The 144179-nt window shown below is 39.8% G+C and overlaps 1 protein-coding gene and 2 long non-coding RNA genes across 7 annotated transcripts; 1 reads left to right on the top strand and 2 right to left on the bottom strand.

Annotated features, from left to right (window-relative positions):
* The first annotated feature begins 12818 nt into the window (after positions 1-12818).
* On the top strand, positions 12819-26312 carry LOC143851493 (putative disease resistance protein RGA3). Its single transcript, XM_077360951.1, has 3 exons — positions 12819-14620; positions 24546-24638; positions 26117-26312. Exons 1-2 carry the CDS (start codon positions 12945-12947, stop codon positions 24586-24588), a joined length of 1719 nt encoding a protein of 572 aa, XP_077217066.1. The 5' UTR covers positions 12819-12944; the 3' UTR covers positions 24589-24638; positions 26117-26312.
* Positions 26313-65101: 38789 nt separating this feature from the next.
* Positions 65102-131383, bottom strand: LOC143851064 (uncharacterized). 2 transcript variants are annotated; one of them, XR_013236201.1, is made up of 6 exons: positions 131225-131383; positions 66648-66732; positions 66477-66550; positions 66182-66326; positions 65437-65552; positions 65102-65315 (listed from the first exon to the last, which is right to left on the bottom strand). It is a non-coding gene; the product is annotated as an uncharacterized LOC143851064 (long non-coding RNA). The 2 variants fall into 2 exon arrangements; XR_013236200.1 differs by lacking the exon at positions 131225-131383 and adding an exon at positions 66900-67205.
* Positions 70790-101777, bottom strand: LOC143852033 (uncharacterized). 4 transcript variants are annotated; one of them, XR_013236623.1, is made up of 4 exons: positions 100521-101777; positions 88322-88899; positions 86739-86934; positions 70790-72174 (listed from the first exon to the last, which is right to left on the bottom strand). It is a non-coding gene; the product is annotated as an uncharacterized LOC143852033 (long non-coding RNA). The 4 variants fall into 4 exon arrangements; XR_013236624.1 differs by lacking the exon at positions 88322-88899 and adding an exon at positions 84994-85110; XR_013236621.1 differs by lacking the exon at positions 88322-88899.
* Positions 131384-144179: the final 12796 nt, after the last annotated feature.

Genomic DNA, 144179 nt, shown 5'->3' with positions numbered 1-144179 from the left:
AAATATAAGACAAACTCAAATCATAAGCATATTTTATGGAAATGATATTTGCACAACCTCGGTTGTCTTTTCTTCATTAATTTGCTCGTGAAAGCCTTTGGGAAATGAAATGATCATTTGATAGATCTTCAAATTTTAAATAAGTAATTTTTTATAATGCAAGGTACTAGTAATGAATCGGGACAGGGCCAAGGTCCTCCCCGTCCCGCCCCGGGGAATTTTTTAAATCCCCGTCCCCGCCTAGATTGGGGAATCCCCGCCCCGAACGGGCGCGGGGTGTGGCGGGGCGGATCCCCAGTTTTCTGGGTTAAATTGCCAGCCCTACCCATGATTGGAAGTACAAAGAGATCAACTTGGAACTGGTAATTTTGCGTACTCAAATTGACATTACTGCAAATTCCTTAACATTTTAGCCTTTCCCCATTACTGACCATAACTTGAAATTGTATGCCATGAATAACTGGAATTTGTAAATATTGTACTAATCGTTCTTGAACAAAATTATTAGAGCTACCACCATCAATTAATACAATGATTTTCCGTCCACCAATGTTGGCCTGACCATTACTGCCTTTCCCCATTACTGACCACAACTTGCAATGTCTCCTTAATTGAAATCTTTGGAAGACAACCCAAACTCCAGAAAACTTACATCTCTTAACCTCTCAAAGTGTGTAATTTAATCCTGTAATCCAACTTTTGGTTCAGCCTCTTTAACTCTCTCTATTGTATCATCTGCAGCCCTTGCTTGCATTGCCCGGAACATTTCTCTTGTCCTTCCTAGATTCTCCTGATAGGAGATCCCAAATACATCACCTATTGCTAGAAAATCATTAAAGCCTTCCAATTCTGGGTGCCCTGATTCTTCCTCAGCATTCAATAACAAGACTCCATTTCTTTTATCTCGCCTACCTTATTCACTAGGCTACCCTAACTGACCCTGTTCCACCTCAGGGCTCCCTGGCCCTAAACCCTGCACATCTTCATCTAGTGTTGCACGCTTAGATTCTAAATTTGCAATCGCCAGGTGTTTTTCCTCTTCCCAAAGACTCCTTCGCATTCGCCTTTCCTTTTCTAGGATCTTGTTAAAGAAGGGCAAGTTACGGAGGGGCATATGAAGCTTCTCCTCACTATTCATGGTGACCTAGGAAGGGGACACACCCACGCTTTGATGAACTGCTGCCCGCTCTTTAAGCCGTTGCTTCTTGAGAGGAGAAATTAACACCTCACTAGGAGTAGAAGATTCCATTCCTTGTTAGTTTTTCATTATATTTAAGAGTTTTTAGGAGATTGTAGACACCCCATTTTGACCAAACCCCAAATAACCTCGTTTGATTAAAATCCTATCAAATTAGTGAACTAGAGTCCCAAGATTTTCCTTAGGGTAGTTTAGGATCTCAATTAGATCCCTTTAAAATTTTGTCAAAATCCGTTAAAGTTTGCCTAATAAGACAAGTGTAATTCATAGTGTAGTGTAGTACAGTGTAGAAAGAAGGGAGTGGTTTATCCGATTAGATGTGTTCTAGTTAAATTAATTTCAGCAGTGGGGTTGTCCCTGGGCAAGTAAACGGCCCGAATTTTAATCTTTAATTTTCATTAATCAGTTTTCCAGGGACCACCTATTCTCCACACAAACAAGTTAAAACCTACATAAAAACTAAAAAGGGGTGTCTTGATATAACGAATGGGCCTAAAAAATTAAGCCAAATCTCTATAAATAGAGAGCTTGGACTTTCATTTGGGGAGTTCTAGAGAAATCTAGGGTTTTGTTTGTTATTAGAGAGCTGGAGAGAGGGATAACGAGAGTTTTTTTAGGTTTTGAGAAAAGTGAGTAGATCCGATCCTTTTCCTTTGCAAATTTCTGTGAAATTCAGACCTTGATGAATCAGATCTTGTGTTTTGTTGCTTGAGTGCTTACAAAGCAAGCTTAGAAACCATAGTATTGCTAGAAACCTTAAGTTTGTCTTCTCAAACCTTGTTTTCTCACAAGAAATCCTAAATCCACACTATGAAACCTTAAATCAGCAACTTCTTTAGCTTTTAAACCTCAGTTCTCATCTTTAAAATCTAGGATTTTTTTTATTTTGGATAGATCGAATCTTTAAATCTTAGATTCGAGTCTTTAGACAGCAATTTCGATTGTCAAGTGAAGCTTTTAGAAGAAGAAAAGAAAGGAGCTTTATTTGAGTTTGCAAAGAGGAACAAGAAAGAGGAGGAAAAGAGAAGAAGTTTCGAGTTCTATAATCTCAGGTTAGTTTATTTGTGCTTCGGAATTCTGAATATTTCTTGCTGGAATTGAGTCTTTATCAAAAATTTTGGTCGGCAACTCTGTCAGGTAAGTTATACTCATGGATCATAGTCTTTTTTGTTTAGATTATAAAGTTTGAACAAATTTTATAAACATTGCTTCATAAACTGCTGTTAGACTTCATAAATTTCGTATTATTTCAGTTATTTTCAAAAGGAAATGATGATTAGCAACATAAGTTTATCTTCTTGTTAATCTCTATTGGTGTATGATGATAATTAGTGTTCACTCCATGATACTGTTTGTGTATATATAATTATTGGATGAAGAGCTATAAATTTGTGGCTTGTGAATTGAACTAACTTTCTAATTTGCTGTGATTTATGAAATGATTTGATCTCTTAATTTGTTGTGTAGTTTGTAACTGAACAAATTTCCTAATTTGTTCCTAAAAAAAAAAAAAAGAGGAAGAAGAACAAAGAACTTTTGGAAAGAGAATTGATGATCACCAGTAAAATAACTCTATATTTTATAGGAGTAATTAATTTATTTAATTTAGAAAAATAATATCATTGCCATACAATATAATGGAATCTTGTCTGGAGCATAATTAAATGAGTACTTTTTGATCCTGCACTGTACTCGAAAGTTGGACAAAATGTATTTAGGAAAATATTCTCTGTTTTCATTTGTCAAATGATATCTTTGAGCCATCATAGCTTCCTAGAACTGAGTTATTGTAGAGGGAGTCCTACACTTGGTTTTTTTTCTTTATAAAAATGATCTACTGTTCTCAGACATCATAAGCAGAGATGTTTCTTTTATGGAGTCCACACATACCTGAACAGAAAACTATTGTAGACCATTTTCATAGTGTAAAACAGGAAATCTTAGTAGTTCATTTTCATTGTGTTTAAACTGAAAACTATTGAAGTTTACTTTCGTAGAGCTGAATTGGAAACTCTTGTAGTTCATTTGCGTGGTGTTAAATTGGAAGATTTTGTAGTTTGTTTTCATTTTGGTGTATCTGCTTATAGCAGCACATATTTTTTTATGAAATGTTCATATTTGAACCCTGACAGATTAGCATGCTTTGTTTAAAGGTTGTATTTTCCTTTTGATGTGTATTCAAGAGTAGATGATAGAGATGAGATAATAGTGCAAATATTTTGTTCTCTTGAGTTAAAAATTATGATTATGTCTTTATTGACTGTGTTCATATGCCTCTATTAATTGGCTGAGTTTTTTTTTTTTTTTTTTTTACATTTATGGTTATCAGTTTATATAGTTCAGGTTGATGTATATAAGTTTTGAACCTTGTATGCATCCCTTGTAAGAGTTGCTTATGTATATGTAATATATAGTTGATTCTTTAAGTTTCTGTATCATATTTTAAACCATATATGGTGAAGTGAGTAGCTTATTAGGTAAGAAGACTTTATAATAGTAAGTGGATAACATGCTTTGAACTATCGAGGAATTTCCTTTTATTGTGTTCAAGAATTGATAATAGTATTATCCGAATATGTACAGAGTAGATAACTCCATTTCTATTTGTCTTAGTTACATGATTAACCTGCTCACGAATAGAGGCATTGAGCCTAGTCGGCTTTAGTTATTTGTTTCTCCATAACATTATTATATATCAAAACCCATTTTACTTTGGTCCTTGAGTAATATTTGATGCATGATTTGGAGCTTTTACTTAAGAAATCTGCTGGTTTGATTTTGCTTTAGTCATTTCAATACAATTTTTTTCCCATTCTGCTGAAATAATCTGAAAATTAGTGTAGAAAATGTGTGCCGAAATAGAAAGCAGTGTAGTCTATTCCCATTATGCTGAAATAATCTGAAAATTAGTGTGGAAAATGTCATTGCGCCGAAATAGAAAGTAGTGTATTCTATTCCCATTGTGTTGAAATAATCTGAAAATCAGTGTAGAAAATGTCATTGTGCTGAACTATAAAAGGCAGTGTAGTCGATTCCCATTGTGTTAAGCTGAACTGAAAATCAGTGTAGTTCATTGTTATTGTGTTGAATTAAGAGTTCATGTAGTTCATGTTCATTGTGTTAAAGCGTGAGCTTTTGTAGGTCATTTATATTGCGTTAAGTTAAGAGCTTTTGTGGCTCATTTATGAGTGATGAATGGTTAGTTGAAGGTGATTGTATTATCCTGTGAAATCTGTATGCTTTTATACATATCTGAATTTAATAGTAGTTCAGTCATCCTTTGGTTAAATGCTAATGTAATGGTTAGGGCAAAACAGTAGTAGCATACTAGCATGCACTAATCGATGAAGTTCTTTTCTCAGACAATTTTTAGCATTTGTTGAGCCCTAATATATGCATTTCAGTTATCATCTTGAGCAGTTTTATGTAATCAAATAAGTCATTGGTGCAATACTTTCGACTGAATTATTCTCTCGTGGCTCCTACTCTTATTCATATTTGATCCTTTTGAATTAGTTTTAAAAAACCCATGTCTTATGATTTACACAGTTAAACATCATGTCATATTGTTTATTTAAATATCAACTTATGCACATCATAATCTTAAAAAAAAAAAAACCTGAAATGTTTTGGTATCTTGTTTATCTGATAAGTTTTCACTTCAGGACATACATTACTCACTTATATTACTTTAGTAATAGTTTCGACACGGTTTGGCTTTGAGTTCTGTTCTCCATTATCGTATTAAGCCCACAACTAAATTTTGATGTATGGAATCAAATTCTATTTATGAATTGCAAAAAGGAACAGATGAAATGATGTAGTTATCTGAACAATAGAATGCAAAAATCAAAGATAAAGCTTATGAAGCCTGAAAAGGCCTCATTAACCTGATGAAGATGAATTTCAAAAAATGACTCAAACATCACTCACATATTCACACTCTGAATTAAAAAATACTTGATGGAAATGCTTTCTTGATCCGTTAATGATCTTATCCAAACGGAATGTGATCGGAGCTAACATGAATTCACTGCAGCTGAGACAATTGATAATGATCAAAGCTTCTCTTTACGTTTTCTTTCTTCAAATCTTAAACTCCAGATCTCATGAAATTTCAAATTGTCACCAAATGTTTGTGACTGCACTTTTTAGAAGAGGTGAATGAACTTCAGATTACAATCTCCTTCAATGAAGTCGTCAATAGAAGAGGATTTTGCTTCCGAGCATGAACAAGCTCTCAGATCTCATTCTTCCAAGATCTCCCTCAAGCACTGTCTCTTTTGCTCAGATCTCTATATTAAATCTGATTTTTCTTTCTCAAAGCCCTCTCAAATCTCTCTCTGTATTTCCGATCTCTCTCTCGAACTCAAATTTCAAATCTGAGCTATATTCCTTGCTTTGTCTGATCCAAGCTAACGAAGTAGTAGCAATGCTTTCAACACAATTGCCTCTTTATCTTCTTCCCTCTCTGCAAATTTCTCAATCTCAACCTCTCTATCTCCTCTCAACTTATTCTTATACTCCAATTCAAACACAAAATGATGATTCTAAAAAAAAAATGCTAAAATTAGCTAGGGAAAAGAGATCATAGACAAATCTGAGATTTGAGGGTTTTTAGAAAGTTGAATCAATAGCTGAATATAGAAAGGATCAGGTTAAGGTAAAAGAAGAAGATGATGCAGGTAAAGTTGATCGGAGATCGCCAATGACCGGCTGGAACTTGACCGGAGCCAGGTCGGAGCTCAATCGGAGAAGATGACCGAGAGTTGTAAAATCTCTCTCTCTCTCTCTCTCTCTCTTTCTCTCTCTCTCTCTCTCTCTCTCTCTCTCTCTCTGATTTAGATTAGAAAAAACCTAATCCTCTTTGAGAAATGAAGATTAAACTGTTATTTATAGGCAAAGGCTGGTGCGGATATTGGCACTACCATTTTGATAGGCGCGCGGTTCGCGCAAAATTTTGATGGGCGCACGAAGCAATCGTGTCTTTTCTGCCCCAGGCCGCGTCCTTTCCAGGATAAATTCGCCCCCCTTCAGGATAAATTCACCCCCTTTTCTGGTTTACACTACGACACCGCCTCGGCTCGATCGCTAGGCAAACGCGCTCGGATTCTGACAAAATTTTACAGGGACCTAGATGAGACTCTAACCTAGCTTAGGGTGAAGTTTGGGACCCTAATTCATTCATTTGATGGGGTTTTGCATAAAATTGGAAGGTGAAGGGCACGGTCAAAATGGGGTGTCTACAGATTGTTACCCCTAAAATTCAACAGAATGTTTGCCCATTGTTCTTGCATCAATGTGCGCTGCTATTCTATCTCATTTGTCTTTTGAGCTTCTGTAGTCTTTCTCTATCACTCTATAGGGCTCCATACTCGGCCATGTCTCTCCTCTCCCATAACCTGAGAGAATACATCATCTCTTATAGCTGCTCGTTGAATAGCCGGGATGATGAGTCTGGTAGTCCATGAACGAAGACTGAAAATGAAGAAACCTGATGTCAAATTTGTCTAGATAAACAAATTAGTGTATGAAACTTAAAATGTATAAAGTTTTACTTGCGGGCTCACATGATAGTATAATAGGGCTTTACTTGTGAGTCTATATGACCGTATTAGTGCAGCCTACTTGTGAACGGTCAAATGAGATGGTGAATTAGGCTTACTTGTAAAGGCTACATGAAAGTAAACTAGGGTCAATATGTGAAACCTATTGTAAGTAGAAGTGCATCTCAAATATATAATACATTTTTTTATCGTTTTGTAAATCCCAAATACATAAGTTGAAGGGTCTGATATAAATGCAATATATTAGATTGACAATGATATGTGTAACGACATATTTTTTAACACCTTCATCAATGTATCCATATCAAAGGTACGTCGTTGCATATATATGTCAATGCATCGATTGACACACCCCGATTTATAAACTGTGAGGGGCCTACTCTGGATGGGATCTGGCCCTTGTTATGGCTAGGCCATGCAACAAAATCAACTCTCATGGCGATTCTAACCTTCCCATGCGAGAACCTAATTTGTTGCTTCTTTGTTTTTTCACTGCCCACTAACAACTCCATTGGAGTATGAGAATTTTTCGGCGTGAGTAGATTTTGATACATGCTCCATCGTAACTAGGCCTAACAAATAAATTATTTGGATCATTGAACGGGTTCCACTTCACCTGCTCATAATTTTTCTTTAAATGGTTTGTCTGTGCATCATATAGAAACTCTCTAATGTACGGTTTGCAAGTTGTCTCAGGGAAAAAAAATGCAAAGAAACCTTAAAATGTGATATTTTACGAGTAGATTTTTTTCAAGGAAAAACACCGGCAGCAAAGGTATATTAAAAGTGGGTGGTCCAACCATTCGGTGATCAAAACAATCTATCTATTGGTGTCGGTTGATGCTGAAATCTGGACTTGAGCCTAGGTTGAGCGTTGTAGATGAGCTTCGCTGTTTAGGATGACTTGCGATCACTGAGAATTCATTAAAGGGCCCGGTGTTTGGACACAGGAGCACGCTCTGATGCTCAAGTCAGAATGGAATACCAAACAGTTTAAATTAAATGCTAAAGCAGGGAGAGCTTGAAGAGAAACAAATGGTGTGGTTGTGTGATGCATACTTTGGAGTTTGGTCCCCCTTTGAGAGACTAGTCCCTGGTAGTTTGGAAAAATTAGCTTTAATGGAGTCCTTGTGATTGACCGACTTGCCTAAGAAGTCGGTTTCTATACATATCCTCGCCGTGAGCTAGGTTTCCTATTAGGGCACGGGTTCTATGATTTTTTTCTGGAAGAGGTGCCAAATGACTCTTGTGCTCTCGGCTGCCACTATGTGAACCTAAACGATATGTCTAGTTGACCGCATACGCGGTCCTAGCCTCACGCTGAACAAACATCCCAATCAACAATTTTTTGGTTGGTCGGATCAATGGATCCTATCATATGAACATTGCAAATTAAAAAAGAGCCTAAGAGACACCGTCTAGCAATTTCTTTCTCTTAACTCTAGGTTTGCAAACTACACATCTTTTCCTTAAGATTAAGTCCTATGAAATCAATAGTTTAGGCACCTTTAGTTTTGGATTTTGAGAATTGACCGAGTCCAAAATTAATCATCGAACTAAAATTTTAACTCCATTCTCAGTCCAATAATCACTTTTCGGACTCAAATCAATTCTCAAAATCTAAAACAAACAGTCTAAATGAGGCCCAATGGAACGAAGAGGCTAAAGTCATTTGATCAAGGTGGGGTCGGATTGACGGATCCTATCAGATGAACACATGTGGTGCTCACTTGGAACCTCCATTGATGAATGTATCTTCATCCTTGTCAATATTTCCAAATACTTTGAAGGGCGATGATAATTTTGCACCCCTCTTGGATAATTCACACCCCTTTAACGGGAATCGATGTCAAAGAGCATTAAAAGTCTTGCACATAACCTTCTTTTTTACGCTTTTTTATGTTAATTTATAGTAGACGGGTGCGAATTATCCTAGGGGGGTACAAATTTATCATCTCGCTACTTTGAGTCTTATAAGTTGAATTAATTAGTTATTGCAGATTTTGCATCTCTCAATACATTTCTAATGTCAGCTTCGCGGTTATCTTATGCCATGTTTGTGTTGGAGTTTGAGTACTGATTGTGGGTCCAAAACTAATTAATGGACTAAAAATTAAACATAAATTTGAGTCCACTAATCAGTTTTGGACTCACAATCGGTTCTCAAAATACAAAATTGAGCCTTAGAGTTCTAATCTTGTTTTGGAGCTTCTCGATCGATCTATACTTTTTTCTAATGTGTGGTGCCTCGATGGCTAGAACACGTAAATCAGGAAGAATACTTATCGCTTCTTTGTCTTTTATGTAGTGTGGGCACAATGAAGCTTGCTTTTTATTAAGTCGGTTACTATAGTGTGATGCTCCTTGTCGGCCATGACTGTAAGTACACACCACTTTTCAAGTGTAAAAGAAGGGCTATGTTTGGTTGCAAGTAATTACCTGGAACTTACCTCGTGGAATATTGGTAGGTAGTTTTTGCTTGTCAACCAAGTAGAGTACTGGTAGGAGGCATCATTACCAATATATAGATAGAGAAAAAAGTAAGAGAGAGAGAGAGAACATCATTCTCAAAAAAATCCAAGCAAAAAAATCACATTTTTGCAGTCCTTTGCTTGTATTTTGTTAGTATAACTGTAGAAGACATGGGTGACATGTCACTACACAAGGAGGATTCATTCGTCTAATGCCAACCAAACATAGCATATTGATGATGTGGCACCCAAAACTCAAGTAAAACTGGCAGCTACAAAAGCCAGGCTTTTGCGCAACCAAACAGAGACTTCTTTCCTATTTTACGAGGAGATCACTTGACCACTACTCTACCAAGACACAGGTAATTAAAAAAAACTAAATGGGTTCGTGAGAAAATAGCATTTGATTGATTCTACGTTGAAACATGACACCTGGATGGTCACGTGTGATCATCATAGCCTGGAAAACTAAGCTAAGTTAATTGGGCATGATCGACTAGTCACAATGGGGCCAGCTTCCCGTCCTATTGTGCCACAATCCATAGACAAAGATGACCCATACATCCACAGAAATACAGAATTGACTGCACCTTTCTCGATTGTACCCTCGAAAATAAGTTCTCTAAAGACTGGCTAACTCTTTTTCCATAAATTTTGCAAATTTGAATATTTCTTTGTTTTTGAGGAAAATTTAGAACTTGTTTGGTAAGCATGGAAAATTGTTCCTTGGATTGGTTTATTGTTTTTCTTTTATGATATTTATGAGCTTTTCCGTATGTCCTAACTGCCCTTGCAGACTTTGGATACATAAACAATCAAGATCAAACTTCTCATCAAAATCAGGTCACATATTTGGACTTGCATCTACTATCTAGACCTTCGATCTAAAGGGCCATGAGGCTAGGCCAATGGTCATGGTCTCATGCCTATGGATTTAAATTTCGGTTTCGGTACTAGTTTTGGCCTTCGTTGAAACTGAAATTTTTGCCGAACTTCGGCAAAAAAAATAAATAAATTAATCGTTTAGGAAATTCGACCGAAATTTCATTATATATTTTTTTTATAAATTTTTTTTTTTTTTCGAAGTTTCCAAAATTTCGGTTAAAAGTTAAAACTATGCTCATGCCAAACATTAAGATTAAGTCCTAAAAAATCAACTACTTAGCTTTTCTTGGAGAGACCTAAATATAATTGATTTTCTAACCTGTGGTGCCCGTTGGCTTGAGCACTTGAGTGGGGTAGATGAATTATTGCATCTTTGACTTTAAATGCAGTGTTGGCCACAATCAAACTTTGCTTTTTTAAAGTGGGCTGCTATTGTTTGATTCTCCTTATCGGCCACAGGGAACGATGACATTAACTAGTGCTCAAATGGGCCCCATTTGATTGGTAAAAATCTGTCCACTCTTGCTTTACTATCGATTCGAGATGGACGACTAGTATGAATTTGATGGATCTTGCTATTGTTGACAAGTCTATGTGAGGTCAAGATGGAAAGATTTGTATGACTTTTGGGGAAAGATTTGTATGAATTTTGGGGCATGTAGAGGAGATCCAAAGCAAGGCCCAACGATTCAGATCAATCTATATCCGATTGTTGGTCATTATTTCTTAATTTTCTAATCTTCTGACCATGATAAGAACGTGTAGGCGATGTAGCTAGATTTTTTTTCCTTTGTGTGGTGCTCCTTGCTTGCCACATAACCTCTCAAATATGAATTATTGCATCTTTTTCTCCTTACTTTTCTTCCTGTGTAAAATTTGTTTTACTCATCAAAAAAAAATTTGTTTTACACCCATTTTACGTCAAAAGAATGATCCATTACTTGTTTTTCCCCACTGCAAGAGGCTCTCTGTGCTAAAAAACAGAGGTGTTTTGAGTTCATAGTGATCTAATCTTGCTTTTTTGGAAGCACAATTTGTTAGTTCATTGCTGCTTTCTTTGGTTTTTCTCTCCAATACAGGAAGAAAGTATGGCAGATCTATTACTGTCTTCTCTTGTTGATACAATCGTTGCCAAATTGATGGATTCAATCATACAAGAGATTACATTAAAAGCTTTTCCGTATGTCCCAACTGCCCTTGTAGACTTTGGATACTCATTTTCCATGATTTTGTTTTGTAAAATTTGAAATCTTCATTGCTTTGTTTGAAAATTTAGGACATGTTTGGTAGGCATGGAAATTTAGGACATGTTTGGTAAGCATTGAATTTTTTTTGGTTTTTTCTGATATTTAAAAGCTCTTCCGTATGTCCCAACTGCCCTTGTAGACTTTGGATACATAAACTATCAAGATTAATATTATAATCAAAATCAGGTCACATATGAGGACTTGCTTCTATTATCTGAAGCCACGAGGCTATAGGTACTATGGTCATGGTCTCATGCCATACAGTAAGATTAAGGCCTGAAAAATCAACGACTTAGCTTTTCCTGGAAAGCTCTAAACATGATTGATTTGAAGAAAAAAAAACGAGTGTAAACTATCATGTTGTAGAGAAGCTATAATCTTAGAGTTCTAATCTTGTTTTTGGAGCTTCTCCATTTGATTCCAGTATTGATCCAAGTTTTGCCTAGTTATTTCTTGTTGCCCGGTATGAAACTCGTACTAAGATTTTTTTATCTTTCTTCAACTAAGCCCTCCACCTTAGCTTTTTTCTAATGTGTGGTGCTCGTTGGCTTGAGCACGTGAATGGCACAAGTAAATTTTGCTTTTCTGAACTATTGTTTGATGACATTAACTAGTGCTTAAATGGGCCTCATTTGATTAGTAAAAATCTCCCGACTGGTGCTATACTAACGATTTGAGATGGACCACTTGTATGATCCCATAAATTATATATTTTGGCAATATGTGTCCTATCATTAACTAATCTGATATATCCATTTGATGGGCCATGCTATGTGATGTCAAGATGGAAAGATTTGTATGATTTTTGGGGCATATATATAGGAGATCCAGAGCAAGGTCAATCAAGCCAACGTTTCAGATCATCTCACAGATGAATTATTGCATCTTTTTCTTTTTGGTCTTGCCTCACAATCAACTAACTTTTCTTTTCGGGCGGTGATAAATTCACCCCCTCTATGTATGAATTCACCCCAATTTTTTCAAAATGGAAGGTACAGCCCATACCGTAGGATGATCCAAACCGTCCATTTGATGGGCCACACGTAAATAGGTTGTGCCCCAAAAATCATTTCCATAGGATGATCCCAACTGTCCGATCTATAGAATTTTTCACAATTTGAGTTCCTCTTTAGATCGGAGGGTTAGAATCATCTTATGGTAATGATTTTTTTTTTTGGCACAATCTATTTACGTTTTGGCCCATCAAATGGACGGTTTGGATCATCCTATGGTGTGGGGAGCACCGTCCATTTTGAAAATTACGGGGTGAATTCATACATAAAAGAGGGTGAATTTATCACTGCCCGTCTTTCCGTGTAAAATTTGTCATACACCCATTTTTCGTCAAAAGAACGTAGAAACTAGAAACAGCGCTTTTAATGTGGGTTTTTTTTTATCGTGTGATGCTCTTTGTGGAAAATAATGATTCATTACTTGTTTTCCCCCACTGCAAGAGGCAGAGGCTCTCTGTTCTAAAAAAAACCAGAGGCGTTTTGAGTTCTTATCTTACTGTTCTAATCTTGCTTTTTTTTGAAGCACAATTTGTTAGTTTGTCTCTGCAATACTAGAACAAGGTATGACGGATTACTTACTATCCCCTCTTGTTGATGCAATCGTTGGCAAATTGGAGGAATCCATAAAAGAGATTAAATTAATGTGGGGTATTGATGAGGAGATCGAAAACCTTTCCAGCACATTATCCAAAATTCAAGCTGTGCTTCAAGATGCTGAAGAACAGCAAGTAACGAGTAATGAAGTGAAAGATTGGCTTCGAAAGCTTAAGGATGTTGCATACGACGCTGATGATGTAGTGGAAGAGTTTGCAACGGACGTGCTCCGATTAAAATTGGAAGGCGGAAATCAATTCAGAAAGAGGAAGCATCAGCTATACAACTTCTTTTCTGTTCTTTTTAATTCCATCACATTTTTGTCTCGAGATAAGACGATAGTACAGAAGATGAAGGAAATTCAGGAGAGACTAATTAAAATTGCAAAGGAGAGGCACGACCTTCATCTCAAACAAGGAGATGGAGGGAGGCCGCGTGAAATAAAAAGGAAATCGCTGACTAGCTCCTTAATAAACGAATCAAATATATTCGGTCGGGATAAGGATAAAGAGAAGATAGTAAAATTGCTACTGGATGAATCCACATCGTCGTCGTCATCGTCGTCCAAGGATATATCTATTATTCCTATTGTCGGCATTGGGGGACTCGGAAAGACAACTCTCGCCCAGTTTATTTACAATGATGAAAGGGTGGGAGATCATTTTTCAGTTCGAGGATGGGTCTGCGTCTCTGAAGATTTTGATATGTGTAGACTAACAAAAGCAATTATGGAATCAGTGACAAAGAACTCTTGTGATCTTAACGAAATTGATCCACTTCAAGTTAGCCTCAAGGAAAAATTGAGTGGCAAGAGATTTCTACTCGTCCTAGATGATGTATGGCATGACAATGATAATGATTGGCAGAGGCTACAGTCCCCATTCAGTTCTGGGGCAAACGGAAGTAGAATTATAATAACTACTCGAAGTTCAGAGGTTTCAAGAATCATGGGCACAATTCCCGCCTATAAGTTGGGTTGTTTAGACGACGATGACAGCTGGTCCTTGTTTACACGATGGGCATTCATAGTGGGAAGCTCAGATGTACCTCCAAACTTAGTAGCAATTGGAAAGAAGATCGTGAAAAAGTGCAATGGGTTGCCTTTGGTAATAGAAGCTCTTGGAGGTCTCTTACGTTCAAATACCGATGAGAACAAGTGGAAGAATATCCTTGGAAGTGAAATGTGGGAAATATCAAAGATGAGAAATGATATTATTCCAATACTAAAATTTAGCTACGATCACTTGCCTGCATGTCTGAAACAATGCTTTGTGTATTGCTCCCTGTTTCCAAAGGATTATGAATTTGACAAGGACACTCTAATCCAACTTTGGATTGCAGAAGGATTTATCCAACATGAAGGAAGGAAGCGATTGGAAGACATAGGTTTCGAGTATTTTGATGAGTTGATGTCAAGGTCCTTCTTTCAATATTACGGATCACGCTACAAGATGCATGACTTAATTCATGACCTTGCGCAATCCGTTTCTGGTGTCGAATACTTCAGAATAAAGAATAGCGCTGACTCTTGGAATATCGCTGCAAAGGTTCGTCATGCATCAGTATGGCAACGCAATGAACACTCAGGAATTTTCGAGTCCTTTCATGAATCTGAGAGGTTGCGCACATTTCTGCTACCGCCAAGGTGCGAAACACTCACTAAGCAAGTTGCTCATGATTTCTTCCTAAAATTGAGATGCTTACGGGTGTTAGATTTGGGTGATGCTTGTGTAAGAGATTTGCCAGATTCTATTAACGAATTAAAATATTTGAGGTACCTCGATCTCTCTCATACAAATATTGCAACCTTGCCGGAATCAATAGCTAGCCTCTATAATTTGCAAACACTGAAACTTTGCTATTGCGGGCAACTTGGTGAGCTACCAAAGTCCACCAGCAACCTAATTAACTTACGGCATCTTGCTTTTAGGGGTTGTAAGATTCATACGCCGCCAGAACTTGGGAAATTAATAAGTCTTCAAACACTAACTACATTTGTTGTGGGCAAAGAAAGTGGATGTGGAATAAGGGAGTTAAAGAACTTGACAGAGTTGAGGGGAACTTTTCACATTTCAAATTTAGAGAATGTGATTGATGGGAAGGAAGGCAAGGAAGCCAATTTGAAGAAGAAAGAGTACCTTGATACGTTGACGTTGGAATGGGGAAATAATAATCCACGAGGTGTTGCAGTTGATGAGGAGGTACTTGAAGCCCTCGAACCTCACTCCAACCTCAAAACCCTAAAGATTTTATCATATGGTGGTGTTAGTTTCCCCAGGTGGATGATGAGCGGTAATTTGACGAATCTGAACACTGTTAGTCTCGTTCAATGTTTGAATTGCCAACAGCTTCTACCCCTTGGGCAGCTACCTTTCCTCAAGCAGCTCCAGATTAATGGAATGGATGGATTGAAACATATTGAAGGTGAGTTTATTGGTGGGTCCAATAAGGTTATTAAGGGTTTTCCATCATTGAAGAAGTTAGGGCTGGCAAACATGTTGAATTTGGAGGAATGGTGTGGTGCAAGGGAAGGGGACATGCCATGCCTTGGTACACTAAAAATATCAAATTGTCCTAAGCTACAGAGATTTCCCCACCTCCCATCCATTAATAATTTGGTATTACGAGACTGTCATGAGATGGTATTGACCTCGGTTCCTTGCCTCACTACTCTAAAGTCATTACAAATTCGCTATATTAAAGGCTTGATATCCTTACCCCCTGGATTTCTTCAACCCTTAACCGTACTTGAGAGATTGGAGGTCAGTGACTGTAATGAGTTGGTGTCTTGGCCAAAGGAGGTCGGGTTGCATGACCTTCCTTCTCTCCAATATTTACAAATTGTGGGGTGTCCTAAACTCGAGTCATTGGGAGACGATGAGGAGGGCCTTCCCATCACGCTTAGATCTCTCAATATATCCAACGGTTGTGATAGCCTCAAGTGTACGCCTACAAGGGGGCTAGGAAAACTGAGTTCCCTCCAACATCTGGACTTGGTTACTCAATGCCCATTCTTGCCAGAGGGGATTTTCAGCAACCTTACGTCCCTCAAACAATTGAAGATTAGAAGTAGTCCACAATTGGAGTCATTGGAGGAACTGCCCATCACTCTTCAATCCCTTGAGATATTCTCATGTTCTAATCTCAAATCCATGGCCAAGGGGATTTTCAACAACCTTACGTCCCTCAAAAATTGGGATATTGGAAATTGTCCACAATTGGAGTCATTGGCAGGCGAGGAGGAGTTACCCACCGCGCTTACATCTCTCTTGATCTCCAACTGTCCTAATCTCAAATCCCTATCCAAGGAGATGCGTAATAACCTCACCTCCCTCGAAGAATTATATATTAATAACTGTCCACAACTAGAGTCATTGCCAAACATCATCGGCCTCCGTAGAATGACAATTAGAAAGTGCCCTCTATTGCAGCAGTTTCCAGAGGGAATGCTCGACATGCTTACATATCTCTCAGTTGATAATGTTGAGATCTTTTCTAAAAACCTTACATCCCTCCAAACCTTGTATATTTCTCAATGTTCACAACTCGAATTCTCTCCAAGCATGCTACTGCGCCCCACGCTTGAAACCATCTGTATCAATTCGTGTGATAATCTGAAATCCCTGCCCAAGGGGATGTTGAAGAACCTCACCTCCCTCAAAGAATTGACCGTTCGTTGGTGTCCTCAACTCCTTTCCTTGCCGGAGGAAGGGCTGCCCACCACGCTTCAGAAATTAGATATTGTTGGCTGTCCGGAAGTAGAGAAACAATGTCAAAAGGACGGAGGCCAATATTGGCCCAATATCTCACACATCCCCATCATATGGATAAATTACTCGAGGGTTTGAAGACTACTCTGGAGAAGGTACACGACTGTCTCTCCTCTTGGCTTTTGTTTTATTTATTTTTTGGTATGTAAGATGGGATTGAACCTCCGACCTCCAGGTTGATGAGAAAGCCTTAACCATTGAGCTAGAGGTTCAATCCCAAATTAGGGCTCTTGGATTTTATTAATCATATGAATAGATTTCAATCCATTATTTATTTTAAAGAATAGTAGACCTCAATTTCTCTCTATCTCTTTTCATTTCCTCATTTTCTCTCTTTCAAAACAAAACAAAGGAAACAGTTAATTTTACTGGAATTCCAGGCTCATAAAGAGATTTTTTTTCAGGTTCTTTAATTTTTCATTATATCTCAAAATTCCTTGTCTTAGTCTTGCCATACAGTAGATTATGACTTGTTTAAGACAAAAGGAACCCTAACTAGGATGAATTTACCTTACATGCTTCATTGAATTTATGCTCTGTTTTGAACTCTATGGTATCATTCATATTAATTGATCCTGTAGCAACTCTTCAAATCTTCTTTCTTTTTATTTAGCATTGGTTTGCTTTAAATGTTATTTGATTGATGATTTCATTTGCAATTGATTACATTCCCTAAACTTCTGTTAGAACTGAGCATCAATATAAAATAGATTATGACTTGTTTGAGACGTATTTTCCCCTCTTCATTGTATGCTTTGCTCTTTTGGAATGAAATTGCTAATTTTCTCAAAAAAAAAGAGGACTTGTTTGAGGCAAAAGGAACCCTAACTAGGATGAATTTACCATAGATGCTTCATTGAATTTATGCTCTGTTTTGGGCCATTTGATTTTTGTTCCTAGGTGGAGTGTTTGTTGTCCTTTTCTTTGTTTTCCCTTTTCAATAAGTTTCAACTAATCCTTGAAAAAAGAAAAAAAAATCTTTGTATATGTATACATTACTTGAGAATTTGATCAATGTATGAATGTGAGATCTGTGCATAGTTAAAATTAACAAAGTCAAACCAGCCACCATGGATTTTTATTTTCCTTACTACTCATTGGTTGTTCCATGTCATTATTTCTTGGTATCATTCATATTAATTGATCTTGCAGCTGAAATTTTAGGCATTCAACTCTGCAAATCTTCTTCCTTTTTATTAAGTGTTGGTTTGCTTTAAATGTTATTTGATTCATGATTTCATTTGCAATTGATTACATTCCCTATACTTATAAGAAGATGAAATCGTGTCTAAACTCTAAAGGTTTCCCTCTTGAATTTATTATACCAACTTCTGTTAGAACTGAGCATCAAAACTCTGTTAATTTTTCATATTGCATGTACCTCTCACACACACACAGACACATTTTATTGGAATTTCAAGTTCATATAAACAAAAGGACAAAGCAAAAATTCCAGGACCTTCTTCTCCAACCCAAACATACTGATTTTCTCTTTAAATCTCAAAAATCACTTACTATTATCTCAGCCCCTCTTTTCTTCTCATTTTTTTATAACAATGGACAAAAATGATTTTAAGCCCATTATGTTGTATGGGCTCAATTTTTTTTTTTTTTTCTGATTTTCTGAGAAAAGAGATACATTTCATTGCATTGAATTTTGAAAGAAGAAAATATTTCACTCTCCACAAGTTTGGGTTATATGTCCTACACATAATTAAGTTAGTTTCACTAATGCATAAGTATTTTAAAGTTAGGAGGTGCTAAGTCAGTCACCATAGACAACTTCCATCTGCTAATGTTTAGGGATATCAGGCTTGGCTATTTGTTGATCCCGAGATATACAATTATTGTTCATGCATTTTGGTATTGTGGATATTAGAAGCCTTTTTCATTTACACTTCTTTTATTCCTAACATTCAAATTAGTAATGCTTAAGAACCTCAAAAGAGATTAAAAAAATGAATGCTTTAATACAATGCATACATCTATTACTTACAGTCAGTAAATAGAAACAAAAATTCGAAAACTCTCTAATCTAGTTTTTTTTAGCATAGTATGGAACACCATGATAGTGGCAAACGCATCTCTTCTCAAAGAAGTTATAGTTCCAAAACAAAATCATGTTTTACATAGTTCAAAGCAGGTTTAGATACTTTTTTTATGGGTAAGCTGGGGTTAGGCGGGACCCCGACTAGAAGGTTTAGATGCTTTATTTGTTAGTATGTCTAGGCTGAGATATTTTAATCTAAAATCAAATTCCAAATTAGTTGATGTGATGCTAGTAGAATGCTCTTTGTTCTAGCCCTATAGATTAGGATGGAACAACATGATGCTGGAAAAAACATCTACTCAAAGAAAGTCTAGATGCCCTTACAAAATTCTGTCTTACATGATTCAAAGTAGGTTAAATGTTTTTCTTTGTTGTATGTCTGGGTTGAATTTTTCTTCTCTAAAAACAAATTTGACATTAGTTGATATGATGCTAGCAGAGTGGTTCTTACATTTTTCTTCATTAATTTTCAAATTACTTACCTAGTAGTCTACAATAAATTATTACCTTTTTTGTAGCAAAAAAAATCCAACTGGGATGAATTTACCGAGTACCCATCGCTGAATTTAAGCCCTGTTCAGACTGCTTTGGTTCTTATGTGATTTTCTTTTCTTTTCCTTTATTATTGGCTTCGTCCCTTGGTGCAGTATTTGTTTCGTTTTTCTCTGGTCTCCTTTTTCAATTAGTTTCAGTTTCTCTAGAAGAAAAGAATTGTATGTATTAAGAATTTGATCAATGTGTGTAACTAAGATCTTTGCACAGTTAACTTTATCAATATCAAACAAGCCACCATGGATTTTTATTGAGCTTTCTATTCATTGGTCGTTCCTTGTTATCATTTCTTTGTATCTTTTTTATTAGTGATTTGATTTGCAAATAGTTACATTCCATATGCTTATAACAAGATGGAGTGGTGTCTAAAGGTTTCTCTTTTGCATTTATTACACCAACTTCTATTAGAACTTAGCATCAACATTGAATTAATTTTCCAACTTGCTATACCTCTTTAGGACTCATTTCATAGAACTCATTTATAGAAGAGTGGCAAATTTTTACGGCCGGTTGCCAACCTGACGCCAACCCTCCTCCTTTATCCTGGCTTGGGAAAGGCTGTTAAAAACACAGGCGTTCTGTGCGACCGTAAAATCCCTACCAAGTTGAGGGGAAATTTTTATAAGACAGTTGTGGGGCCAATCATGTTGTACATGCTGTACGGCTCAGAATGTTAGGCCACCAAGAAGCAGCATGTGCATAAGATGATTGTAGCGGAGATGCGAATGCTTAGATGGATGTGTGGCCACACAAGGTTAGATAGAATTAAAAATAAAGACATTCGTAAAAAAGGTGGGGGTGGCACCAATTGAGGAGAAGATGGGAGAGCACCGCTTAAGATGGTTTGGACATATCCAATATAGGCCTTTGGATGTTCCGGTGGGAAGCGGTGACTCGTGCCAAATTGATAGAGTAAAAAGAGGTAGGGGCAGACCGAAAACAACTTGGGTAGAAACAGTAAGGAAAGACTTGACAGCTAGGAACATAACATAGAATATGACCTTGGATAGGATAGAATGGAAGAAAATGATCCACGTAGAAGAACCCAACTAGAGCCGGGTAGATTCCTTTCACCTTCTTCATGAAGTTTTTCTAAAGGATTCATTTTAGCCGACCCCAACTAGTTTGGGACAAAGGCTTTGTTGAGTTGAGTTGAGTTTTTGCCTGTACCTCTGTCTCTATCTCTCCCTCTTTCTCACACGCACGCACACACATTGAATTTTTTTGCTAAATAAGAAAAATTAAAAACACAGACACGCAAACACACTGGCATATTGACTTCTTTTTTGTTAGATAAGAAAGAGTTAAAAACACACACACATACATGTTAACTTAAAATGCTCCATTGGACCTTTCTTAGTTGCAGCTTTTTATTGCCCTAAACTTTCTCCAATTTCTTTCAAATCCTCGTCTACTCTTTTAGTTTAGGCCTACCAAATAAAGAATGATAAAGAAGTTGGAGGTTACATCCTAGCTTACCTACACCAAAAAAAAAGAATGATCCCTGCCTGTTTCCATATGTTTCCCCTTCTCCGTCATTTTTGGATGGCCTTTATCCATCCACCGAGGTTCGTCAAAAGTCTCGGTTGGGACTAAATGTGATTCGAAAGACTGTATCCATGATTTCTTGTACAAAAATAGGATAAATGGGGGATTTTGGTTTCTGAATTCAGAATTAATACAATATAGTAGACAACAAAAAATTAACCTTTTACTTCTTCTTTGTAAATTATTTCCTTTTGGGTGCCTATTTATGAAACAATATTATGTTAGAATAAGCTTATTATTTCCTTTCTATAGAGTGAACATTTTCTCAAGCCAATTTGGTTGGGAAGAGTTCATTTCATTGGCATCCATACTAAGGTTCAATATAGGGATTTCAGTCAAATAACCAATTTGCTTTTGTAAAATCACATGCAAGGTTGTTTTGGATTTTTCTTGATCCTGAACTATCAACCACCCTATCCAATAATGTCAAGTCATCTTGCAACATCTAGAGAAAATTGTCTTTCTTCCATCATAGTAACTCCATATCCAAACTAGATTAAATTTCCTTGAAGCAGAGATCGAACAATTTTCATAAAGAAGGAAATATTCCTTTATTCAAACCTCCAAATGCCCATACTATCTTCTCCTTTTTGGTTCACGGGGTTGACTCTCCGACTTACCCAACAGGAATATCCTTATTGCATTTTGTTATTTCTGTTACTATTAGAATCAGAACCTTGGGTTCAAACTATAATTTACCTTTTGGAAGGAGGATTATAGCATGATCCATTCATATTCATAAATAGAGTTCATCTTACATGACAAAATATAAAAATTAAGCTTCATTGGAAGGGAATGATCGTTCCTTTTTCCATATCTGTCTATTGATCTCAGCCTTAATGTATAAAAATTAATCCCAGTTGATTCATGCCAATCCTCCAGAGCCCAATATGAAAATATGATTGCTGAAACTTCAGACAGTTATTAGGAACATGCATATCTAGTAGTCATGATTAATGTATAACTGACGTAAATCAAAAGTAAACACAACATGAATTGGAAGATTTTTTTTAATGTATGAAGAGAAACCAATGCTGCAACGATCTATTTGTCAAAAACATGCTGCCCAAGGGGATGAACATCCCTCTCCCCATCATCCCCTCGAACTTTTTCATACTATATCCATTGATAGATCAGGAGAGCATTATATACGATTATAATACTTTTCTTTCATAAATTCCCTTGGAGGGGTCCCCCAAACCCCAGCTTACCCATGCAAAAAACTTGAATCGGAACAATGAAGTAGAGAGATAGAAAATTTTAGTGATTCCTATAGAAATTTCCCAATAAATAAAAAAAGATCCAAAATCATGAACTTTCTTTTTCATAGAAGCAATAATAAAGATCCTTTAAAATTAGCAATCATGAATTGTTTGTGAATAAATAGTTCCATTGAAGGGAATAATCATAAACTTTTCCATTGAAAGCTTACCATTAATTATGTGGAGAGTACCTGTACAAAAAGTTTCTTCTAATGTCTACACCATAACTTTCTAGTCCTCGACTGATAGTACTTTCTAAATGAACCCCAAAAAATGTCTCCTTGGTACTCTATAACTATTGAAACTTAAGTAACTAATAGTATTCTTTGCTTAGAAAACTCAAAAAAAGCAATTTCTAAACTATAAAAAAAACTACTAAATTTTGATTTACCTACTTCCGAGAAACAAGCGATGACTATTTCTCATATTACATGTTTGATGAAAATTCAAAGCTATCCAAATACAAATAGATAGAACATAGGTACAAATCACAAAGAAGGGTGTGGAGGAGATAAAGATAATATCAATGTTAATGGTAACATATCATTTAACATCAACCAGAAGTTGAAGGGAAGAAAGGCTGCCTGTCATTTCTATATTCATCAAAATTACTAGTTTTCAATCTTACAAGTATAAATGTCATACCAATCAAAAGTTCCATACATGAACCAACTCCCTTATCTGATATAGGCTATCATTAAAGACTTCAAACAACTTACAAGGAGTAGCAAACTATGAAAGGTAAAGTTATGCAACCTACAATGCATGGAAAATTCAAATACTAACTGCATTCATCCTAGAAACAATCTACAATGCATATAGGTCAACGATTGACAACTCACAACTACCATTTGGACCCGCAATATGTGGTCACAGTAGATATACCATCATTGTTTTCTCTATTCAAATTCCTTGTTTTTATGTTTTTTTTTATTTTAAAGGTAACAGTTTTTTTTATTGCTGTAAGAGTAAATACAACAGAGGGGACGAGACATCCCACAAGTGTAAAAAACCATACAGCCTGTAGCCTGAAACTTCCAGTCCACCCGAGAGTAAATACAACAGAGGGGACGAGACATCCCACAAGTGTAAAAAACCATACAGCCTGTATCCTGAAACTTCCAGTCCACCCGTAATCATACCAACTGACAGCAGACTTACCAATATGCCTCCTTTTTATGTTAACTTCCTTTTCTACTCTTTCTTTTCAACTCAACTCAACTCAACTCAACAAAGCCTTTTCTACTCTTTCTTTTATTCTTTTTAATTTTGTCCACTTTTATCATGGTAAATGGCAAAGATGCCCTCCTCCTTGTGAACCATGTGACTTCTATTCTTTGGATGCCTTCATTCTCCTCCTCTTGGAAAGAAAGTCGCCATTGGATTTTCATTCAAGTCACCATTTTAGAACGCCACACAAGTGAACATCTTGCCAAAAACCAAAACTAGATTGCATCAAAAGGCATCCAATGAGATTATCTTTTACCTTGAATGTGGTCTTTCCATTCATCTCTTTGGATGACATCATTCTCCCCCTGCTTGGAAAGAAAGTCGCCATTGACTTGATTCGGATTTGATCTAGCCACTTTTTAGTTTGATTTTGTTGAACATTCTGCACTAGCGAGCATTTCAAACATGTCATCTATCTCTGTCTATCCCTGCATGTTAATTTCTGTGTATTATGGTATTTCAGTTTTTTGGTAAATTCTTTCATGGAAAATTCATTGTCAAGCTCATTAATAGAACAAAGAGAAACAGATTATTATCCCCTATGAAGGATCTCTCTCTCTCTCTCTCTCTCTCTCTCTCTCTCTCTTACATGACTATAGAAGATTTTACACCATTACATAGCATAGGGATCAAGTTCTCGTAACAAGGGATTTAGTTTAACCTCCTATTAGATGCACATTTTTCCTTCTTACACCCTTTGAAGCCATAGATCCTTCCTCCTCTTCTATATAGTTCTCAATTCTATCTTCGTTTCAAAACTCTAATCCATCTCTCTCCAAAAAATGGAAATCCCACACAGATCATACTCCTCTTTCAAAAATTTTACTCAAAAATTTTGTTGTTGTCTCACTGTAGACTCTTCCAACAAATTATAACTAAGAGTACAAGGTCATTCAGTTTTATTATTCAGTTACGTTTTTGTGAATACCCATTATCGTTTGAATTATTTACTTGTTTAGATATTGCTTTAGTTGAACATGACAGCGAAAAGAATTTTCATCCTGTTATTTTTCTACAACTTTACATTCCATGACTTTATTTCTCTCAAAATTGTCATGTTTTTGTACTCCATCTAAGCAATAAATCAAATTCGCACCAAATTAACGTGAAGTTCAAGTAATATATATGTCAACTTACATGCTTATCTTTTCATTTCAGGTTAAGCAAATTCAACGGGCACCATTCTCTCATGGAACAATAGAAATGGCATATTATCTAAATATGCAGTCTGGAACGGATCTTGAACATCATGTAAGTATAGAATGTAATAACCAATACGCACCTCCGTACAAAGAAAGTTATGCTTGGTTACTATGAAATTCATTATTTCCTTCTTACCAAGCACAGAGATAAATCTGCATACATTTTGATGCTGACAAACTATTTTTCGCTGTCTATGTAATAAGTGAAGAACACAGCATCTTCCATTAGCACGTTGTCCTTTCCTTTTGTATTGTTATATTGGTCTGAAGCTTCAGGACTTCCTAAAGGAGCCTCATGAACTGTCTTTCGACAGAATATGTGGTTCGCTTTTTGGAATAAAAAAACAAGAAGAAGAAGAAACAAGTCCAGAGAGTTGAATTGCAATATTCTTAATAGCTACCACAAATTCAAATAGCGAATAATGAAATCTCCATTACCAATTCTATGTAAAATGCCTCTGGATGCACAGCCAAAATTGTTTTTTGAAGCTCCGTCTTTGTTAACAATTTTTCTTTGCTTTGCTAGTGTGTATTCTAAAGCGCAACTGTAGTATGCATTTCAACACCAAAACCATGTTTTGAAAGACTGATGCTTCAGATGCAACAGAGCAACTGTAGTATGCTTTTCAACACCAAAACCATGTTTTGTCCGGCCTTAGAAATCTTACTAGTTGAGCCCTTTTGGATTCTTCATCTGTTGAGCCCTACCACCAATTTATCTTCAATTGTGCATATTGGATGGTATGAATTTAAAGTTTGCATCATTTTATTGGAGGCTTTGGTTCCCCTAGATGAATAGGAGTTGTAGAAATCTGACAGGTGCCCATAAAAAAAAAGAAATCTGACAGGCCTAATTCTATCTCACGTACAAAAGGAACCCAAAAACTAATATAATGAAAACACAAGTGTTTTATGCGGTTTGAAAATGGTGCGTACATCCATGGGAGAGATGACAATCTTCTATTATATGAAAAACAGATAAACAAAGCCATAGATCTACATCCACTGGGTGGTCAATCAAATCAATTGGTGAAACTGCTGCTGGTCGGATAGATTTGCTCAACCTTTGTTGGATATTATCAAGGACGTCAAGAAAAAGTACAGAAGGCCATATATTGTTTTAATCTTCCCTAAATAATAGTGGGGCCAAATAAGTTTCTTATCAGCAGCCTAACTGCCATTGCAAGTGTACTAGTGTATAACTTATTTTGAGTAGAGATTGGTGGTGTTTAAATTCATTTTAATGTTGTTTCTCTATTGGGTACTTTCTTAAATATTCAGTTAGTGTTCCATTAAATACTCATTACTGTTTGAATTTGTCACTTGTTTGGATGTTGCTTCAGTTGAACATGAGGTGAAGAACTTGTCGTACTGTAGTTTTTTCTCCGACTTTACATTCCATAGAGTTGTTTCTCTGGAAATTCTATGTTTATGTAATATAGCTATGCAGCAAATCAGGGATGTATCAATTTCAGCTAAAATTAAAGTAATATAAATTCAACTTACATGTTATTCTTTCCATTTCAGGTTAGCGAATTTAGTCGGCACCCTTCTCTCGTTGGAAAAAGTACAAAATGTGAGATTATGTGTATCTGCAGCCCTCTGTCCAGGAGATAATAATGTATGGTTATGTTTTCCCCCTACAAACTTAGCTATGATTGGTTTGTATGCAATTCATGATTGCAATATAAATATGTATGTTGTTATTCTTTTTGTACTGTCATATTGGTTTTATACTTAAATGAGACTCATAGAATAGCCTGTGATTGAATTTATGAAATGAAAGAGCATGTTGTTCTTGTTTTTTAGCATAGAAAAAAGTCTAGACTGTTGCATTACAGTATTCTTAATATCAACAATGAAATTTTCATAAGCAATTCTATTTTGAATGCCTTTGGATGCACTACCCAATTTTTTTGAAGCTCCATCCATACGAATTGTTTTTCTTTCCTTACTAGTGGGCAGCATTGATATCTTTGAACAAAAGCTAGAACATTGTTTGATCTTTTAGTCTTTTTCTTTCTTCGAGGTATATAGGCATGGATTGAACCCAAACCTTGTGGTTGCAACCCAAAGCCACAATCTCAAGCCCTAAGTCCTACAATCATTGAAAGATTAAGCCTTGTGAAAATCAATCTTTAAATTTCTCTTGGGGAAATCCAAAAGGAGGCCTAATAAGTCAATGGGCTAAGATCATCCGATCAAGGTGGTCTGAACAACAATAGGGTGGATATGTATTCACGGGTCGGATGAATGTATCTTTTCACATCAACGAGGCACATGTAGAGCTCAAAATGTGGTTGTTGGAAATAGAAGAGTCCAATAGACAGTTTTTTATAATAAAAAAAAAGAGTCCAATAGTCCAAGAAACAGTTATCTTAGCACCTTTCTATCCTGTCATCATAGTTCTATATCACTGTGTCCAATCTATTTGAGAATATTTCAAAATTTCCTGATGGTCGATACATCGGGACCTTCAAATCTTTGTTACAATATAGTGGGGATCAAACCTTGGTTACAATATAGTCGGCCTACCTCCACGTGATGGACATTCTCTCACCTCATTGGATTACTTGAAATGAATGATTGGATGTATCTCCCTTTCGGAAGAAGCTGTTCGAATTGCTCATTCTGTGATAGCTATGCCTATTTAGAGATTTTTTATTTTCTTCCCCATGACTTGGTTATGCTTAGTATTTTTTTATCTTTATTTTGGGGTTTACTCTGATATTCTCAGTCTGTAGGTTTATCCTTTCCCTTTTCTGTTTAATAAAAGTTATCCTGCCATTAAAAAAAAGCATATGGTGTTAACTATCACACAATAAAAACCAGAGAGAAAACTCGATTCACGGCCTATAATATGGGGAGTAAACTCCATTAGAATCCATTCAAATGGGAACGATCTTGTAGGAGGAAAATAGGAAAGAAAAGACCTAATTGGAAGAGGATTCATAGTCGACAATTATGGATTAGCACATGAAAAGATAAGCTTGGGTGAGAGAAGCAAGGAAAGGAATTGGCCTAACCACATAAATCTCAATGTTCATCTTGTGGCTTGTTTTCTTATTTTACTTTTCTGTTCATTTGTACACGATCGGATCGGATTTACCTAGCGGATTTTCTCAACATCCTGTTTGTTGAAACCGGGTCTAGCATGTCTTGTCGAAAGATTTTCCATTTATTGCTTCGCATGTCTTGACAACAAGATGTTACATGTATTGCTGTGCATGTCTTGAAAAAGGATTTCTAACTATTGTGTTATCTAGATTTCTACTATTTGGAAATAACTTTTCTTGAGACCTGGATATTTTATTCATGAAAATACCAAAATATGTTTTGTGACAAATTGTTATCTATATTAAATTCTAGGATGTTTTTTGAGATTCTAATTTCTTATTTATGATAAGCTTCAGATATGTTTTATGACCATGATTGGGGAAAGTATTTAGTTTGGATTTCATGTTGTATCTCTCATGTTGTATCTCACGGAGGCTATGATCAGATATCCTGCCAATGAGAAGCAGTACGTTGGCCCTGTCAACTTGTATTATGAGAAACCGGTTCTTTAACCATCCTATTGATTCCCATTCTTGACATCAGAATCATTTTTTATTCTTTGGAATTCTTTCTAGAATCAGAATCATGTTTCTTAACTCATTTCTGAGAATTATTAGTTTAATTTTTTTAGAATAAAATCATCTTTTCTGGTAATGAAATTTTTTTATTCTAGAGTATATTTTGTGACAAACCTAATTTTATAGAATGAAAACATAAACTTCATAATTATGAAAGGGAAATGTTATCAGCACTACTATACTGATCAGAGGGTTGGGATCAACCTATGGAAATAATTTTTGGGGCACATCCTATTTAGGCTATGGCACATCTAATGGACGGTTTGGATCATCCTATGGTGCGGACCCAAATATTTAGGGAATAATTACAATTGTAGTTATCAAAACAACATGTGACAATTTATGAGTTTATAAATTAAAAAGTGTGTGTTATCAAAACAACATAATGCTAAGGCCCCATTCCTTTCAACAACATAATGCTTGAAAACACTTCTGTCTCCCTCCCATGTCATCGAAGTCCGGACCCAAAGGCTAATCGGACTCAAAATTTACCGGAGAAATGATATATTCACCCTGTTTTTTACTAGGGAAATAAAAAAGGGGTAAATATATCACTTCCCAATTTTTCTCTCAAATTTCTTTTGCATTGGGTTTCTACCTAAGGTCATGTTCCTTTTAGATTCTGAAAACCGATTGTGTGCCTCAAACCAATTATTGGACTTAATTTTGAATCCAATAATCGATTTGGAGCCCACAATCGGTTGTCACAATCTCAAACAAACCTGGGGTTTTTATTCAAATATTAATTAATTTCCTTTTTTCGTTCCTATTCCGTTGAGGAATTATAAACTGAAGGGTGCCCTTGCAAAAAATCATCTACAAGGGCACTTCCATTGGTCTCATTGTATCTTGAAGGCAAATTCGTAGTACCCCTCCACTATAGATTCCCCAACACATATTACATATATTCTTCTGAATGAACGAAGTATCTGTGTTCAATTCCAATATTACATGATTCCTTCCAATACTTCTAGATTTTGATCTTTTTTTTTCTAAGTACTACTGCCAAAACTTTGCAATTATCACGTGTTTTGAGTTTAATTTATTCATAATAAAAGTAAGCTCATAGCCATTTTATTATGTAAAAAAATAAAATTTAAGAATTGATTAAAAGGTTTTGACAAATCCATGTATATTTCTTTTTGAGGTTTACCGAATCCGACACTTGATATTCGTCTTGAATACTTATAATCATATCGTAGTGATGCAATATAGTATGATTTTCCTCTCTATACTTTACAATTTTCTACTGACCTATTAAAAAGGAGTTAGAATTTCCAAAAAACTATAACTGCCAATCAGAAAAGTATATGATGAAGTAAGAGTGTTATTATCAAAAGGATTGCCGATATCGATTTTCCATTTCTTTGGGCAGTGATAGCGTCAGATGCAACTTATACTAGAGTTGCCATGAGATGTTGTGATCGGAACCATCCATTCGATATCATCAGGATTATTTGATCAGATTGAGTCTTGGGATATTAAGTGGGCCCACAAGATCAATGGTTCAGAATGTGCTGAAATAATGTGTGTGGGTCCAATTGCTGCATGTCATGGGGGCTCTCACATAACTGCATCTCATGCTATCATTTCCCTGTCTTTACAAATTCTTTGTTTACTTTTCCAAATGTAAATGTTCTTTGGGATATCATTTTCTCCTTTCACCTTGCAGATTTCTGATTTTGGATTAGCAAAATGGCTTCTTGAGAAATGGACCCACCACATAGTTTTCCCCATTGAAGGAACATTTGGGTAAGTAACAACTTCCGATACATCCACCACGTATCGGCAATGCGACCCCACATGAATCGGGTAATTAATTCCGTTAATGAAGTTTCTTTTTTATTTCTCCTTTTCTAGGGATTTTACTAATTAAGTCTCAGAGAAACACTCTATATTTTAACTAGGTCCTCTTAAACCTAGAAAATTATAATTAAGCTCCTACCTTTTACATAATTTTGAAAATGCCCTCTCCTAAGAAATTATAATCTACAAAAAGAGGCATTGTGAAGGTTCTTGTGGTCACTTTGTACAAACATTGACACAAAGTTGCCTTCTAAAAAAAATGTGACACGCTCAATTTCCAAGTGTAAAAATGAGGGTGATTACTAAAGATAAGGGCATTTACAGAATTTTGAAAAAATAAAGAGCTCAATTATAATTTTTACATGGGATTTGCTAGCTTCCATAGCAAAAGGCATTTCGCAGATGGCCTGTTGCGTGTGAGACCAGCCACATCACGAGTGAAGACAAAATCTTCTGAAAAGTGAGCCGGTGTGGCTGGTCTCCCATGCAACAGGCCATCAGCGATACGCCTTCTGTGATGGATGCTAGCAAATCCCTTTTTATATGACTTCCTTATAAGAACCCTTTTATGATTGGCAATAAGCTTAAGTTGAACCCTTGACCTTAAGGTTGCAACCCTTATGTCCTGGACTCTTTACCAATTGGGAAAGAGACCTCTCTCTCTCTCTCTCTCTCTCTCTCTCTCTCTCTCTCTCTCTCTCTCTCTCTGACCTAGTTCATGGATGCAAGTTGTGCAACTTCTCAAGGGTGAGGATGGAACAGTGGAGGTGATGGGAAGAGAACATAAGCCTGTTGCTGTTAAGGCACTTCTTTTAGATGCTTTTGACTTGGAAAACTACACTAGTTCTAGGTATCTCAGTGATCTTAATCGTTACTGGAAACTTGCTTTAGAATAGTGTTAGACCTAAAATCGGTAACAGGTACAGCAGTGACGTAAGAGCTGAGCTGGATGACCAGAGGAGCTGAGTCCTGAGAGACCGGAGTGAAGTGGAGCGAGGTCGCTGAGTCCTGCACAAGGCAAGCGAGGTCAGAAGACCGGACCGGGTTTTACTCCGGACAGGCCCTTCGACACTCAAGTCAGTATGAGCAGGAGTGAAGGGGAGAGTCTAAGAGTTTTTAGGGAGAAGAGGGTTTTTTGCATTACCCGTTGGTCTGAGCCCTGATTCCCTATTTATAGGGGAAAACGGGTGAGGTGTCCTGGACAGGTGTCCAGGACGGGTGGCGGCCTGTGAGAGGCTGAATCTCACCTACTCTGGGACAGGTGGCAGCCTGTGAGAGGTTGGATCTCACCCACTCTGGGACAGGTGGCAGCCTGTGAGAGGCTGGTGTTTTCACACCCCATCAGTTGCCCCCCAGTTTTCCAAGTCATTGAGGGACTTGGGAAAGTGTGATCGATCGTTTTTCTGGATGGGCAGATGTTGTTCAGAGGTGAATCGGAGAATTTAGTGTGGAGTACAGAGTCCGCAATCCGGAGTCCGGAGTTCGCAGTGCGGAGTCCGGAGATCGCAGTCCGGAGTCCGGAGTTCTCCGTCCGGAGTACGGCTTCAACCGGACTGGCTCCTGGCGCTTTACAGAATACATTATATTCAGTCCGGTGTTCGCAGTTCGGAGTCCGGAGTTCGCAGTCCGGAGTACGGCTTCAACCGGACTGGCTCCTGGCGCTCCATAGCACGCGTCATATCCAGTCCGGAGTTCGGAGTCCGGAGTTTGCAGTCTGGAGTTCGGTTTCAACCGGACTGGTTTTTGTCGTTTTGTGAAGACGCGTTATATCCAGTTCGGCTTTTACCGGACTGCTTTTTGTCGTCTTGCGGCCAGTACGGTTCGGACCGGACTGCTTTCTGTCGTTTTGTGAAGACGCGTTATATCCAGTTCGGCTTTTACCGGACTGCTTTTTGTCGTCTTGCGGCCAGTACGGTTCGAACCGGACTGCTTTTTGTCGTTTTGTGAAGACGCGTTATATCCAGTTCGGCTTTTACCGGACTGCTTTTTGTCGTCTTGCGGCCAGTACGGTTCGGACCGGACTGCTTTTTGTCGTCTTGTGAAGACGCGTTATATCCAGTTCGGCTTTTACCGGACTGCTTTTTGTCGTCTTGCGGCCAGTACAGTTCGGACCGGACTGCTTTTTGTCGTCTTGTGAAGACGCGTTATATCCAGTTCGGCTGAAGTATCTAGTGCGGAGTACGGAGTACGGAGCACGGAGCACGGAGCAAGGAGTGTGGAGAACCATTCCGGAGACGTGAGATTTCACGCGCGTAGGAACACGCGCGTGCATGATCATATTTGTTGGTGGGAGAATGTGTCCGTCATAAATAGGGGACTCGTGGCATAACCCAGACGCCCTTGAAATGCGTGCGTCGTATTTATTGCTCCACTGCCTCTGAAAAGCTATAAAAGGAGGTTTACCCCCTTTCATTTTTTACTTTTCACTTTTCATCTTCTTTTCTTTTTTTGCTCTGGGAGCTCCGCCTTCTCAGTTCTCTGTTCGTAGTCCGCAGTCCGTAGTTCTCAGATCGCAGTCCGCAGTTACGTGCAAGAACCTTTATGAGCTCCACTCACCGGTATTTCTCTCAGCCCTTCTTTTTACATGTCTGATAGCAATTCCAATTCCGAGTCCGGTACGGAGTCCTCCACTAGCAGTAGTTCAGAGTTTAGGCCGCCTCAGGAGCCTGTAATGGCTAGGACGTCCGCTAGGATAGATCTTGTAGATAGTGACGACGGAGGGGACAGGGAGGAAGTGTTTTTAGACTTGAACGCCACTCCACTCCCCACTGGCAGTCTCCCCCAAGCAGGAGGGAGTGTTGAAAGTGACGTTGCTGAGGCGTCTACAACCGTCCTTCCTGGCCGGGCGGTGGAGGTGATCGCTAGAGCGCGGATGGATGCTGACCCAAAATACAACCTGCGAGCTCTAGTCGAGGAGAACTACCTCACCAGGTCCATGCTGGGGGACATTAGGAATAAGTACTGTGTGCCCCCAAGATTTGAACTGCGGGCGGCTATAGAGGGAGACAGAGCCTGTAACGAGAGTCAGGATCTCTGTATTTACGAGGAGTCACTGAGGGCGGGACTCCGATTTCCTTTGCACCCCTTTTTCTCAGCGGTGCTTCGATACTACGGACTGGCCCCAGCCCAGGTTGCTCCGAACTCGTGGAGATTACTAGTTGGGTTCTTGTACCTCGTCCACGGCCGGTTAGAGAGGAGCGTGACTTTGTCACTGTTCCGTGCTTGTGCACATCTGAAGAAGCACAAAGAAGGGGGTTGGATCTACATTAGCCAGCGCCCTGAACGAAAGATAATCACTGGCATCCCCTCGTCGATTCACTCGTGGAAGAATAGATTCTTCTACGTTGTGGATAAGGAGGCCAGTGAGCCCTGGCCCGTCCCTCTAGTGTGGGACACTCCAGATACCTCAAAGCTGAGTCGAAAGCCGCTCCTCGAAGGTGAGGACACGATAACACTCGACTTGATGCTAAAGGAGATTGAGCAGTCAGGCCTTATCCGTTGTAAGGAATTTTCGGAAGAGGCGATTCTGGTCGGACTGGGCGTGAGTGCCGCGACTCCAGAGCGTATGTAGCTAGACTTATCTTTGCAATCTGTTTATTTTTATATAATTGCTTCTGACTGTTGGCTGCCCACTTGTCTTGCAGAAATGAAGAAACAATCAACCGTTGAGAAGATAAGGCAGGGGGCTCACCCGAGAGCACAAGAAGGTGCTCAACAGGCGCAACAGGAGAGCCAGAAGAGAAAGGCAAGTGAACTGGCCAGTCCGGCCCCATCACGAGGCACTCCTCCACCCCCAGCTCAGAGGGCCAAGACCACAGTGAAGCTGGTGGGCCCTTTTGCCCAGGGTGGTGGCTCTTCAAAGTCTGGTGGCGCCTCCACTGGGACTGGTTCCGGAGGCCGTCCTCCTCTGGCAAGCGAAAATGTCTTCCGGCCTAATTGGGCCGTTTTGAGGGATGATACGGCTCTGGGCGAGAGCCGAGTAGCCGGAGAAATCATGAGCAAGTGCCTGTTGCGAAGGGATAAGCAACAGATCGTCCGTGAGCCGCCAGCTACAGGGGAGGAGGCAGTGCGTTCATCTCTTTACCAGGTAAGGAAAGGAAACTTTTAGTTTGCTGGCTTCCTGTCCCTTTTCCTTCTGTCTAGTTTTTTCTGATGCTGGCTCTTCTCTGCAGATCGCTTTATACTATGATGATCTCCTGGCGAAGAGCAGGAAATTCTCTGAAGCCATCACCAAATCTGAGGGGGTGAATGGAAAGCTGGCCCAAGAGGTTCAGGAACTGCAGACAACCGTTGGGCGAGTTCAAGAGGAGAAGAAGCTACTCTTGGAGGACTTGGTCGCGGAGAGGAAGAAGCTGAACGAGTCTGCAGACGCCATGGAGGCTCAAAGGAACAGGGCCAAGGCAAGGCAGGAGGTTGCGGTGACGGAGGCCGTGGAGGCGAAGGAGGCTGAGCTCTTCAGCCTCTCGAGTGAGGCCTACAGTCTGGGATATTACGACTGCCTCCAGGAGCTTCAGGCACGCAACCCAGTTCTGGTGATGGATGGCATGGATCTTCCTACCAAGCCGAAGATCACTGACGAGGATCCAGAGGCTGATGCCACTGCCCCTGCTGATGTTTAGTCTTTTTCTATCTCTTTTTGGCCTTTTTGTAATGGTCCTTGAGACTCAACAGCTTTCAGTTTTTTTTCAGATCGAATTTTGTAATGGCCCTCGAGGCCCCACATATTCTAATCAATAGAATCACATTTGTCTTTGTCTCTGAGTGATTGACTTGTATTTTAGTTTTGATAAATCTGTGATTGTCTGAGGCTATTGTAGCTGACTGGGGCTGTTGCTAGTCGAATCGTGACGGACTGGATTTCCAGCAAGTACCCAAGTTTAAGAACTGGGTTTCCAGATATAAATACCCAATTTTGAGAACTGGGTTTCCAGATATAAATACCCAAGTTTGAGAACTGGGTTTCCAATGAGTACCCAAGTTTGAGGACTGGGTTTCCAGTGAGTACCCAAGTTTGAGAACTGGGTTTCCAGTGAGTACCCAAGTTTAAGAACTGGGTTTCCAGTGAGTACCCAAGTTTGAGGACTGGGTTTCCAGTGAGTACCCAAGTTTGAGGACTGGGTTTCCAGTGAGTACCCAAGTTTGAGAACTGGGTTTCCAGTGAGTACCCGAGTTTAAGAACTGGGTTTCCAGTGAGTACCCGAGTTTTGTGAACTGGGTTTCCAGTGCGTACCCGAGTTTTGTGAACTGGGTTTCCAGTGCGTACCCAAGTTTTGTGAACTGGGTTTCCAGATATAAAAGTGACACTGAATCTGCGAAAAGATTATTTATTCATAACAACAAATTTACAAATTTACAAGATCACCTTTTTACGCCGGATAGTTGGACTACCGATAATAGTTCCTGAGATTTTTGGAGTTCCATGCGTGAGATAATAAGTGCTCCTCTAGTGTCTCTAGTTTATAGCTTCCTGGCCGGATAACTTCTTTCACTCGATATGGCCCCTCCCAAGTCGGGGAAAGTTTTCCGACTTTCGTCGGTTGGGAGACGGGTGCCTTTCTCAGTACCAAATCTCCTGTCCTGAATTCTCTAGGGCGAATCTTTGAGTCGTGATAATTTGACACCTTCTGCTTATAAGCGGCGACCCGGATTCGAGATTCTTCCCGGATTTCTTCTAGTAAGTCGAGATTGGCGCGGAGTCCGTCGCTATTCAGCTGCTCATTGAAGCTGGTAACTCTGGGAGATGGGGTGCCTATATCAACCGGTATCACAGCCTCTGTCCCAAAGGAGAGGTTGAATGGTGATTCACCAGTTGTCGTGCGAGGAGTAGTGCGGTAAGCCCACAGAACGTGATAGAGCTCATCTGCCCATCGGCCAGCTTTTTCATCCAGCCTCTTCTTTATCCCCTGAAGCAGGATTCTATTAGTTACTTCCGTTTGCCCATTGGTCTGGGGGTGAGCAACCGAAGTGAACCTCTGTTCGATTTTTAGGTCCGAGCAGAACTTCCGAAAGTTCCGACAGTCAAACTGTTTGCCATTGTCTGTGATTAAGGCACGAGGAATCCCAAATCTACAGACTACTGACTTCCAGAAGAAGTTCTGCACATTCTGTTCAGTGATCTGGGCTAGAGGTTCTGCCTCCACCCACTTAGTGAAATAGTTGATTGCCACTGCCACGAACATCCGCTTTCCGGAAGCCGGTGGAAAAGGGCCCAAAATGTCCATCCCCCATACTGCAAAAGGGAGTGGACTGATAATTGGGGCCATCGCCACAGCGGGCTGGTGGATGGTGGGGGAGAATTTCTGACACCTCTCGCACTTTTTAACCAGATTCAGCGCGTCTTGTCGTATGGTGGGCCAATACAGTCCTCTGAGGAGTACCTTTATCGCCAGGGCTTTGCCCCCCAGATGCTCTCCACAAATTCCTTCGTGAGTCTCCTGTAGTGCATATGCAGCGTCGCTTGGTCTCAAACACTTCAAATACAGGAGAGTATATGACCTTTTATACAAAGTGTCACTGCTGAGGGAGAATCAGGCAGCTCTCTGTATCACCTTACGGGCTTCCTTCTTATCTTCAGGGAGTTTCGCGCAAATAATGAATAATCTCGTCCATCCAGCACGGTTCGTTCTCCACCTGCATTATTTCTGTAGCTTCTCTTTCAATGCTGGATCTTTGTAGGAACTCCATACGTATGCTTCCGAGGGTGGTATATCCATAGGCGGCCAGTTTTGACAGCACTTCAGATTTGGCATTTTCTGTTCTTGGTACTCTGATGACCTCGAAACTTGCAAACTGGCTGGATAGTTGGTGCACCTTAGCGAGGTACTTAATCATACGCTCGTCTCGAGCTTCGTAGACCCCTTGGATCTGGTTTGCTACCAGCTGCGAGTCGCAGTATGCTTTCAAGTTCCGGGCACCGGTTTGAATTGCCAGGCTCATTCCGGCGAGGAGGGCTTCATATTCTGCCTCATTGTTGGATGCACGGAATCCGACTCTCAGGGCATAGTCCACCGTGAACTCATCAGGCCCAGTGAGGATAAGGCCGGCTCCACAGCCGCTTTTATTTGAAGATCCGTCGACATATACCTCCCAAACTGGTGCACTGGTCATCGAGTCCTGCTTGGCTGGCGGTTGCATGATTTCCTGGGTTTCTCCTGCTGTACATTCTTCAGGGGCTGCTTTCTCTGCAACTGAGAGCTGCGCTGCTTCAGGGTCGGCGACCTGCTGGGGAATGGTGCACTCGGCTACAAAATCTGCCAGAACTTGGGCCTTGATGGCTGGCCTAGGCGCGTACTGGATATCAAACTCGCTCAGCTCCACGGCCCATTTCACAAGTCGCCCGGAGATATCTGGTCGATGGAGAACTTGTCGAAGTGGCTGATCAGTCAAGACCTTTACAGTGTGAGCTTGGAAGTATGGCCTTAACTTCCTGGCGGCCATTACCAGCGCGTAAGCCAATTTCTCGACCCGCTGGTACCTCGTTTCTGCGTCGTGGAGAACCTTGCTGACATAATAGATAGGTTTTTGCTGGCGGTGTTCTTCGCGGACAAGGACAGCTGCCAGAGCCGTGGAGCTGATGGAGAGATACAGAAATATCTCCTCGCCCGGCTCCGGCTTTGATAATAGTGGAGGAGAGGACAGATAAGTCTTCAATTCTTCGAAGGCGGTTTGGCATTCCTCCGTCCAGGGTGCAGTCTTGAGCCCTTTGACCGCGCTGAAGAAAGGCAGGCACCTCTCTACTGACTTAGAGATAAAGCGCCCTAGCGCCGCTATCATTCCCGTGAGCCGCTGAACTTCTCTGATGGTTTTTGGAGCAGCGAGCTCCATCACAGCTCTGATCTTTTCCGGGTTTGCTTCTATCCCTCGCTGGCTCACCAAGAATCCTAAGAACTTCCCTGAACTGACACCAAAGGTGCACTTGGTGGGATTAAGTTTCATGTTGTGCTTCTTCAGGACCTGGAGTGTTTCTCTGAGATCAGACACATGGTCCTGTGCACTCCGACTTTTGACCAGCATATCGTCTACATAGACTTCCATGTTTCGGCCGATCTGGTTCTGAAAAAGTCTATTCACCAGCCTTTGGTAGGTAGCTCCGGCATTTTTGAGGCCGAAGGGCATAACTCGGTAGCAGTAAGTCCCTTGATCCGTGACGAAGGAGGTCTTTGGTATATCTGACTCGTACATCCTGATTTGGTTGTAGCCGGAGAAAGCGTCCATGAAGCTCAGTAATTCATGACCTGCAGTGGCGTCAATGAGCTGGTCGATCTTCGGAAGTGGATAGCTGTCTTTTGGACAAGCCTTATTCAGATCGGTGAAGTCGACACAGGTCCTCCATTTTCCATTAGTCTTCTTGACTAGGACTACGTTTGCCAACCAGTCCGGATATCGAATCTCGCGAATGAAGTCGGCCTTCAGAAGCCTCTCCACTTCTTCTTTTATTGCCTGTCGCCTTTCAAAAGCGAAATGTCGTCTCTTTTGCTTCACCGGTCTACAAGTTGAATCGACACCAAGCCTGTGAGTGCTGATCTCTGGGTCAATGCCGGGCATATCGGCAGGAACCCATGCAAAGACATCTGCGTTGTCCTGGAGAAATTCGGTGAGCTGGTGCTGAATACTGCTGCTGAGGGAGGTACCGATCAGAGCGACTTTCTCATTGTCCTCCGGACACAGGGGGATGGAGAGGAGGTCTTCAGCAGGTTGAGTCCCTCTGAGTTCGTCCCTGACATCGAGCAGTTCAATTGGCAGTGATTCCACTGCATTTTTGCCTTTGAGTGCCATTGCGTAGCACTCTCTAGATTGAGGCTGATCTCCCCGAACTTCACCCACACCATTGGGGGTTATGAACTTCATTTTTTGGTGGTAGGCTGAGGCGACTGCACGGATCAAGTTCTGGCCAGGCCGTCCTAAGATAGCGTTGTAGACCGAGGTGGCCTTTACTACCAGAAAGTTGACCATGGCGAATGCTTGACATGGTGGATCTCCGACGAGGACAGGGAGCTCAATCTGTCCCACTACTTTCACGACTTCTCCGGAGAAGCCAAATAAATCTGAGTTCGCCGGCTTCAGGCGGTCGTCGCCTATCATCATTTTTTCAAAGGCGTGGTAGTATAGAATGTCCGCTGAGCTTCCGTTGTCCACGAGGATTTTCTTCACCTCCCAGTTGGCAACGAGCATGGTTAGAACCAGTGCATCGTCGTGGGGGAGGATAAGGTTGTCCAGATCTGCATCCGAGAAGGAGATCTCATTCTCCGTTCTCGACTTTTTGCTGGTAGTGTGCACGGCGTTCACTCGCCGTGCATATGCTTTGCGAGCGGTAGAGGAGGTGCCCCCAGCGGCAGGCCCACCCATAATTGTACCAATGACCCCCCTTGGCTGAGATCGGGGTGCCTCAGGTTGTACATTGGGCAGCTGAGGGGTTTTGTCTCGAGCAGGGGGCTGTTGTGATTTCGGAGGGCTACGGCCCTGGGGGCTCTTTCCTCTACGCTGTTGGTTGCGGTTGTCAGTTCGGATATACTTTTTCAAATAACCCCGGCTGATGAGCTGCTCAATTTCTTCCTTGAGCTGCCAACAATCATCTGTGTCGTGGCCGTGGTCTTTGTGGAACCGACAGTACTTCGAAGGATCTCTCCTGTTTCCTTTGGAGATCATTCTAGGTGGCCACTTCACGAACTCCTCCTCACTGATTGCCGCCAGTATATGCCTTCTGGAGGTATTGAGAGGTGTGAAGTCTTCCTCTCTTCTCTGAGGAGGAGGAGACTTCTCTTTTCTGGGAGGTTTATCCTCCCTATGCTGCTTGGCAGGATTTTTCTCCTCAGAGGTTATCCTCCGATTTGAGTTAAGAGCTGCCAGTGTCTCTTCAACCGCGATGTATTCCTCTGCCCCGGTCATGAGATCCGCCAGTGAGTGCGGATTTTGTCGAGCCACAGCTCGACGGAAATCGTTGGACCGGGCGCCTGTAAGGAGCGCATTCATTGCTGCTGAGGGATCTAGATTTGGCACTTGAAGTGCCTCCCTGTTGAATCGGCGGACGAACGCCTTCAGAGGCTCGTTGTCGTCCTGCCGCAAGGCCATCAGGGAAGCTGTTGTTTTCTTTGGCCTGCGGCTGCTCATAAAGTGGCGGACAAGGTCGTCTTCAAAATCATCAAAATTGCTGATGGAGTTTGGTTTGATCCTGGAGTACCAGTCTCTCGCCGCACCAGTTAGCGTCGTTGGAAACGCTCTGCAAATGAAGCCGTCGGAGGCGCCGTGGAGGAGCATCATTGTTCTGAATGTCTCCAAGTGATCCACGGGGTCTGTAGTGCCGTCGTACTGAGGGACGGTATGCATTTTAAATCCTCTGGGTGCTGGGGCACCTAGAACATCATCAGTGAACGGCGTTCTACTTGAGAACGCCCTGGAGGCAGGTCGGCTCTGGTCCTTCGCCAGTTCCTCTATTCTATGGTCCATGTCCTCCATTCTCTGTAGTAATGGATCCGTTCTGTGGTCCAAGGACCTGATTCTTCCCACAGATTGGCTTGCCGCGGAGCCGGACTGACTCTCCGGACTCCTACGACGAGTTCGAGGTTTTGCTGGTGGCGCACGATCTTCATGAGCTCGGCGCCTCTGTGCGGAGCGAGACCGTGACCTTTCACGGTGATGAGGTTCTGTTTGGGCATGCCTCGTTGTGGGGTGATGAACTTGTCTGGTGGAGTGGTGAGTTCGGCCCTCCCCATGGCGTGATGACTCTCCCCTGTGGACATCTGGCTTTTCCTGGCCAGATCGTAGAGCTTCTAAAGGAGGTTGGGGAGGCGCCTGCAGTAGCTGCTGGTACTGCCCGACGAGGGCTGTCATCTGCTGAAATAGAGCTTGAACTTGCTCCGGAGTGGGCAGAGGGTTAAGATGTTCTGAGCAAGCAGGGCTCTGTTCGGCTGTAGCGGAAGCTGCTACTACCAGCGAGGCAATTCGCTCACTCCGGGTTCTGCGAGGTAGCACGGCTTGATCAGTCCGTGCAGTAGGGATCCGCGCGCTCTTGCGCCCTGCCATTTTTTGTGAGATGCGTAAGAACAGCTTTTAGTTCTGGAGTCCCACGGATGGCGCCAATCTGTTAGACCTAAAATCGGTAACAGGTACAGCAGTGACGTAAGAGCTGAGCTGGATGACCAGAGGAGCTGAGTCCTGAGAGACCGGAGTGAAGTGGAGCGAGGTCGCTGAGTCCTGCACAAGGCAAGCGAGGTCAGAAGACCGGACCGGGTTTTACTCCGGACAGGCCCTTCGACACTCAAGTCAGTATGAGCAGGAGTGAAGGGGAGAGTCTAAGAGTTTTTAGGGAGAAGAGGGTTTTTTGCATTACCCGTTGGTCTGAGCCCTGATTCCCTATTTATAGGGAAAAACGGGTGAGGTGTCCTGGACAGGTGTCCAGGACGGGTGGCGGCCTGTGAGAGGCTGAATCTCACCTACTCTGGGACAGGTGGCAGCCTGTGAGAGGCTGGATCTCACCCACTCTGGGACAGGTGGCAGCCTGTGAGAGGCTGGTGTTTTCACACCCCATCAAATAGTGACCTCCATATGTGAGCCTGTATTTTTACGGGTTTTTTTTCTCATTCTCAAATGCGAGGTTTTTCCATATGCCCCTAAAAGAGTATTAAGCATCATGGATGGGGCCCATGTTCAACATTTACCATCAGAAATTAGTCTTCAAAAATAGAAGACTAGTGTTACATTTGCCATTCTCTATCTTATTGCTTTTATGGTTAAGCATGTTTGATCTGTGTAGACCGCACACTAAAATTCAGTTTATCAACTATATCTTCTGTTCACTTGGCACTTCCCTGGGCGGCGGAGCTACATGTAGCATAAGGGGGGCAGCTGCCCCCCTTTAGTTGGTCTTTTCCAAAAAATCCTTAACGCCTCAGGGTTTTGGATAGGATCCCCCCTTGTTTTTTTACCAAAAATTAGGCGCAATGGAGAAGGGTTTGTGCGGCAAAGTTAGGGTAAAGACAACTTTCCATTAACTTTTTTGTAATTAATAAATTGCCATTATTTTGTAACAGTTACTACAAAATTGCCCTCCAAAGTCAACTTTTTAATTTTTATGATCAACAGTAGAAGAAAAAAAGAATTTTGGGGTTTAACCAGGGAAAACATGTATATGAAATCAAAACCATTGATCTTGTAAAAACATCATCCGGTGGCCCACATGGTCTTGGTTCTATCCTAAATGGATACCCAACAAATTTTGAAATTTGATTTGAATCTTCACGGATTATTGGCCCTTGTTTTTTGAATTTTTCCTATTGTGAAATATTTTTCCACCTTATGCATAGCTTGGATGGGGCCCATCATTTCATACCATGTTTTCATGGCATGTGGCCCACCATCTCCAAGCAAACCCATGTATGTAGTGGGCCCACTATTTAGTTACAATTTATTAAGGAAAATAAGTACATTGTACTAAGAATATATACGTGTTAAATGGAGAAATACGCGCAATTTTCTTAACTCTTCAAACAAATTCATAAATATGTCCTAGAAGCATTCGTCTCGCCTAATAATTCGCAAATCAAATCTTCATAACTCTTCAAACAAATTCATAAATATGTAGTGTACCATCTTTACACAGGGTACTAAACGGAAAACATAAAACACGATTTTTCAAAAAAAAAAAAACAAAAAAAAACGCCTTGCTAAATATTGTCGTGAGATATGAATAGGAAGACTTGGAGATGGAGGGATTTGAGAGGGAGTGATCAATGCACGGGAGGACAATGTAAAACACTATCTACTTCCTGGGCTTGATCCCTTCTCAAGTTTAGATTTGTATCCGCTTATGACCTTTGGAATGGATGGAGGGAGGTCTACTCCAGCGTTGAGAGTGTTAAGAAGGGTTGCCGTCAATGGTGTCCTCCACCACCAGGCTTCCTAAAAATCAACTTTGATGGATCTAGCCTCAGAAATCCCGGTCCTTCAGGGATTGGTGGTCTTCTTCGAGATGAGATGGGAGCCGTGATTTGGGCTTTCTATGGCCCGATGGGCATGGCGGATTCTAATGAAGCAGATATCAGAGCGGCTCTGTGGGGAATAAGATTAACTGAGTCTCTTGGCATGGTTAAGGTGATAGTGGATGGGGATTCACAAAATGTCATAGCTTGGATGAAGGATAGAAAATCTTTCCCTTGGAGATTTGCCAATTGGATCGACGAGATTAGAGATCGAATTGGTGGAGTGGAAGTTGTATTCCAACATGTCAAAAGGTTGGCGAATTATGATGCGTACGGTCTCGCCAGGGGAGGCCGCCCTAAAGAGAGACCATGCGCCCTGCGCCCCCCCCCCCCCCCCCCCCCCCTTTACTGAGAGGTTTTGTCAACCCTCTCAGTCGGCTTTCTGTTTTGATGTGCTTTTTTATTTCAAAATATCTTACCATTCAACAAAAAAAAAAAAAGAGAGTTTTTTTCTAGTGTACTGTAATACGAAAAGATTCATAAGGCCTCATTACATCTTTGCTTCTTATTAAGATACAAATGAAGAAACTGAAGTAAATCATGAGAGAACGAAACAACAAAATTAGCAGACAAATTGGAATTCCGTGGAGAGTCATGGAGTCTCAAACTCGCTTAGATTTGAGAGAAGAACTAGGAAAGAAAATACTATGCTTTTGGCCAAAAAAAAAAAAAAGTTAAAAAAGTAGAAGAACAAGAAAGATGACAGAAGAAGAAACTCCTTTTAAATTCTCCCAAAAAACTTTTAGAAACCATCACCTATTGACTGCTACCACAGTACACAGTCAAATGAAAGGGCCATGCACCCGTATTTATGTGGAGGATGGGTGAATAAAGAGCTGCCACTTGTCCACTTGAGGTGGTCCCAAGTTCGCTTGTCACCCTATCAAGCGGGTGGTTAGCTACCCTGATGGTCCCACTAGCCAAGTGTCACTCTTGGCTTGGCCCAATCTTGTGGTCCCCCTTGCCTTCACATTTTGTCAGAATCATGCTTCTTAACTCATTTCTGAGAATTATTATTTTAATTTTGTAGGAAAAAATCATCTTCTCTGGTAATGAAAATTTTTTATTCTAGAGTATAATTTGTGACAAACCTAATTTTATAGAATGAAAACATAAACTTTATAATTATGAAAGGGAAATGTTATCAGCACTACTATAATGATCGGAGGGTTGGGATCAACCTATGGAAATAATTTTTGGGCACACCCTATTTAGGCTGTGGCCCATCTAATGGACAGTTGGATCATCCTATGGTGCAGACCATAACGTACTTTTAATAAAGTGTGGAGTGCCCTCATTAATATATAGTAGTGCTGATAACATTTCCCTTAAGAAAATAGAAAATAGGTGCCAATATCAATTCAAATATTTAGAGAATAATTACAATTGTAGTTATCAAAACAACATGTGACAATTTATGAGTTTATAAATAAAAAGTGGGTGTTATCAAAACAACATAATGCTAACTTTACCGTGTTGAGTCTAATAGCCCTATGGCCCCGTTCCTTTCAACATAAAGCTTGAAAACACTTCTGTCTCCCTCCCTCCCATGTCATCAAAGTCCGGACCCAATACCGGAGAAATGATATATTCACCCTGTTTTTTACTGGGGAAATAAAAAAGGGGCGAATATATCACTTCCCAATTTTTCTCTCAAATTTCTTTTGCATTGGAAACAATTATTAGAATAAAACGGGTTTCTACCTTAGGCCCTGTTCGTTTTAGATTCTGAAAACCGATTGTGCGAGTCAAACAGATTATTGGACTTAATTTTGAATCCAATAATCGATTTGGAGCCCACAATCGGTTGTCACAATCTCAAACAAACTGGGTGTTAGGGTGTTTATTCAAATATTAATTAATTTCCTTTTTTTCATTCCTATTCCGTTGAGGAATTATAAACTGAAGGGTGCCCTTGCAAAAAATCATCTACAAGGGCACTTCCATTGGTCCATTTTAACAAACTGCAGATAATTCTATATTTGTTTGAACCGTTTGACTTTGATAGTTTTCCATGTGATTCTAAATGCACTTTGTGAGTTCAAAACTGTTTTTTGGCACCTTGGATTGGTCCAAAGAATTGCCTTCTTTGGAGACCCCTATACGTAAAGGCGCGTACCGCTTGACCACAAGACTTTATTCTGTACCTTCTGATCGGTATGAGTTGCCTGGTTTCTCTAAATAAATCAATCCATCACCTCTGTTTTAGCTTACCGGATTAGCTCAAAATTAAACATAAATTTTAGCCCAACAATCAGTTTTGGAATGACAGCCAATTCTCATTATCCAAAACAAACAGGGCCTAAATGTGCAAGTAAGAATATGTTTTGCTGGAAATGAAAGAGATTTCATGCTCTGTTTGGAATGCAAGAAAATTATTTCCAATGGAAAAAAAAATTTGCACGATTTTTTCTCTCCATGATTTGGAAAGAAATGATACGCTTATGGTTAATTTATGGGGATATCATCATAGACTGAAGGTCCCTCTAAATGAAAATTGAATAGGGTTGGTTCAAGGAGAAATTATATGGTGGGCGACCGTGAAGTCCTGTCAAGAAGGTACGTGAGACGTACCACCATATTTTATCCAACAGCGGCCTCTTAAAATTACTTAAAAAGTGTGATGCTATTGGATCAAATATCAAGGTTGGTGGTACCGTTTTAACAGTACTTGACTGTCGGGCACCATATAAAAACTCAAGTTCAAGTTATCTTTCTTTTTTTCATATGTAAAAGTGGTAGGAAATTTTAGAAATACTTTTCCTTTCCAAATTTTTCCAGAAAAAATCCAAACAGAACCTTAGGGTGCGTTCTTCAACAATTCTGGAGATTTTCTTTCTAAAAATTAGAATTAAGCTTTATCTTTTAGAGTCCTTTGGAATCAGAATTGTGTTTTTCTAATTTAGGGATAAGTACATTTACACCCCCTCAACTATGGCCAAATTCCACTTCTAACCCCGTGGTATCAACTTCACTAACGACACCTCCGAGGTTTCAATGGGTTTTTTAATGTGACAGAGTGGACAGAGAGGAGGAAATGACTACCGGCTGTAGACACCCCATTTTGACCGTACCCCAAGCTATCATTTTGAATAAAAAATTCCATCAGATGAGTGTTTCAGGGTCCCTAATTTCACCTTAGGCTAGCTTAGGATCCCACCGGGGTCCCTGTGAAATTCCGTCAAGATCTGAGCTGATTCGCCTAGTGAGCAAGCCTCGATAGTGTCGCGGTGCAAGTTTAGAAGGGCGGAGGTGAAATATGTCATTTCCCGTAAAAGAGGGCATTCTTGGAAATTCCTGTTGCTTCCTTCGCAAGCAATCCCTTTGGGCCATTAGATCAAATTAGAGGGCTAGGATCGTGTAGAGAAAGGGGATCTTTACCCCTGTTTTCTGCTTGGGACCACCCCCCATGCTAGTGCAAAGAGAATAGTCAAATACACTAGAGTGGGCTGTCCGGGGGGAGAAAAGGGGTCGAATATTTCACTCCCTTTTTCATATAAACCCAGCGCACTAGGGTTTAGAAGAGGGGGGAGGCGCCTCATTTTTCTTGGAAAAAAGGGAGAGAGGGAGGCAGCACAGAGGAGAGAGGAGGAAGAAGGAGAAAATCCCATCGTCTCTGCCCATCATCTCCGGCCGGCGAGCCGCCATCTCCACAGCCTCGTCCCCATCTTCGTCATAATCTCCCCATCCTCCCTAGCAACCACCACCCCCATTTTCTTCTCCACTACCGTCGGCCACCACCCCCATTTCCTCCTCCACCACCGTCGGCCACGATCCCCATCTCCGACCACCTCCATCGTCTTCAACCCCATTGAATCCTCTGTCAAAAACCCACATCGAACCCACCTCCTCCGACTATCTCCGGCCGGCCACCTCCGCAACCCCATCTTCTCCATTTCAAACCCAAAACCCCTTTCTCTGCAATTTGCCACCGACCAACCTCCACCTTCTCCTCCTCTGTTCAGCTCCACCATTTCCACCTCCACATCCCTGCTAACCCTCTTCTCATTACCCTAAAACCCTCTCCACCATTTCAGCTACCCAAAACCCTTAGATCTTCTTCACCTCCTCCATCATCAGACCCTGCATTTGTAGCCCCATTACTACTACGCCCAACCTTCATTGTCTTCACCACAAAACCCTTTTTTCAACCTCAAACTCCATCGATTCCGGTGAGATGTTTGCCGGAATCCGGCGAAAACCCTTTCACTTCCCTTCTCATTTCTCCACCTTTTCTACCTTTGGCTTCTGTCAGCCCAACAGCATACAACCCATCCCAACAGACACTTCTTCATTTTCTTCATCGTTCCACCAGCATTTCTCACCCACAGACCCTTCCCTCTCTGTGCATTTCTTGCTGATTCTGCTGAAGAAACCCTAGCAAAATCAAAGAGAACCAAATAGAGAGGGATGTAAAAGAGAAAATTGCAGAGGGAGTAAAGGGGATCCATCATATTTTCCGGCAAGATTCATCGGCCCCTTCTCGCCGGTGCCTGACTCCTCTACCTGCAAACCCTCGGCACCATTCCCGCACCATATCTCGGTCGAAGCTCAGGTCACTTCCTTCATTTCATTTCAATTCAAGCATGGTGTAGTCTGGGTTTATTACAGTAAATTGTGTCAATGACTTCTACGTTGTTGTGGATTTCTGCCAATTTTCATTCAAAAGCCCTTTGCAAAGTTTTTAAGAACACTTTTATAGGGTCAAGGAGATTGTGTTTAAAAATATTATTTCACTTTTGCAATGGCCTGTCATCATTTGTTGGTATGAGATTAGCTTGTATCCTCATTGTATTGAATTCCTTATTCAGTTGTCTGTGATTTCCCTTGTTAAGGTAGCACTAGTGAAGCAAGTATGAAGGTTATAATGCAAATGCTAAGCCTGATAACATGGATGAGCAGTAAGCTGGGTATCGACCCAATTGGGGGAAGATCTTTGATTTTAGGTCCAATCGAACTCATCTGAGTTGCTCCCCTTACTCTGAGAGGCCTTGTGATGTTAATTCGATGTATGGCTTAGGTTCTCTTAGGCAGTATGTCTGTCCAAATGTTAGACTTGTGGCATATTGCTTTCTTTTTTTTGTCCTTTTCATCTAATCACCTAATGTGTCAATCCGAGAAGTAGTTTGTGATTTTCCTCTTTAACTTCGTGATTGGGAGGGTTTAGAACCCTATTAAGGTCCTTCATTCTATGCCTTGAGAAATGCAAATGATTCCATATAGTGGTGTGTCTGTATAAGGTTGATAAATTTTTGGTGGGTTCAATCTTGTTTTCTTTCAGAGTGATCTATGTGCATGTGGGGTATTAGCTTTAGAGTCACTTGATTTTTCAAGTGATTTTACCATTAAGATGGTTGTTTCGGCATCTGATTTCATTATTGAGCCTGATTGTTATTTTTTTTTTAGTCATCTGTTGAGGTGGTATAGAATGGTTTTGGACTCCCTCCAATGCCCATTTTGCTTTACACCTTGCAGTTAATGGATTTAGTTTTCGAAGTTTTCATTTAGGTCTTGGGTTCTGGTTTCATATTTCCCAATTAGAATGTGGATGTCAACTTTTAGCACTCTCTTAATTGTCTGCACATCTTAGCAGCCGTGCATCTCATTCTCAGTATTGCATATTTTAATCCCGGAACTATTACGATTTTCTCGTTTCGACCTCATACTTGTTCTGCTACTTATGGATTTTGACTCCCTGTTTCTTGTCTAGTTTATGTTTTAGAGGGCTCAATCACTGGATCATGATCATGCTTGGGTATTAATCTTTGTTAATCCTTTTGGATCCCTGGGTTATGGTATTTTAAGTCTCATTTTCACCTTGGTTTGTATGTATTCCAATGGCAAGGAGTTAGGGCTCGGTTCATTGCCATGTCCTTAACTTCATACCTTGATCTCTAGTGTGAGTATTCGAACAATAGGGTTTGGGGTTCGGGTTCTTAAGTTTCTTCGCACGTTCCTGGGGATCCTTTTCGAGGTTCAGGATCGCCATCGATTTTGGGAACACTTTGTCGGGCTTTGGCAATGATGGAACGTTTCTTGAGCCAGCCTCTTCCCTTCCTGCCTTAGAGTTTTCGCAGGTTAAGGGATTCTCTCCTCTTAGAGTGTTTAGCCAGTTAGAACCCATCTCAGGGCAATGATAAGGTTACTTGGAGCCCGTCTTTATGTTTTGTGGCTCACCGCTTCGCACTTGGATCTGCACAAGTTGATGTCCCATGTATGCACTGAAATTTTTAATAAATTGGAATTATCATAATCTTTTGATATTTTTTTTATATATTCTTCTCTTGTACTAATCTTTGAGTTAGGTTTTGAAGATGATAATAAATGGACTGCTCAGGTGAGACTCTCTTGAGGTTCATAAACTTGTCTTTTATTTAAATAAATTGTTTTAGGAAAGAAGGAGATCAGATGACTACTCTATTCGATATTATCGACATGAGTACTGTCTGATCTCAAGGCGGGCTTAGAAATATTATCCTGTGTATTTGTGATATCAGATGATTACTTTAGCATCATCTGATTTCACCCTCATATTGGGGCAGTGGTACTTGTGGTTGGGCATAGAAGTGTTTAATGTTGTTTCTTGCTTTATTAGGCTATCCAGCGGCTGGTCTGGACTAATTAATGTTGTTTACCATTTTATGGTTGATATTCTTACAGATTGTGCACTCTTTAGTTGTAAATCATACTTTGCGGATATTTGTTTTATTTTTATAATAATTGAATGAAAATCTGAGTTGGCTTGATAACCTTTTTCTTCACTTTGATTAGAGACTAACTCAGTCTTATTAGAGCTTTGCTTGCTTGGGATCTTGGATCGTTTTCTCTGTTCTTGGGGCACTATCTTTCTTGTTGTGGTTTGTCTCTTTGAGACGCCGGTTTCTTGTTGTGGTTCGTCTCTTTGAGACCTTTGTTGCTTGTTTGGGGTTTCCCCTTTTTGCTTTAAGGCTTTGCCTTAGTTTATGGTATTACTTGCGTGTCCCCTTTTAAGATTGAAAACATTTAAAGGTTTAGAGCATTGAAAAAGCTTTAAAAATCCAAAAACATTAGAAATTTAAAACTCAAAAACATTTGAAAACTTTAAAAATATCAAAAATATTGGAAAAACATAAAAACCCTTTAAAAATCTAAAGTGTTGAGTGTTTCTTTTAGAAGCGTAGTTTGAGAGTTCGTTTCGAACTATGTTGGCTTGATCCTCTTTCACGAGGTACGTAGTGCAGCTTGGGATTTATATCCCAAGTCCAGCCAAACTTTGTAAATAAAAAATGCTTTAACCCTTCAACTTTAAAACCTTGTTTTAACAAAAATCTTCCTCTAGAGTTAGGAGTTTGTCCTAGATAAAGAGTTTTAGAGTTAGGATTTCGTCTTTGATTTGTTGTGTGCTTGTTTGTGTTTTAGAGTTAGGGGTTTGTCCTAGCTAGGAGTGCCTCCGTCCGGTTAGTTGGCGATTCACATCGCCGACTGATGACTAGGTCTTGGATACGTTAGCAATCCTATTGTTTTCCTTAGGGCACACAGCCTAGTTACACATAGGTTGTAGGAACCACCTGCATTAGCCTAGGGCTAATCTGCATTTAGCTAGGACATATAGGGTGTCCTAAAATTCACAATTCACTGGAATTTAAATAATCGTACAATAAACTTTAATAACTAGTCCGGTCTTTTAGATCGAGTCTAGGATAGAGGTCTAGGTGTATTAGGCATCCTAGCTTAGAATAGGTGCGAAGAACTACGTTGCCTTGATTCTCGTGGAGGCGGGGATACGTAGGCTTCTTTGGATGAATACCAGACCATCCGAGGACTCCGGCTAATAATTTAGAGTCTTAGGATTTGTTGTGTAGTTATTGTATTTCTTTTGATGTGTTTTCTTACTTGTGCAGACCGATACCTTTAGCTGTAGCATGCATGTGTTTGTCCATCAGAACTTAGACACCTGTTAGGCATGTCACTCAGAACCTAGTTATCATTAGGTGCCATTTATTTTGATTCTTTTGTGTGTGCTTATTTTCATCTTCGAGACATGCATGATTAGATAGACGTTTTCTCGGAGATGCGTGTTCCCATTTCATATGATTTTCTCTTGAAACTCTTTAAGGTTAATAGAAAATGGCATAAGAGACCAAGTGTTCGCACTCGGGCGAATTGGGGGCGCTCTTCGGACCTTCCCCATTCGTAACCAGGCACGGACCTTTTGTATCTCTGGTTATCCATTGCAAACAGAGCATTTGTTTTGGTTCCATGGCTTGTCCATGGATGGCGACTCTGAGTTTATTTCAGATATGTCTTGGTTTCGAGCCTTAGCTCCGGATCGAGACATATCTCTTTCTTTTATATCGCCACTCATGCTATGCTGTGAGGGTGGCATCCGTTTCGAGAGTTCCCTGGCAGAGCTCTCCTTCACATTGTGGAGATCTTAGAGGATTGCAGGTGGGGACCTCGCGTCCCTCGGCACTCGTCCTCTCGGATCGGGGTCCACAGGCTGGCGACTCTGCTGGGGAGTTCTTGAAACATTGCCTAACTCTATAAAAATGCCATTTTTACTAACTTTGGAGAAATTTGAGCTAAAATCATTTTAAATGGAAATTCTATCGTTAGAATCCAGGGGCACCAGATAGGTGCGTAATTAAAACAAGGGATTCACACACTGCACATCATGCATTTTCATATTTGTTATTTGTTTCATTGTTTTTATCGTTTTTTATTATTGGCTCCACGGGATAGATATAATGCGTGCCTCATGGGATATCACTATCCAGATGGTGCTGTTGTATCTATTACCAAGCTATGCGCCGGTGCTGCAGCCGTAAACACTAGGTGTACTTGTGTTTACAGCAGCCGATGAGCAATGAAGCATACTATGTATAACACTAGGTGTACTTGTGTTATACATATTAGGTATGTTTCATACGCATAGTACCCGATAGATTGAGTTCGGAGCCCTACTTTGTTTTATATATTATGTATATACTTACTGGCCTAGTGAAACCCAATTAGGAAGTACCCGTGTTTATATATGTATATTGCATTCATAAGGGTCGAACATGTGTTGCTTACACATGTGGAGCCTAGAGTTAGGAGCCTTGTCCCATTTGTAGACTAGGGTAGCTCACTTTATGTGGCTACAGCGCGGTCCTAGTACACTCACTGGTCTGTCGCGAGTCGAGACTTTCTCGACTCCGTTAGATAGATTAGGGCTGGTGCCCCTGGTTAGGGTGTGTATATATATATGTATATATATATATATATGTGTGTGTATAGTGTATTATTCTTAGATTAGGGCTTATCCTTTCGAATAAGGTTTCTTTATCTATTTCAGTCATACCATTCTTTCAGACCCGATCGATGACTCTTGCTCTTGCTTGGTCATCATCCAGATCGCAGTCTACCCTGTCATCTTTATCATATGATTTTTCCTGTATCTCGGATTTATATCCGTTTTGTCGGCTGTCTGATCAGGGCCGACTTTCTACTGAGGTTTTCTGGTCTATTATCACCGATCAGAGTTTGTTCACTATTTCTTTCTTGGATCAGGCTGATGATTATTGTTCACCACCTTTTATAGCCTGGGTTCATTTCTTGATTCTTCGTTATCCATTCTTCTTGCTAGCTGTTAGACCAGGGCCTGTCTATCAATGAAGTTTTCTGGTCTATCCATTAGCCACATTGTTTCATTCCCCAGCCTTCGGACCTGGTCAATAATTTTCCTCTATCGTTATTCTGACCATGGTCTGCCTCTTGTCTCTCGAGTGTACAGTTGTGTCATTCCTTTGTACATAACTTATTTGCTGAGTCGATTTGTAGTTACCTTCTTGTACCTACACCATTTGTTGAGCTGATTGTCTAGATTAGGACCCATTTTCAGTGGGTATTCCTGGTCTAATTCATCCTATCTACATTCTCTTGATTTGGTTGGTGGCATTTCCTTTGCCTTTGTTGAAACCATTATCTGTCTTCTCGTCATCGGATTGTACATATCTCTTGTTTGTATATGATTCTGTCGGTTGATTAGATTAGGACCCATTTCTAGTGGGGGATTCCTGGTTTAATCATTTGTATTCACATTCCTTCAGATTCACTTGACGGGTGGTCCGTACTTGTCACTCTCATGGCCACAGTCTACTTGCTGCCCTTTTGATTGTATATCTATTCTGTTGTTATGTCTTAGATCTGGTCGATGGCTTGTCTGATGTCTCTATATCTTTTGGTCCCAAATCCAACCCATCGCCAAGTGTCGTCATTCATGGCCAGTCCTTCATGTGACTACATTTCCGTGGTGGCCATATTCTGCTTACTGATTGTGTGCTTATCTTGCCATCATTATTTGAGTGCAAGTATCCTTGCTGAGAGTCCTACATTACTGAGTTTCTATTCATTTACCCTTATGTTGAGTTGTGAGGATCACCCTGTATAGCCGTCATGCTGCCGAATTTTATATAAACACCTTGAGCGCGATCGCTATCTTTTCAGAGTTATCGATAAGCCATGAGTTTACTCTACCACGATCCTTTTAGGGCCGTCATGCTGCCGGATTTTACTCAACTCATTTCCAGTATGATTGTTATCCTTTGGGATTATTGATAAGTCATGTGCTTACCCTACCATGATCCTGCTTACAGTTCTGCTGTTAGTTTTATCCTAGGGAGAGATGTGTTTGTATTATCTCTTGTTTCAACTTGTGTATATCATTTTCATGAGATTGCCTCATACTAAAAGTCAGTGTCTGTCAATTCCATGACATGAGTCTGACCTAATTCACCTTACCCGTTGACAGCATCAGTTTTCCCTCCCTGCTCAGACAAAATGGCCATATCTGAAGATTTCCTAAAGAAAATGCAAGAATCGGTAATGAACCTATCTAGGGAGTTCTCTAATGTGAAGGAGGATTGGAACCAGCTGAAAAACCTAGGTAATGAGAAGTCTTTGACCGTTGAGGACTCTGTAGTCCAAAATCCTCCTCCTCTGATCTCTGTTCCTGTCCAGGCCATTGTAGAACCAATCAGTGGTTCTAAAGACAAGGAGCATGTTGACGAGAAGAATTTGCCACCTCCCACTGCCGTAAGAAAAGAGGAAGAACTTGCAAAAGAAGTTGAGAAATTACCTCCTATGGTCTCTGTTCCTATACCAGCCGCAGTAGCGTGTCTTGATGATTTTAAAGGTAAGCAACATGTTGAAAAGGAGTGTCTTCTAACTCCTACTTCAGAAGAAAAGGCGAAAGAACTTGTTAAAGAGCTTAAGAAGTTAACCTTTGATCAACAGAATGTGAAGAACCCAAAGAGCGATAACAAACCTGTTGTTTATTCCAAGAAGATCGGCGGTATTGAGTCATCTCATCAGGCATCTCAAATTGTCATGCATAAGTCTGATGAAGTAGAAGAGAAATCAGTAAAGAAACCTAAGAAGATATTCACTCAATTGCCGAGACCTCCAGCAGTCATTCTCCGAAAACTTGTTAAGGATGGGCAGTTGAAACTTATGGCTCCAAAGCCACCACCTAAGGTTCTTCCAAGGTTCTACAACAAGGATGAATATTGTGAATATCACCAAGGCCCTGGTCACATCACTAATCGTTGTCGCTCTCTCATATTTGCAATCCAAGACCTCGTAGATAGAGATCGTCCCATTTGGCCCGGGTTTAATGCTACACAACATCCTTTGCCAAGACATGTTACAATTTCTTCAGCTGGTACTAAAGCTAACTCGATCGTTGAGCCTTTTGAGGATCCTATTATCACCGCTCATCCCACCTTTGAGTTAGGGAGTTCTTCAGTTACAAATTTGGGAATGTCAGAGTTTGAGATGTCAGGAGGTGGTTATGTGCCAGAAAGAATATCACCACTGCCAGTTATTAAAGATCAGCTTAAGCCGGATCGACAAGATCTGCGCCAGGGTTGAACCCCAAGTCATTGACGTCATGGAAGAAGGTGTACTACTCATATATTTTCAGTGCTAGTTCGTCATTAAAAAAAAAATAAAAAAAATGTGTCTTGTGTTGTTAAGATTTGTCTTTCATTGAGTTTGTACCAACTTTCTTCTCTCAGAGTTGGTAAGTCTTACTATGTTAATGTCAAAAAAAAAAAAAAAAAAAAGAGTATTATGTTTGTCAGTCGTGTTCATTCAGAGTCTGTCGTTTACGTCATTTGTCAAGTTTAATGTAGAGCCCATCGAGGTGCGTCCAAAAAAAAAAAAAAGAAAAAAAAAAAGAGTTACTGATGTACTTAAGAGTCTTCAATTCAATAAAGTTGTTGGTTTCGAATCTTTGATGTTCTATGATTCACTCTTAGATCTAATGTTTAAATAACTAAAGACACCCTCTTGGATGAGATTGCAGACGAAATTCCCCTCAAGATCTGAAAAGGTCAAACGAGAGGAAGAGCGTCTAGCATAACCACTTGAAGAAGAAATTGAAGCTATCGATAGTGGTATCGAAATCCGAAACTTGGGAAAGATGGATTGGCAAAACTTTATCTCCCAAGGAGCGTGAAGAATTGATAAACCTATTTAGAAGGGTTCAGGGAAGTCTTGTTTGATCCTACAAGGATAAACCGGGTGAATGCTCGGGTGTGATGCAAGACAGGGCTCCACCATCTTTAGACATCAAGTTGAAAGTGAAAATTTTAGAAAGTGAAGCATCAGACATCCAGTAGAGCTGATAAGATATTGAGAGAAGACTTTCATAAATTGAAGTCGCAGATTTGAGCCCTAAAGAAAAGAAACATTTGGTCTACGTGTATTTGATGGGATTCTAAATCGCAACATCTCAAGCGTATGGACATTTCTAATGTAAAAAAAAAAAAAAAAAAAAAAAAAAAAAAAAAAAGAAGAAGAAGAAAGAGACAAGGAGTTGTGGAACCTTGAGCATAAATTTAAGATCTTCGAGATGAGAGTGGAGCGCAGTGGTTGAAGTTTTGCCTGACATGCCTCCAGACTCCTGGACAAAAATATTCAAAGTTTTTGAATCTTATGTAAAAGAGCTTGCAAGTCAAAACACCGGGAGGCCATCCTTGGGCGTTTGAACCTTTATAGCCAAGATCCCAACGTCATAAAATCCATTTGTAAACCTTTTGGGCCAAAGGTCAAATCAAACCCTTTCTTTCTAGCCACAATATAAACCAGGGGCATTTTTTTTAAGAAGTTTGAACTACGTTATGACCTGATCCCCACCTCTTCAGGGGTACGTAGGCGTCTGATTAATTCAGATTCGGTCAACCTTGGGGATAAAAGCTGAATGATTCCCCTTTCAAAATTTTGAAGCTTAAAGCTAAATCATCCTTTGTTTAACCCATGGTGAACTATGCGGATCTGATCCTCCATCGTTTGAACTTTAAATATCCCACCCTTTTGAACCTAAGCCCACCTAGAAAGTCCTTCTGGTGAAACAAGCAAAGATTCAAGGCAAATGAAAGCAAAAACAGAAAAAAGAACGAGAGTCTGAAGACCCACTAGGTTGAAAACCCGAAAGGGCGGCCTAAATGAAATCATGTGCTTGCTAAGTCATTAACCAAAGAAGTTGGCTTATGCAAAGGCAAGGGCAGCGGTCTGCTGGATTGAAAATTGATGAGATACCGAAGGAGTTCTTCAGTTGTGCAGAATTTTCAAAGTTTGAGTTGTGACTTCTTTTGAAGAGAGAAATCAAGGAGATGGAGAAGCAACCACTACACAAGGCAGGATCCCAAAATCCGAGTAGTGTCGGCAAGACTTGCTTTGATACTTTTCTAAACTAGGGGCATTAAGACTGAGCAATCCGAAGGGGGTAATAACCATGACGAAAATCCCGATGACGGAAGGAAGTGCCTCTTGACATAGTTTTCGAGATTACTGTAGGAGTGGCTAGCCTTACCATAAAAAAATAACATATTTTATCTAAAGGTGAATCAAAATGTAGTCGAGTCCCTTAAATAATCTATACCTTCTTTGATAGAGTCCTTGGGAGTCTATTCCTCATTCATATTTGTTTTCTTTCAAGGTTAAAAAGTTGTATGGCACTGGAAGGAAGGGGTGTATACCTTCCAAAATGAAAGATCCTGGTTTAGGTATCCTACTCGGACAGGCTGAATATGTCAAGTTTCATGCAGTTGGTGGTGGAAAGAGCGAACCTCCAATAGTGGTCAATGAAAGGAGAAGTCTTTGAGCTTAGCCATTATCCCATCTTTATTCCAAAGAAAGAACCCATGCAAATCCAAAATTTCTTTATCTATCTTTGTTCTACTCTCCTTGGGACTCTTGTCATGGGAGTACAATACACTAGGGGCATCTTTTATGACTTACGTCATAAAAGATATCAAGCATACAAAGGCAATCAGTGCCAGTATTTACAACAAGTTGAAGTAAGAGAGATGCGAGCACGTCTTGAGCCAAATCTCCGAGCTCTTCAAATGAGCCCTCTTTCTTAAAAGAGTCAATTCCCAAAGAAAATCAATTTTCCCACCGGAATCTAGAATTTGCTCCCACAACCGTCAAACCTCAGCAGAATGCTTTTCACTTGTTAAAGAAGGGTAAACACCTGAAAGCCCCGTCAAGTACTTAAGTCTGATCCTCAGCAAGGAACTCATACTCCCAATTTTCTTGGCAAGAGAAAGCTAATTCCAGAAAAATCTAAAAAATCCAAAAATCAATTCTCCATTCAATAAATTAGTCCTCTATATTCATTCAAGGCTCTTCGTGGTCTACCATTTAGGAATACCATGGACCCTTGCTTCCCGAGTGGCTCTTCGTGATCTGACTTTCGAGATATATCATGGACCCACTATCCATACTCATTCTATTCATCTCCATTGCTTGTCATTATCCTTGTTCATCCTTGGCTCTTCATGGTCTACCAGTCAGGTACACCATGAACCCTTGCTCCCTGAGTGGCTCTTCGTGATGTGTCCTCTCAGATATATCATGGACCCACTATTCATAGTCATTCCATTCATATCTTTTACATGTCATTGATCCTTTCCTTAATCATTGCTTCCTTGGCTCTTCATGGCTTATTACCATGGACCCTTGATCCTTGCTTCCTTGGCTCTTCATGGCTTAGTACCATGGACCCTTGATTCCTTCTTCCTGGGCTCTTCGCGGCTTATCACCGTGGACCCTTGATCCTTGCTTCCTTGGCTCTTCATGGCTTATTACCATGGACCCTTGATTCTTTCTTTCTTGGCTCTTCGCGGCTTATCACCGTGGACCCTTGATCCTTGCTTCCTTGGCTCTTCGCGGCTTATCACCGTGGACCCTTGATCCTTGCTTCCTTGGCTCTTCATGGCTTATTACCATGGACCCTTGATTCTTGCTTCCTTGGCTCTTCATGGCTTAATACCATGGACCCTTGATTCCTTCTTCCTTGGCTCTTCACGGCTTATCACCGTGGACCCTTGATCCTTGCTTCCTTGGCTCTTCGCGGCTTATCACCGTGGACCCTTGATCCTTGCTTCCTTGGCTCTTCATGGCTTATTACCATGGACCCTTGATTCTTTCTTTCTTGGCTCTTCACGGCTTATCACCGTGGACCCTTGATTCTTGCTTCCTTGGCTCTTCACGGCTTATCACTGTGGACCCTTGATTCCTTCTTTCTTGGCTCTTCACGGCTTATTACCGTGGACCCTTGATTCCTTCTTTCTTGGCTCTTCACGGTTTATCACCGTGGACCCTTGATTCCCGCTTTCAAGGCTCTTCGTGGCTTATCGCCATGGACCCTTAATCAAAATTTTCATTCAACTGTTGTTCTTTCTTGTCTAGTTTGGTAAAAAGTTGGACCGCAACTCTATCTTGTTATTTTTGTTGTTCGTAATGAAAGCCTGGGTCATGTTTTACATGATTCGTTGTTCTGCAGTATACCGCCGCCACCCACGTGTGGATTTAGGTATGCCTGCGTTTGTTTCTTTGGTATGTTACTATGTTATGTTTGGTGAGAGTTTCTCTCACCAATATATTTTGATTGCCGAGTTATGTGTCCCGCGTTTTACCAAATTACTCATAAGTCATGTTGAATGTTGAAATTTCAAAACCAAAATCCATTTTACCCTTGTAAGTACCGTTTTAAAACCAGAAAACCCAAAAATTTGTTTTGCCTTATTTTTTCGGGTCAATCAAAATGCGTCGTCTGTTCAGCTTTGCCATTCGCGTGTTGTACACGCTTTGCCAAAGAGGGGCATCTGTAGACACCCCATTTTGACCGTACCCCAAGCTATCATTTTGAATAAAAAATTCCATCAGATGAGTGTTTCAGGGTCCCTAATTTCACCTTAGGCTAGCTTAGGATCCCACCGGGGTCCCTGTGAAATTCCGTCAAGATCTGAGCTGATTCGCCTAGTGAGCAAGCCTCGATAGTGTCGCGGTGCAAGTTTAGAAGGGCGGAGGTGAAATATGTCATTTCCCGTAAAAGAGGGCATTCTTGGAAATTCCTGTTGCTTCCTTCACAAGCAATCCCTTTGGGCCATTAGATCAAATTAGAGGGCTAGGATCGTGTAGAGAAAGGGGATCTTTACCCCTGTTTTCTGCTTGGGACCACCCCCCATGCTAGTGCAAAGAGAATAGTCAAATACACTAGAGTGGGCTGTCCGGGGGGAGAAAAGGGGTCGAATATTTCACTCCCTTTTTCATATAAACCCAGCGCACTAGGGTTTAGAAGAGGGGGGAGGCGCCTCATTTTTCTTGGAAAAAAGGGAGAGAGGGAGGCAGCACAGAGGAGAGAGGAGGAAGAAGGAGAAAATCCCATCGTCTCTGCCCATCATCTCCGGCCGGCGAGCCGCCATCTCCACAGCCTCGTCCCCATCTTCGTCATCATCTCCCCATCCTCCCTAGCAACCACCACCCCCATTTTCTTCTCCACTACCGTCGGCCACCACCCCCATTTCCTCCTCCACCACCGTCGGCCACGATCCCCATCTCCGACCACCTCCATCGTCTTCAACCCCATTGAATCCTCTGTCAAAAACCCACATCGAACCCACCTCCGACGACTATCTCCGGCCGGCCACCTCCGCAACCCCATCTTCTCCATTTCAAACCCAAAACCCCTTTCTCTGCAATTTGCCACCGACCAACCTCCACCTTCTCCTCCTCTGGTCAGCTCCACCATTTCCACCTCCACATCCCTGCTAACCCTCTTCTCATTACCCTAAAACCCTCTCCACCATTTCAGCTACCCAAAACCCTTAGATCTTCTTCACCTCCTCCATCATCAGACCCTGCATTTGTAGCCCCATTACTACTACGCCCAACCTTCATTGTCTTCACCACAAAACCCTTTTTTCAACCTCAAACTCCATCGATTCCGGTGAGATGTTTGCCGGAATCCGGCGAAAACCCTTTCACTTCCCTTCTCATTTCTCCACCTTTTCTACCTTTGGCTTCTGTCAGCCCAACAGCATACAACCCATCCCAACAGACACTTCTTCATTTTCTTCATCGTTCCACCAGCATTTCTCACCCACAGACCCTTCCCTCTCTGTGCATTTCTTGCTGATTCTGCTGAAGAAACCCTAGCAAAATCAAAGAGAACCAAATAGAGAGGGATGTAAAAGAGAAAATTGCAGAGGGAGTAAAGGGGATCCATCATATTTTCCGGCAAGATTCATCGGCCCCTTCTCGCCGGTGCCTGACTCCTCTACCTGCAAACCCTCGGCACCATTCCCGCACCATATCTCGGTCGAAGCTCAGGTCACTTCCTTCATTTCATTTCAATTCAAGCATGGTGTAGTCTGGGTTTATTACAGTAAATTGTGTCAATGACTTCTACGTTGTTGTGGATTTCTGCCAATTTTCATTCAAAAGCCCTTTGCAAAGTTTTTAAGAACACTTTTATAGGGTCAAGGAGATTGTGTTTAAAAATATTATTTCACTTTTGCAATGGCCTGTCATCATTTGTTGGTATGAGATTAGCTTGTATCCTCATTGTATTGAATTCCTTATTCAGTTGTCTGTGATTTCCCTTGTTAAGGTAGCACTAGTGAAGCAAGTATGAAGGTTATAATGCAAATGCTAAGCCTGATAACATGGATGAGCAGTAAGCTGGGTATCGACCCAATTGGGGGAAGATCTTTGATTTTAGGTCCAATCGAACTCATCTGAGTTGCTCCCCTTACTCTGAGAGGCCTTGTGATGTTAATTCGATGTATGGCTTAGGTTCTCTTAGGCAGTATGTCTGTCCAAATGTTAGACTTGTGGCATATTGCTTTCTTTTTTTTGTCCTTTTCATCTAATCACCTAATGTGTCAATCCGAGAAGTAGTTTGTGATTTTCCTCTTTAACTTCGTGATTGGGAGGGTTTAGAACCCTATTAAGGTCCTTCATTCTATGCCTTGAGAAATGCAAATGATTCCATATAGTGGTGTGTCTGTATAAGGTTGATAAATTTTTGGTGGGTTCAATCTTGTTTTCTTTCAGAGTGATCTATGTGCATGTGGGGTATTAGCTTTAGAGTCACTTGATTTTTCAAGTGATTTTACCATTAAGATGGTTGTTTCGGCATCTGATTTCATTATTGAGCCTGATTGTTATTTTTTTTTTAGTCATCTGTTGAGGTGGTATAGAATGGTTTTGGACTCCCTCCAATGCCCATTTTGCTTTACACCTTGCAGTTAATGGATTTAGTTTTCGAAGTTTTCATTTAGGTCTTGGGTTCTGGTTTCATATTTCCCAATTAGAATGTGGATGTCAACTTTTAGCACTCTCTTAATTGTCTGCACATCTTAGCAGCCGTGCATCTCATTCTCAGTATTGCATATTTTAATCCCGGAACTATTACGATTTTCTCGTTTCGACCTCATACTTGTTCTGCTACTTATGGATTTTGACTCCCTGTTTCTTGTCTAGTTTATGTTTTAGAGGGCTCAATCACTGGATCATGATCATGCTTGGGTATTAATCTTTGTTAATCCTTTTGGATCCCTGGGTTATGGTATTTTAAGTCTCATTTTCACCTTGGTTTGTATGTATTCCAATGGCAAGGAGTTAGGGCTCGGTTCATTGCCATGTCCTTAACTTCATACCTTGATCTCTAGTGTGAGTATTCGAACAATAGGGTTTGGGGTTCGGGTTCTTAAGTTTCTTCGCACGTTCCTGGGGATCCTTTTCGAGGTTCAGGATCGCCATCGATTTTGGGAACACTTTGTCGGGCTTTGGCAATGATGGAACGTTTCTTGAGCCAGCCTCTTCCCTTCCTGCCTTAGAGTTTTCGCAGGTTAAGGGATTCTCTCCTCTTAGAGTGTTTAGCCAGTTAGAACCCATCTCAGGGCAATGATAAGGTTACTTGGAGCCCGTCTTTATGTTTTGTGGCTCACCGCTTCGCACTTGGATCTGCACAAGTTGATGTCCCATGTATGCACTGAAATTTTTAATAAATTGGAATTATCATAATCTTTTGATATTTTTTTTATATATTCTTCTCTTGTACTAATCTTTGAGTTAGGTTTTGAAGATGATAATAAATGGACTGCTCAGGTGAGACTCTCTTGAGGTTCATAAACTTGTCTTTTATTTAAATAAATTGTTTTAGGAAAGAAGGAGATCAGATGACTACTCTATTCGATATTATCGACATGAGTACTGTCTGATCTCAAGGCGGGCTTAGAAATATTATCCTGTGTATTTGTGATATCAGATGATTACTTTAGCATCATCTGATTTCACCCCCATATTGGGGCAGTGGTACTTGTGGTTGGGCATAGAAGTGTTTAATGTTGTTTCTTGCTTTATTAGGCTATCCAGTGGCTGGTCTGGACTAATTAATGTTGTTTACCATTTTATGGTTGATATTCTTACAGATTGTGCACTCTTTAGTTGTAAATCATACTTTGCGGATATTTGTTTTATTTTTATAATAATTGAATGAAAATCTGAGTTGGCTTGATAACCTTTTTCTTCACTTTGATTAGAGACTAACTCAGTCTTATTAGAGCTTTGCTTGCTTGGGATCTTGGATCGTTTTCTCTGTTCTTGGGGCACTATCTTTCTTGTTGTGGTTTGTCTCTTTGAGACGCCGGTTTCTTGTTGTGGTTCGTCTCTTTGAGACCTTTGTTGCTTGTTTGGGGTTTCCCCTTTTTGCTTTAAGGCTTTGCCTTAGTTTATGGTATTACTTGCGTGTCCCCTTTTAAGATTGAAAACATTTAAAGGTTTAGAGCATTGAAAAAGCTTTAAAAATCCAAAAACATTAGAAATTTAAAACTCAAAAACATTTGAAAACTTTAAAAATATCAAAAATATTGGAAAAACATAAAAACCCTTTAAAAATCTAAAGTGTTGAGTGTTTCTTTTAGAAGCGTAGTTTGAGAGTTCGTTTCGAACTATGTTGGCTTGATCCTCTTTCACGAGGTACGTAGTGCAGCTTGGGATTTATATCCCAAGTCCAGCCAAACTTTGTAAATAAAAAATGCTTTAACCCTTCAACTTTAAAACCTTGTTTTAACAAAAATCTTCCTCTAGAGTTAGGAGTTTGTCCTAGATAAAGAGTTTTAGAGTTAGGATTTCGTCTTTGATTTGTTGTGTGCTTGTTTGTGTTTTAGAGTTAGGGGTTTGTCCTAGCTAGGAGTGCCTCCGTCCGGTTAGTTGGCGATTCACATCGCCGACTGATGACTAGGTCTTGGATACGTTAGCAATCCTATTGTTTTCCTTAGAGCACACAGCCTAGTTACACATAGGTTGTAGGAACCACCTGCATTAGCCTAGGGCTAATCTGCATTTAGCTAGGACATATAGGGTGTCCTAAAATTCACAATTCACTGGAATTTAAATAATCGTACAATAAACTTTAATAACTAGTCCGGTCTTTTAGATCGAGTCTAGGATAGAGGTCTAGGTGTATTAGGCATCCTAGCTTAGAATAGGTGCGAAGAACTACGTTGCCTTGATTCTCGTGGAGGCGGGGATACGTAGGCTTCTTTGGATGAATACCAGACCATCCGAGGACTCGGGCTAATAATTTAGAGTCTTAGGATTTGTTGTGTAGTTATTGTATTTCTTTTGATGTGTTTTCTTACTTGTGCAGACCGATACCTTTAGCTGTAGCATGCATGTGTTTGTCCATCAGAACTTAGACACCTGTTAGGCATGTCACTCAGAACCTAGTTATCATTAGGTGCCATTTATTTTGATTCTTTTGTGTGTGCTTATTTTCATCTTCGAGACATGCATGATTAGATAGACGTTTTCTCGGAGATGCGTGTTCCCATTTCATATGATTTTCTCTTGAAACTCTTTAAGGTTAATAGAAAATGGCATAAGAGACCAAGTGTTCGCACTCGGGCGAATTGGGGGCGCTCTTCGGACCTTCCCCATTCGTAACCAGGCACGGACCTTTTGTATCTCTGGTTATCCATTGCAAACAGAGCATTTGTTTTGGTTCCATGGCTTGTCCATGGATGGCGACTCTGAGTTTATTTCAGATATGTCTTGGTTTCGAGCCTTAGCTCCGGATCGAGACATATCTCTTTCTTTTATATCGCCACTCATGCTATGCTGTGAGGGTGGCATCCGTTTCGAGAGTTCCCTGGCAGAGCTCTCCTTCACATTGTGGAGATCTTAGAGGATTGCAGGTGGGGACCTCGCGTCCCTCAGCACTCGTCCTCTCGGATCGGGGTCCACACCGGCCACCATATAAGTTCTCCTATAAGATTATACCTTGTTTGGATGCAACTAAGTACGCATGAGAAAGCGATGGTAGCACATGGATGCATTTAAAGTTAGATGCTTTTTGGCGACAATGCTCACATAGCTCCTACAAATCTATTATCAGTAGATATGTACATTAAATAATGTATGAATCTGTATCTCTTTATTTGTAGATAGGTAAATAGAAAAATGTGTAAATAGAAGTGACAAATTTTTTTTTTGGAATGGTATAATTAGAAGTGACAATAGCCACCGATTGGGAATAAAGAAACAAAAAACAGAATAATCCCCACCGATTAGGAATAAAGAAACAAAAAAAAAAAAAAAACTTAATAATCCGATTGTGAAATGGATACCTTGTCATATTGCCGAAATTTAAACCAAAAAACCTTTTTTTTTTTTTATTATTATAATATTTTACCGAAATTTCGGCAGAAATTTAATATTGAATAAAATACCATTTTCTTTGTGGTACCGGATTTCGACCGAAATTTCAGGGTCCGAAACCGAAATTTGAAACCATGGACATAACAACTTCAAGTTAGTCCCATAAAATGAAAAAAACATTGATGCAGCCACATCATCATAAAATTTAGTGTTATTCATTCAATGTATATGTGTGCACCATTTTCTCATCTTGAATTCTTGATAGGTGGTGAAATTGAGTAGGAACTACCACCATGTAGGGAGGGCAGCCCATATAAATAATTGTATCAGATTCTGCAGTATAATCATGTCAATAAAGATTGCCAATTGGAGGAAAATAAAATAAAATAGATACCAAATCTACAATAACAAATACCAAAAAACATTGATAGAGATATGCCTAAATATTACGTACCCAGTTATCATAGTTGTCCATGTCAATTCATCTTTGTCAGGCATTCCATCCATTGAACATTTGACAGACATGATCCATCGACAACACCCATTACGTAACATGAACAAATGATAGCACTGAAGATAGAAACTATGGATTATGGCCAATTTACAGGAAAATAAAACCAAAACAGAAAACAACGAAACTCAATGAACTACTATGGTTAGCCAAACATTGATAGATTCCATTCCTCAATAAAATCTAGAATCAAAGCTACAGTTTTTTTGCATTGTATTTCAATTTTTTTTGGTCGGTAAGCTGGGTTTGAACCCCTGACCTCAGGGTGAAATAAATCAGCAACGTAAAAATGTGAGAAATTGAAAGTCAATAAGGCCCTGTTTGAACAAAGTTTGCCTCAGAGCTGACCATAAAGCTGTCAGCCCAGTCAATTTGGATTTGAATTGTATGGTACCCAAGTGCCAGATAAAGATTGAGGATTTTGTGCTATTCATGAATTTAAGCAGAACAAATTATAGAGAATAAGTATGAAGCATGTGATAGCAGTTGAATTTAAAATTAAAAGAAACATGAAACAAAAGAAAAAGAAAAGAGAAAATCGTGAAAATGCTCAGCAAAAGTAAAAGATCTTATGATTATAATCTACTTTAATAGTAGGAGAGATCCAAAGCAAGGTTCACCAATTGGACGGCTGAAATCAATTATAGTCTAGCACGAAGAACTACAAACTGCCTATTATTTGACTCACCACTGTAAGATATAAAAAACAACAAAATAATTAGAGGAAACATGATATTCTCAGTTAACAGGCTCTGTTTCGAGGAATTTCTATGCCGCGAGATAACTTTTGACAGGCGATTCCTATGGAGGAGATGGTGTCTAATATTGTGAATCTGCAAATTTCAACATGAAAATATATCAAATTTTGAGCTTATAAATTGACTAATAAAAAAAACTGAAAGAAAAAAATTACATAAACACTTTTTGATTAAAAAACCCAACCAGATATTGATCTCGTTTTCATAAAATCTCTGAAACTTTACCGCAAAGTTCTGAATCTTCTTCCGTGCTATTCATGAATTTGCAAGCATATTATTGTGTTAATCCTAGGTTTTACCTACAAAAAAGGAGATTAAAACAGTGAGAAATTCATAAACCCTAAGTTAATGTTATTAGATGGACAATTAAAACAGTGAGAAAAAAATGTAATTAACTGTACAAAACAGAAACTGGTGTTCTTATAACACATGTTCATTCAATCCTCAAAAACCACCCTCTCACTCTTCGTCGTTGCAGCACCTACACGACCGGAAAGAGGAGAAATTCATAAGCCCTAAGTTTTCTTTAAAAAGAGAAAGAAAAGGGGAAAATAAGAGGATATTGCAAAACACATTGAAAAAAACTACAGATATGAGAGAGAAATAAGAGATTGCAAAACACATATGAAGATGGCTGTAGAATTCCACCTGTCATTTGGTACGCCTTCATTAAAGAAGGACCATCATGGTGAGGTGATCGTTCAGGGCGTATTGTTTAGAGTAAGAAACTACGGGTTGTGTTGTTTACCCTTCCCCTAATATTAGAGTATCGTGTTATGTGTTTCTAAAGATGTGGAGACTGCCAGAGGAAGTTGCCCAGTTAAGAAACATTCTGTGGAAGTGAGAGAGATTTTAGGGATCGTTTTGCCTTTTTCAAAAAAATTTCCGTCTTTAAGAATGAGGGTGCCACGTAGATAAATAGCCGGATGGGGGAGCTGTCCATGTGAGCGTGAACAGTGAAACCCCCATCCTGCTATAATATAATAGATGGGGGCATGGTTTCTAAGCTCTAGCTCAAGTTGAGCTAGAGCTTAGAATATACCATCTCCCATAGTAGTTTGACTCATCCCACCCATTCAGTTTACACTACCTCACATAGATTGGGTGTTCCTAACAAACCAGCTCCATAACATAATCCTAACCATCCGATCTATAGAACCATAACCTTAGCATAACCTATAAACTAAATGGGTTGGATGACTCAACCAACTATGGGAGTAGTGATTTATGTGCTCTAGCTCAGGCTGAGCTCGAGCTCAAAAACCTTTTCCATATATATATATATATATATGAGGAAAGTGTTGGTGAGCTTAAGCTCACCAAACTTATGGTGAGCTAGCTTGCCCAATCACATGGGTCCCACATTTTGGGGAGTGATCCAAACCATTCATTTGCAAGGCCTTATCATAGATAGGGGGTGTACCAAAAATCAGCTCCATAGGATCATCCTAACCCCTCCATTTGTGGAGGACAAAAATGGGGCAGATTTGTGTCTGTCCATTTTTGTCCTCCACAAATGGAGGGGTTAGGATGATCCTATGGAGCTGATTTTTGGTACACCCTCCATCTATGTAAGGGACTTTCAAATGAATGGTTTGGATCATCCTAACAAAGTAGGCCCCCATGTGATTGGGCAAGCTAGCTCACCATAAGTTTGGTGAGCTTAAGCTCACCAACAGTTTCCTCATATATATATATATATATATATATATATATATATATACACACACTTTTATTTTTGTGTTTCAGAAATGGGTCATGGGTGGAAGAAAGAGGGTTTCAAAAATGAGCGAGATGGAGACGACGACGGTGGCCGGAGATGGCGACGGCAGTGGGGGCCGGAGATGACGACGGCGGTGGTGACCGTGATGAAGGAAATGGCGTAACCCTAATCTCTCTGCAAATGGCTTAAAACTAGTGACGAAGGTATTTCTGTCTTCAAAATATTAACCATGGTTAATTTAAGTAATTCCGGCAGGTTAAACTAACGGACCGTCAATGGAAGGGGTCTACTTAAAAATGTTAGAAAGATGAGGGGGTGTCTTTGGTGAAGTCGATACCACCGGGTCAGAAGTGGAATTTGGCCAAAGTTGAGGGGGTGTAAATGTAATTATCACCTTAATTTATTTTTAAAAATTCTCAATTTTGTGTGGCAGGTGACGTGGAAAATGTGGTTTCACCCTAAGTGGACATGTTTCACACTAGAAGTTGAGAGTGGAGAGAGAGGGGAAGATCATGACATAGCACCCAATTCTCTCTTAAGCGAAAACTTTTGCTCCATAAAATAATTTCTAAAAATTAGGATGAATTCTTAGACGAGTTGTTGAAATTCCAAAAGAACAGAATTCTCATTTTTTAGGCTAAAACAATTGAAAATCGTTCTAAAAGAATGTTAAAGAACGCACCCTTAGTTTCCTCAATTGCATTAGTTAACTATGTTTTCCAATTGGATTCAAATGTGAGATGACGGAATCTTATCGACATGGATTTAAATAGGGGCGAAGCTCGGTTCAATATTTGGGAATTCGGATTGAGCCTTTATCATAAAGTCGGGTCAAGTTTGGGTTAATTCTCATTCATTTTTTCAAGCAAAACCTCAAATCGACCAATGCAAACTACACCACTAGATTTAAATAATACTCCAAGTTTCACTACTCCGATAAGAGCATACCGCTTTGCCTAGTAGCACGATGCTTGTATTGCTCTCCCAATGTGACAAAATCATTGATTGGATTGTTTTGTGAAGGAAACCCAAAGATCTCTGATTTTTTTCCTCAATGTTTTGACTCTTTTTAAAGTGACACTATGTGTAACGAACTAGGAAGACTCACCAGTTGTAAGGAGGGTCAGTACTAGAAAGAGGGAAGTGCCAACAAGGCTTAAAGATTAGTTGCAACTAACCGATTCTGTTGGACAGACTAGAAAAGCAGTTAATGACAGTTAGCATCTTAACAGTTGAATAAAATAGACAAGAGGAGGAATTACAGGGCTTGTTTTTTGTGTAGAACAGGAGGTACTGGTGCCTCGAAGCCAGCTAAATTTCAACTTTTCTTTCAGCAATTCAAGATTCTTCTTCTTCTTCTTTAGTTCTGACTTTAATTTCTGAAACTACATCTAAGCTCCTAACAGTGGTGCTTTCATTGACTTCTCACCTTATGGCTGAGGATACAAGATTGAAGAGTTTAGATGATGCAATCAAGAAATTGATTGAGACTACATCTCTCCAAGAAACTTGTTTATAGAATTACCAGGAACTAGCCATGGAGCAAAGAGATTTCTTGCTTAAGATCTCCAATAAAATTACAGTTTTAGATGGCCAGGTAACCAATTTAACAAGAAGGGTTGAACAGGGAGAAACTCTTACTGGAACTGGAACGAGAGATGGTACTCAAGGAGGACTGCGAGATGGTACGAGTCTTGGGGGTTTTCTACAAGACAATTGCAATTAGAATTTTCCCAATTTGAGGGCACTGATCCAGCAACTTGGATCTCGAAGGCTGAGAAGTTTTTTCGTTTTCAACACACTTCTGAAGAACTAAAGCTGGAAATAGCTTCTTTCCATCGGCTTTCCATCTCGATGGTAAAGCATATGATTGGTTTCAAGCAATGGAAAGGGAACAACCATTTGATTCATGGGAGAAACTCTCTGTAGCTTTACAAATCAGGTTTGGACCATCCATTTATGATAACCCTCAGGGCAAATTAGCTAAATTGATTCAACACTACTGTTGGCGATTACGAAGCTCAATTTGACGCTTTGGCCAATCGTACCAGTCATCTTCCTTCTCAATTTCTGGTAGATTGTTTTGTTTCTGGTTTAAAACCAGAGATCTGAAACGAGGTACAAATTCACTTACCAAATTCATTATCAAAAGCTGTAGGATTGGCTACAATGATCGAAGACAAGATTGATGATGCAAGAAAAATGACTTACAAAGGCAATTATAAGAATCCATTGCCTTCCATACCATGATATGGAGCTGAAAATTCTTCTGTGGCTTCTTCTTCAATGACTAACAAATTGCCTCAACAGGGCACTCCATTCAAGAAAGACGACCACAGCAGAATTGCAAGCAAAAAGGGATAAATGATTGTGCTATACTTGTGATGAAAAATACAATCCCGGTCATAAATATAAAAACAAGCAACTCTTTTTGCTTATTAATGAGGAGTATTAAGATACAGACGTAGAGGCCATGCGTCTGATGCAAGAGGAGACATGTTTCCCTCAAGTTCTTGAAAAATCTGACAAGCAACCAAAAATTTCTTATTACACCTTATCAGGACAAACTAATCCTAAAACCTTACGAGTTCAGGCCAACATTGGTGGACGGAAAATCATTGTATTAATTGATGGTGGTAGCTCTAATAATTTTGTTCAAGAACGATTAGTACAATAATTACAAATTCCAGTTATTCATGGCATACAAGTTCAAGTTATGGTCAGTAATGGGGAAAGGCTACAATGCTAAGGAATTTGCAGAAATGTCAGTTTGAGTATGCAAAATCATAAGTTACAAGTTGATCTCTTTGTACTTCCAATCATGGGGGCTGATATTATTCTTGGAGTTCAATGGTTAGAATTGGTGGGCCCAATTATTTTTCATTATAAGCGGCTCACCATGGATTTTCACTGGCAAGCTCAGGCGATTCATTTACAATGTGAAAGCCAAATCACAGAGGAGCCTATGCAATTACACAGTTTCAAACGTCTAGCTACAAAAGATGGGGTGGATTTTTGTTTAAAATTACAACTTCTTCAGTCCAAACTGAATGAAAGTTCTCTTCCAGTTAATACCGAATTGACCAAATTACTCGATGAATTTTCTGAAGTATTTGCAGAGCCCAACTCCCTACCTCCCATCAGATCACATGACCATGCCATTCCCCTAAAATTTGGCATTGGATCTGTTAAAGTAAGCATACAGATATCCTCATTTTCAGAAATCAGAAATTGAGAGATTGGTCAAAGAAATGCTTGACAATGGGGTTATTCAACCAAGCCATAGCCCTTTTCCATCCCCAATTATTTTAGTCAAAAAGAAGGATGGTACATGGCGGTTTTGTGTGGACTACAGAGCCCTAAATACTCTCACAATCCCTGGTCGTTTCCCAATTACAACAGTTGAAGAGCTTCTGGATGAACTACATGGTGCCAGATACTTTTCTAAACTGGATCTCAGATCAGGATACCATCAAATTCGAGTTAAGGTCGAAGATGTACCAAAAACTGCATTTAGGACTCATGATGGCTTATACGAATTCCTAGTTATGCCTTTTTGTCTTACAAATGCCCCATCCACATTTCAATCTTTGATGAATGATGTGTTTCGACCAGTTCTACGAAAATTTCTTCTCGTTTTCTTCGATGATATTCTGGTTTATAACAAAACTTGGGAACATCATTTAGAACATCTAAAGATGACACTACACATCTTAAAAACTAATGAATTGTATGCAAAACAATCAAAATGCTCTTTTGGAGCAGCATCAGTGGAATATTTAGGGCATATTGTGTCAGCTGACGGGGTTGTCGTAGACCAATCTAAGATCGACGCTATTCTTCAATGGCCAACTCCTAAATATCTTAAGGAACTTTGAGGATTTTTAGGATTAACAGGGTATTACAGAAGATTCACTATGTGCTACGCTCATATAGCAGCTCCAACGACAGAATTACTCTAGAAGGGGGCATTTTTATGGAATCCAGAAGCCAAACTTTCATTTGAAGAACTAAAACAAGCTGCATCTTCAACTCCTCTCCTTGCTCTTCCAAACTTTGCAAAACCATTTGTCTTAGAAACCGATGCCTCTGGGTATGGTATTGGTGTAGTTCTTTCTCAGGGATGCCATCTTATTGCCTACTACAGTCAAAAGCTTTCTTCCAAAATGCAATCATCTTCTACATATGTACGGGAAATGTCTGCAATCACAAAAGCTGTGTGAAAATGGAGGCAATATTTACTGGGACAGAAATTAATAATTCAAACTGATAAAAAAAGCCTCAAGTCTCTTCTCGACCAAACCATTCAAACACTTGTGCAGCAAAAATGGTTAACAAAACTAATGGGGTTTCAGTATGATATACACTACGGCTAGGAAAAGAAAACTTAGTGGCAGATGCTCTTTCAAGGAACCTACGATGGAGAATCAATACATGACTTTGTCAATACCATTATTTGATATAATGGATCAACTTAAACTGGAACATCCTTCTAATCCTCACATCCGAGAAATTCATGAGGAGATCCAACAAGAAGGAGCCGTTCCTAATACATATACTTGGAGACATGGATTATTGTTATGCAAAGGTAGAATAGTTATTCCAACTGATTCAGGGTTAAAAACAAAACTTTTACAAGAATTCCATTCATCACCGATTGGTGGTCATGCCGGTTTGACTCGAACAATGGCTAGGATCGCTCTCAATTTCCATTGGCAAGATTTGAGAAAAGATGTCAATATATTTGTTGCTGAATGTGTCATTTGCCAGCAAACCAAATCACAACATCTTGCCCCAGCAGGTCTTTTACAACCCCTACCAATACCTGACCAAATATTAGAAGATTGGGCCATGGATTTCATTACAGCACTTCCAAATTCAGCTGGAAAAACTGTCGTTATAGTAGTCATAGACAGATTGAGCAAATACGCCCATGTTAGTCCCCTACGAAGCCCTATTACAGCTATATCAGTAGCTCAAACCTTTGTGAATGATGTCTGTAAACTCCATGGCATTCCCAAATCAATTGTAATAGAGATATAGTTTTCCTTAGTCGTTTCTGGCAGGAATTGTTTCGTTTGCAGGGTACTACTCTTGCCATGAGTAATGCTTACCATCCCCAGTCTGATGGGCAATCCGAAGCCTTGAATCGTTGTTTAGAAATGTACCTCAGAAGTTATGTGTGTGATTGCCCTTCTCACTGGTCAAAATTTCTAGTACAATACAGCTTTTCATTCAGCTACTCAGATGACACCGTTTGAAGCAGCGTTTACTAAGAAGCCACCTACAATTCTACGGTATGAACAAGGGACTTCACATTTGGAGGCTCTGGACCAAGAGTTATTGCAACGGGATAGCATTCTCCAACAGTTCAAAACCAATTTACACCGGGCTCAATTAAGGATGCAAAATCAGGCTAATAAGAATCGACGAGAAAAACATTTTGATGTAGGTGATTATGTACTTGTAAGGCAACAACCGTACAAACAAGCTTCAGTAGCACAACGACGCTCACACAAGTTTGGTCATAGATACTATGGTCCTTACTTGGTAATTGAACGGATAGGATCAGTAACTTACAAATTACAGCTCCCTGAAGAAGCTAAAATCCATCTAGTTTTCCATGTCTCACTACTTAAACAATTTACAGGGAACCCGTCTGTCACACAGGTTGCCTTACCCCAACTATCCACAGGAACACAACCACTTTGCTGACCTTTGGTTGTACTTGATCGGAGAGTCATTCAATGAAAAGGAGAGGAGGGCATTCACCAACTCCTTATCCAATGGGATGGGTTACCACTCGAAGCTTCATCTTGGGAAGATCTATCTGTCCTCAAGCATGATTATCCTGATTTGAACCTTGAGGACAAGGTTCATTTTCATGGGGAGGCAACTGTAACGAACCAAGAAGACTCACCAGTTGTAAGGAGGGTCAGTACTAGAAAGAGGGAAGTGCCAGCAAGGCTTAAAGATTAGTTGCAACTACCGATTCTGTTGGACAGACTGGAAAAGCAGTTAATGACAGTTAGCATCTCAACAGCTGAATAAAATAGACAAGAGGGGGAAATACAGGGCATGTTTTTTGTGTAGAAATTTCCTTTTTCATTGTAACAGGAGGTACTGGTGCCTCGAACCAGCTAAATTTCAACTTTTCTTTCAGCAATTCAAGATTCTTCTTCTTCAGTTCTAACTTTAATTTCTGCAACTACATCTAAGATCCTAACACTATGACACTGGGTTGAAATTAGAAAATGAAAACAAGAATACAAAGGTGACCAGCTTTAGCCATAGGAACTCCTCTTTCGTTCAGGTGTATCTCTATTGTCTCTTATTCTTAGGGGTGCAACTCGGGTTGATTTTTGGGAATTCGGCTTGAGCTTTTAGTATACAATCGGGTCAGGTTCAAGTTGATTCCAATCATTTTTAGCAAATCTCAACCCGAACCGACCCGAGTAGCACCCCTATTCATTCTCTCTCCCATAAGTTAACGAGCAAGGTTCAGGACGGGACTAGAGTAGATAGTCATTGATGGGCAAAATCTCAAGAAGCGTACCAATCTATTCTCATCTACCTCAAAAAAATCCTAGGGCTTAGCATGGATTGGATTGCCCGACTGAAGCTGTGGGTTAAAAATGCCACTGCCCCATTCTGCTATTACATTGCAATGGCTTCAAACTTTGGGTCTTCTTAAAAGCCATCATGGATTGGCCTTTCTTTGAGTGTAGGAAATGAAAGACTGGTTGATTCTTGTTTTAGAACAAAAAAAACTCTTCATTATTCTATTTTAAGTGTGTTTTTTTTTTCATTTTGTAGATTTATCCTGAAAGACTTAAAATATATACTTTAGATCTCCTTGGTGATAACTTTGTTCTGAAATTACAGTGAGTCTTTTCATCATTGAAAGCCTCAGAACTTCGGATGCAAGAACTTCGGATGCAACAGAGCAATTAGACATCCCTTTGCAGGAATGTTTCGTATCTAATGTGGACCATTTGGCATTTATTAGTGTGCAAGCTATCAATTTAACCGTTAGCATCATTTGTTAGGGAGACTTAAGGCCGTGGTCCACTACAGTAGGGCCCACTTTCGTACTGTGGGCCCTATGCATGTCATGTGGACATGATCGGGGCAGTCGATTCAGTCATTTCCGTTGGTCCCACCTTTATCAGGGATTATCCTAACCTCTTGATATGTAGGGTTTCTACAAAACAGTTTTCAGGGTATAAAATAATAAAATAATGTGGCGGTTAAGAAGGGCACTTTTCTAATGAGACAAGCTTATCTCCTAAAGATGGAATTTGCTATTGAGACAAAGCATGTCTCCTAAGAGGGGGGGCTCTAGATGACTCTTTCATTGCCCTGGCAATGAAAGGATCTATGGTTTAAGGTTACATATCTAATAGACTTGAAAAAGTCTTCTAAAGAAAAGGATAATAAGGGGGAAATGCTACAAGGACTATGCTAGTCCCCTAAAAGATGGGTAAGTAAAATTTCAAGCATTCAAAAAAAAAGAAAAGAGCAAAGCATGTGTTTGTATATCGATTTTTACATAGGATCATGATAGCGTGTGTTCATTTCCTTGCTTACCTACCTGCTTAGTTGTAGCTCTTACCTGCTTAGCTGTAGTTCTCACATGCTTAGCTGTAATTCTCTATCTTTATTAGGTTACCGATTATTACCCTTTATTATCATCTACTGATATTTGCTCATTGCACAGGTTTACCTTCTTAACTATAGCGTTTTACTGCTTTTACTGCAATTGCTATCTGTCATTTACTGCTTTCTAGATGAGATGTGTTAGGATTTTATATTAGGCGCTATGTATTCGCCCCATTGTAGATAGGCGCTATGTGCACGCCATAGGTTTTTATTATTGCAATTGCTATCTATCATTTACTGCTTTCTAGATGAGATGTGTTAGGATTTTATATTAAGCGCTATGTATTCGCCCCAATGTAGATAGGCGCTATGTGTACGCCATAGGTTTTATTTCATTCTTCTATTATTTGCCTGGCATTTTTGTTTGTTCCTTATTTCATTTACTATTCATGATCAACTGCTAATTTTAGAATTCCCTTCCTGTACAGACTTATACTTTAGCAGTAACATGCATGTGTTCGTCCACCAAAACTTAGACACTTATTAGGTATGTCACTCATAACCTAGCTGTGCTTAGGCGACACATCTTTCATTTTATTTTATATGTGTTTATTATTTCATCACCGAGTCATGCATGATTAGGTAGACGTTCACTCGGGGATATTTGTTCCCATTTCATATGATTTTCGCCCGAAACTCTTTGAGGTTACTAATAAATGGCATAAGAGACCAAGTGCTTACACTCGGACGAATTGGGGGTGCTCTTTGGACCTTCTCCATTCGTAATTAGGCATGGACCTTTTGTATCTCTGGTTATCCGTTGCAGACAGAGCATTTATTTTGGTTCTATGGCGTATCCATGGATGGCGACTCTGAGTTATTTTTAGGTATATCTTGGTTTCGAGCCCTGGCTCCGGATCAGGATGTATCTCATTCGTTTTGTATCGCCACTCATGCTATGCTGTGAGAGTGGCACCTATTTTGAGAGTTCCTTGGTAGAACTCTCTTTCATGTGGAGATCCAGAGGATGTAGGGACTCGATTCCTCATCGTTCTCAGGATCGGGGTCCACATAATCAGTTAATATTTTAATTATGTTTAGTATGATTAAGTTTAAAATTTGTTATTTTACATATTGATTAATGCATCTATCTTATTAGGAATTTGCTAGGGGCCATCACAAAAGGCATTTCGAGGACTGGCGGTTGCATGAGAGAGCAACCACATAGGCTTTGTTTTCTTCTTATTCATTTAATTCATCCTAAGTGGCCGCTCTCTCATGCAACACCCGGTCCATGAAATGCCATATGCGATTGTCCTTAGGAAATCCCATCTTATTATATGGTAAGTTCCTAACGCTGCTACTCGGTGGTTAGATGAACCACTCTCTTCTGCAAGTCACGCAGTTCCCTCCCCTATCGAGATATATATGTTGATATTTTTACCTAGAATAATGTCAATACTTGACAAGTATGATTAATTATCTTAAATAACTATCATTATATACCCTCAATTGCTCAGGTTGTTGTGATGGGCCTCTGTGGAAGTGGCACACAATATTTTCTTTAGACAGAAGATCCAATGGCAGAAGTTGGGGGCACACCATTCGGCCACAGATTCTGTGTAGTCACTATTAAAGTACCCTTGGTTCATGATGAAGTAAGACCGTTTGGAAGGTTCAAAACCATAAGAGATGTCGTTGGAGCAAATGTCGCTTGGGTTTTTGCATTTTTAAGTAATGTTCATTTACTTATTGATGCATGATGAGCCTTTATTGACATGAATAATTATTTATCGATATATATATATATTTTTGGTTTATTTTGTTCGCAGGTTCAATGTAATCCAAGTAGTTGAGTCGTACTTTTTTATTTTTTGAGTTTTGATTTTGGTTTTGAGTGTGGTGTTTGATTGGCTTTGACTATCAATTGTTTTGGTGTTTGTGTTTAGCTTTTTTTTGTTAAAATATGTATAAGATGATTTTTTGGTGGTTTAATATATTTGAATTGTGAATTCTTCATGTGTTTTAAGGAATATTGGCTCTATATTAGTGTGGATTTTAGTTTTTCAGTTTTGGTTTACATTCATATACCTATTTTGGAAGTACTTATGCTTGAGGAATTTGGGCCAACAAGTGCAATGAAGAAAGACTTGGTGCCAACAAGAGAAATGAACCAAGAGGTGAAATTTTGTATTTGTAAAAGCCCTCCTCAAAACCAGTAAGATGTAGCTGAGCTTCCTTTTTAGAGAAACTTGGTGCCAACAAGAGAAATGAACCTAGACGTGAAATTTTGCATTTGTAAAAGCCCTCCTCAAAGACAGTAAGATGCAACTGACCTTCCTTTTTTACTTTTATTTCTTCTCTTCTCTTCCCTATATCTATCTTATAGTTTGATATACTTCTTTGCAATCATCTTTCCTCGAATGCATTGATAGGAGAGTTGCCATTAAAACTTTCAAAGCTATCTATGCTAAGAAATCTATCAGTACAACAATTCTCATTGAACTTCACTTATCATTTGGAATTGTATTACTTTCTGATAATAAATTGTCTGATTTCTCTTCACTACAATGCAGAGGGTGGAAGGTGGCATGGGAAGAATTACGCGCGGCAGAATCTTTCGATCACATAAAACAAATTTTTTTCTTCCCAGACAAATTGAAATTCAGAAGTTTAAGAGAACTTTACCCCAAGATTATCGAAAAGATAAGCACTACTTGATCCACTCACCACTTGGTGTTTGGTGTTTCTGAAACACAAACTCTTTAGAAGTTGTAGTAGTGGCTCCTTGAGTTGCACGAATTGAAGGATGAAGATATTGAGAACCGATCTTGAGATCCAATCCCAAGTGTATGTTGAAATCCTTTCGCCCTTTTTGTTTTTCTCAAAACTAGAAGTGAGAGAGAGAGAGAGAGGGGAAATGGGAATTGTGTATGTAGTAGAGGAGGATGGACGTCTAAGAGCTATACAATTGCATATCCAACCCACTCTTTCCATTTTATAGGATTTCATGGTGAGAAATCGTTTCCCATTTGAATTCCTATTCTTTTAGAATAGGGAAAATGAACAATGGGGGACAAACTTTGACTAGAATTTTGAACGGTGGGGGTCCCAGGTTTTCAAAACCTATCCGATGGGTGACAAAGTACAGATTCTGACATGGACCATGACCAAAATGCCCTTTCACTTATGCTACACGGCTCTTCTTCTACTTTTTACTTTTCTACTTTTTTTCCAACTATTTTCACGGTCTTCCTCCCGCCACTCCTCTTGCCAGCGTGTTGGAGCTCCGAGGAAAGTGAAAAGTAGGGTATTGCTGTATTTAGATTAGGTTTTTCAAGCCGTTCCACTGTTATTTGAGATTTGTTTTAGGGTTTTGCACTTTTTAGATTAGGTTTTTTACCTTTCTTTCAACTGTTAATGGAAGTCTGTTTTTTCATATTATTTAGGGTTTCTTAGTTGTATGTGGGAGAAAGAAGATGAAGAAAAAAAATGGATAGATTGTTAGGTTGTTTTTTCCGGTTTACTTCTCTTTCATATGATAACGGAAATATATTTTTGCATATTATTTAGGGTTTATTTGTTGTATGTGGGAGGAAGAAGAAGAAGGAAAAAAATGGAAAAAAATTAAAACTCCTGGATAGTGGACTATCGATACATAGTGCAATGTCTAGTTTTTTGTTTTTCTTTTTTTTAAAAAAAAAATCTTGGATAGTGGACTATCAATACATAGTGCACTGTCCAGGTATTCTTTTTTAAAAACAAACTCATGGACAGTGGACTATTGATCCATAGTGCACTGTCCAGTTATTCGACCCAAAACACAGTAGGGCAAAATGGGGGTTGTCAATTCTATATTTTGGGTTATCAAATTACCTTAAAGGATTCATCATTTTGGGGTTATCAATTATCTTAAAGGGGGTTATCATGGGGTTTTCAAGTGTGTGAATGAGATTATTAATTCCTAAAATAAGGTTATTAATTAACCAAATGGGTTAAGAATGTACTTTTCTAAATTTGGGGTTTCTACCTTTTAGGATTATCTTCATGGGGTTATCAAATACAAGCTGTTGCAAATACTCTATTTACAAATCGCTTGCCAAAATGCATGTATACATAGTAGGTTTCAACTATGTAAAATGGGTTTATCAAATAAATTAATGGGGGGTTTTCAAGTATAATGGGGTTATTTAGCAGGGCTTACTAGGTATGTTAATGGGGTTTTCAAGTATGTTATTGGGGCTATCTAACTTCAGGCCGTGATAAAATATCAGAGAAGCAGTTAGAAATATGGAAGACGGTGAAAGCGCTTCTACATGTTAGACTTAAAGATATACCACGCGAAGCTATTAAGATGGCCTTATTACCATTTTGTCAAGACTTCCACTAGGTTATTCTCATTGTTGACATGATGTTTTAGGTGGAATTTATGGTGGAGTTTATGTGGATTTTTTGTAAAATTTTAAATGTGAATGGAGTTTATATGGAGTTGATGTGTACTCTTTGTAAATTTGTGTTTATGTGCATCAATTTATAAATAGGGTGGCATCAATTTGTATTTGATAACCCCATTCAAATATTTGAAAACCCCTTCTAAAGGGTTCAAAACCCACCCCATTTTATTACTGGATAACCCCATGCAGGTACACCTAGTAAGCCCAGCTAAGGCGGTTAATAACCCTTTCACATACTTGAAATCCCCCATTAATTCATTTGATAACCCCATTTACAATGTTGAAACCCCCAATTTAGATAAGCACATTGTTAAGCAATTTGTAAACAGAGTATTTGCATTTGATAACCCCATGAAGACATTTGGAAACCCCTTCTAGATGGATGAACACCCCATTTTAAGACTTGATAACCCCATGAAGATGCCTAGTGATGTGCTTATATAGGTATCTGCATGGGTTGATAACCCCATTAAAATACTTGATAATCCCCATTAATTCATTTGATAACCCCAGTTTACATTGTTGGAATCCCCATCTTAGATAAGTACATTCTTAACCCATTTAGATAATTGATAACCCTATTTTAGGAATTAATAACCACATTCACATACTTGTAACCCCATCATAACCCTCCTTTAGATAACTGATAACCCGAAATTTATGATCCCTTTTAGGTAATTTGATAACCTCAAATTTTGACTTGACAACCCCCCATTTTGCCCTAATGTGTTTTGGGTCGAATAACTGGACAGTGCATCATGATTAATAGTCCATTGTCCAAGAGTTTATGGTTGCTCTAAAAGTCCATTGTCCAAGAGTTTGTTTAATTTTTTAAATACCTTGACAATGCACTGTCCCAAAATCCTAATCTCGCCCTTGCTCTTCCCTAAACCCTAACGGCCAAACCCTCATGCCACTCTCTTTCCCAAACCCTAATCTTGCCCTCCCTCTAAAAAACTAAAAACTAAAAAAAAAGGTAAAAAAAAAAACTAAGAAAAAGCTATAAAAAAAGAGAGCAAAACTCTAAAAAACAAAAAAAAAAAAAAAAAACTCACATAATAGAGTTCCTGTGAGGAGGACGGTAACCTTTCGATTGAAAAACTTCCCAGGAGGTAGCATATGCCAGCAAAGTCATATTCCCAGAGGGACGAAGGTGAAAAAGCAAGGAAGAATGGTGAAATGGGAAGAGAAAAAGGGGCGGGAACATGTATAACGTGTTTCTTTTGTAACAGGACATTGTGATCATTTTTCTGTCAGAAACAGTAAATTGTCCCCTTCACTAAGCTTTTCAATTGATGGGACCCGGTGAAAATTCAGCAAAAAGTATGTCCCCCATCCGTCATTTTTTCTTTAGAATAAAACAACTTTTATTTAATTTGTTGATAAACACAAAACAATTAGGTATGGCCAAAATGTTTTTTTTTCAAATAAAACTCCTTCTATTTGGCAACATGAAAATTAAAAACCTTTTTTAATTAAATTTCTCTCTCTCCCTTTTATTTATCCAATAGGAATCAAGATAAAAACTAGCCAATAGGATTTCACTTAACCTCCAACCAATAGGATTTAAGTATCAATTTAGCATATGTTAATAAATATGCACCCACCATAAGTACTCCTTTCTAATAACTTGTGCACACTATATGTATAGTGTACCTCCTCCCTGTATCTCATACAGTGGATCATATCCATCCATGCAAACGATCAAATCCGGTACCAAGATCATCCAACGATCCATATGGGTCAAGGGAGTCATGTGTGGGATTGACGCAGGGATTCGATGGCTGACCCTGCAAAACCCACGAAAGGCCCCACTGCAATCTCATGCAAGTAGTCTAGTTACGATCGCATTAGGCAAGTAACCCCCACCAAGACATTACCCTAAAGAAGACCATCAGATCAACATACCCATAATCACATCCAATGTAATGTGTAAATTCTTCCTCTCATTCTCATTTTCCAGTTCGGGTCCAACGGAGGATGGACATCAATTACCCCTTGGGCCCACCCAATGGTATATCATTCCCAATGGTATATCATTCCCAATGGTATATCATTCAATCTATCAGCTCGAACCTGCAAATGCATATCCAAATACCTTTTGAAGACCACCATTGTTTTACGAAAACCATTTGATAAAAAATTATCAAAACTAGCTAGCCATCCATTATTGAAGGCCTTTACTAAGATCATAACTGTAAATGACTTTCCTCTACAAGACAGTTGGAGGACTCCTTGTTGGGTTGGAGGACTCCTTGTTGGGCATCACTATTAATATCATGGATTACCTGATGACGTAGCATTGCCCGTAAGTGATCCTAAACCAGGAACCACTCTTAGATAGACCAAAGCCATAAGGCTCGCCCATAGACTAAAAGGACATCTCAGGTTTAAGGACATATAAAGGGTCCTGACTGACGGAATAACCTTATCCATATCTTCGTCCACATGCTATTCTGTAAAGTGATCCGTTCAATGCATGAGTCATTCATCGTACCAATTCTATCTGCTTAGGGTCCACTACACCAGTGACCGAGATAAGTCACCCTAATGCGTGTATGGAGGCAAGTTTTACTGATACAGTTATTGTTGATGGCAGACAGTTGTTGTTCGTGAATCGTGGAGACTTGTTCATTTGGAATAATTATGGTTTAATTTATATTTCTATTAGATTATTGTGGATATTTTGTGCTATGCAGGTAAATGCACACAGCGGTGGGGTTGGGTGCGGGTGAGCGGCAATGAGCACTACAACATATAAATGTTTCTCTATTTGTTTCATTTTTGTATCTTGGTGCAGTTTTTGGCTGAAATTCTACTGTGCATTATTTGATGAAACTTGTAGGGAAATGTTATCCGCACTACTGTATTTTGATGAGGGACTCCTCATTTTATTAGAAGTACGGTATGGCCCTCACTATAGGATGATCCAAACCGTCCATTAGATGGGCCACAGCCTAAATAGGTTGTGCCCCAAAAATCATTTCCATAGGTTGATCCTAACCTCCGATCTGAATGTTTGAGGGTTGATCCTAACCCTCTATAGATCTAAGAGTTACGATCAACCTATGGAAATATTTTTTAGGGCACAGCCTATTTAGGCTGTGGCCCATCTAATGGACGGTTTGGATCATCCTATGGTGCGGGCCATACCGTACTTTTAATAAAGTGAGGAGTGCCCTCATCAAAATACCGTAGTGCTGATAACATTTCCCAACTTGTATTGTATTTTTGAAATTTCAAGCATATTTTCCGGTGTCTACTCACATCTTAAGGTATGGCCTTTGCTATTGATCTTTGTCAAAGTTGCAGTTCTAAAAGCTAGGCCTAATATTCCCTTCAATAACATGCGCTTCCTTATTGGTGGAAGTGATGAGACCACCTACCATATTATGGGGGTTTCATATCACTTCCACTATTAAATGCACTACAAGCCTTCACCCATTCAACTCACACCGAATTCTGCACCACTGTTAGAAAATTTTAAGTCAGTTATTGACTCACCGAGTCGACTTGGTTTTGGCCATATTAAGTCAATAGAAAACTTCTCTTACATGTTTATAAGAAACTCGCTGCATCAATCATTGGTTCAACCGTATCTTTTACCATACTTGGTAAGTTGGAGTTTACAAAAATTGTTCCAAACCGATGAAGTTGGGTGGCTAATTTAGGCTTTTTTTCTATTGAATCCATCAGAAATATAACAAATTGCTGATTATGCAGATTGAACTGAGATTGAATTAGTTTATAATGAACTTGAATAAGATTTCCTAGTCCTAAACCTTATAAAGCCTTTGTATATTTCCCAATGTATTCTGGCTGTTGCATAGTTTATTTGTCACAGTTTCCTTTCTCTTTAATTCTATCATTCTGAAATGTATGGCTCTTAACTGTGAGAGACTTCTCTTTTTTATGATTTTCATTCTTATGTTCTTACAACTGTTTCAAGTTCATCGGTACACATACATGAATGATAACTTGTTCTTACACTGAGTTTGATTATTGAGAGTTCTCCCCCTTTTGCTTCATATTCCTTTGTCATCCTCGAATTTAAAGAACCTGTGTGCTACTTGGATCACATCATATGTTTTTGTTCTGCTGGTTAACATAAAATCTCAACCGATTCATGTTTTTGGGTTGTGGAGCTCATCCAATTTAGGGGTGCAACTCGGGTCGATTTTTCAAAATTCGAGTCAAGCTTTTACCTTAAAATTGGGTAAGGTTCAGGTTGATTCCAATTCATATTTTAGCAAAAGCTCAACCGACATGACCCAAGCCAGTATCATCCATTCTGCAAAGGAGAAACTGACACTAATTTTTGGTTGCTCTTGTACATCACAGGCACCCATATCTGTAAGTTACAATGGGCAATTTAACTTTGGGACTATAAGCACATGTTACTTGGTCGTGGTACTTTCAAAGAACATTTGCTCCATGATTTGGTTTCCCCCCCTCCTTTAACTTATCTATTTCCAAATATCTTTCTAGTATATCAGCGGTAGAAACTTTTAAATTCTTGATAATCCTCTAATTGTTTCCCCTTCTTCACATGTTGTAATTTGTGAATTATGTATTTATTTATAGTTGTTTTACCCTTATTTTTTGGTCCTTAACGTTTGGGAGGTCGACCGAACAACACCACCAACTTAGCTTTTGTCCGGTAGTCATCAACACCGGCATCATTAGAACTGTCGGCTAATGTTTTCCCTGAGGATTACCATCGCACAACAAAAAAAGAAAAGAAAAAAAAAAACAATTAGGCGGCGTTCGACGTTCCTGAACGTAGACGACGGTCATGCCGCCTATATTTTACACTGCCAAGGGTCTTGAATGGCGGCCAAAGTAAATAAATATTATAAAAAAAAAAAAAAAAAAATTAGGGGCGGTCTGGCAATTCAGTTTTTGGAAAAAAAAAATACAATTAGAAGATAGGTAAATACAAAATTGGGATACAATGAATTACCTGTAAGCAATCCACAAACAGCAAATTCATTGGTTGTGCAACCAATAATAACAACAATTACTAGCTGGGTCAAGCGATGAAGTATTCCTTACAGAAAAGAGTGGAGTTATCCACAAACTGCAAATCCATTGGTTGTGGACCATTAAGTATATTTTACAGAAATGATGGTGCATTCACTATCAATAACATAAAATCTTGTGATTCTCACACTTGAAGAAATGAGATGCAGGACAGCATGGACTATGTTAGCTTCAAGAAATGAACTGCCATATCATCTCACTTAATTTGTGATATATAACTGAAATAGCACACACAGAGGGCACTCAAAATTGGGGATGAAAAATCATGATGCTATACATAGGTAAATGAAATTGCATAGGATAGAGAGCACACAAAATTGAGATTGTAAAACAATGATGCTACACAGGCATAGTGCAGAAAACTTATGTGGCGATATAGCAAGAAGATGAGGTAGAGATTCTAGCCCAACCATAGATACTTGCCTACTCCCCAAATTAATTTCAGTATAATGGTTTCTAGAATTGAGACTTGACCTTCCTATTTTGTGGCCTCTAGGAAACATTGTTCCCAAAACAAATATTCACTAATGACATCTAGTCATTTGTTCACATGGTTATTTGAAGTCCTAGAAATGAAGTGGCATAAGTCCTACAAAACTTGCAACTCATTTGTCAAATGGAGGAATTTTTTCCTTTTTTGACCTCAAAGGAGAGGCATTCACCTCCATCCAATTGAGCGATAGGTTGATGCGAGAATTAACCTGCTCCGATCGTGAGGTTGGTGTAGCACGTATATCAAATTCAATAGAACATACAAAAATCATTAGAACATGAACACAATCGCTACTATTAAGAATAACTCAATGGCATGTTAAAGGTAAGATTTGACCTTATAATTGAAGCATCTATTTGCATACCCTGAGAGAATAGTTTAGTGTATTGGTGATAAAGTGTGTAGTTTACCAGAATCACATGTCTTGAGGCATCAGCATACAAGAACAAATAAGCATTCAAACACTCGGCATGGCAAATAAGATGAGCAAAACATGAAATTTGAGCTACCCAGATGCAGCTACTCGAGAAATTATAATTGAAGAAAGATGAGATCTTTCTCATTTACTGAGTATTCTCACAAAAGAAATCCAACAATGTTAGGGGAGATTGAGGAGGTTTTTTGTTTTAGGAGGGCTCCATAGATCTAATCTAGTAAGAAGATTTCTAAATCTATGTTTTAGGAGAGTGAAGAGGGTTTTTGTTATTTCTACACAATGATGAAACACTCATCCATGATTCTGAGGCTTTAGAAGCATTTTGTTCCTGTTTTAGGCCATCTGGGAGGTACTTTCTATGCCTTGTAATGTCTTACCTAACCAGCAAATATAACAATTGAAGGTACTATTGTGACTTGGGATCTGTCCAAGAAGGCATGCTTCTCATTTTCTGCTAAAATGCAACAGAAAGTTGCAAGAAACCTGAGAAACACGCAACCACATGTGAAAAGTTTAGACAAATAGATTCTTGTAATCTTTTTAGCCAACAAATATTTGGGGCAATGAAATCTAAGTGTTAGTTGGTTGATTGACTCGGAACCCAAGATTGTTCATAATTCCAACACAAAACTAGCCACACTTCAACAAATGGAATGGAAAATCTGGTAAATTAGATTCAATGATTAAAGAAGACAAGCCATCTTGCACACAAAACAAGCTAATGTACAACACTTACATGCAAGATAATCTTCATACTTTTGGCTTCTGCATAGTCTCATTCCAGCAACATAGAAAGAAACTTCACGGCAAAGTGTTGCACCAGTCCCACAAAAGAAACCTGTGAAGCCATCTTGGGGAACAGTACCTCTAAATTGAATGGATAATTCATTAAGTGTTTATGATGGCACAGTTCTTCTAGGAGGAAACATAGCCTGCATATATGAATGGGTAACTTAAAACAGAGTTCAACCCATCGATCGCACATAGAATAGAAAGCAAACTATGCATCTACGAGCTCTTGGGTTTATTTATGCTCATATGTATCAGAATTAAGGTTATTTTGGTCACTTTCCATCAGGGTATACTTTCCCTTCAATACAATATAAACTCGATGTATCATCTTTCTCAGATATGAGAAGATGTGTTTGCGCTTATTAAATCAAATCTTTCAATATCATTGAAAAAAATATGCTCCTACAGAATGATCTTACTCCGTCTTAATATCATCTCTACTATAGAAGATTCCCATTGCTATCCTATATTGAAATCTTAGCTATCATCTCAGGGCCAATTAAGTACAAATTACCAAGCTAAAATCCCAATTAAATAAAAGAGGACATCAATACCATTCACAATGAAAGCCATTGATAACACTATTAAAGCCAAAACTTTTTCATCTCTAAAATCACTAAAAGAGGGCATTCTGGCTAGCTCAGGTCAGCTGGCTATTGCTGAAGGTCAGATTTTACCCCCAACACTCACCGTTATAATCCTTTGAAGCCACAAGTAGAGGGATGGGAAAGGACTCTTACAAGCCGAGAGGACTCCTTGTTGCCAAATTCAAGAGTAAGTCCAAAGGAAAACAAACAAACTACAAGAAAAAAGGGGTGGAACTCGTCCAAGCTTGCCTCCAGATTTTGAAAACTATTTCAAATTTTCATCTTCAAAACTACTGAAATGAGAGGACATTTTTTTTTGAATGGCAAGGACTTCACCCCAAATTATAGTAGAGGGTTGAGGTCCTTGATGGGCTGAGAACTTGACAAGTGTCTTGTTTCCTCATGGACACTTGTCAAGCAAGGAAACAAGATGAATATAGATGTGGTATGTGTCCCAGGGTCCTGTGGTCCCGAGGACAATTGGCAATCATAGAGGCCACATGTCGCATTGGCAGCCATGAGTCTTTAAATGACTTGTTTATTGCAGGTCCCGTCCTAAATTTGTGGATTACCTGACAAGTGGCAGCCTAGGAAATTACCTTGAGTGGTCTCCCTCTTGTGCAAGAATGGGAGCTCTCCAAGTGACGAAGGTGTGGTCCCCTCCCTTAGAAGCAGGAACCTTCCTCATGGGTGCCGCCTGTCCCATGATAAAACCGTGATTTGGAGGTCCTTTGGATGGGAACCGCTCCCATGGCAGTCCCAGAGAGACGGGAAATTACCTTGAGTGGTCTCCTTTGGATTTGGAGGTTCTTAGATTCAGATCAGATATGTAACAGATCTTATTTTTTCTTGCTTTTCCATTCATAAAATTTGAAATTCTAGTAGATTTTGACATGAAACATGAAACATGAAAAGAAATATATGTACAAAGAAAACTTACCGATCTCATTTTTTTTCTTCTTTTTCGATCTTTTTGCAGAAAATTTGAATCTTGATCGTGCCTTCTGTCATGGGGCCATTTCGTCCAGCGTTGTTCGCATGGCCTAGCCCGTTACTTGTATTGTGTGCACATAAGCATGTAAGGCCAAGGGCCCCAAAAGTGTCTTGTTGCATCTTAAAGAGTGTAATTCCAAGACTTGTGAAAATCAGTCTTAGCCAAAGGGGTAGGTTGCTCCACCCCTTTACCCTGGAAGCTTGCTTGGCCATCGAGTGGTGCTTGCTAGTGCATATCCTAGCAAGGATTTAATTCTAGTCAACGGGTGCCTGAGCCCCTTAGGATTTGTAGACTGTTACAACATTCTATTGTACTTCACTCATGATTCATCAATAAAGATTCATGTTTGCCTGTGTGTGCCCCAATGTTGTGCCCCAATGCTTCTTGCGTGCTAGTGAACTTAGCTCCCTTCTGTACTCTACTTCATAGGTTTAAGCCTTCCAACCTTAACAGGCTGACTTGCTTTGTAACAAGACAAATCAAGCGTCAGATGGACCTCGTCCTCAGACTGATTGCTCGTGACACTTCAAGCAATGGGACGCGAAAGAACAGATCAAGCACGGAGAGTCGTTAGTGGATTCTTGCATTCAACAGGACAAAAAGATAGGATGAAAGACATGAACAAAATATTATAACTCTAATTTCCAATATCCAAAAACTCAAGGGAAAAACATGGAGAAGAAATGAGAAGAGCCAAGCTCTCTCTCAATTCTCACACAAAGGAAGAATGTCTACAAATTCTGAATCAACAAAAACATATGAAAATGAGGTAAGTATTGGCTTTATCATGGGCAGCCGAACTAACAACCACAAAACCAACATAATTAATCTATTTAAAATGACAAAAATGACATCACTTACAAGGGAAATTACAACTAATGACTATTACTAAAGACCAAACACTAACACTAACCCTAGGCTAGTGCAATCTACATGTCAAGCTGCATCAGCCACCATCATGAATGAGGAGCAGGGATCCTAGTAGCACAAGGATAAGAGGAGAAAGCAAAATCTAGGAGAGGTGGGTTGGGAAAAAAAATCCTCTCTACTATTAAGCTTATTCAGGACAAGGGACATTGGCTACTGGTCAATGTCTGGGTGAGGGAACCAATGTTGTTGATGGTTTTAGATGATGACCATGACAGCTACCACATCAATTCCCTTGAGTAGAGGACCAAAAGCATAAAGAATATCACAAGGATTTCCCTAAGGACAGTTGTGTAGTGGTAGGCTTGGACTTAGCTCGAGAGGTCACAACCCCACTATATTGGATTAAGAGACCTCGATGTTTAGAGAATGTAGGAGGTGAAGCCTAGATGAGGACAAAAGAGCTAAAGATCATGGTGTCATTTCCTAGACTGTTGAGAGAAAAATGCACTTATCCTTCAAAGAGGGTATTGGATGGAAGCAAATTGATTATAGAAATACTTACGCTTGTTCAAGTATTGATGTGGACATCAACGCATCTAATGTTGTAGACCCCATCTTGGAAAAGGCAGAAAAGAGAGAAGAAAATTATTAGTTTTAATTTCCAAATCATCTCACTTCCTGTTCGTTAAAGTAATTGCCTTAACCATAGCTTGGGCAAAATCCCTTCCTTTATTCCTCTTTACACCGGCTTTTTCCTTATGGGAGATTTGTTCCAGTGTAGAGAATAGGTCTGCTATAGTACAACAATGGCAAGCTCCTCATGGGATGATGAAACTCAATTTTGATGGCTCTAGTATGGGTAACCTGGGGCAGGCATGCATAGGAGGAACTCTAAGAGATTCCAGGGGTGAAGTTATTTGGGCTTTTTCTGGGCATGTTGGGGTAACATATGCGACTGAAGCGGAGGTTCGAGCTGCTCATCAGGGGATTATTCATCTCCAAAAGGAGATTATGGATCATGTGATTGTCAAAGGTGATTCCCTTAATGTAATTAGAGGGCTTAGAGGTTCATATGTTCCCCATGGAGGTTTGCTCAATTCTTTGATGAGATCTGTGATAGATCAAATGACGCCTCTTTATCTTTTATGCACGTAAGAAGATTGGCCAATGGGATTGCAGATAAATTAGCTAGGGAGGGAGTAGAGAAACAAAGTTTAGAGATTTTTGATTTCCTTCCTCCATAAGTGAGCTGTATCTTTGTTGCTTTGTTTTTCCTGTATTCTATCTTTTGTTCTTGTTTGTTCCTTTGGGTCGTACTTTCTCAGTCGCCCTTTTTATTGAATGAAATCTACTATTGTTAAAAAACAAATATTAGTTTTCAGCATCCCATGACACTGCAAAGGTCAGAAAAGCTTAAGGAACAATGCATGAATGCCGCTAGGGATTAAAGAGTAAATTATGTGTATTGTCATGGTTGTAAATTGAGTGTGTAAAAAGGGTATGCAGTGCAGGCTTATTTGTAAATAAGGGGATGAAATAGGTCATTGTAATTATACAGATGGGGACCAAGAACAGATGACAATCAACCATGCGGAAGCTAGTAGGGACGATTCCTGATTCTCTCTCAATATGAGTTTCACTGTCACCAGAATCAGAACAATTTTGAACTGTAACAATTCAGTTCTATTCATGGTGTGTTGGAATCGAAACTTACTTCTTGAAAGTAGTTTAGTTAGTCCTATTATGTTAGCTTAACTTCTATAGTTTCGATCCTATCTGAATCAGAAAATATGATTTGCTTCAGCAGTTGTGTTTAAAAAGTACAGCTCTATAGATGACTGTACATTTAAGTGTCATTTCCAAATCTGTAACTGCAATGTTCAGTTGCAAATCAAAGACATTTGATTACATATTTGTTGTTTGTTAGCTTGTTGAATTGGAATCCAAATGCTGATCTGAAATTTCTGCCAGAAGACAGTCCATTTCTTAAATAGCTGCAGACCTTTAGCTCCTATTAAAATAACTGCAAATTTCTGCAGTTTATAACATTGTCTCCTCAATCACAAATCAGATCTGAAACATGATCACTGGCTCTTGATTTTACTAGTTCTGAAACTCCAGCATTGTTCAACATTGTTCTGAACTAGGTCTGTTCATGTACTGAACAGAATAATGCTGATTAGTTGTGTTTCAGTTCAGCACAACCATAGAGATACTGTTCGTTGTAGTTCTAAACTGAACAGAGCAGCAACATTGTGCTCCGTTCAAGTGATCCTGAACTAGTTCAATGTTTATAGACCAGATCTGGCTATAACTGTTCTGAGTATTTGCTGCCGATTGGGCCCATAAAGAAGCAGAACTTTAAGACTTTTAATCTGTTTCATTGCCAGTCTAAGCGTCTGTTAGTTCAGAGTCTTGAATTCTTAAACAAGTTGGTAGTGAACTAATCTGAGGAGGCGAACGGAACGGTTGACACCTTGGACAATGAGGGGTGTTTTTACTCCAAGATAACAGACAAGTACTGCAAATGGGGGGAACGTCCCAGAGTAGAGAGAAGAGCATGAATATGTGATAGATTGGCCTTACCTACTCTGAGGACGATTGTCCTTGCATTTTCTTAGGAAAATAGAGGGGAAGTATTCGTGAGAGGAAGGGGGAGCTCTTGAAAAGTTTAAGGGCTCTACTCTCCTACTTGTTCTTCTACATTGAGTTCAATGGTAGAAACTATTTCCCTTCCCTCTCTAGTTATTTCAGTTTTCCATTTGAATTTCTTTCAGTTTTTCATTTGAATTTCTTTTAGTTTAAGGGCTCTACTCTCCTACTTGTACTTCTGCATTTTCTTTTTGTTAAATTCTCATAAAATACTAGCAAAATTCCATTCATGTCCTCGCAAACTGCTCCTGAACTGCTAATACTTTGGAAATTAACCGCCCATAGATCTTGTTCTTCCTACGCTCCTGAGATTTCTATACAACATGATTGAGGATGTGATTTGTTCTCCGTGATCCTATAATGTTTCTTTGCATAATTGTAGTTGGAAATTCTTGATTCGTGCTTGTTGTGCTTTATAAAGATAGTTGTGCTTTATAAAGATCAGAGTTTTCTGCATCTTAATCGACCCCTGAGCAGCACCTAAAAAAATCAAGAAGTTACTCAGATCTCAGTTTTATTGCAGAGATTGCTTCTACAACGAAGTCAATTTCCAATATTCATCTATATCTGAGAAATCGGATTCAGTTTGGGAGAAGTACCAGCCAATTCACTTGCTACTCAAGAAGCGATACGGTTGCAGATGATTGCCGAAACAAAGAATTAAACAACACTAGTTAGTTGATAAAGTCCAACAGTCCAGTTTTATGTTTTCTCTGACTTGGATCTGTCCTGAGCCAAGGCTTAAATCCATAAGAATTACATTTAGAGTAAATTCGGGTTCTTCCTTCGTGTGTATGCTGTCTCAGAACCAAATAACACTATGTTAGGAACCGTACCAATATGCCAAACGCTCCAGAGCTAATGGAACATGTTAAGTAAGGCCCTTTAAACCTATCCCATACTAGCCTGGGTCCCACCCAGTCCCATGCCCAGGCGAGCCCCCACTCCGGACCATAACATACCACCACGCTTCTCCATCCGCCGTCCTCTGTGACAGCTTTCACTCTGGCTTTTTTTCTAGGTAGCCCTCTCCACATGTCGACCCTTCCGTGACTCGAACACGGGGCGTGATGGTTTCTCTGATACCAAATGTTTGGTACCTTAACAATACGCCAAAAACTATAGAGCTGATGGAGCACATTAGGCAAGGCCCTTTAAGCCTGTCCCATAAAAGGCTGTGTCCCACCCAGTCCCATACCTAGGAGGGCCCCCGCTAAAGACCATAACACACAATCATAAATTTTTTTGGTTCCAGTTTGTTTCAGTGAATCATTTGATCTCTTGTGAAGAACACAACATTAGCCAGATCCAGTAGCTATTCAAGTGGCTGTGGGCATCTGCTGTGCAGCAGAACAAATTTTCTTTTTGTTCTAATTCTGAATTCAAGAGGAGAAGCTCCATTGCAGATTTTGAGATTGGCAGAACAGATCTGATGGTTCTTGAATCTAATCCTGCCATGATCTTCTTGTCTTAACAAGCTACATGAAATTTTCTGGCAAATCGAGCAAGAACACAAATGGATCTTTGACCGTGTTTAAGTACTGTCTGCTTGGTCTCTGTACCGTTCATCTTGGACGTTCTGGTTACATGGCTTGAAAGAAGTTTCGAAGGAAAAGTTCTTGCTTGTGCCATCAGGTAAGGTTGTTGTTAACAAAGCAAAGCCTCTGACTAAAAGCATCAATTCACATCCTCTGCCACTGCGAATGTTGTTTTCTTTAGACAAAAGATTGTGCTTCAGTAATGACCAATTCATCTACCAGTTCTCAACTTTTCCATAGAACATGGAACATTTGTAGAATTCTGTCATTGAATCAAGTTGAAGAGCCATCACAATGTTGAAATCCTGAGATCCAACATGCAAGCCAGTATCTCAAATTCACAACACATCATCACACTTTAGTAAGGCTTCCCAATGTTTAAAGTAACTGTGCTCCAACAGATCAGAAACAGTTTGTGCCATTGGTTCAATTTTGAGATCTTCACAAGGCTATGTGTACTTGTAATTGATATCTTCAGAGGAGAGGATTTGAGGTTGAAATGAGCCATCACAATGTTGAAATCTTGCTTGTGCCATTGGTTCAATTTTGAGATCCCCACAAGGCTATTTGTACTTCTAATTGATATCTTCAGAGGAGAGGATTTGAGGTTGAAATGAAGCTGTTTTATTTTGCGAGTTGCATACAAGGGTATCATGTTGTGAGTCTATACTCTATAGGTATATGATAAAGACATTACTACCCTGGACAATTTGTCATCAATTGCTTTTGATGAGAGAATGCTGCTTCACTCAGATGTTGAAATGAAGTCATGTCTATATCCAAAAGGTTCGGATCAGCGTCGAGCAATTACTTACAGCCTTGCTACTGTTGGTATATTTCCTGGAAAATGCCTCCCTAATCCCTATACCTGTCTGCTAGAGAAAATACGCATGATGAGCTCCGGATGGTTCATTCTCAGTAGCATATTAAATCTGTTGAACCTACGGGGTCCACGTTGTCCAGTTATTTCATTGGAGCAGAAGTTCAGTTGTGGAGTTCAAGAAAACCTTTGCTTAAGCTAGTAGCATGCAGGCGTGGCCAAGTACAAGCGAGGGCATAAGTATTTGGCATATAAGCAAGATGTGCAGCCTGATCTCTAATTATAGACCAGTTGGTTGGATGTACCAAGAAGGCTCCCTGCACTGGATTGGAAAAGAAAAGATGATGGACTTGAATACTGTTTGTGGCTTCTTTGCCTCCTCCTAGAAGATATACACGCCAAGATCAGATCAGAGTTCTTGAAGGTTGCTACTATTCAAATTAGAGTGCTATTATTCCATTGGGTTCGACAAAGAAAAGAGTTTCAACAGAGAGCAGAAGAATTTCAATATGTGAAGGAATGAAATAAGGAATCAAACTAAAGTAGAATGTATCACTAGCCAACCAAAATTCTGATTTCACTGCAATCGTTCTAGCAACAACAAGGTGTTTGCATTTTTGCTTCATTCTATAGAAGGAAGGATCGAGCTTGAGGACAAGCTCTTTTCTAAGGGGGGAGTTTGATGTGGACTTCAACCCCATCTAAAGATGTAGACCCCATCCTGGATGAGGCATAAAAGAGGATAAAATTATTAGTTTTCAGAATCCCACGACACTGCGAAGGTCAGAAAGCTTAAGTAACAATGTATGAAGGCTGCTAGAGGTAAAAATGTAAATAATGTGTATTAGCATGGTTGTAAATTGAGGGTGTAGAAAGGGTATGCAGTGAAGGCTTTTTTGTAACTAAGGGGATGGAAGAGGTCGTTGTCATTGAAAAGGTGGGGACCAGGGATACATGGCAATCAATCATGTGGAAGCTAAGTAAGGAGCATGACCCTTGTCACTAGCACAAGATTCAAGCTAAGCGACAGGTGGTAATTGGGGACCGGACACTTGTCATGGGCTAAGGCTTTATTCTCTGATCATTCGACAAGTGTCTCGTGGGGACCAGACCAAGAGGACACTTGTAGCCACGTCATGACTCCATGCTTCATCGAATGACAAGTGTCAGTGGACCACTTGCAAGAAGCTTCTAGGCCCCTTCCTCTTCCTATATATAGGGGAGGGGGGAGGCAACATGCAAGGCACTTTTAGTGATGGATTTTTGAGAGTGTGGCCGGGAATTCTAGGTTTCTCATTGCATTTTTCTAGGAAAATAGAGGGGAAATAGTCATGAGAAGAAGGGAGGGGTACCGGAAAGTGTAAGGGCTCTACTCTCCTACTTGTCCTTCTACATTGAGTTCAATGGTAGAAACTATTTCCCTTCCCTATCTTGTTATTTCTGTTTTCCATTTGAATTTCTTTCGTATATCTAGTATTAGTGCGTAGATTTCTTTTTGTTAAAGTCTCGGAAAATACTAGCAAAATTTCATCCAAGTCCTAGCAAGCTTCTACCAAATTACTAATACTTTCGAAATCAACCTCCCTTGATCTGGTAATTTCCATTCTCTCATCGCTGATCCACATCAAGTACTCTCGAATCAATGAGATCCCTTTTGTTGAAATCATCTAATTCTACTTTCAGTTGCATAATGCAAGATTCAAATTCTCAAGAATATGAATTATGAAGCAAATTCAAGAGATCCTTAGAATTATAAATTATATAATACTTGATCCAGGAAATAAGCTGTGAGTTTGGAATTAATCCACGCAATAATGAGTAGATCATTGGCATGTCAAGAATCAAAATTTGTGATTTTTTCCCAACCAGGGAGCTTTTTCTTCAATACAATCTCCATCCTCCACTATCTTTTCGATCCTTTTACTATATTCGGCAGTAGGTAAAGCAAGATCAACAAGATGGCCAGGGATGCCATGAGCTCGCCGTGAGCTCTGAGTCTTGGGAGGATGTATCTCTCCAAAGCTAGGAAGTTATTATGCGAATTTGATACTGACTAGGCGAGGGATCTGTTTTGAGAATTTGATACTGACTAGGTGAGGGATCTCTTTTGAGAATTTGATAATGACTAGGCGACGGATCAAAGAAAAGGAAGACAACGAGGGAAGAAGGGAACAAAGAGGAGGATGTTTCCATGATAAAGAAGAGAGAAGATGAATATTGGAAAGATAGGAGAACCCTCAATTCTAATAGTTAAGGATTTCAGATTTTCTTTTCTTTTTATATCTGAGGAAATGCTAACAAAGGAGATTAAAAATAAAGGAGGGGAATAATTTCTTTCAGAGACATTTTTTGGAGACAGAGGAGAGAAATGGGCAAGAGAGACCCAACCAGTTGTTCTCTCTAAGAAATCTTTACAAATACAAGGTTCTTGTGACAGAAGTGCTAGTCCTTCCATCCAGTTGTGCTAATAGAGGATGTTAACTTACCAACTTCTCCAATAGCTTAAGCTGTTGGAGAAATGAGTTATTTATCTTTTATACTTTAACACTCCCCCGCACGTGTTTGGCCCACTTGGCAAACACGTGGCACATGTGGTCCCACTTTGGGCCGACCATTGCATGTGGATTTTTGCTATCCGGGAGGTTTGAACTCGAGACCTTTGGCTCTGATACCATGTTACGGCTACATCGAACATGTAAAAGAGAGAAGAGAAGAAGGTTTTGGGGAGAAATGGTGAATGAGAGAGTTCTACCTCACGCACATATTTATTTATATATATGTAGCTCATATACATGCGAAGACATAAATACCCCCCATAAAGAGGGTGCGCACATATACTACGATATCCAACAGAGGATATGATAGTAAACTTTTCAATAACATGCTGCAAGAATTATCTATGAACATATTCAAGCAAGTAGTTAATTAACACATGAGTTTCATAGTTTAAAAATTGAAAGACTAGGTCAAGAGAGTCATCTAGTCACAATAAAAGAACTTTAGTGAGGTATATTAATCTATGAAAAAGGTTTGCAGAAACTTAGCACATTGCACAAATATTTAATCAAATATACTCAAATGCAAATTTAACATCCCCAGATTAGAAAAGTTGCAGAAAAAAAAATATATCTGTATGCGAGGATGTAAAATTAGTGATGCAAATCATAAAACCCAAGAGTCCCAAAGAATTATTTAAACATGCACACAAGGATGAAGAAAGGTGCGGTTGGAAATGTGGGTCCAAAGAGTCTCTTGTTGATGTCAGAAATGACTCCCAAGTGCAACAAAGAACCAAAACTTCCATTTCAGACCATTCCTATCTACTTCGATGTATGCTGAATTTTTAAGACATTTTACAACTAATTTTGATTATACTTTTTAAAGCTCAAATCAGTAAGTTTATAGACTGACAATTTTGAGCTTTTCCACTTTAAAAGGTTCCAAAAAGGGGAATGGGAGTTCATTTGAATAGGGCTTCATGTTAGAAGGTCTCTTTTTGAGTTAAAGAGACTACTAATAGTTTATAAACCAATTCCGTAAATCCCTCAAGTTGTCGATAGTGTATGAACCAGAACTAAAATGTACACAATCTGTTTGCTTTCTAAACTGGAACATTTACTCAATTGGAAAGTATAGTACTTAGGATGAGATTAGTAACTTGTATTAGGAGAAATAGTCTCCATTTATTTTTTGGAAGTAGGAAGTCTAAATTTAGTAGTTTTATGATAAGTTTTTTTATCTTTTGAGTTTTCTATGCAAAAACTACTTTTAGTTGCTTAAGTTTTAGCAATTTAGAGCACAAAGGAGTTGCTTTTGAGTTGATTTAGATAGTACTATTAGTCTAGAATTAGAAAGATATGGTTTACACTCTGGAAGAAGCTTCATGTGCAAGAACTCTACATATCTCATAGATAGGGTTTAATGGAAAGTTCATATGTACTCACTTTAAAGAAACTGTTTTCTTATTGCTAAAAAAAGCAGTTCATGACTTTAGAATTTTCTATTTTCAATTCTTGCATCTACTCCTAATATTTTGAAATCCTTCTTCGGATCCCTCCCAAAACCAACCATCGAGATTTTGGGGGGTCCCAAATAGACTTTATCCGCACGCAACACTTACCTTTGGGATTTGAGAAAACCTTTCAGGATTCACAAGGGTCGCAGCCACATTTGTCTTTTTATTCTTCAGCCCTACGGAAGGAGGTTTAGTGAGTGCATCCATGGATTTCAAAGTAGGCTTTCCTCGGTGGTTCCCCTTATGATGGCCGAATCCATCCCCTTAGATTTTTGCCTCCATGCAAAGCTAGGTTTCCATTTTCGAGGTCTGGGTTCTAACGAAAAGGATACCCCAGAAGAGAAGAGGCCCAGGAATCCCAAGCTTAGAGCCTCCCAAGCCTTTCCTTAATTTCGCAAGATTCTCCTTTCGGGTCAGATAGCATGCCAAACTAGCACTCCTAACATGCCTAGATGGTTGATAAGGATCCTTCAGTCTGAGACCTTCCTCACTGGGGTCCAGAACAGTGGGTATATGGCTGGCTTGAATAGGATGAAAATTTGATGATCCCAAGGAACATCCATCAGTTGCAAGAGGGATTGAATCGGGGGGAGATCTTCCTGAATATTGCCAAACACTGCTGTTGAGCAGTGAAATTTGAAATTTGAATTCAGAGAAGCAGGCCCCAGGAGAACATCTCTCCTTCCCTGAAGGTCCAGAGGCGGAAAGGAGGCCCCGGCATCATCGCCGAGGGCTGGCTATCCAAAATTAGATTATCCTTAACCGGTAAAGGGGAAGGTTCCAAACAACGGTCTGGCTCCAAAGGAGCAGCATCGGAACCCGGCTCTGATTTCTGAACTTCGATTCTGACTGTGAAGTACTAGCCCAAGATCCGAATTGGAGCAAGGGAAGGGGGCAGTTTACCCCATGGAGTGAGGATTTTAGCGGATACAAAGCTCATACATTGTTTATAGCTTCCTTCCATTTTTACCTACAAGACACGGCGAAAAAGGTTTCCTAAGGCTTCAACCGTTGAGGTAGCCCAAACGTGAAATATAATTTCTAACATAATATAATTTCTTAAATAGGATTCCAACAGGAAATGCTTTCTAAGAAGAGATAAAAGGTTAACTTCTTCTGGAAACAGTTTTGCATAATGCAATCACATTTTGTCCTAAGTACCAAAATTTTTGAATAACCTCAATGAATGGATGAAGGTCTCCAAAAAGGATGGCAAAGTGTAAGCATATGTAAAAGGTAGGGATCATTGTTTATTTGGTAGGCCTAAACCAAAAGAGTAGATGGGACTTCGAAATAAAATGGAGAAATCTGAGGGCAGTAAAAAGTTGCAACTAAGAAAGAATAAAATAAGTATTTTAAGTCAACATGTGTTGGCGTTTAGTTCTTACTTATCTAGAAAGAAAAGGAGTCTGTGTGTGTGTGTGTGTGTGTGTTTGTTTAATTCTTGCTTATTTAGCAAAACAAAAGGTCAATATGTAGGCGAGAGAGATATGGGTGCATGCAAGATGGAAAATTAACGGAGTTTTGATGCTAAGTTCTAACATAGGTTTATGTAAATGTAAAAGGGAAACCTTTAGACATAACTTCATCTTATTATAAGTACAGGGAATGTAATTAAATGCAAATGTAATCATCAATCAAATAATATTTAAAGCAAGCCGGTACTAAATAAAAAGGAAGAACATTTGACTAGTTGAATGTCTAAAATTTCATCTACAAGATCAATTAATATGAAAGAAACCAAGAAATCATGACAAGGAACAACCAATGAGTATTAAGGCCGATAAAAATCCATGAGAGCTGGTTTGACTTTGTTAAAGTTAATTGTTGATAGATCCTACATCCATACATTGATCAAATTCTCAAGTAATGTACGCAAAGATATTTATTCCTTTTTTTTAGGATTAGTTGAAACTTATTGAAAAAGGAGAATAGACAGAAATACAATAAACATTCCAGCCAGGGACAAGGCCCCATAAGGCAAAAAAAAAATCTCATATGATGCAACCAAAGCATAATTTCACTTTGTCTTCTGTCTTTCATTTTTTGTGGACGAGTGTCCTTTCTTAATGAACCTAAAATTCCAGTAAATTTAACTATTTCCTTTGTTTTGTAAGAGAGTGAAAGAGAAAAAATGAGCAAGTGAAAGGGGATACAGAAAATGTGAGAGTTACTATTCTTTAAGATAAATAATGGAGCGAAAATCATTCATATAATTAATAAAAGCCAAGATGAGAGATATCCGTGTACCTTCACTAGTGTAGTCTACAAAACCTTGAGTGAGTTACCCATATTTCGGGATGCGTGAGATACTAGGCCAATATTGGCCTCCTTCCTTTCTGCATTGTTTCTCTACTTCCACACATCCACAAATACTTAATCGTTGAAGCATTGTGGGTAGCCCATCCTCCGGCAAGGAAAGTAGTTAAGGACAGTCACCAATGGCCAACATGTTGAGGGGGTAAGGTTCTTCAACATCCCCTTGGGAAAGGATTTCAGATTATCACACCCTATGATATAGAGGCCTGTAAGCGTGGTGGCAGTAGCTTTCCTGGAAAGGACTCAAGTCCCTTTCAAGGAAAGCTACTACCCACTACGTTTACAGATTAGCAACCTCTAAAGGGGATGTTGAATAACCTCACCTCACCTTCCTCAAAATTTAGCAATTGGTGACTAACCTCTCCTCCTCCTCTTCTTAATATTAGTGAGAAGCATCAGTTAGCTGATAACATATTTAACAAAAAACGATTTGTGTTACCAAACAACAACAAAATACCAAACTAAAGAAAATATGGATGTCTACCAAAACTAAGAGTATTAACGAATGTTTTGACTAAAAGCAGAACACATTAGTTCCAGAAAATCAATGGAACAGAAAGACCAAGACAGTGATTAAGAAAAACGTGAAAGGCTTATATAAATATGACCTAAAAGTTTCAAAGACAGAGGCATCTTTCAAAAAGTTCAAATAATATGACCTTTGTGTAAATTCTCCAAAAGGAAACCATACTGCAAGAAGGTAAAAAATGTGGTCCAGATCTAACAAGCTAATTATAGAATGTACACACCAGGCAATGTAAATTATCATCTCAATATGAAAAATCCTGTACAAATAAAATGAATGTTAAGGAATTACAATATTTCTAAGAAATTACCAATGTAAATTTTTCCTCGGGAAGAAAGAAAAAACCAAAACCCCCTATAAAAACCTCAAATCTATCGGAACAAGAGCATAAATGATAGGGTCACATGTATTTTCAGTTATGTAAAATGTGTGTTCTGTTCTTTTACAGTTATTAGCAGGTTAGGTGTCGTATGTGTTGTCGTATTGTAATTTGTTGTTAAGTTTGGCAGTTGTAGTTTGTGGGATCATGTTTATAAGTTTCAATAGAAGGAAGGAGAAGACAGACTGGTTTTTCTCAACAAAGCTTTTGTAAGGAGGCATCGTCCCCCTCGAAACGGACGTACTCATCTATTTTTGTTTATTTTCTATTTAACTCTATTTGGATCCTATCATCTGGTATCAAAGCAGTTACGATCTTGCAAAATGATGAGGAAAAATGATGAAAGGATGGATCGATTAGAAGAAACTTTGGAAGAGATCCGACAATCATTGGCGGCTGTAAATGCTAAATATGATCATTTAGCATCAACTATAAATACAGTAAATGAAGTACAACAGACTAGTAATCATGATACAGGGCAAGGAGGAAATCTAGGGATAGGCTATGGCAGATCTGATAATTTTTCCAATTCATTCCAGCCACGATACACTCGGTTGGATTTTCCAAAATTCAATGGAGATGACCCCACTGGTTGGATTTACCGCGTAGAACAATTTTTCCGTTATCATCAGATCGCCGACGATCAACGAGTGTTGTTGGCTTCATTTCACTTGGAGGGTGAGCTAGTCAGTGGTTTCAATGGTATGAACGGACTCAACAACACTTAACCTGGACAGATGTAACTGAAGCCATTTGTGTTCGATTTGGTCCGACCGAATATGAGGATTTTGACGCTGCATTATCAAAACTACGCCAACAAGGGACATTGCGGGAATACCAAACTCAATTTGAGAGGTTGGCCAATCGTGTACAGGGTTGGACCGAAAAGGCTCTCATAGGATGTTTTGTTAGTGGTCTAAAAGAAGAAATTGGTGCTGAAGTGCGTATGTTTCAACCCAAAACTATGACCGCTGCCATAGGTCTAGCACGAATGCAAGAAGAGAAATTACAACGGCTAGGGCGTTTGAAGAACACTCCGAGTTAATCAACTCCAAAATCCACTGGACTGCCCATAAAAAGGATGACACCGGCTGAAATGCAAGAGAGACGTGACAAAGGGCTTTGTTACAATTGCGATGAAAAATTCGCTCCAGTGTAAAAGATAACAGTTATTTCTCTTAGATGGAGGATCTGATAACGAGAAAGAAGAAGCAGATGAAGCACTTGAAGCATCTGAGGAATCAGAAGTGCTGGAGATTTCTATCCATGCTCTATCTGGACTGAGTCCACCGCAAACCATGCGGGTGTCTGGCCAAATCAAGAGACCAACTGTCTCCATCTTGATCGACTTTGGAAGTACCCATAATTTTTTGAATGCTCGCTTAGCTTCAAGATTAGGATATCCAGTGATAGAGCATCCAACATTTAAAGTGGCAGTTGCAGACGGTAAAAAGATAAAATGTCAAGGACGGTGCTCCAATGTACACCTGCAAATCCAACAATACACACTAAGCACAGACATGTATTTATTACCCATGAAAGGATCCGATGTAGTTTTGGGTATCCAATGGCTTAGAATGTTGGGTCCTATTGTATGGGACTTCTCTAAGATGTCTATGAACTATTCAATTGGCGATCGTGAATATTACATCATCGGGCAAACATCTGGAGTGACAAAATTGGCAACTTTTGAATAGCATTGAAAAGCTCTTACGCAGTCAGCAATCAGGTGTGGTAGCACAACTCAGACCCATTATTGATACTGGTATGAACGAACTTGAACCTTCTGACCTTTCTAAATTGCTCAAGGATTTTTCAGACCTTTTCGTTGAACCAAGTAAATTGCCCCCTCCTAGATCACAAGACCATAAGATACCGATTAAAACTAGAGTTCATCCCATCAATGTGAGACCTTATAGGTACCCACATTTCCAAAAATCCGAAATCAAAAAGATTGTGCAAGAAATGTTGCAAGTTGGGATTATAAGACCTAGTGTGAGCCCTTATTCTTCTCCAGTGCTATTGGTTAAGAAAAAAGATGGTACATGGCAACTCTGCATCGATTATAGAGCATTAAATCAAGGACAGTGAAAGACAAGTTTCCAATACTGGTGATTGATGAGCTTCTCGACGAATTGCACAGATATAATGCTATTTTTCCAAGCTTGGCTTGCGATCCGGATATCATCAAATTCGTGTGTATGAACCTGAGATTCCAAAGACTGCATTTCGCACACATGACAGACATTATGAATTTCTGGTAATGCCCTTTGGACTGTCAAATGCACCATCTACTTTTCAGTCACTCATGAATGACATTTTTAGACCATATCTACGGAAGTTCGTACTTGTATTTTTTGATGATATATTAGTGTATAGCACTAATTGGGAAGAAAATTTGCTACATTTAAAAAAGACTCTGGAGGTACTCCAGGCCAACCAACTTTTTATCAAAAGGTCTAAATGTGCATTGGAAGAAAAGATGTCGAATATCTTGGTCACATAATATCGCAAGAAGGTGTAGCAGCAGATCCAAACAAAATTGCGAGCATGGTTGAATGGCCTCGACCAAGTACCGTGAAGGGCCTACGTGGGTTCTTGGGAGTCACGGGGTACTGCAGAAAATTTGTCAAAGATTATGGAAAAATTAGTGCTCCCCTAACTGCTCTTCTTCGAAAAGACTCGTTTCATTGGGGTCCTGAAGCCGAGAAAGCCTTTTCAGATTTAAAAGTAGCTATGACCACAACACCCGTATTGGCTCTACCAAATTTTTCCAAGACATTTCTTATGGAGTGTGATGTGTCAGGTAGTGGCATTGGTGCAGTATTGATGCAGAAGGGAAGACCTATCGCCTTCACTAGCAGAGCATTATCTGGAAAAACTTCGGCATTATCGATTTATGTAAAGGAGATGCTTGCCATCTTGCATGCAGTAACGAAGTGGCGACCCTACCTCATAGGTCAGCATTTCAAAATCCTGACAGATCACCGCAGCTTAAAATTCTTTTTGGAGCAGCGAGTATCCACCCTTGAGCAACAAAAGTGGGTATCCAAATTGTTGGGATATGATTATGAAACAGTATACCGCAAAGGGAAGGAAAATGTGGTTGCCGATGCTTTGTCTCGACAAAATGACAGCAACTGTTTCAATGCCATTTCTATGCCTCAATTTCCTATGCTAGTAAAAAAAAGAATGGGAAGAAGATGAGCAATTACAATCTCTCATACGACGACTTTAAAAGGATCCTCAAGCTGTCGTGGGTTACTCATACTCCAATAATCAGCTATGCTATAAAAACCATTTGGTGTTGAGTTCAAATTCAAAGACCAACTTCTTCGAGAATTTCACTTCGCACCAGCTGCTGGACATTCTAGGTACCACCGTACATATAGGAGGATAGCACAAGGCTTATATAGGAAAGGAATGAAACAAGACGTCAAACGTTTTGTAGCTGAATGTGACACCTTCCAACATAATAAACATGTGAGTATTTCTCCACCGGGGTTACTACAACCGTTGCCCATTCCAGAACAAATCTGGGCAGATCTATCTATGGACTTTATAGACAGATTACCGCCTTCACATGGCAAAAGCACAATCATGGTGGTTGTTGATAGACTCTCCAAGTATGCACATTTTAGTGCCTTGCAACACCCTTATACAGCAGCAACAGTGGTTAGTGTTTTTATAAGTGAGATCTCAAAACTGCATGGAATGCCATGATCCATAGTCTCTGACCGTGAGCCAGTCTTTACCAGTCAATTTTGGCAAGAATCTTTGAACCTTCAAGGCAGAGAGCTTCTCATGAGTACAGCATGCCATCCACAAACGGATGACCAAACAGAGGTAGTAAACAGATGCTTAGAAACTTATCTTCAGTGTTTCACAGGATTTCATCCTAAACAAAGGACAAAATGGCTTCCATGGGCTGAATGGTGGTATAATACCACATACCATGCTTCAACCAAAGTGATACCATTTGAAGCTGTATATGGCAGGCCACCTCCTACAATCACTACATACCTGCCGGAATCCACCAAGGTTGATGCTTTAGACAAGGAACTGAAGAGCAGAGATCAGATCTTGCGCGACTTGAAGGAAAATTTACGACAAGCTCAAAAATGCAAGCTGACAAACATCGCACTGAGAGAGATCTAATGAAGGAGACATGGTATATCTTCGCCTCCAACCATACAGACAGACATCGGTATCACACAGATCCAACCTGAAACTATCCCCATGTTTTTTTGGCCCATTCAAAGTGTTACATCGAATTGGACCAGTAGCATATAAACTGGACTTACCAGCTGATTCTAAACTCCATCCAGTTTTTCACATATCACTACTTAAAAGAAAAATTGGGGCTCATTCAGTGGCATATCCATTGCTAGCACCAGTTAAAGCAGACGGAACACTACAGCCTGAACCATCAGTTATTCTTGACCGGAGGATGGTGAAAAGAAATAATAGAGCTACAACAGAAGTCTTAGTAGAGTGGGCGAATCTTCCACGGCATGATGCTACATGGGAGAACTTTCAGCAATTTCAAGAAAGGTTCCCTCATTTTCAACCTTGAGGACAAGGTTGACATTAAGGGGGGCGGAATGATAGGGTCACATGTATTTTCAGTTATGTAAAATGTGTGTTCTGTTCTTTTACAGTTATTAGCAGGTTAGGTGTCGTATGTGTTGTCGTATTGTAATTTGTTGTTAAGTTTGGCAGTTGTAGTTTGTGGGATCATGTTTATAAGTTTCAATAGAAGGAAGGAGAAGACAGACTGGTTTTTCTCAACAAAGCTTTTGTAAGGAGGCATCGTCCCCCTCGAAACGGACGAACTCATCTATTTTTGTTTATTTTCTATTTAACTCTATTTGGATCCTATCAATAAACAAGAGAGGAAACAACAAAATCATCAAAAACCCTATAAGAAAGAGAAAAAGAACAAAAAAAAAACCTCCTCCAAGTACCTCTATAGCATAAAGCCTTAAACAGAGCTTTTAAAACCCTAACAATAGCCTTCTTCCCTTTTGCCTTACTCTTGTTTAAAATCTGAAGGTAAATGGTCTTCACAGAGGCTCTTACCAAATAGAGAGAACGCGTTATGTCTGGGAGATGATTTTTTCACACCCCCCTGTAGGATTATGCGCCCCCCCCCCCCCTCCTCTTAACATGATTTGACATCAAAAAGTGTTAAACTCTGCCAGAATTCACCTTAAAAAAAGGGGCGAGCATAATCCTACAGTGGGGGTGAAAAAATCATCTCCTGTTATGCTTTTGCTTTTTGCGTTCTTTCTTCTGTACAAAGAAATGAGAAAAGGACTGAACTGCATAAAATAGAAGAGGAGGAGCTGCGTGACACTAACGTGCGCCGCTGGGTGTAACATGTCACATGATCCAGAACCATTCATTTTCGTGGGCCCCACAGTCAAGGATCTCCAACCTTTGGATGATGTAGACCCAGCAAGGTTACAGTGTGAAAAACCTCGATTGATCGGATGGTTAGGAACTTAGAGCATAGTGTGTGGCCCAGAGATAAAGGGTTTAGATCACTCATGTGGTACCCACACGTATTGGAATCTAAGAACTAGCCACTGTTATATGATCTAGAATGTTGATCTGAGGAAGATGCCCGTGGTAGGTTCTGGAAATGAGGTAAAGACAAGAGGTAAGGGGAGTTTATAATAAGCGAAGATTGCAATGTTATATGGCCTACAATGGCAATGATACTATTGGTAATAAGAACTGCTTCATTCACTGGTGAGCAACCATGGTAAAACAACAAAATGTGCGATACAGCATGGTTGAACTTGCTCTGATCCAATCCGTCCACTAGGTTGGCCTTATTTTGGCTCTCGTATGTAATGAGAGCGGAAGAATAAGAAATTGCAATAACCAAAACTCAAATAAACTTTCCACACTTGATTCACGATTTTTCAAAAGAAAACCGTAACACAAGAAGATAGTGTGGAATTTATCAAAAGTCCAAAAAAAGTCCCCTTTTTCATATTCCAAACGTCCATATATGTTCTTTACAAGTGAAAAGATTCAAATGCTTCTGTTACTGTTTTTTTTTTTATTGGTAAGCTAGGGTTTGGCAGACCCCTACCAGAATTCATAAAAAAAAAAGAATACAATCAAGGAGGCTCAAAAGCCAACAATTTGGGGATAAGAATCCAGCACAGCCCACTACAGGAGAAAACAATACAATTGAAAAAAGTCAAGGGCCAAACTAAATAAGGCATTCTGCACCAAGAGCCAAGGAGATAAGCCATCAAACCAAAAGTCTTCAGCAGGGAGAAAGGATGTGGGTAGGGGGGGTAGCAACTTCTAGAAGAGGGATTTATCGTTACAACCCAATGAGGCGGCACCAAGAAGTGGAGCACAAAGGAGCAGTCTTCCAGCAGCATCATCAACAATAGAAGAAGCAAATTACATTCTATGGTAGATATGTCCATCTCTGTCCAAATTTAAACAACTTAAGAGATTCTGAGGGCAAAGAGGAAGAGGGATGGAGTTGTCTTTCCACGGACAAGATCTTTTAGATAAAAGATCAGCAGCAGGATTAGCTTCTCTCCAAACATGAGAGATCCTCTAGGAATGGAAAGTGGACAGAATTTTCCTAATGTGGAAGATGAGGTTAATCAATCTCCATGGGGGCTTTATCTTTCCATTAATGACTTCCACAACGTAACTTGAGTAAGATTCAATCCAAATTCTCCGAATGTCTCTGATAATGACCTCCTTGAGACCTTTGTAGATAGCCCAGATTTCCAACTTGAAAATCTCCTTTTTTATTGTATTCAAAGAGAACATCGATAGCAGCATACCTTCATCATTTCGAATGAGGCCCCCCAAGCCTCCACCATCGGAATTAAGGGAGGCATCAGTGTTCAGCTTGAACTCTTCAGAGGTTGGGGGGGTCCAGGTGCACGTTTTTTTCCGATGGTTGCTTTGCATTGAACTTGTACCCAAACAGCAGGGCAGTATTTCTTTTCTCTTCAGAATCTTCATTTTGGAATTGCAGCCAGTTTATTCTTTCTTTGACATCTGCATTGATCATCCGAAGGATCACTGATTTGTGAAGTTTTTTATTCTGAAATTGCCTGTAGTTTCTTTCTTTCCAAATTTTGAAGATTGCTGAAGCAAAAGCAATTTTTAGAGCAGTAACAGCTTGACCTTTTCCTGTTCTGTTAATTCTAATCCATTCTTCTTCATCTTTCAGAGTAACACGAGGTTTTCTTCTGCTGTTGAATTTCCAGAGCACGAAACGCCAAATCCAACAAGAGTATCCACATTGAAAGAAAAGATGGTCGACAGTTTCGGCATGTGCCTGACACAGGTTGCATCTAGTATCAATATGAGGAAGGTAGGTACACAATTTGTCCTTTGTGAGGAGTTTGTCTTGGAGGGCTCGCCAAACAGTCAGAGAATGCTTTGGGATATGGCCAATGAACCAGAAGGTTTTGAACCATGGAATCTTAGGCGAGTGGTGACGGATGTTATCCCAATCACTGTGAGTAGAGAAACTGCCGTCCAAAGATGGCTTCCAAATGGGAATATTTTTATTATCATGAATAAAAATACCTCTGTTAAGAAGAAGTTTCTCCTCACGCAGAGAGTCATTATCCAGTATAGGGTGCCATCCATCACTTCTCCGGATATCACTGAGCATTTTTTCGTCTGCAAGACAGGGGTCTGTTGTAGACTTAGGTATTTGAGTAGAGATTTTTCCATCAGGGTGCCAGGGGAAGTGCCACAAGTCAATTTCATCTTCTTTCCCAACTGCATAGCAAATGTAATTCACTGCAATATCACGGGCTTGAAGAACACTTCTTAGACCCCAAGAAGGCTTGGACGACATCTTTATGGTCGAGATACTCTGCTTTTGGATATATTTTGAATTGAGCCATTGTCTCCATAAGGACTTGCTATCTTGCAAAATATTCCAAAGTAGCTTAATTTGAAGAGCAGTGTTGATTTGTTCAATTTTTCTTAGACCCAAACCACCTTCACATTTGGGGAGACAAATATCATTCCAGGAGACAGTATGAATCTTCTTCTTCAGGTCAGGACCACTCCAAATGAAATCTCGCATTAGCTTTTCAATTCTGACGATGATTCCTTTGGGAAGCTTGAAGGCGGATGACCAATAGAGGTTGAAAGAAGATAAAACAAATTTTACAAGCTCTACTCGATCAACTTAGAGAGAGACTGATATGACAGGGCTTGAATTCTTTGTCTGATTTTTCCAACAATGGGCATACAATCCGCAGTTATCAACCTCCCAGAGATAAGGGGAAGGCCAAGGTATTTAATGGGAGATCCCCATTTTTTGAGTAATTCTTCGATTGTCTCAGGAGAAGGTACCTGAAAAGAAAATTTCACTTTTGGAAAGGTTAGCTTTAAGGCCAGTGCAATTTTCAAAATCAAGGAGACAATCCAGGATGCCTTGGGTTGAGTGATCATCAGCAGAGGCAAAGATCATGAGGTCATCGGCAAAAAGAAGGTGGGAGATTGTTAGATTTCCTTTGCAAAAAGCAGGGGTGATTTTCTTAAGGATAATAGCTGATTCAATTAATCTGGATAGGATTTCCATTACAAGGTAGAATAAGAGGGGGGATAAGGGATCTCCTTGTCTTAAACCAATGGTAGATTTCAAGTGACCCTGAGGAGTGCCATTGAAAAGGATAGAGAAAGAGGGGGTATTACTGCACTCATCAATCCAAGAACACCATGTCTAGTCAAAACCTTGCAGGGACATGAAAGAGAGCAAAGCTTCTCGATTTACGTTGTCAAATGCTTTTGCCAAATCAATTTTGAGACACATTTTTGGTTTTCTAGATGGATGATGGAAATTATGAAGCAAATCATGGGTTAGAAGGATATTTTCTTGAATCTGTCTACCATGAATGAAAGCTGATTGAGAAGGGCTAACAAGTTTTCCTATCACCAATTTCAATCTGAGGGCAAGAATTTTGGTGATAGTTTAGTAAACAAAATTACATGAGGAAATGGGTCTAAATTTTGCAGGGGAGGTAGCATCAATTCCTTTTGGAATCAGCGCAACAAATGTTGCATTTATTTCCTTCAGCATTTTTTCTTTTCAAAAATGTTTTTTATTGCAGTAGAGAATTCAGAACCAACCAAGTACCAGAACTTGTGAAAGAATCGGCCATTAAATCCATCGGGTCTAGAAGCTTTATCTCCCTTCGTGCTGAAAACTGCATTTTTGATTTCCTCCGAAGATACAGGTGCAGAAAGCATTGCTGCCTCATCAGAAGTGAGGGTGCTGGATGGATGAGGGAGAGGGGGGCAGCCAGATTTGCCATTGTTGAGAAGTTTGTGGAAATGTTCAACAAGGATTTCAGAGATCTTATGAGGGTCATTGGTGGTAGTACCTTGAGTATTTTCCATGGAAACGATGTGGTTTCTGTGTAGTCTGGACTTGATTGCTGAATGGAAAAAGCTGGAGTTTGAATCTCCAAGATTCAACCAATCAACACTGGCTTTCTGACGAGTCATATTTTCTTCCAAATGAGCAACTCTGAAGAACTCATCTCTCAGCTTGTTTTCCTCCTGAATAAGATTTCTGTCAGATGGATTATAGGCAAGTTTTTCTTGGACAGAGTGGAGAGAGGATCTGATGATTGGAAGCTTAACATCAATCCGGCCAAAAACATTTTTGTTCCAGATTTCTATTCTTCTTTTGACTTCTTTAAGTTTTTGAGGGAGCCTATACATCGGATTTCCCAGAATCTTTATATTCCAGGCCTCTTCCACAACGGGATATAAGGAAGTGTCTTCTAGCCACATATTCATGAATCAGAATGGTCTTGGGCCCATCCTCACTTGATTTTCAAAACTGATAACCATCGGATTGTGATCAGAAAATGCCAGCAGGTTTATATGTTGTGTAAGAAAGAGGGTATACACTGATCCAAGAGTCATTTACCAGAGTTCTGTCTAGTCGAGCAAGTTTCCTGTCTTCTGAGCTCCTGTTGTTCCATGATAAACTTTGACCATCCGATTGCATATCCACCAGAGAACAGTTGGCAATGCAACTATTAAATTCTTCCATGTAGGAAGGGTAAACAAAGGCCATTCCGACTCTTTCCTCAGAAAACCGTGTAGCATTGAAATCCCCTAGGACAATCCAGGGGGAGGTGACAGAACCAGCAATTTGTTCTAAATCATCCCAGAGAGATCTTCTAGCACCTCCATAGTTAAGGCCATATACCGAGGTCAAAAGAAATTTCTGATTAATTTGTAACAGGTGGATTTCATAGTGAATAACTGGTTAGATTCCTGCAAAATATTAACTGCAACTTTGAATGGATCCCACATGATCCAAATTCTTTCTTTACTGACATGATCATAGTTACCATGAGCAACCCATTCATCATTGATTTCTTTTGCATAATCAGCCAATTTATCAACCTTGGCTTTAGTTTCCATTAGGCAAGGAAGGGGGATACGATTTGAGGTTAAGAAATGTTTCACTTCCTTCCTTTTTGTATCAGAGCACAAACCTCTAACATTCCACGCTCCTAGAATATTCATTGGGGACCTGAGTTGAGAGAATTTTGTGGGACTTGACTGAAGTCATTTGTTGGGTCAGGGGAGGACTGTTTTTTAATTTTCTGTGGGATCGGGTTGGGGTTTGAAATGTGTTTTGTTGGGTCAGGGGATGACTGGTTTTGAATTTTCTGTGGGATCGGGTTGGAGTTTGAAATGGGTTTTGATGATTCTAAAGGAGATGTTGGGGAGATGATTTCAGTGTTTTGCGAAGGTTGGGAAGATTCGGGCTCTTCTAGATCATCCAAGACAAGAGCAGCATAAGGGTTGGGAGAAAGAATGTCAGAAGGGGTATCTTGGAAGGGCTTAGAAACAGAGCTAGCCAGGTTACAAGGAGCCGGAATTTCCATAGTTGGGGTACACTGAGTCTCTTCATTTTGGGCATTTCCCTCCCCTTCTATCTCAGGGTTGGTGCTTTTTGAAACAATGGGTCTCCATTCTTGCCTTACCTTATCATCTTTCTTTTTTTCTCCTATTGGGCAAGCAGCTGTGGTGTGGCGGAAAATCTTGCAGTTTTGACAGGCTATGGGTCTCCATTCATACAGAACCTGTTGATTGTGGATGCCATAGGGAGTATGTATTGGGATGAACTCTGGGTACGAAGCACCAGCCTCAACCTCAACGCATAATCTCACAAAGTTCAGCGTTGTCTCCTCCGAAGTTTGTGAGTCCATGTATAGAGGGACCCCGATTGCACTAGCAATTTTGCTAAGGCCATTGGCACTCCAGAATTGCAGAGTAAGCCCTGGGAACTTAATCCATATTGGGACAGAGGTTAGGTTCAATTTTTCTTGAGCATTTATTGCAGTCAATTTTTCTGAGAATCATTAGCTTGCCCGCATATGTGTGGTCTTCCATTTCCAGGACGTTTTCAAAATCTTCCGAGCTGGAAAATTTGAATAAGTAAAATCCATTATTTAGAGTGAAGGTTGCTAAATCTCCTTTGAGTTTCCACTTTCTCATTAGATTTTCTCTCAGATGAAGAAAATAGGGTCTTCGACCTAGGAAGTATCCAATAAGGCAGCTTTCCCACTTTCTTGCATCCCTTTTGATTTCTTCTTCAAATTTTATCAGATTGTTTCCTTGATCATCTTTGGGGCGAATGACATGTCTCAATTTGGTTGTGGTCTGAGCTTTTGGTTTTGTAAGAACTGAGCTCCAGGATCTGTTGGGGTTGGTTTGCTGGGTTTTAGAAGCTTTTGCTTCTGTTACTGTTCATTGAATGTAATAGTATATTTCGTCAGAGAAAAAAAAGTATCTATTCCTTCATATCATTCGGCTATTATATACAAGTAGTTGAAGATCCAAAACAAAGAATCAAATGAACAAAAAAAAAGAGTGCGAACGAAAAATATATCTTTAGACCAAAAGCATTATAAATTTCCAACATAATCTGCATAGATATGTATCCCTCATGCAAAGTGATTAATGTTGGGATAAATACAAGGAATATTAGCAAATCCTCTCCTTTTTTCAAATAGCTTCGCAGGAAACGGTATACATGTATCTGTAATAAAGGAAGGAGAAAACAAAAATGTTGATAAAATGGAAACAAAAAACAAAGAAAAACAAAGAATGAAAAGATAGAGAGACTACACATCCATAGATATCTATTTATCAAAAACAAAACATGCATAGATATGTATCCCTTATGAAATAAGTGATAATGTTGTATGGTTGTAGCATGTTTTTGAATGATAAAAAGACCACTTATCATCCACAATGAAGAATTTCATATCTAATCGAGTTTCACATCAATTAATTAACTTAAAGTCATGTTCAAACAAATCCTCTTCCAAAATGAAATAGTATTGCATAAAAATCCCGTCACAAACTACAAAAAAAGGAATTTGACCATAATTGGCCACTCAGTCACAAACTAAGAAAAACAATACGAAAAATCAAATTAACTATCTTTCATCCTTTTCTTCACAAATCTCCCTCTCTTAGAAAAATAAGAAAAAGGCATAAGAATAATACAAACAAATAGCACCCTTAAGCATCCCAAATGAAAACTCAAACCCATCATAAGTATCCCACTTAGTATCAAAATAATACAATTTCCTTCTCAGTGAACACACCATGCATGGGCATCCTCTTAGATGAGAGAGAGGGGCTAAACCTCCATGCTTTTCTAGAAAAGAGAACAACAACGTGTTGCAATGAGTAATAACATCATCTAAAGCCTAATTCCCAATTTCAACGAACCATTGATCATGTTTTGTCATATTTATTTGATTTTTCCAAGTAATATATTTTTTATATAGATGGCCATCTCAATTGACTTCCAAATATACTTAGTTCACTATCCTCAAATATTGGGCTACCTCTTGTCACATTTCAGCGGGGTTCATCATTAAGGCAATGCTTCCATTATATTTAACACATCATGACAGTATCCTTTACATTTTTGTGATGTTTCGACGCTTTTTTCCTGATTTAGTTCTCTTTTTCGTGATTTTTGTATGGAAATAGAATAACTTACATGTTCCGAGTTTATTTAAAAGTTGCAAAACCTGTTTATTTGGGTCCTATTGTACAATCTCTTACCATGTAAGCAAAACTGTGAGCCTAGCATGTTTCTTAAGTTGTAGGCAGCTACAGACGAACATCATATAATAACTCATACATCAAATATCGAGTGATATACCAATTTGATTTCCATATTTTATTTTAATTTGAACTATGGTTCAAACAACTAATTTTGGATTTTAGGAAGCAATTGTGAGCCTAACAAGGCAAATTTAAGCACCCTTCCATATTAACCATTGCTAAATACAAAATCTCTAAAATGAAAGCATCTCATTTTATGATTTAAAAAAAAAGGAAACAATTGAAGTTCTGACATATTTGGGCATACCCATACTTTAATTGCATTAGAAAGATGCCCTTTTATACTTTAAATGCATTAGAAAGATGCCCTTTTGAAGCGTTCACTATGTAAGATTACCCATCCCGAAACGAAAATCTGGGTTAGTGAAGCTATGAAGATACACCCAAAGAAAGTAGAGTACCAAAAGTCAGGAAGAAAAGAGAATTGGATTAGAGAAGCCTGATGGAGCTGATTAGAAGACGACGATAATACCTTCTTGCCAATGTTCAGATAAGTAATCCAAAGATCATGTCTGGTCAGCATCACAGGAATCAGATGAAAGATTTTCAGCACTGACTGGTAAGCATCTGGCGATGGAGGACCGATCATCTACGGAATAGCAGCAACATTACAGTTTGTTGACAAAGGAGGGTCCTTGATTGATCTGATCTTTCACCGGCAAACCCGAGAACTGAAAATAAAAAAAGGAGGATAAATCTGCAACTACGGCTGCTGTTGAAAGAGAGAAGATGGCGAGATAAAAAAGAGAAAAAACTTACTTGGAATCCTTAGAAGATAAATGCTTGTTCATTTTAGAGAAGAAGGCTCGGGCGTTACAAAGACCAAGGGTCATGCTAGACGAAGGGCCGCGGGAGGAAGGGTGGCCTTTAAAATTACCTACGGCTACGAGACAGCCATCGCCATTAATTGTTTTTCATCAACATAAATGGTATGGAAGTATCGGATGGTGGAGAGGAATGAGAATGTGAAACGATTTTGAGATAAGCAACAGATGTTCGCTCGTATTTAAGCAGCAGATGTACCACTAACCAAAAGAGAAAATAGCTGAAAAAGTAATTAATATGAGGAAATTAAAAGTAGTATTTAGTGGATGATTTGGCAAACAAGAGATTGATGAGGTGACTTGGAATAAGAAACGATTTTCTTTATTCTTAGGCTTTGGACACGGTGCAATTTGTAATAAGAGAGAGATATGAGCTTTAAAAAGAGAAAAGTACAGAATGGGGGCTGATGTTTCGAGTAATTATGGATTGCGGGCACCTTTTAAAATAAGAATAAAAAACGGGCTAATCTTCAAAATTGGGTGGTCAAAAGACCCTCACACCCTTCTGACATTGACAAAGTCCTCATTTTTCATTACTGCCTATTAAATTGGCACACTTCACGAGGATTCTTTTGGTTCGTTTGAATGGGTATTTGAACCGAAAGAACCTTGGGTTCGTTTCTATCTTGGCCGTCGGAAATAACTAGAGACGGATGGATGCTTGACACGTGTTGGAAAACTTAAACTTTTTGGAACGTTAACATTATTGAATACTTTACTGAGCAGCGTTACCTTTTCTCACTTCTCTTTGGGCTTAGAACGGTAACGTTATTGAATACATCTCTTTTGGCTTAGAATATTTTCCCTTCTCTTTTGGTCCTCATTATTAATGCCGGCTTAGCCCATTATTTAATGCCGGCTTACCCATTAATTACGCTGGCGTACCCATGAATCCCGCCGGCATACACCCTATTTCCGCTTACACCCTATTTCCGCCGGCGTACCCCATTATTTATGCCGGCGTACCCATTATTTCCTCCGGGTACCCATTATTTCTCTTTTGGCTTAGAATCTTTTCCATTCTCTTTTGGTCCTCATTATTTACGCCGGCTTACCCCATTATTTACGCTTTCCGCCGGCGTACCCATTATTTCTCTTTTTGGCTTAGAATCTTTTCCCTTCTCTTTTGGTCCTCATTATTTACGCCGACTTACCCCATTATTTACGCCGGCGTATCCCATTATTTCCGCCGACGTACCCATTATTTCCTCCGGGTACCTATTGTTTCTCTTTTGGCTTAGAATCTTTTCCCTTCTCTTTTGGTCCTCATTATTTACGCCGGCTTACCCCATTATTTACGCTTTCCGCCGGCGTACCCATTATTTCTCTTTTTGGCTTAGAATCTTTTCCCTTCTCTTTTGGTTCTCATTATTTACGCCGACTTACCCCATTATTTACGCCGGCGTATCCCATTATTTCCGCCGGCGTACCCCCTATTTCTCTTTTGGCTTAGAATCTTTTCCCTTCTCTTTTGGTCCTCATTATTTACGCCGGCTTACCTCATTATTTACGCTTTCCGCCGGCGTACCCATTATTTCTCTTTTGGCTTAGAATCTTTTCCCTTCTCTTTTGGTCGTCATTATTTACGCCGACTTACCTCATTATTTCTCTTTTGGCTTAGAATCTTTTCTCTTCTCTTTTGGTCCTCATTATTTACACCGTCTTACCTCATTATTTACGCTTTCCGCAAGCGTACCCATTATTTCCGCAGGCGTACCCATGAACTCCGCCGGTGTACACCCTATTTCTCTTTTGGCTTAGAATCTTTTTCCTTCTCTTTTGGTCCTCATTATTTACACCGACTTACCCCATTATTTACGCCGGTGTACCCCATATCTTCCGCCGGCGTACACCCTATTTCTCTTTTGGCTTAGAATCTTTTTCCTTCTCTTTTGGTCCTCATTATTTACGCCGGCTTACCTCATTATGTACGCTTTCAGCCAGCGTACCCCATTATTTTCGCCAGCATACCCATTATTTTCGCCAGCATACCCATTATTTCCGCTGGCGTACCCATGAATTCTGCCGGAGTACACCCTATTTCTCTTTTGGCTTAGAATCATTTCCCTTATCTTTTGGTCCTCATTATTTACGCCAGCTTACCCATTATTTACGCTTTCTGCGTACCCCTTTATTTCAGCCGGCGTACACCCCATTTCGTCGGCGCACCTCTTAATATTCCGGCGGTGTACTCCTGAATCGGGTGGCGTTCTCAGCCAAAAGAGACATGAGAAATAATAAAATATTCAATAACGTCGGAGTTCTAAGCCAAAAGAGGCGTATTCAATAATGTTACCGTTATAAACCAAAACAGAAGTGAGGACCAAAAGAGAAGTGAAAAGATAGAAACGAACCCAAAGCCAAAAGAGACGTATTCAATAACATTACCGTTATAAGCCAAAAGAGAAGTGAGAAAAGATAATGATTGACTTTGGGTTGTCAACGTCCAAAAAGTTTTTCAACACGTGTCAAGCATCCATCCGTCTCTAGTTATTTCCGACGGCCAAGATAGAAACGAACCCAAGGTTCTTTCGGTTCAAATACGCGGTCATACAAACCAAAAGAAGCCTCGTGAAGCGCCAATTTAATGGGCAGTAATGAAAAAGGAAGTTGAATGGCGTTTCTGTCGATGTCAGAAGAGTACCAGGGTCATTTTCCAATCTGATTTTGAAGATTAGCCTGTTTTTTGTTCTTGTTTTAAAAGGTGCCCGCAATACATAATCACTCCAAATATAAGCCCGCATTCCGTACTTTTCTTCTTTAAAAATGTATAAAGGAGGGGCTGCTTTTTTATTAAAGTCTTTTGGAATTTAGACTTTTTAAAATTGCGGGATAGAGGAGGGGCGGACATGTAGCAGCACCACACAGCGCGTGAAATCCAATATTTTTTTCGAAAGTACAAGATGATCGAAACCATTCACTACATAGGATGACTAAACCGTTCATTTGTCGGGCCACATCGTAAATATGCAGCACCCTGTAGATAATTTCCATAGGATGATCTATGGGGTACAACCTATTTATGCTGTGGCCGGCCCAACAAATGAACGGTTTGGATCATTAATTTTTGAATAATACTGGACTTCACGCACGCTCACCACATAAAATCTCCTATTTTCTAACTAGTTATTAAAGGCAGTTCCAATTAACAAAAACATATTAACAGCCAATAAAAAAATGTGCTTAATAAAGGAGTCCCATATTAAAAAAAGGGGGTATATAAGGGAAGTGATATATCTGCCCCTTTTGATTACTTGGGACACCTAGCAGCACTGTACGTGACAATCTAGGCCCATTGAATCCTTCTGACGTGAAGTACATCAACCCCTATGCAGCCACTGATACACTGTTGCTCGGTGTCCCAAGTAATCAAAGGGGGAGGATATATCACTTCCCTTATTTAAATTTTACTTCCCTCATATAAATTTGCGCAAGTATTTCTCAATCCTGGTAGAGCTTACAAGTATTAAAAAAGAGCAGTGATAAATCGACCCCCCAAAATGATAAATCGACTCCCCAAGTGTCTATCTCTCTCCTCTCTCTCCCTAACCCAGAGGAGAGAGAAAGACACATGGGGAGTCGATTTATCATATTTGGGAGTCGATTTATCACTCAAAAGGATTGCCATATCAAGGGAATGGGGATATTATTGCCCATTTTTAATTTGCACAAGTATTTCTTATCCTCTTACGACTCTCACTTCTTAATAGTTTACATATAACTACTACTATTGCCTCTCAATTTCTCTTCAACCATCTTAGGAACCCTATCTTCTCAAACACTAATAAGCAAAAGTATTGTAGAAAAAAGAGTGGAAAGACAGTGGGTGAACTAAAGTAGATATGCAGTTTGAATCCAACCAACCTCACCATATTTTTGCTTCGGTTAGAACTTAGAAGTCAAAAGAATTGAATCTGATTATGTAATTCCAAGCACCCATCCAAAAGTACTGAATTTCAATTAAGAAATCCCTAGTTAGGGTTAGGGTTTACCTCTTCCAAACTTTTTTGGAGAAAGAATGAGTAGTAGTTAGAAAATGCCCTAATTCATATTCCATTAGAAGGCTTAGTAAGAGGACATTAGAAGCATAATTTGTACCCACCCACATGATATTAGATGATCCTAGCCATTCAGTTTATGACCCTGGAGATGTGGTCAAACCATTCATTTTATCAGCCTAGTGATGTAATCTAAACCAGTCATTTTATCAGCCGGCACAGTGAACAGAAAATTGTATTTATTTCCAAGATATGCCCAAGAGCAGAGCGTGAACCACCTTGGATTGATCTGAACCATTCATTTTATAGGAATTGCTTTGGATAAAAACCACACCAATGACGCATTCCCATCTTACAGTAACAATTACTTCCTATTTGGCTTGTATAAATGGCATGATTTTCGGACAATACGAGATCTAAAAGAGGATTATCAAGTGGGTGGTTCAGATCAATCAAAATTGGTATCAACTACTTTGTCTTGCGCATGTTGTTTTACAATAGGGATTAGTCTCACAGAATTCTTAAAACCACGGGTGGAACTTACTATCACAAGTTAGGTGGAACTTACTATCACAAGTTAACTACGGGTGCCAACAGATCCACTTTGGATATCGGATCCACATATGTCCTAATCACGATCCAATCAAATCCCTTGGATCCACATATGTCCTAACTCCTATACACGATCCATTCAAATCCCGTATCGATTGGATTAGATCCAATGTGTTTTTCACATCCAATGTGTTTGTCATATTCTACTTCCCGTGTCTCGGTCACGATCAATTTCACATGGGACCGTCCATCAAAGTGTCCTAGTGGGTCTTACATTGTACATGGTTCAAATGGGCAAGGGCGAGCAACAATGACGAGGGCGAGCCAGTGGCACAATGGTATAGGGACATAGGGTCAATGATTGGGAAAGGACGTAAAGAGAGTTTGAGACTTGAGAGGGGTGAATGGCAAAATACTTAAATGCCTAAGGCTTGTTATTACTAAAAAACGGTGGCCCAGTGCTCGAGGCTCCCACCATTGTTGGTCTGCGGAGGGCTAGATTAACACAGCCTTACCCCTGCTTTGCCAGGAGGCTGTTTCCGTGACTCGAAGCCGTGACCACCATGTCACAATGGAGAAACCTTACCATTGCGCCAAGGCCTGCCCTCTCTTGTTATTACTAAAATAGACTAAATAGTCCTTAAATAAAACATAGTTATAAAAAATTGGAAGGTATTTTGTTCATAAAATAGTATAAAAAAATTGGTTTTAAGACCATCCCACGTGTTCGTATTAGTGTCTAGATCTTATCGGAAATCCTTTCAGATATTATGACCGTGGATCCTAGTAATGTGTCTAGATGCTAACGGTTTTGAGTTTGGATTCAAATGGAGGCATTAATCAGTTGAGCAAGATTTCTTAGGACCATGGGCAGAACTTGACTAATGCGCATTAAAGGTGAAACTCTTCATGCTGTTCTTGCTAATATTGGATCTACTACAAGCCCTTCCATTTATGGTGCTGGTGCTTAGGTGGTTGTATTGGTGAGAGAGGACAACAACCTACCTATAAGTACTACGGGCCCTTCCATTTTTTACATAAAATTTATGTACAAAATTAGGACAACAAACAGAATCTATAAAATTCAAAATTCCGTGTTATTTTGTTTTTTTTTTATAAAAAGACAAAATCCAAAAATTTTAGAGAGTTTGAAAACATATTCCAGATATCTTCATAGGGATTTGCTAGCTAGGTCCATCGCAAAAGGCATTTCTCGGGAGGTCTTTGCGTCAGAGAGCAGCAACATAGAGAAACACACGACATGCGGATTTTTATTGCAACTATCTACATGAGGAGGGCAGTCTTGCTTTTATCAGCAAAACACACACGGTTCTTCAAAAAGTGGAGGAAAAGGCACCCTATTGCCTTTTCTGGCACCATCAGAGTCCAGATAGAGTACACTTCCATGATTCTCTTTGCAGCTTCCCTTTTTCAATATTTTAATATTTCTTATTGGAAAATTCTGCTTGCATTTAATACATATTGTGTCCCCCATTATTATATGAGACGCCGGTAGATTGAAGGAACATCATGCATTTGAACATTTTTAGTTTTAAAGTAGAACGTTGCCGTTATTCAACGTAGTAGAACGGAAACATTGCCGAGACGCTGGAAAAGACGCTGCCGATATGTTAAATAGCGTTGCCGTTCTCCTATTGTTTCACTCAGGAGCAAATGGGCAACGTTGTCATTATACGTTGCCGTTATTTAAATGCATGACATTACTTAAAAAAAACGGCATGCAATTTAATATTGCCGTTCTACTATTTTTTCCTTCAAATGGGCCCACTAATGGAAACCCTAGATCCAAAACAACAACATTTTCTAATTACCCCGTTATAACTGCTGATCGACCCTTCATTGATTAAGGTAGTCTATCCGTTCCTTAAAATAAAATATCGGCAAGGTCTTTTCCACTAGTTCCGGGTTGAATACGGTAGTCCATCGGTCCCTACATACGGACCCACTAACAAGAATCCTAGATCCAATATCGGTACCATTTTTTTATTTGACCCGCTTTAACTCCTAATTGCCCCCTTGTTTATTAAGGTGGTCTATCCCTTCTTGGTCTTCAATATAAGGATGACAACATTATTTACTAGTCGACCAGTCTCATTAGTCTAGGGTCCATCGCACAAGGAATTTCACGACTGGTTTGTTGCGTGTCAGACCAGCCACCTCGTGAATGAGGACAACAGCTTTTCTCTCCATTCACGAGGTGGCTGGTCTGACGTGCGGCGTGTCTTTTGCGATGGACGCTAGCAATTCCCTTGTTAAAAAAGCTTTATGGATGAAATAATACCTGAGGTTCATAATCTTTAAGATATATACCACTCTTGTGAGGATTCTCCGGATTCACCACTCCTGTGAGGGTTATCCGTATACACATCACCCATCCTTAACCAACAATAGTTGGAAAGGATAAGTATGTTATATTTAATTATCTGTTGTAATTAATCTGTAAATTCCATTTGTAATCACCCCATTGGGTTTACTATATTATTAAATACAAAACACCACTGCCCACGATGGGTAAGGTTTTTCCGTAATCTTCATGGTATCAAAGCCTACGGGATTTGCCCCGGTAGCCTCAATCCTTCCTCCTTTCTGCTCCAGTAGACTCAATCCTTCCTCCTTTTGGTCAAACCTCCTCTAGTTCATTTGCCAAATCTCTCTCCAAAGTCCTCTTTCTTCTTCACTATGTCAAAATCGATTGACACCACCTCCTCCAGTTCTAAATCCAGCAACTCTCTTCCTAATTTCCAACTTCTTTCCCACCTTGTTTCCATCAAACTCACTTCAGAAAATTACCTATTATGGCACCGTCAAATGATACCCATACTCAAATCACAGAAGCTCTACAAATATGTAGATGGTTCTTATCCAGCACCTCCGCCATTTCTAGAAGTTACGAATGAGAAAACATCTACTGTTACCACGGTCGATAATCCAGATTATGATGATTGCGTACTCACAGATCAGCTTCTTATAAGTTGGCTTTTTGCAACATTGACAGAGCCAATGCTGGCTCAAGTGGGTGATCTCACTACTTCACAAAAAGTTTGGAATTCTCTCGCGTATGCGTCTCAATCCGAAGCTCGCATTGATCAACTCTGAACAAAGCTCCGAAATATCAAAAAGGGGAGTAGCTCCATTCCGGAATACGTAAACCAAATCAAAGGAATCGCTGATCAACTAGCTGCAGTACAAAATCCAATGCCTCAAAAAGAACTTGTATCTTACACTCTTTGCGGTCTTCCGGCCGACTATGAATCATTTTCACTTCTCTATTCACCAAGTCAGATGGTTTACCCTCTTTTTTTAAATGAATTGAAATGCTATATGCTCAAGAATGTCGTCTTGAAGAATATCATGCCAACCAACATATTGAGCGCACTGCCTTTCTCTCTGCAAGAGGTCGTGGCAAATTTAATCCAAAAAGAGGCAACCAAAATTTTGGTCGTTCCAATACTAATGGTGATAACCAACAAAAATTCCACTTTAACAATGGACTTGGAAGTGACAACAGGAATGACCGAAATCGTTACATATATCTATGGATACAAAACTCTCAACCAATACCCCTTGCCAAATCTGTGGCCAACAAGGGCATGAAGCAACAACCTATTGGAAACGTTACCAACCAGATGATTTGGCACACTCATTTGCTGGTCTCCACATGAACTCGCCTCTTGATGAAATTTGGTATCCTGATACAAGAGCTTCAAATCACATGACAATGGAGAACTTTGGCCTCACCAATCGCATGAAGTTTAATGGGAATGATCAAGTACTTGTTGGTAATGGTATGAATCTCCCAATCAATGAAACTGGTAATCTCTCTCTAAACACTAAGTCTGGTCATCTTCATCTTAAAAATGTTCTACATGTCCCTCAACTTTGCAAAAATTTATTATCAGTTGGACAATATACTCAAGATAATGATTGCTTCTTCATCTTTTATGGAAATGGATTCTATGTGAAGGACCGAAAGAAGACCGGCAGAATCTTGCTCGAAGGAACAAGTAAAAATGGGCTATATCCGATCGTACCACTGCATGAAGATCGAGGACAAATTTCAGGTTTGGCTATGGGAGTAACTACACCAACAGCATAACGTGAGGTTTGGCACATGAGACTTGGTCATCCGAATAATGGTGTCATGGGATCTCTCATAAAAAATGGTAGCATTTATATTTCTGGTTTTAGGAAGCAAATAAATATTTGCCCTAGTTGTCAAGCTGGGAAGAGTAGACGGCTTTCATTTAGTGCTTCTGAATCCTTTTCTAATGGACCATTAGATTTGTTGCATTCTGATTTGTGGGGTCCATCACCTACTTTATCACGTCATGGACATCGTTATTATTTCTTAATTGTTGATGATTATTCAAGGTTTAGTTGGATCATGCCTCTTACTAAGAAAAATAATGCTTTGGATGCTTTTGTCTCTTTTAAACGTTTGGTTGAAAACTATTTTGGAAGAACTATTAAAGCATTTCAAGCAGACCATGGTGGTGAATTTACTGGGTCCTTCTCTGCTTACTTAGATCATTGTGGTATTTATCAACGTTTTCATTCCCTGCAACACCAGAACAAAATGGTGTTGCAGAACGCAAACATAGACATATCACTGAAATGGGAATAGCCCTGTTGGATCAAATCCTTTTGGTTGGATGCCTTTCAAACAAGTGTGTATTTGATAAATCGCCTACCTTCTCCCATCTTGAGAAAGAAATTCCCATATGAAATCATGTATGGAAAGCCTCCTAACTATTCACTTTTGAAGGCTTTTGGTAGTAGATGCTTTCCATATTTACGGCCATTCAATGACGATAAACTTGAGACTAGAACTAAGCCATGTGTATTCATTGGCTATGCTGAACACCACAAGGGCTACAAATGCTTGGATCCATCCACTGGTCGAACATATGTTTCTCGTCACAAAGTTTTTTATGAGACTTTATTTCCCTTTGCAGGAATGCAATCTGGCCCTGTGATGCCGACCTCATCTACTGATATCCAACAATGGATATATCTTGAGCATCATGTACCCTCATCATCACCTTCCATATCAATTCATGTCCCTAATTCTTCTCAACCAAACACTTCTCCAGAAGTAGCTATTCAAGAATCAGATTCTCTACCTATGGCTACTCAACCTGAAATTAGTTCTGAACCAGATCCACAACAACCGACACTCCCATGGAGCCCACTATCTCGACCACATTAGACCCAATACCCTCCACTCCCCTACCCCCTTCAACTCCACTAAGACGACACCATATGGTGACTAGGCTTCAAGATGGAACCAGGCATCCTAAGGTCTTAATGGCAACTCGTCATCCCATTCCTTCATGTTACATGGCTCTCGCTGCTACCTTAGAACCAACTTGTTATACTCAAGCTGTCAAACTAACCCAATGGCGTGCTGGAATGATAGATGAATACAATGCACTCTGCAAGAACAATACATGGGCACTTGTGCCGAATCATCCATCCTACAATGTGGTCGGATGCAAATGGGTTTTTCGTCTCAAGCGTAAGTCTGATAGGTCCATTGAACGCCATAAAGCCAGGCTTGTTGCAAAAGGGTTCAATCAGCAAACTGGGGTCGACTACGGTGAAACTTTTAGTCCCGTCGTCAAGCCCACTACTATCTACACCATCCTTGCATTGGCTGTCAATCACGGTTGGTCTATTCGTCAATTGGACGTCAAAATGTGTTCCTGCATGGATATCTTAATGAAGTCGTATATATGTGTTGGATTTTTTATTAAAAAAAAAATCTAAGTTTCAAATATTCCATAATTGAGCTGAGGCTTTAAGGTGGCTTTTCATATTCCTTGGTACTCCAAAAGTCATGCACAAAAGGACAAAAGAGTGGGCCTTTCTTAGTGACTCTTTGTATTCCATTTATGGTGGCTCTTTGGTTTTCTCATTTTTAGTTGAATGCCTTTAGTTCTCTCATTAAGGGTGATTCCAAAATAATGAAGAGACTCTTGGCTAGCTTCAAAAAAGAGAGAAGAAAAAGTACAGCTTTTCTATCAAAGAGAAAAGAGAGAAGGAAAAGGCACTACACCATTGTTGTGGTGTGTGAAAGGAAAGCCAACCAAGGGTGTGTCCCATATTTTGGTGTGAGATTAAGATCTTCACAAGAAGCCTCAAAGTGTTTTTGTAGAGCCCGATTTGCTTAACTAGAGAGACTCAAAGCTTTGCCTTCAAAGTGTTTGGTAGGTGCACACCAACACTTAGTTGTTGTTCCTGGAGACGATTCGGTCGTCAGATCCTTGCACCGGAATAGGGCCGAATAACGTCTTAAGCGAAGCGTTCGAGGATGTACAGTAGCTCTACAAATATTGAGGATTATCTATTCTCTATTTGGTATTTCCATCTTTCTTTAAGATCATACTATTGCAGTTTTCATTTTTTATTTTCCCTATTCGCACCAATAATATGAAACAACCACCTGGATTCACCGACCCATCTCGACCTAATCATGTCTGTCGACTTCAACGAGCCTTATATGGCCTCAAACAGGCCCCACGAGCCTGGTTTCACCGCTTTACCATTACCATAGCACTGTTTTGACAAGGAATTACCCAAAGTAAAGCTGATTGCTCTATGTTTGTGCATCACTCATCTCATGGAATTATTATCCTTTTCCTCTATGTGGATGACATCATCATCACTGGCTCGTCCTCTACTCTTTTATCAACCTTTCTCAGATGCCTTTATCATCACTTTGATATGAAGGATCTCGGTCCTTTGCATTTCTTCCTTTGAGTTGAGGTTCAACGCTCTCCATCTCAACTAATCATGACTCAGACCAAGTACACACTTGATCTGCTTAATCGTGCATCCATGCTTGGTTCAAAACCTATCTCCACGCCTGTCTCTTCTGGTTCCAAGCTTTCAGCTCATGATGGTACTTCTATTTCTAAAGTTGCACTTTATCGTAGTATTGTTGGGGCACTACAATATCTAACTCTTACAAGGCCTGATATTACCTATGCTGTAAATCAAGCCTGTCAATTTATGCATGCACCTACCACCACTCACATGATAGCAGTTAAGCGAATTCTTCGTTACTTAAAAGGAACACTTGGCTATGGGATATGCCTTCCTTGTTCTTTCGATCTTCATATATGAGCATACTCTGATGCCGATTGGGCAGGTAATCGAGATGATCGTTGATCCACGACTGGTTGTTGTATATTTCTTGGTCCGCATTTGGTATCTTGGTGCTCCAAGAAACAACCAACGGTTTCTCACTCAAGTACAAAGGCTGAATACCGTGCTCTTGCAGTTTGTTCGGCTGAAATAACTTGGTTGAAATATCTCCTACGTGATCTTGGAGTGCCACCTTCATCACCTTCCTTACTTCTTTGTGATAATATCAATGCCACGCATCTCACTATCAATCCAATACTTCACACTCGGACAAAGCACATCGACATTGACTATCATTCATACGGGATCGTGTTACTGATGGCTCTCTCATTGTTCGTTATACTCCTACAGAGCACCAACTGGCTGACATATTCACTAAGGGACTGCCAAATCAACGTTTTCAATGGCTACATTCCAAGCTTCTTGTGCCCGCTTCTAGAGGTCCCGATAACCTCGCGGGGGATGATAAGAGATGATAAGATACCACTCTTGTGAGGATTCTCCGGATTCACCACTCCTGTGAGGGTTATCCGTATACACATCACCCATCCTCAACCAACCATAGTTGGAAAGAATAAGTAAGTTATATTAATTATCTGTTGTAATTAATCTGTAAATTCCATTTGTAATCACCCTATTGGGTTTACTATATTATTAAATACAAAACACCAGTGCCCATGATGGGTAAGGTTTTTCCTCAATCTTCAAGTACTCCATAAGAGTACATCTAAACCCAAGAGATAGGTCCCACCGCATCCACCAATGGGAATGCATGAAGAAAAATTTCAGAATTTCACGTAGTTCTCATAAAATCCTCAAAACTATAAGGTTCCTGTCGAAAAGGACACAAGAAAATTCTGTTTCTTTGACCTAAGGGTGCAACATGGGTCGGGTTGCGTCCGGTTGAGGCCAACCCAACCCGACCCGACCCCAAGAATCCTTTTTTCCAACCTGAACCCGACCCGACCTGATTTCCTACCTGACAAGGTTCAACCCAACCCGAGTTCAACCGAACCCGAATATTTAAGCTTAGAAAAAATTCATAAAAAATGTCGGCTAAACTCAGATCGAGTTGCCGAAACCCTCAACCTGAACCCGACCCGAGCTCAACCCGGGTTGGGAAAACTCAACCCGACCCCGACCCCGACCCCGGCCCAAACTCAACCCGACCCAAATTTTTTTTTTTTTCAGGTTGAACCCGACCCGAATTGCACCCCTACTTTGACCACCGTTGATCACAAGATCCATGGTGTTCGAACAGTGTGTACAAAGTAACTGCAAAATGCCATCTTCAAACTAACTTCTTGCAGTCCGCGATTCACGGCGTTTGAGCCGCTAACTTTGATAGGTGAACATGATTTTTTGGAGGGGTCCACAATTGTTGGCCCACTCCATTAATATTATCTTCTCCAAAAATTACTCCAGAACTTCATTGAAATAATGAAAAACCCGAGGAATGTAGAGCCATTGATGTTAACCGTAATATTAAAAGGGCAGTCATAAATTCACCCCCTTCTAGGATCAATTCACCCCATATTTTTCAAAATGGACTGTACAGCCCACACCATAGGATGATCCAAACCACCCATTTGATGGATCGCCCATTTGATGGGCCGCAACATAAACAGGTTGTGCCCCAAAAATCAGTTCCATCGGATTATCCCAACTAACCGATCTATAGAAGTTTCCATAATGTGATTCCCTCATTAGATCAGAGGGTTAGAATCATCCTATGGAAATGATTTTTGGGGCACAGCTATTTACATTGTGGCCCATGAAATGGGCGGTTTGGATCATCCTATGTTGTGGGCTGTACCGCTGTACAATCCATTTTGAAAAATACGGGGTGAATTCATCCTAAGAGGGGTTGAATTTACAACTGCCAAAACATATTGATTAGACAATCCTAACAATCCAATTAACGAATATAGGCCAGTATTGGTCTCGTTTTTTCCTTTCTAAATGCCTATTTGAAGGTCATTTACATGGCCCATCTACTTTAATCTTCTTCCGAAATGACACCAAAAAAGTTTGAGGAACAAAGAGCCGTAAATTGGATCGGGTTCAAAGTGTTCAACCCTAAAACAACCTAAACTTAGCCTTAGGTCGAGGAGGGTCAATCCTAACCCAAGCCGCCTTCTCTCAACCTTACCCTAACCCGTCAAACGTGATATTCCAAATCAAGGCCCCGTTCATTTAAGATTATGATGACCTATTGTGAGTCCAAAGCCAATTATTGGAAATTTGAGTCCAATATTTGGTATTGGATTCACAATCGGTTGTCGTAATCTAAAACAAACAGGGCATAAGGAGACGAGTTCGGGCAAGTAGGGTTGCCTAAGGCCCCAACCCTTGCCCGACCTGAAATTAAATTGGGTTGGCTTTTCTCAACCCTAACACAACACAATCCGGGGAAATGCAAATCCAACCCTAGCCAAAATAAGGTTAAATCCATTGAGGTCGAGTTGAGCCCTGCTGAAGTTGCACCCCTTATGTTATAACAAACTCGCCGAGTAGGGGTGTTTATTCGGTTTTAACTGAACCGAATAACCCCAAAATTAATAACCGAAATAAATTCGGTTAGCTTAAATCGTTAACCGAAACCGAAACTGAAATTATATTTAACTGAACCTAACCGAAACTAAATTTGTAATTCGGTTAATCGGTTAATTCGGTTAAAACTGAATTTGTTTCTGTAGATTGTTGAGAATGAGAAAACAAGTTGAAGTATTTATTACAAGACCAGTCGGATTCCGGCAAGCCTCGCCGGAGATGATGATTCTTGGCCGGAAGAGAAGAAAAATTGATCGTTGTTGATTTAAAGGATGAAAAGAAAATAGGAAAAGTGACGCCTGGAATTGGAAGAAAAAATCTTTAAAGGGATTGTGGCTGATTTTTAGGGAAGGCTTTGGTAATACAGATGAAGAGTTTTGTAGGAATAAAGGAAAAAATGATGATAAAAGTACTTGGAATGGCTGATTTTTGGGGATGAAGAGTCGTGTAGATAGAGAGGGAATAAAGGCTTTCGTAATATACATGAAGAGTTGTGTAGGAATAGGGATTTGGTAATACTTGTGTGTGTGGAGGGAGGAGTGCCACGTCGCACCAGCGGTCACCACTAAAAAAAATCCTTCCCGCTTATTATACTATCATAGTAGATAGATTGAATTTCAAATTCTCTTGTATCTATCCTCTCTATGTCAGATGTCAGGTCTTAGTTGACAAAGAAGACACAAAGAATATATATAAAATAATATGCAAGATTAAAAAATGGGGTGTTATAACTTATAATATACAAATGGTGTACTCTCGTCAGTTCTATAGTAGAAAAAGAAGAAAGAAAATATATATATAAAATGGTATGTAAGATTAAAAAATGGGGTGCTAGGGGTAAGAGCATTATTTTATGCCATACAATTCGGTTTTTCGGTCTAACCGAATAATTTGTTGTTTAAACCGAAACCAAAACCGAAATAAAAATAACCGAAACTGAAACCGAAACATAATTCGGTTCGGTCGGTTCGTTCGGTTCGTTCGGTTAAAACCGAATAGTGCACACCCCTATCGCCGAGTACAAAATCCTAGCCATCCAATTAATGTGATTTTTGTATCCCGGCACATCCATATTAATGACCACCAAATATGATCACACGATCATACAACTAAGTTTGAACTAAGTTTCTTCATAAATGATGTCCACTTAAACCATAAAGTTTATTAGCTAGTAATCTAAGACTGCCTCTTTAGTCTTTACTAACTTAGCTTACTTTTGTGTCCTTAATCCATCTAGGAATAGCATTTGAGTTGGAAGGCTTAGATAATTTCCAATAATTTAAGGGCATTATAGTAACTTCACACTTGAAGAAGAGCCCTAACCCTCCCCCAGTTTTTGTACCCTCCACCCCTAGACTGTTTGACTATTTTTTTTGGAAAGAAGGTTAAACAAAGGAAAGAACAAAGAAAAAGAGAAGCAGAGAAAGCTACAAAATTTCACTTACCAGAGCTGAAATTATCAGCAGCAACAGCAAGCTCCTCATAATCAAAACTCCTCCAAGACGGCTTAGTGTAAATCCTCACCAAACTCCCTTCCTTCCTCGGCGCAGCGAATTCGAGCCAATTTTCTGTTTAAATTCCTTCCCGTTCTCATAGATCTCTTCTTAAAAACACTAATCAGATTCTTCCATTGCATACCATGACCCTCCAAATTCAAAGATTCGTTGACAACTGATGATTTATCCCCCGAAGAATTGCTTCTGTTACTACTATAATCAGAATAAACACCCAAAATTGGTATTTCTAAAACGCAGTTTACATAATAGAATACAAAAGAGTCCGTGTTATTATCAAAACATGGGAGTGACAATATCAGTAGCCATTCATTTCATCATGTGTTGAGCCACGACATAAATACGTTGTACCTAGGGAATTATTTGAAAAATGATCTCCATGATCCTAATCATCCGACCTGAGTTTCTTTCTGCCTAAGCTAACACATTATACAGAATACTTCGAAAGCACACATGGTGATCACAATCCTTCAAACCGACGACATGACTGCCCAAAGCATCTTGTGTGTTGGAAATACTTATTCCATTGGAAGGGTTGATCGTTTGTAGATTATGTGAGGATCAGAACCGGATAAATTCTCATACCAAATGCCAATCATTATATTTGACGGGGTTGAATCATTTCAAGCAGGGGAGTATGATGGTAACAACCTTAGGGCCCATATTTTAAATTTTTAAGTGATTTTTGGGTGTTTTAAGTACATTAAGTCATAGGAGGGGTACCACAGTCTTTTCCTACTAATATCACTTGGTTTCTTTGAGTCATGAGTATTTTAAATAGGCCCCACACATGTATTACGGGAATTGTAAGTGGGGAGAGAGGTTCTAAGTCATTAGAGGGTCTTTTAATCCAAAAGTGTTGGGTTTTCATTTTCGAGTTGTAGATATTTCAAGTTTTTTTTTCCTGTTCTTAGATACTATAAGCCTCATTACAGTTTTCTTTGATAATGAATGTTGATTGAACAAAGATTTTGAAAGCTTCTTCTCTTGTGTGGATAGGAAATCTCCTCATCGCCAAGGTGTGATGCTTTGATCTTCTCTAAGGAATGATGCTTAGGAGCCCCTAGGTGCGATATGCGCTGGGTTTTGGTTACAGAGATTCCAACCTTACTATCTATCTCTTTCATGTTTCTGTTTTCCCATAAACTACCTTCCCGGGAACCCTCCATTAATCTCACACAAAACCTCTCTTGCATTATTTTCCACCTATCTTCTATACAAAAACCCTATAATGCCCAATATAAAAAAATTCCCTACCTTTGAAACATCATTCATATCCTACGCCCTTGTTGTTTTGTCCCAAAACTAATTTTACACCCTCCTGGCATACGTCTACAGCTTCCCAGTATACGCCTGCGCTCTGCGCTACAAGAAACCTACCATAAATCTAGTACAAAGATTTTTCCAATTTAAATCCTACATCAGATTTGGTATCAGAGCAAATGTTAGTCCTTCCTCCAATCATCCTTCATCATAATGTCTTCAAGATCTTGTCAAATTTTCCTTTGATGATTTGATTAAATAAAAAACAGAAAAGATAATAATGGAGAACACTAGAACACCCTCCACTTAAAAAAAAAACACAAGAACCCCTAAGGCAAGCTACTCAACTCAACTCAACTCAACAAAGCCTTTGTCCCAAACTAGTTGGGGTCGGATAAATGAATCCTTTAGAAAAACTTCATGAAGAAGGTGAAAGGAATCTACCCGGCTCTAATCCCGGCTCTAGTTGGGTTCTTCTACGTGGATCATTTTCTTCCATTCTATTCTATCCAAGGTCATGTTCTCTGTTATGTTCCTAGATATCAAGTCTTTCTTCATTGTTTCTACCCAAGTTGCTTTCGGTCTGCCCCTACCTCTTTTAACTCCATCAATTTGGCACGAGCCGCCTCTTCTCACCGGAGCATCCAAAGGCGTACATTGGATATGTCCAAACCATCTTAAGAGGTTCTCTCTCATCTTCTCCTCAATTGGTGCCACACCCACCTTTTTACGGATGTCTTCATTTTTAATTCTATCTAACCTTTTGTGACCACACATCCATCTAAGCATTCACATCTCCGCTACACTCATCTTATGCACATGATGCTTCTTGGTGGCCCAACATTCTGAGCAGTACAGCATGGCTGGCCTCACAGCTGTCATATAAAACTTTCCCTCCAACATGGTAGGGATTTTACGGTCGCACAGAACTCCTGAGGCAAGCTTCCCCACCCTAAGGCAAGCCTAACAAAAGAATTTGAGGAAGGAGGAATTGAAGTCAGGTCTCACGACTTATCTCATATCCTTTATATCATTAACATTAGCCAGATTAAATAAACCGCCCCATATGGTTTACACAAAAATAAAGGACAAAAAGTAATATCGAATGAACATAAAGGGCTGAAACAAAGTAAGCTTCTACCTGAGATGGTCAGCCAAAAAGAAGAAACAACAACTCGCTTAACTCAATTAATTGCAAGAGGATAGTGCGTACTAACAACAAAAGTGTCCAAAGAGACACCACTTCTATCAAGAAAATTCACCCTCAAATTGGCAGTCCAATGTGCGCATGGAAAAGAACTTGCATCCCCCCCCCCCAAACATACACACACAGAGATAGGGCTGCAAATGAACCGAGCCACTCACGAACATGTCTGGGTTCGGCTCGTTAAAAGCTCGGCTTGGGCTCGTTCGTTTACTAAACGAGCCGAACCCGAGCCCAAAAATTAAGCTCGTCAAATAAACGAGCCGAACTTGAGCATTGTCCAGTTCGGCTCGGAAAAGCTCGTGAGCTTTTTAGGCTTGGTTCATAACGCCGAGCCGAGCTTTAAAGCTCGGATTATGTTTGTTTTTTATTGATAAAATAAAAGAATGTGGGCTATTCATCAAAAATGAAAGGTTGGCCGAGTGGTTAAGGCGTTGGATTTAGAGGGCCTGGGTTCAAATCCCACAACTGTCTGTTTTTATCATTCTTGAGACGAGCCGAGCTTAAGCTCGGCTCATTCTACTTAACGAGCCGAGCCGAGCCCGAGTCGAGCTTTCTCGAATATTTCACGAGTCGAGCCGAACATGAGCCTTCATAAAAACTAAACGAGCCAAGCCCGAACACCCCAAAGCTCGGCTCGGCTCTTCTCGTTTGCAGCCCGAGAGAGAGAGAGAGAGAGAGAGAGAGAGAGAGAGAGAGAGAGAGAGAGTGATCAGAATCCTCAAGATAATGTAGCTAATCTCCAAGAAAGCCATTTCCATGCTTGATGCAACGAATAACACAAGGGGGTCACCTCAACCACTAGAGAGTCCAGAGCATTAGGGTCAATGAGAAGGATGCTTTTCTTGAGTGCAAGCACTTCTGCCTCATTTGAAGCCTTCATTCTGACATATTGATGAATGAACCTTCAATTAAATCCGCACTCCTAAATTTATCCACCATTCAACTTAAAGATTTAGCCTGATTTTAAGCAAAATGGAGAAAGAGGGTCACTATGTGATGCAGTTCATCCTACCAAAAGAGTTGAAAAAACAGGTAGAAGAAAAGAGGGAGCTAAGTCAGCATTCAAAAGGATAGGGATTTGGCCCCACATTCCCCTGGGTGGTATTTAGTTATTTTTTAGGTAGAGGGCCCAAGGTATCGTGTCCATTTATTGTTCTATTTTAATTATTTCAAGTCTAAGTGATGTGATTTAGAGTAGTAACACACCTTTATTTTTTCTTTATTTAAATTTTATTTAATATTTTAATTCATATTTTATTAATCCTAGACGTGGTAGGATGTCCACATCAACCTATGGCTCACTTTACTTGCCTATTAACCATGACCCACAACTCTAAAGTCTAAACCGTGCTCAAACTCACATAAAAGGTCTTATAACCCTATTAGCCTCCCTACCATGACCCACCACTTAAACCTCCAACCCCTTTCTTAGATCCTATTGCCTAACCCCCCTATGGCCCACTACTTAACCCCTTAAGCCCCTCTTCTTATTTCCTATAGGCCAGCCTACTTATGGCCCAACACTTATCCATACAGCTCTCTTTAAAAGCCAACACCCTCCTATAAACCCTAATTTTGAATCGACAAGAAAGAAAACGCACCCTTGCATGCAGCGCCTCCCTCTTTATTCCCCTATTTTTTTTCTTTGTTTCCTCCTCTTCTCAGCCCCTATCGGCCTTGTGCAACTCTTTTCTTTCTCTTCTTACCTTCTCTCTCTCTCGCTTTCTCTCTTTCTCCTCTTCCTCTTGGATATTACTTGCAGCGAACGATCAAGGCATGAAGACCGACATGTCACTCTAAAGTACAGAGCACATTCACTTCTTTTTTTTTTTGAAATGGCAATCAATATAAAAAACAGGGAAGACCAAGGAGGTCACACAGAGATGTACAGAAAAGGAAAACAGGAAAAAACAAAAATACAACAACCTCAAGGAGGCAAATAATAAAAAAACTCCAACCCCAAATGCTCGACACCAGATCTAGCTAAAGAATCAGCCTCGCCGTTTGCAGATCTGCGCACATGGGCAAAGACAACTGATGAGCCCTTCACTAGATCAAAAATCTCGTCAAAAAACGACCAAAATCTCCAAGGCGGCACAACAGACCCCCGAAGCCATCTAACCACATTTAAAGAATCTCCCTCCACAATAGTTGTGTTAATCAACTCCCTCTCAATTCTTTTTATACCCTGATAAACCGCTCTAACCTCCGCTTCACTTGAGTCACATACTCCCAACGGCCCAGAGTAAGCCCACAATGAATCCCCATGGGAATCACGGAACAAACCACCGATCCCTGCCGGCCCGAGGTTTCCCAAGCTCGAGCCATCAAAATTCAGTTTCTTCCATCCAATAGGTGGAGGATCCCACTTTTGAACCACCTTAGCTCTAATATCCCCACTTAAGCACACTACCCTCCAACCTTCCCATAAATCAAAAGCAGAAACGAAGCGGAAAGAAGGCAAGCAGCTCGCCCAGGATATAGCAAGGGCGATGATACTGATGTATAACCTATAAGGCGATCTGTGAGACCCCTCAAATACCCTTGCGTTCCACTCCTTCCAAAGGACCAAAAAAGTAGCAATGAGGCAAATATTCCACAAAATCTTACCCGTCTTCTTCCATGGCACCGACTCCCAACACGAAACAACATCCTAAACAGAGAAAGGAAACACCCAGAAAATCCCGAATCTCTCCAAAATGAACCCCCAAACTTCCCTAGCAAATTTGGAGTGAATAAAAAGATGGCAAGCTGACTCCCCCGCTTCTAGACAAAGAGAACAATGATCCACCAAAAACATACCCTTCTTACGAAGGAAATTAATAGTTTGAATCTTCTCCAGGCAAGCCGCCCACCCAAACAAGCACACCCTAGGAGGACAGTTAAATTTCCACACCTTAGCAAGTGTAGAGGGGGCATCGCATGGGATAAGATGAGAATGAAATGATTTCACGGAAAAGAAACCAGATGGATCCCAGATCCAAACTCTTTTATCCGACCCAGACAGTTTAATGTAGCAGGATTCAAGCAACTTGAAAAAATGAGATAAAGCTTCAAATTCTCTGTCAAAGAAGTTCCTCCTAAACGCCGGCATCCACAACACTCTCCTGTTTTCACGAACAAAGCAATTGCTAACCAACGCATCCTTCGACGACGCCACAACAAATAGCTCCGGATACAACATCATAAGGAGCTCAGGAGAGGACCGAGCATCATACCAAAATTTGATACGATCCCCCGAATATTCTTTGTACCGAATCCCCTTGCTAAACCCATGATAGATTTTCATCACATCACGCCACACAGTCACCCCCTTCAGGTTGTATAAATTATCCGACTCCCAATACCCAAGCTTAGCTCCATACTTACTACACACCACTTTCACCCATAATTGATCGTGTTCCACCCCAAACCTCCACAACCACTTACCTAATAAAGCGTGGTTGAATTCCCAAATCCTCTTATTCCCAAGACCTCCATATTTAAAAGGTAAGCATACCTCCCCCCACTTCACAAGCGGAATGCCCTTTGAATCACAAGAACCGCCCCATAAAAATCTACGTTGAATCTGCTCAATTCTCAACACCACACTGACAGGGCATTTAAAGAGCGATAAAAAGTATATAGGAATATATGCCAAAACAACCTTCACCAGAACCAATCTTCCCCCTCTGGAAATAGGATTCATTTTCCACGTTTTAAGCCTCTTTTCAATCCTCTCCACGATAGGATCCCACAAATGCTTCCAATGTCTACCCACGCCCAACGGTAGACCCAAATATTTGGACGAGAGAGATTCCAGTTTACACCCCATCATCTTGGCAAATCTGAGGGCCCTATCCATCAGCAAATTGAGAGCAAACATACAAGATTTATGAAAATTAACTCTCTGGCCCCAAGATCACATTCACTTTATCTTCAATAAACTAACCCCATATTCTCTACGTCTTTATCCGTTCTCATGTTTTTTCTTACATTCCCCTCCCAGATCCTATTACTTTTCACATCACCTTGCCCTGAGTCATTGCCTATTACCACACCCTAGCCGCCCTTAGGTATAATTTGAGCCATATATTGGATTATTTCATATTCATTTAAAAAGAATAGATTATTTCATATATCTGAACCTTATCATACATTATTTCCATATTTCCGGCAGCTAGCTGTTTTGTTTATGGATTTGATGTACAGAACCTGCATGGGGCTCAATTATTTACTATTTGATGAAAGAATTTCAAAGGCTCTGCTTTCCTGCAATAACTACTTGTAATTAGATTTTATATGATGTTTAATCTATTTTTGAATATATAATTTGCTGCCATATTAAAATAGAACAACTTATTCGTGCACCTAAATTCTCAGAAATCAACCTGCGGACCCCAAGGTTTGCACCAATTTGGTATCAGAACTCAGTTCAAACACTTGTAGGGTCCTTCAATTAAAGACACATAGGTGTTTGATAATGACCGATAAACTCTTCCTCAGTTCTAGCCTTGGATAGTTCGTCTCTCGCCCTCCAATTGTTGGGTAAAGTCCTGATGGAGTCTCTCTTAGTTATATGCATTAGACTCTAAAATTCTCCTTTAGAGTCTAGGTTCATTAAAATTGTCTTTTATGGATCCTTAGATAATATTTGAGTTTCTTAGTGCTGCCCTATACCTTAGAGTCTACTTCAGATCAGTTAGGTGTCAACTTCCTAGTCTTAGCCCATCTATTTTCTTTTAATGTGTCTTAGTACACCCTTCAATTCTGTACGGTTGTCTTGCACATCGATCACACATGTACAAACTATGACTAATATGGCCAATGCACCACATCAAGGGCAAGAACGAGCCCAGCCCCGAGAGGCATAGAGACATCGCACTCAAGCTACGTTGGACCATCACTCGGAAATCTTAGCCGAGATCAGAGTTGCCTTGAATCGCATTAGCAAACGCATTGGGCTTGGGATTATCGGAAATGTCGTGGTCCCTTGGAATGCATGCCCTGCCTAGCTAGGCAAGGCAAGGCGAGGCGAGGCAAAGGGGCATTGACTGAGACTCAACTAGTTTAGTTATTAGAGATTACGTGGCTAGTCATTTGAACTCCACTTTTCCTCCTAATAACAATGCTAAGAGACCACATGTGGGTGAGAAGAACACGGATCATGGACTTCTATAACCCAAACTACATAGTACCACTACCTTCAAAAGTTCCAACTGTAATGAATGGGGTCATAGACCATCTGATTGTCCACATAACACATATTTTATGGAGTAAAATAGGATTATACTTTAATTCAGCCGCACATACTATTCTCGAGCATATGGACAGATATAAGTGATCAATTATAGCTTAGGGCATTTGCTGAAATGCTTAGCTAGAGGGGACCATCACCAATGGAACGAGTTTACATAATTTGGTTCGTTCTTTTGAGAATATTTGTGGCCATCTCCTTCCACACCTCCTAGATCATACACATGTGCTCTATACTGGGAAGTGCATCACTAAGGCCGACGCCTTCGTCCACTACATGAAAGAGGTAAATCGAGAGATGTTAGAGAGTTTGCGACCGAGTATTGAGAGGAACGAGGTTTCCATTGATCACCATCATAGAGATCACTTCTATAGCATGGAGGATCTAGAGATGGTGTTCCTTCAAAGTGTATCGGTTTGTGATTGGAGCATATCATCATTCACGTGAAACAACCAATTTCTCCAAAAGCTTAAGCTATTGTAGATGGCGCTATTTAATCTTTTATACTTTAACACTCCTCCTCCAAGTGGCCCCCTCTTTTCTAGGGTTGGCCTACACGTGGCGCATGTGGCCCCTCTTTTGGGTTGGCCATTACATGTGGATTTTTTTAATGTTAAGGAGTTTTGAACCCAGACAACAATTGCTCTGATACCATGTGAAACAACCAATTACTCCAAAAGCTTAAGCTGTTGTATATGGCGTTATTTAATCTTTTTTACTTTAACAATTCACTCATCGCTTCGTAACATTCCATAGATGTTCAAAGTAAGGAAACCTGTCGAGGATTTTACTAGTGGTACCTAATTCATTAGTGATGATGTTCTTGGATTGAGTGTTTGTGATAGTGCGGTACAATTGCAAGGACTTCCTCATGAACCACCAAATTCTAGTTCCGAACAGGCATGATGTAAATTTCCTCATCTTTGTCTTGATACTGGTCATAAATAGGCCATATTTGATCCTCTTCGTCGTTGTCACCTTTAGCAAAGTCAACACTCTTATGGGTAAGAATAGGATGCATGTCCTAATTCCCCACAAGTGAAACATTGAATCATCGACCCAATGAGTGCTGGTTCCTTTCATTTAACGGTCCGGCCAACCCCTTCAACAGTCCTGGGACTTGTTCAATTTGATAAAGGAGATGCATGATCGCTTCTAGTAGCTGTTTTGTCAATCCTTGACACCCCAACGACACTATAACTCATTGTGTTTGCATACGTAGGCTTATGTCCGATCATATTAAACTTAGGGCCATAATGTATCACTCTTTCTTCTACCCAAATAGCATACTGATGTGCATCTTCAAGGTTAGTCAGCCACATAACTATCATCTCATCCTGAGTCAACAGGTTGAGCCGGGATAAATAACTTGCATCGAGTGTGTTTGTCACTTTTTTTATTACCTACCCCTATGGACAGGTTGTTGAACTCCGATGTCTATACTTCTACACTCATTTCACGTTGAACTAAACTATGAAAATGTTGATACATCATAATATGTAATCAGAAATCAGCAAGGAGAAATTGCTTCCTCATCTTGTCCCTCATATGTTCCCACGCATAGTAGTCAACCCGTGACTCGACTCGTAACTCGATTTCTTAATTTTATGACTCGTGACTCGTAAGAGTTTTTGAAAAGAGTAGCAATGTAGTTGAAAAAAATATCATTATATCTCAAAACATGAAGCATGTAAAAAACATATAACCCAATTGCACATAGATAAAGCACTAAGCCAAAAATATCCATCTATCCATAATATATACTGTTAGAACCGTCACTCGAAGAGTTTCCAAATTAATGAATAATTCCAAACTCAAAACTGTGTTTCTGCGCATCGAACCGTCACTCGAAGTGGGTCCAGAGATTGATCTTCCCACTAAGAAGATCAATCATGTTCCAAACTGATTCGAGTTCGTAACCGATAAGTGTTATGGTGTATATGCCATAGTTACAAAGTAGTTATGATGCTTTTGTTTAGTTGTAATACGGCCTTACAGTCAATTAAACACGTAACAGTAAGAATATCCAACCAGCACAAAATGACAATTAAACAGGCTGATTTAGAAAAAGCAATTTCAAGTTAGAAAACATTAAGGGGCCATTTGGATACACGGATTTTAGAATCCTGAATTTCCTCAAAATTGTAGTAGGGAGACGAGAGAAGAAAGAGAGCAGCTGTCATTTTCTGTTTTCTACCCGTTCTTTCCGACAGCAAGAGAGCTGGCGATTGTCCCATGTTTCCAAGTTTTAGAAATCGCAGGATGCGGGAGAGATTTCTAAAACCAAGTCTTCTTACTTAAAATCCAAGAAATGCTGCCAGGACAGCATACCAGCAGGTGGATCATGACCCTCTTTTACACTGTTTTCAAACAAAAACCTGGATTCTAAAATCCACGTATCCAAACGGCCCCTAATTGTTTTTATAATTGCACTAATTCATATTGAATTTTATTGTTTAAACAGATGTAAAAGGTTATTATAGTTCCCGAAAAGCTCTTGGAAGCCAATTAAAGAAGAAAATACAAGCTGATTGTGTGCAATTATTAAAACATGGTAGTGCCAGTATCAGTATCCTTGAGAGAAAGCAATTCCAATCCAGAAAACTAAAATTAAACAATCATAGAACCAACCTATCTGTGCTGGTTCAAGCACAGTTTCGTTCTCCATCTCAACAGGGGGATCCAATTCCATGCAAGTGACGCCATCGCCTAACTCAATTACACTAACATTTCCAACCAAAATCCGCGCATTTCCCTTCTTACTACAAACCATTTCCGCTGCAAATTCCAAAAAAGAAGGACCCAATTCTCCCACAGCCTCCTCCAAAAAAACCCAAACACATTCCAAAGCATCCTTTCGCGTATCCTTCATCAAAAAATTATCACGAACACTCGCATTCCCAATCGCCTCTATTATCTCATTCCTCGATTCCCTCAACCATTCCGAACCCAAACCAAAACCCTCCATCTCAGAAACCCTAATTTTCCAAATTCTATCAACAGAATCAACACAATTCTCCCGAAAAAACTTTGCTGCGCATTCCACTGCCACTGTACAGTATGCAGCCTTCATCGATTCCGAAACCCTAATTCCGATTCCACGGTCGATCGATTAGATTGATTCCAAGGAATCGGGAATTTTCTCTGTGATTGAACATTTCAGAAGTGATGTACAGATTCTTCTCAAGAGTATTGTTTTCTTTAGACAGAGATCGTGTTTTGCGAGTGGGGAGAATTGAGATGAGTCTGTTGAGTACCCAGTCTTCGATTGGTTGGCGAAGGAGGAATTCGAGAATCCATGAGCTTTTGTGTATGTCCATTAGGGTTTGTAAGGTGAAACCCTGACATGGAGTATTGAGGGGTTTTAGGGTTTGTAGAGATGAAACCCTAACATGGAGGATTGAAGAGTTTTGGCATTGGAACAGAGAGGGGGTTTAGGAAGCGCGAAGAGAGGTGAAAATCTCCCGCCTGTTTGTTTTGATGGAGCCTCAAATTGCACGTGTGAGAATAAGGCACAAGGGCGAGTGATTCAAACCGTTCATCTTACGGGGTATTGGAGATCATCCCTAGATATGGTCCCTTACTAATTGGACAATTTTATTGAAAGGACTCAGATTTCTGTTTCGAATGCAAGAAAAACATTTTTACCACAATTTTTTTTCTTGGGAAATTTTTTCTTTCAATGATTTAGAAGAAAATTATATGATTATGATTAATTTAGATGGATATTAAGGTCCCTCTAACTGAAAATGTAATACGGTTGGTTTATTTTATCTTTTTTTCAGTGTGTAAAAAAGTAGGAAATTTTAGAAATATTTTTCCTTCCAAACTTTTTCCTGAAAATTCTTGCAACAGGACCCTGCTTGTATTGCAGGAATCAAGGTTAGAATTGGCACCCCATTCCTATTCTGCAGGGCATTTGAACAAAAAACCAGGGGGCAAAAATGACATTGAGGCGGAACTAAAGTGGGGAAATGCTTCGAATCTGTTTCATGTCCCAAGTAGACAGGGCAAAATGGCACCTGTACGCGCGGTTACACTCGACCTGTAGCTAAATTCGTGGGTACGGGTGCCAAATTTCATCCCCGTCAAAAATAGACCCGTACCCAGCCCGTACCCTTACCAGCGAGCCGGTTTGGGTCGGGCCCGGGTGCCCACGGGTTTACCCGTCACTTCCAGTATAAATAGACCTTGTGTTACTAAATTATGGCCCGTTTGGATACGTCATATTTTGTATGTGGATTTGGAATTGAGTTTTGAATACAAAATGAATAGATCTGCCAGCTCATGTTGAGGGAAACAAAGTGGGAAGGGGGTACTTCCTACTGGAGAGGAGAGGTTGAAGAGCAAAGAGGGTGAAGGAAACTAACAGATCTGTGGATTTCCAATTACGTATTTCCACAGCACATTTGGAAATATAATTTTTTTTCACCATTAGTCGCTGATTTGGAAATCCAAGGATTTGATCCAGATCCAACTCAAAACGCAAAAAGGGCTGCAAATGTGAGAAATCAAAATCAAAATCTTCTCGGCATCCAAACGGGCCATAATAAATTTCATTTCATTTTCAGTTTTTCACTCTCCCTGTCTGTGGATTTTCACCCACGCCTTAGTTTGTTCTCCCTCCCTCTCCACTCTCCATTCCCCCTCAACCCCGCACGCAACAGCCGCACACCACCAGCGACCAGCCGCATTGCCGCAATTCGTCTGCTCTTTCTTTCCCTCTCCATCCGTCGCAACGGTAGTGGCATGTATAGCTTCCTAGTTCCTTAGTTATTTTCAATTTCTGGCATTATTATTGTGATTTCAGATATATATTTGATTTGGCATGGAAATAATTTTTTATTTGGCATTATTATGCAATTTTTGTGTGACTGTGTGTGTGATTGTGTTTGTGAGTCGTAACTGTCACTGTGTGTGGCTGTATGTGTAAAATGGAAGGAAGAAAAAGTTAACTTTCCTAAAACCAATTTTACGGAGTCTTTAACTAGTTGTAGACACCCCATTTTGCTACGCCTTAACCGTCAATATTCCGAGAGCATTCACAGGGTATAACATGTTTATATTGTGGACAGTCAAATGTACGATCCGAATCATTGATTTTATAAGCCCATGCCAATTCGTTGATATGGTACAGGTCGCATCATGGGGTAATCCGAGCCGTTAATTTAATGCGTCCA

Source organism: Tasmannia lanceolata, unplaced genomic scaffold (genome assembly GCF_043159265.1).
Source record: "Tasmannia lanceolata isolate RefF3 unplaced genomic scaffold, GAP_Taslan_0.1 ptg000018l, whole genome shotgun sequence".
NCBI classification, from domain to species: domain Eukaryota; kingdom Viridiplantae; phylum Streptophyta; class Magnoliopsida; order Canellales; family Winteraceae; genus Tasmannia; species Tasmannia lanceolata.
This window is presented reverse-complemented; position numbering and strand designations above follow the sequence as displayed.

Bases quoted from the DNA above. Each gene is read 5' to 3' on its own strand.
- LOC143851493 (XM_077360951.1), top strand. From the start codon at position 12,945: ATGACGGATTACTTACTATCCCCTCTTGTTGATGCAATCGTTGGCAAA. The intron at 14,621-24,545 runs GTGCGAAACACT...TTTTCATTTCAG, and splicing joins ACATTTCTGCTACCGCCAAG to GTTAAGCAAATTCAACGGGC.